General features: G+C 35.4%; 5 protein-coding genes across 5 annotated transcripts; 1 reads left to right on the top strand and 4 right to left on the bottom strand.

Annotated features, from left to right (window-relative positions):
• Positions 1-62,600: 62,600 nt before the first annotated feature.
• Positions 62,601-85,504, bottom strand: smyd5 (SMYD family member 5). Its single transcript, XM_073820869.1, has 13 exons — positions 85,391-85,504; positions 84,980-85,088; positions 82,943-83,082; positions 81,218-81,339; positions 77,548-77,617; positions 77,090-77,194; positions 76,892-76,954; positions 75,300-75,370; positions 71,167-71,273; positions 70,864-70,920; positions 70,589-70,683; positions 66,019-66,089; positions 62,601-63,548 (listed from the first exon to the last, which is right to left on the bottom strand). Exons 1-13 carry the CDS (start codon positions 85,481-85,483, stop codon positions 63,404-63,406), a joined length of 1,248 nt encoding a protein of 415 aa, XP_073676970.1. The 5' UTR covers positions 85,484-85,504; the 3' UTR covers positions 62,601-63,403.
• Positions 85,505-87,736: 2,232 nt separating this feature from the next.
• On the top strand, positions 87,737-101,758 carry LOC141288579 (heterogeneous nuclear ribonucleoprotein U-like protein 1). Its single transcript, XM_073820742.1, has 14 exons — positions 87,737-88,411; positions 88,511-88,640; positions 89,643-89,719; positions 89,809-89,948; positions 90,050-90,152; positions 90,393-90,505; positions 93,080-93,343; positions 93,432-93,554; positions 94,792-94,902; positions 94,995-95,163; positions 95,235-95,417; positions 96,421-96,470; positions 100,726-100,812; positions 100,926-101,758. Exons 1-14 carry the CDS (start codon positions 87,868-87,870, stop codon positions 100,986-100,988), a joined length of 2,157 nt encoding a protein of 718 aa, XP_073676843.1. The 5' UTR covers positions 87,737-87,867; the 3' UTR covers positions 100,989-101,758.
• A 2,428-nt stretch (positions 101,759-104,186) lies between these two features.
• On the bottom strand, positions 104,187-114,867 carry nudt22 (nudix (nucleoside diphosphate linked moiety X)-type motif 22). The gene is made up of 6 exons (XM_073820802.1): positions 114,460-114,867; positions 112,494-112,980; positions 107,723-107,836; positions 107,530-107,627; positions 107,341-107,434; positions 104,187-105,586 (listed from the first exon to the last, which is right to left on the bottom strand). Exons 1-6 carry the CDS (start codon positions 114,543-114,545, stop codon positions 105,485-105,487), a joined length of 981 nt encoding a protein of 326 aa, XP_073676903.1. The 5' UTR covers positions 114,546-114,867; the 3' UTR covers positions 104,187-105,484.
• A 2,432-nt stretch (positions 114,868-117,299) lies between these two features.
• gdf9 (growth differentiation factor 9) lies at positions 117,300-122,514 on the bottom strand. The gene is made up of 2 exons (XM_073821139.1): positions 122,172-122,514; positions 117,300-118,234 (listed from the first exon to the last, which is right to left on the bottom strand). Exons 1-2 carry the CDS (start codon positions 122,512-122,514, stop codon positions 117,300-117,302), a joined length of 1,278 nt encoding a protein of 425 aa, XP_073677240.1.
• Positions 122,515-129,362: 6,848 nt separating this feature from the next.
• Positions 129,363-131,198, bottom strand: sowahab (sosondowah ankyrin repeat domain family member Ab). Its single transcript, XM_073820262.1, has one exon. It carries the CDS (start codon positions 131,196-131,198, stop codon positions 129,909-129,911), a length of 1,290 nt encoding a protein of 429 aa, XP_073676363.1. The 3' UTR covers positions 129,363-129,908.
• Positions 131,199-144,179: the final 12,981 nt, after the last annotated feature.

Here is a 144,179-nt window from a genome sequence, read left to right as displayed (position 1 = left end):
GATTCGTGATCCTGCTCCATACTCCCGAACTAAATCAAATGATTCGCGATCCGAACTCCGATTTAAATCAAATAATTCGCGTTCCCGCTCCGAACTCCTGATCTAAATCAAATGATTCTCGAAATGATTCGCGATCACGCTCCATACTCACGAACTAAATCAAATGATTCGCGATTCGAACTCCCGATCTAAATTAAATGATTCGCGATTCGAACTCCCGATCTAAATTAAATGATTCGCGATTCGAACTCCGATTTAAATCAAATAATTCGCGATCCCGCTCCGAACTCCTGATCTAAATCAAATGATTCGCGATTCGAACTCCCGATCTAAATTAAATGATTCGCGATTCGAACTCCGATTTAAATCAAATAATTTGCGATCCCGCTCCGAACTCCTGATCTAAATCAAATGATTCTCGAAATGATTCGCGATCCCTCTCCATACTCATGAACTAAATCAAATGATTCGCGATTCGAACTCCCGATCTAAATTAAATGATTCGCGATTCGAACTCCGATTTAAATCAAATAATTCGCGATCCCGCTCCGAACTCCTGATCTAAATCAAATGATTCTCGAAATGATTCGCGATCACGCTCCATACTCACGAACTAAATCAAATGATTCGCGATTCGAACTCCCGATCTAAATTAAATGATTCGCGATTCGAACTCCGATTTAAATCAAATAATTTGCGATCCCGCTCCGAACTCCTGATCTAAATCAAATGATTCTCGAAATGATTTGTGATCCCGCTCCATACTCACGAACTAAATCAAATGATTCGCGATCCGAACTCCCGATCTAAATCAAATGATTCGCGATCCGAACTCCCGATCTAAATCAAATGATTCGCGATTCGAACTCCCGATCTAAATTAAATGATTCGCGATTCGAACTCCGATTTAAATCAAATAATTTGCGATCCCGCTCCGAACTCCTGATCTAAATCAAATGATTCTCGAAATGATTTGTGATCCCGCTCCATACTCACGAACTAAATCAAATGATTCGCGATCCGAACTCCCGATTTAAATCAAATAATTCGCGATCCCGCTCCGAACTCCTGATCTAAATCAAATGATTCTCGAAATGATTTGTGATCCCGCTCCATACTCACGAACTAAATTAAATGATTCGCGATTCGAACTCCCAATCTAAATTAAATGATTCGCGATCCCGCTCTGAACTCCTGATCTAAATCAAATGATTCTCGAAATGATTCGTGATCCTGCTCCATACTCCCGAACTAAATCAAATGATTCGCGATCCGAACTCCGATTTAAATCAAATAATTCGCGTTCCCGCTCCGAACTCCTGATCTAAATCAAATGATTCTCGAAATGATTCGCGATCACGCTCCATACTCACGAACTAAATCAAATGATTCGCGATTCGAACTCCCGATCTAAATTAAATGATTCGCGATTCGAACTCCCGATCTAAATTAAATGATTCGCGATTCGAACTCCGATTTAAATCAAATAATTCGCGATCCCGCTCCGAACTCCTGATCTAAATCAAATGATTCGCGATTCGAACTCCCGATCTAAATTAAATGATTCGCGATTCGAACTCCGATTTAAATCAAATAATTTGCGATCCCGCTCCGAACTCCTGATCTAAATCAAATGATTCTCGAAATGATTCGCGATCCCTCTCCATACTCATGAACTAAATCAAATGATTCGCGATTCGAACTCCCGATCTAAATTAAATGATTCGCGATTCGAACTCCGATTTAAATCAAATAATTCGCGATCCCGCTCCGAACTCCTGATCTAAATCAAATGATTCTCGAAATGATTTGTGATCCCGCTCCATACTCACGAACTAAATCAAATGATTCGCGATTCGAACTCCCGATCTAAATTAAATGATTCGCGATTCGAACTCCCAATCTAAATTAAATGATTCGCGATTCGAACTCTGATTTAAATCAAATAATTCTCGATCCTGCTCCAAACTCCTGATCTAAATCAAATGACTCTCGAAATGATTCACGATCCCGCTCCATACTCACGAACTAAATCAAATGATTCGCGATTCGAACTCCGATTTAAATCAAATAATTTACGATCCCACTCTGAACTCCTGATCTAAATCAAATGATTCACAAAATGATTTGCGATCCCCCTCCATACTCCCGAACTAAATCAAATGATTTGCAATCCTGCTCCAAACTCCGAAACTAAATCAAATGATTCGCGATCTCGAACTAAATCAAATGATTCGCGATCCCAAACTAAATCAAATGATTCACGATCCCGTTCCAAACTCTAAATGAAAGGATTCGTGATTCTGCTTCGAACTCCCGATCTACATCAAATGATTCGTGATTCGGACTCCCGATCTAAATCAAATGATTTGCAATTCAAAGTCCAAACTCCCGATCTAAATCAAATCAAATGATTTGTGATTCAAAGACCAGATATGAGTCAAATGTTTCGCGATCCGCGAAGTTCTGATCGGAGCGCTTCGAAACAGTGAATTATTTTGCGATGCAATGGTTTAACTGATTTACTATGTGTTTTTTAAAATCAATACAAGTGATGTGGAAACTGGAAAATGAACGGCTCTTTTGATCTGTTTTTTTTTTTACTAGTGAATCGCTTGAACTAAAGGATTGAAGTCACGAGTTTGAATGAATCTGAGCAGTTCCAGCGTAAATGACTTACTCAATTAAATCGGTTTGTCTGTTTACGACACTGTTGGTATTAGGCCGACAGAAAAAAAATAAATAACTTCCTTGTTTGCAATATTGTTTTTGTACTTTTCAATATAAAAGGCTTCACTGCTGACTCATAAAAAAGTCTCTTGTCGCCATCTAATGGCGGAACAATGTAACTAAAATCATCACATATACACAAAACGTTTCTCTATACCAAATACTATTATTAACTAAATACTACAAATACTACTATTCATTAAATAATAATATTTAATAACATATAAAAATAAAAAGTTATGAAACTTTGCCTTCAGCCGAAACAATTTGCTCTGGAACAAATAATAGATTCATGAAACTTCAGATCAAAGATTGCTGGTTAGATTTATCCCAAATAAATTATATTTAATGGAAAATGTTTAACAAACTGCATATTTGAAGACTAAACAACTACATTCCAATATAAAAAAATAACCTTTTAAAACTACACAACAATGACACAACAACAGTAGAATAGGTAGATAGGTAGACAGACAGACAGACAGACAGACAGACAGACTTAATGGCTTGTAATGCTTTTAAATGACTTTTTCCCTATAGGAAAAATGAATGGAAAAATATTTTCAGAGCCAAGACAGCTGCAAAAATGCCAGGCACTAATGCATACTATAGCACATTAATTGGATATTTCTCTATATGATTTATATGCTTATATAAATATTTTGTCTAAAATGACCATTTGACACTAATGTTTGACAGTGACAATGACTGTGTTTCTGTGGGATATCATCATAATTTGGGCATCTCACAGTAACTACAATGAAAAATCTTAAATAAGCATGACTTATTTATGTCTAAAGGACACTTTTTTCCATTAATTATGACGTTCATAAAAGTTTGTGCAAGCTACTTTATTAAGAATCATATTTCTCAGAGTGCAGATTATGCGTGTGGCGTCAGACAGTGAGAGAGAGAGAGAGAGAGAGAATGAAGCATAACAGTGAGAAACACTGAGTCGGCTGGTGGAGAGAAGCTGATCTTCAAGCTGTCGGCTACAATTCTACAGTTTGATTATGACTTTGAACTGCATATTTCAGCTGAAGCCTGAGCTATGAAGTATAACGCTCTGAAAACCTTAACCATAAATGACCAATTGTAGCGTAGATCTATGTCAATAATGATAATGATATTATTCTGTTAACAACAAGGTCAGAATTAGCATATGTCAGTCATGTTTTGAGATAATGGACATTGATAGAGTTCCTAATTTACAAGCTCTCAGAGCAAGAATCGATCTTTACCTTGGCTAATCGCTGACAAACTGCCTGCTTTTCAGTCCCCTTGAGTGACAGTGGAATTACCAACAGAAGTGGAGCCAAGCCCTATATTCACAGGTTCACATAATGCATATGTGGGGCTTATAAAAGGTCTTGATTGATGTTCATAATGGAGGGAATCAAATATAGACTTCACTCAAGCTCAATGGACATAACTACTGAAAGTAAAAAAGAAATGTTGGAAGAACAGAGCATAACAGTTCTATGTTTAAACTTCCATTTGAGATTCATAATGATGAGCAGTTCAATCACGTTACATAAATGGTTTTATACCTTTGTGTTTTTTTTCCTGATATTCAAATATATAAGTTTTGAATCAAATGTTATGATGTAACTCAGATCTGGCAAGTTTGGTTCAAGGTTTACAGTTCTTTACTGAAGAATATGAAAAGTACATTCAGAACCAAGCATAAAAAGTAGTTGCATGACTGTTAGGTGAGCTATATTGTTGGACTGAGGAAGGTAAGCTCCAAATTGTCGTGATTGGAGGGAGGATTTCAACATACATTTCCCAATTTTTTTTAGGATCTCAAAAGATCGATCAATTTACTGCTTGTTTCAGGTAATTCAACAACAGCTTGGGGTGTGTTGCTGTTCACGAGATTTACTTTGTTCTACTTACAGAGGAACACTGAATAATTGATTGCCTTAACAGACAAACCAAAAGGAGGAAATAAAATAAAGTAGCAAAACAGATATTATGCACATAAATCGGTGACTATCAATCAGCAATCAGGCTTTGCCTTAAAAAAATGATTTTTGAAATGAGAAGATGAATAAAGTTTTCACACTGCACTGCACACTAGTAATGCACAATGTTATGTTTCAAAAACAATTAAAATGATGTCTCAAAGGTATGGGTATGTTTCCTGTGGTTTCATTTGTGAATTCATCTTTCAAAGCTTTCATCTGAGAATCCATTTTTCAAAACATGCAAATGCACTTGTTATAATGCATGCATACATCCTCTGATTCATACACAACACACACACACAAACACACACACACACACACACATAAAAGACAGTCTACCTGAAAATCTAATTATATTAGCAGCAACACAGAGACATTTGATGGATTTTGCACAAATCCAATCTGCTAAAATGCACAGGCTATTCAATCAACTGAGGCTGCAAATTTCAAGTCACTGACAACACATTGTATTTTTTAGAAAGAGTTTACAAAGCAAAATCAGTACGTACTTACGCAGAGTGATAACTTTGGCATTTATATTTAAGACATCAGTTAATAGTTTAGCGGGTTAAAACGTATGTAATCCTTTTATCAGTAATTTTACTAAAAGTAATTGACTGGCAATGAACGCAGTAACCTTTCACACCTGAGCAAACACATAATTCGCTCACTAATAACGCAAAATGCATGCATTCATAAACCAAAATGAGACGAAAGTAGGTTATCCTGCTCACTTTCCTTTTTAATATGATTGATTCTTACTAATCAAGTAAAAGTCTAACACTACAGAAAGCCGGCGCACATCAATAAATCGGAAATAACGAAAACAACTCTGAGAACATTGTATCAACGTTCTCTTTTGCGGAACTTTGATGTTAGTAAGTAGAGAAGATGACACGCGCATGCAGCACATCACCTACCGGCAAAGCTGAGATGAAGCAGGTAGATTCCCATAAGATCCATTTCTGCGCTTGTCTGAAGAGAAACTGGCTCGAAATGACGCGAAACTGTCTCTTATATGCTGAGCTTACCGACAGAGAAAAGCCGTCCGGTTTTCAGCGCTGCACATATCAATTGAGCATGTTCAGGACTCTTAAAAATGGTCAAAATGAGAGAAATGTCCGCTGAACGTGCCGCGTTCGCCGCACCGCCAAGTGTCAAACTGTCAATCAAGACGTCAGGTAAAGCTCGAAACGAAATTAAAGCACTAATGAAAGTTCTCCATCTGCTCCATTATCACGTATTGACATTTGTTCCCTCCGAGGGCAAGAACACGAGTGAATGAAGAGTCAGATTTCATTGAGTGAAGATCAAACTCAGGCAAACAGCAGAGAGAGAGAGAGTGAGGGAGAGAGACACTGAGGTTTGAGCTGAGCTGTGTCTCAAAACCTAGTACGCTGCCTACATAGGCTGTATCATTTGAGTGACCCTATTCAGTATGCGCCTGGAAATGTTGTCTAGATAGACAGTTTACTGTGTTTTGGGACACACAGCCGTAGGGTCAGAGAGGCTATCAAACTGTCTGCTACAAATCCTGCACTTTGATTCTGGCTTTGAACTGTGGCTTTCAGAAGCTGGTGCTCAAATAATATGATAAAAGAAAAACTCTTCAAAGTTGTTGTTTTATTTCTCCCTGCCTTCTATTTAGTGGCACAGAATGAGTCCCACACTGGATGAAAGGACTGTCACTATTGTGGTGAAAGACAACATTTCATCATTTACTTTTAAGGGGACCAGAGAATAGTTTGGTGAAAAATAAAAGCTGCTGAAAATGTACTCACCCTTAGGACATCCAAGATGTAGATGAGTTTGTTTCTTTATTAGGTTTGGAGAAATGTAGCATTACATCACTTGCTCACCAATGGATCCTCTGGAGTGAATGGGTGCCGTCAGAATGAGAGTCCAAACAGCTGATAAACACATCACAATAATCCACACCACTCCAGTCCTTTCAGCTAAAATACAAGTTAATAACCAACAATAAAGCCATAATCTGCACAGATCAAGCACCATTTACAAGCAAAAAAAAGTCCAAAACAATTTAAAACAAATATGTTTTTACAATTTACAACAAAATGTACTCACCCTCAGGACATCCAATATGTAGATGAGTTTGTTTCTTCATCAGAATTTGAGAAATGTGTCATTCCATCACTTGCTCACCAATGGATCCTCTGGAGTGAATGGGTGCCGTCAGAATGAGAGTCCAAACAGCTGATAAAAACATAATAATCCAGAAGTAATCCACATCAAGTCCATCAATTAACATTTTGTGAAACCAAAAGCTGCGTGTTTGTACAAAGCAAAATGATCAAGATGTTTTTAACTTCAAATGATTGATTTCAGCTCAAATACAAGTCAATAACCCACAATAAACCTATAATCTCCACAGATCAAGCACCATTTAAAAAGTTAAAAAAAAAAAAAAACTCAAATGTGGGAGGATTTTGATGTGAGACATAACAGAAGATGGACTTTAACACTGGAGGAAGCGTTATTATGCATTATGGATTTTTATTTTAGCTATTAGTAATATTTTTAATGGATTTGTTTCTGTTTCATCGTTTACTTTTGAGGGGACCAGGGAATAGTTCACTGAAAAATTAAACTTGCCAAAAATGTATACTTAACCTCAGGACATCCAATATGTAGGTGAGTTTGTTTCTTCATCAGATTTGGAGAAATATGTCATTCCATTACTTTCTCACCAATGGATCCTCTGGAGTGAATGGGTGCCGTCAGAATGAGAGTCCAAACAGCTGATAAAAACATAATAATCCAGAAGTAATCCACATCAAATCCATCAATTAACATCATGTGAAACCAAAAGCTGTGTGTTTGTACAAAGCAAAATGATCAAGATGTTTTTAACTTCAAATGATTGATTTCAGCTAAAATACAAGTCAATAACCCAAGTCAATAACTTTCTCACCAATGGATCCTCTGGAGTGAATGGGTGCCATCAGAGAGTCCATAATCCATAATAATGCTTCCTCCAGTGAAAAAATCAAAAAGAGAAATACACAGATCAAGCACCGTTTACAATCCAAAACAGCTCTTCAGTGTAAAAAGTTTTTACAGCTGCCTTAAGATTTTAAGTTAATTCAACTTAAGCCATTTATACTCACAAGTTATATCAACTCATTGTTATTGTAATAAGTTCAGATGACTTGTAGTTTTAAGCTGATTTAACTTAAAAACTTAAGGCATCTGCTGAACTTAAAAAATTTTAAAAATCTGGTGAAAACTTTTTACACTGTAACAAATATGTGGATTGACTTTTACACTGAAGGAAGTTTTATTATGAATTATGGACTCGTATTTTATCTATTTGCAATGGTTTGAAGTTAAAATCATCTTAAAGATGGAGTTGTTTCTTATAAACATGCAACTTTTGGCTTCACAAGATGTTAACTGATGGACAGGAGTGGATTATTGAGATGTTTTTATCAGATGTTTGGACTCTCATTCTGGCGGCACCCATTCACTGCAAACGATCTGCTGGTGAGTGCAACATTTCTTTAAATCTGATGAAGAAACACACTCATCTATTCTTTTAAATGCTTTTTCCCCCAGCACTGGATCAACTATCTTAAAAATAAAGGTTCTTCATAATGCCATAGAAGAACCTTTTCTGTTTAAATGGTTCCATAAAGAACCCTTATAATCTGAAGAAACTTTCGGTTTCACAAAAGGTTCTTTGTGGTGAAAGATGGTTCTTCAGATTATAAAAATGTAAGAAAGAGATGGTTCTTTGTGGAACAAAAAAATGGTTCTTCTATGGCATCGCTGTGAAGAGCCATTTAAAGCACCTTTATTTTTAAGAATGAAGATCAGTCATTACAAAACCTGTATTTACTGACCACAAATATAAAGTCATTGTGTGGGAGGGATGTCTCATGGTTACAGCGGTGGTTCATATTGGCAGTCAAAGTGTGCCTTGGAGAACTGCTAACCTTCTCACCAAGGCTGTGGTGCTACATCATTCCTAATGAATGCATAGTAGTGCATGTGTAAGCACTGTAGAGCTCATTAAAACTGGGCGTTATGACTCATAATCACAATCATGTATTGCTTTTTTATCAGCTATGAAATTATGACATGCTAATTGTGTTCTGGCATTGAACTTTTCCAATGCACAAATAGTTCTTTAGATGTTTACATTGCTCTTCACAAGGTTCCTGTAAGAACCGTTCACTGAAAAGTTCTTTGAGGACCTCAAACTGGTTCTTCTATGGCATCACTGTGAAAACCCCTTTATTTTTAAAAGTGTGGTCAAAAGGGGTCATAATCAATCCATCTCATTCACTGCAGTCTGTTCATTCACACGCGCTGATGACAGGACTGACTCCAGCTGTGTGCCCTCTGGAATGAGAGTGTGCTCTATTGTCTAAACCAGAGCTCTTTCAGCATTGGGTGTATGTGTCAAGACATGGGTGATAGTAGACTTCAGGGTGTTTTTGAAACGAGGGGAAGAGATGGAATAAGAAAGCACTGACAGTTTGGATAAATTATAAGAGGATTTCAAGGTAATAAGTGAAACTGCCCATGTGTTGCCGCTGGAGGGAAGAAAGGCCATCAAATATCTGCAACTGACTTTGAAAATCAGTAGAAAGATGTTTTAATATAGGCCATAGTGGCATGTAATACCACAAGCACTGCTTGACTGAAAACCAAGCTTGACAAGTTGGCAGTTTCTACATTTTTATACTGAGGGTGTGATAAAAAATGAAATAAAATAAAAAGTTTACAGTTTGTAGACCACTGGGCTGCAACTGTAAAAATTAAGAATCTGCAAAATGTTAATTATTTTACCAAAATAAGAGGGATCATACAAAATTCATGTTATTGTTTATTCAGTACTGACCTGAATATTTCACTTAAAAGAGTTTACATACAGTCCACAAGAGAAAATAATAGTTTAGCCCAGATTTAAAGTTTACATTGCCTTGATTCTTAATACTATTTTATTATCTGAATGATCCACAGCTGCGATTTTTTGTTTAGTGATAGTTGTTCATGAGTCCCTTGTTTGTCCTGAACAGTTAAACTGTCTGCTGTTCTTCAGAAAAATCCCACAAATTCTTTGGATTTCAAGCATTTCTGTGGATTTGAACCCTTTCCAACAATGACTGAATGATTTTGAGATCCATATTTTCACACTGAGAAGAACTGAGGGACTCATATGCAACTATTACAGAAGGTTCAAACACTCACTGATGCTCCAGAAGAAAAGGATGCATTTTTGAATTTGAGGAATAGGGTAAATTTGACTTATTTTGTCTTCTGGGAAACATGTATCTTCTGTAGCTTCTAAAAGGGCAGTACTAAATGAAAAAATATGATATTTAGGCAAAATAAGAAAAATGCACACATCTCCATTCTGTTCAAAAGTTTTCAACCCCTGGCTCTTAATGCAATGTTTTCCTTCTGGAGAATCAGTGAGTGTTTGAGCCTTCTGTAATAGTTGCATATGAGTCCCTCAGTTGTCCTCAGTGTGAAAAGATGGATCTCAAAATCATACAGTCATTGTTGGGAAGTGTTCAAATACACTAAAATGCCAGAAAACCAAACAATTAGTGAGACCTATAGGATTTCTCAGACGAACAGCAGACAGTTTAACTGTTCAGGGCAAATAAGGCACTCATTAACAACTAACCTAATCACTAAACAAAAAAACACAGCTGTGGATCAGAGACAGTATTAAGAATCAAGGGATGTAAACATTTAAACTGGGCCAAACATCCAACATCTTTTATGTGAAATATCTTATTCAGGTTCTAAATAAAAAAATAGCATGCATTATGTATGATCAAAATCAACATTTTGCAGATTCTGACCTCAATTGTACTATCATTTTAAGTATTGTTGGTTTAAAAGAAAATGGCAATTTATAAAATGTATATTTTATGCACACAAAAAGACAAGAAATGTTTAGTATTATGCATTAGGCTATAACTATGTAGCTGAGAGTGGGGTAAGCTGAGTCACAAACGGTGTGTCACATTAAGGGCATTGTTTAAAAAATGTAAGGGCAAAATTTAATCATGTAAAATAATTGGCTCAAGATTGGCTATGAATTATTGATTAAAACATTTTCCTAAAATGATATCTGGGGAGGTAAGTGTGTCAAGTGCCTCAGGATACGCCAGCGACTATACTAAACACTAAAAAGTGATAGTAAGCTTTGCATGAAAATTCAGAAGAAAAAAAAAAAATCAAAAAAGGGACCACTTTTCTTTAGGGGAAAAAATACAAGCTGAAACCTGCGAGAAACCCACAATTCAAAGAAAATTATCAAGAGCTGTTTTGTAATAAAGAAGCTAAATCAGCCTCACGAAATTGTGGAAATTAAAAAAAAAATAAAAATCCCTGCAGCCTTGAAGGTTTGTACATGAAGTAATGTGCCTTTTCTATCAAAAAAAAGAAAAGAAAAAATGTTTCACAACCTTAAAATATTCTGAATATAAAAATGTTCTTTGCTTGGGAGAATCTATAAGAAAAGTTGGAATAACATGCAGGAAAATAAAACTTTGCGATAGTGAATTGTTAAATATAATTGCATAAAAACTGGCACTATTTACCTCACTCTCCTCTATTTGGTTTAAATGCACAGTTCAACTCTGAAGCAGACTGGTCTGTTTAATTCAGATCACATGACTCCATAAAGTGAGGCAGCATGCATCTCTGTGTGGTCTTTGTCTCTGTCTTGCTCTGACCCGTGCCATGACCACTAAAGGGTGCAGCAGAGGAAATAATAAACAGATATGCTTCACATGGCCTGATAAGAGATGCTCTGTCTACAGCGCTGCTCTGTGATTGATAATTAATCCTGCCACAGACCTGCTGTTCTACACGGGGCAGGTGTGAAAGAAGAGTGAGCCTGGACTAATGTGAGAATTACATAATGCCATCTACTCTCATTCTGTCTCCTCAGCTTTAGTGTGCGAGCTGCCAGATGACGTAACACACATGCATGGTCCTATTGGAATCGAGTCCGAATGCCATTTTTGAACCATTTGGATAAAAAAGGTGTCACTAAAATCTATTTTACTCAATATCTGTGTATATTTAAGCTTATTAGAGCTCAACATACACAGTCAGTCTATTGAAATGAATTGTGAGTCAAGTCAGAGAGTTGCTGCCCATGGAGAGAGCGTCTCAAATCAGTCATTTATGAGGTTCACTGACAGAAGGCAGCTGTCTTCGTATTAAGGATGTAATGTTTCACCGATTTCAATATTGCTAACAAAATGAGAATTAAGGCAAATTAGGAATGAAAGGGTGTCATTTTATTATTTCTTTGTGAAATAGTAAAACTGTTCTCTTTAGGTTTAACATTAGGAGGCAACCACTGCATTTTAATCATAATCCAAACAAAGAATTTATAAAAGAATTATGACATATTTTTACTATTTAAAATAGCCATTTTCTATTTGATTATGTTTTAAAGTGTAATTTATTCTCGTGGTCAAAGCTACACTTTCAGCTTCATTACTCCAGTCTTCAGTGTCACATGATCCGTCAGAAATCTTTTGAATATGCTGATTTGCTGTTCAAGAAACAATTCAATCGTCTTCAATATTAAAAGAGCTGAGTACAATTTTTTCAAAAGCTTGGAGTACTGTTTTGGGAAAAAAAAAATTATAGAAATTAATACTTCTATTTAGCAAGGATGCTTTAAATTGATCAAAAGTGATGATAAAGATTACAATCTATTTATCTAGTTTGGATAAATGCTGTTCTTCTCAACTTTCTATTCATCAAAGAAACCTGAAAAAATTAGAATGATTTCTGAAGGATCATGTAATTAATAATGGAATAAATAACATTTTGAAAGGACATTTTAAAATAGAAAAGTTATTTTGAATAGTATACATATTTAGACTTTTAAGAAAAAATTATTATTATTATTATTATTATTATTATTTAAAACAGCTAAGTACATTTTTGGGAAAGAAATGATATAAATTAATACTTTTATTTGACAAGGTGGTGATAAAGACATTTATAATGTTACAAAAGATTTCTGTTCTGGATAACTGCTGTTTTCATTAAAGAAAAATTCGGTAACACTTTACAGTAAGGTTCATTAGTTAATGTATTAACTAACATGAACTAACCATGAGCAATACATTTGTTACTGTATTTACAAATCTTTATTAACATTAGTTAACGGAAATACAGTTGTTCATTGTTTGTTCATGTTAGTTCACACTGCATTAACTAATGTTAACAAAATTTTAATAATGTATTAGTAAATGTTGAAATTTACATTAACAAAGATTAATAAATGCTGTATAAGTGCAGTTCATTATTAGTTCATGTTAACTAATGTGGTTAACTAATGTTAACTAATGAACCTTATTGTAAAGTGTTACCAAAAATTCTACTCAGCTGTTTTCAACATAATAATAATACATTTTTGACCAGCAAATCAGCATATTAGAACCATTTCTAAAGGATCATGTGACACTGAAGACTGGAGTAATGATGCTGAAAATTCAGCTTTGAAATCACAGGAATAAATTACATTTTTAAATATATTCCGATGGAAAACAGTTATTTTAAATTGTGAAAATATTTCAAAATTTGACTATTTTTGCTGTACTTTGGATCAAATAAATGCATGCTTGGTGAGCAGAAGAAACATGTCAGAGTTCAAAAACTTATAGAGCAGTGTTTTTAACAACTCGGCAACTCTTGTGTCATAGTTTTCCACTTATCATTTACGCGCTTGGAACTTATAAGTAGGATATTTCCGACTCCACTTGAAGGGCACGAGAGCTGAGGTCTGTTCTCAGCAATTCTTCCTGTCCCCTGACACTGATGTCATTTGGCTGGATCATTTACACCCACACTGGGCCTCTCCCTCACACTATAAAGCACAGTTTTGTCGAAAACTCAATGGAGCCACTGATTGTTTGAGACATATAGCGAGTGTAATCAGTATGCACTTCTTGCCGTCGATTTTTTTCTCACACAAGCACAGTTTTATTTGTTACTCTTATCATGTAGCACAAATGAATTTCATTTCTTTTTAACATGCAGCACCATCAACAAGCTTGTAAAAGCGCATTGATGGTAAAAAAAAAAAAAAAAACCCTGAACAATTGTTTCTCTGCAGCATGCACTTTAGCTATAAAGCCTTGAGATTTATTTCTGAATTTTAAGAGTTTGAGCGGCTGAGACGTGCGACAGGAAGGCATTAGACACCTGCCACAAGCGAGGATTGTTTCAATTCCAACAGATTCCAAGCTGGGATTGCCATATACGTAATCGACCTCTCACTTTCCACTGCAACAGATGGCGCGTGTCACATCGCAGTGTGGGCACAACAGGTTAAGATGCATTGGTCCTGTGCGCCTTTAAATATAAATATATCTCCCTCACGCACACACACACACACACACAGGTCAGCGGCACATTTTCATATGACATTTCATATCACTTATGTTTTAATATAGTGGATGAAATATTAAACTCAAACATGGATTTGCGTTTTAATTTATTCAGAGATCATAGAGGTGAGTTTTTAATCACTTTCACCACTTTGGTTTGAGTGGATGTTGTGATTTTTGTCTTGCAGTACCTTCTAAGATTAAAAACTGGCAATTTGTGAATTTATTCATGTGCTTCATTTCTTCATTTCACTTCAGCAAAATATTTTCTTTGGGGAAAAGTTTTAATTGGTAATAATTGTATAGTCTTTTGAGAGCTCAACTTTAGTCTGTGTTTTCCTACAAACAATTAAAGCCAATTAATGAATGATTTTATCCAAGCAGTGGCATTATTTTTGATGGGAAAACAACAGCAAAAACATCTGAGTTTGGTGATATTTGTTGGTAGTTTGCTATTCTTTCCTGGTGATTTTTCATTGTAAATAAAAGATTACTAGATTGCATTTTCAAGAAAATAGTATTTCAATTTAATTTTTAACTCATTGTGTTACTTGCCTTTTTGTATTCTAACTACACTCTAAAAAATAAAGGTGCTTCACGATGCCATAGAAGAACCTTTTTTTGTCTAAATTCCATAAAGAATCTTTAACATCTGAAGAACTTCAAAAGTTTTTTTGTGGCGAAAGAAGGTTCTTCGAATTATAAAAAAAAAAAAGTAAAAAAGATATGGTTCTTTAAAGAACCTTTGACTGAATGGTTCTTTGTGGAACCAAAAATGCTTCTTCTATGGCATCGCTGTGAAGAACCTTTTAAAGCACCTTTATTTTTAAGAGTGTATTCTTGATATGAGCTTTTTTAGCACTTATTTTTATTCATTTATTCAAAACGAAAAAGAAATATGATCAAAAATAAACATGTAAAAAACTATTTTTCAAAGAAGTTGGGGAGACCGTGGATGAAAGTAACAATTTTTGTTTGAGCATCAGTAACATCAGTAGTTTGTGCTAGATCTCTCAAACTTTGCTATGTGGTAGCCACATTTGTCTACTACAAATACAACTTTCCATCCTGTTTGTCTGTGTTTCCCTAAACAATTAAAGCCAGTTAATGAATGATTTTATCCAAGCAGTGGCATTATTTTGATGGGAAGACAACAGTGAAAACATCAACAAATTTGGTAATATTTGTTGGTAGTTTGCTATTCTTTCTTGATGATTTTTCATTGTAAATAATATATCACTGGATTGCATTTTCAAGAAAAATAGTATTTTAATTTAATCTTTAACTCAATGTGTTAATAAAGAACCTTTAACATCTTAAGAACCTTTCTGTTTCAGAAAAAAAAGGTTCTTCAGATTATAAAAAGGTAAGAAAGAGATGATTCTTTAAGAAACCTTTGACTAAATGGTTCTTTGTATGGCATTACTGTGAAGAACCTTTTAAAGCACCTTTATTTTTAAGAGTGTATTTGAGAAATTAGTTTTTTTTAGCACATTTTTTATTCATTTATTCAAAAAAAAAAAAAAGGCAAAAAATAAACCTGTAAAAAAAACTATTTTACAAAGAAGTTGGGGAGACCGTGGATGAAAGTAACACTTTTTGTTTAAGCATCAGCAACTCAGTGGTAGTTTGTGCTAGATCTCTCAAACTTTGATATACGGTAGCCACATTTGTCTACTACAAATACAACTCACTTGGACTGCATTATCACAGATTATGAGTTAATGTAAAAAAAAAAAAGAGTTCTGTTGTTACAACCTACACTCTTAAAATTAAAGGTGCTTTAAAAGGTTCTTAACGCGATGCCATAGAATAACCAATTTTGCTTCCACAAAGAACCATTCAGTCAAAGGTTCTTTAAAGAACCATCTCTTTCTTAGCTTTTAAAATCTGAAGAACCTTCTTTTGCCACCAAGACCTTTTGTGAAACAGAATGTTTAAGGTTCTTTATGGAACCCTTTAGACAAAAATGGTTCTTCTATGGCATTGTGAAGCATTTTTATTTTTAAGAGTGTACCTCAAAACCAGGGAGATTTGTAACAAAGACTGGGGATAGATGTAACCGTGTGAAATAATTTGCTGAAATAAGACCCAGACTTCTAATTTATGCAAAACTTGATTGAAGAACAAGGGACAAAAACATTATACTGTATTCATTTTAGGAAATTTAGCACAAAATCAGTTCTTCAGATTAGAAATAAATAAGAAAGATGGTTCCTTTTAAAAAAAAAACCTTTAAAGTAAATTGTTCTTTGTTGAACCTAAAATAGTTCTTCTATGGCATCACTGTGAAGAGCCTTTTACAGTTTTTCTTGATTGCTTTGACCTGGTTAAAGAAACTAGGATCCACTCAGTTTTCATCATCACGATCTCAGCAGAGCTGAAGACACGTCTTGCAAATGTGCTAACCCTTTCTCATTGGATTCTCCCCACCCTTTTGCAAAACAGCTACAGTTTTTCTTGATTGCTTTGATGCAGCCGTCAACTCAAACTCCACATTTTCAAAACAGTTAACACACAGGCCTAAACAGTGGCACTCATGGTCAAAATGACACATTTTGTTTGCAAAAGGCTCTAACCACGCCAAAACATTTAAAATATGCAACAAAAGCAAATTTTACCTTCAAACAACACAACTTGCAAACAAGTATATGAACTCTTTCAGTCAATCATTACACAATGGACAACAAAATACAAAATACAGAACTCAGTGCACCATTGCTTGTCATTGTAGCCTATTGCCAGTGCCATTTGTTGTCTTTCTATATAGGCTGTGTCAAATTTGCCTTTTTGCAAAGAATTGGATACAGAATAAGAAATGCTTTGATGCATTTTTTCTTGATTCCATGACATTCGTTTTTTTCAAACTGTGTCTGAAAACTGAAATGCTGTAAATATTATATTCCTCTTACTCTTACTCTCACTCTCATCTGCATTAGACCTCCTCATCCATGCTGGCAAAGAACAGCACAGACATGGCATTTTTTTTATAAGGCCTGCAGACTGATTGCTAATTGAAGATTTGTGTGAAGGAGTGTCAAACAGGAGCTTCAGTGATTTCATACTGATCTAGGTAGTTTCTAATAGTTAGGAATAAATGGTTTCTGTTTGGTTACCATAGCTAAAACAATGTTAACTGTTTTGCAAAAGGGTGGGGAAAATCCAATGAGAAAGGGTTAACACATCTGCAAGACGTGTCTTCAGCTCTGCTGAGATAGTGATGATGAAAACTGAGTGGATCCTAGTTTCTTTAACCAGGTCAAAGCAATCTAGAAAAACTGTAACACGGATGTCATTCAAGCAGTCCAAACTCCATTGTTTTAGCTATGGTAACCAAACAGAAACCATCTATTAGAAACTACCTAGATATGAAATCACTAAGGCACCTGTTTGACACTCCTTCACACAAATCTTCAATTAGCAATCAGTCTGCAGGCCTTATAAAAAAAGTGCCACATCTGTGTTGTTCTTTGCCAGCAGATGTGAGTGAGAGTAAGAGGTAGAGGTGTCCAAGGAAGAGGAGGATAATATTTACAGTTTTCAGACATGGTTTGAAAAAAAATGCAAAGCATTTCTTATTCTAGATCCAATTCTTTGCAAAAAGGCAAATTTGACAGTCTATATAGAAAGACAACAAATGGCACTGGCAATAGGCTACAATGATAAGCAATGGTGTACTGAGTTCTGTATTTTGTTGTCCATTGTGTAATGATTGACTGAAAGAGCTCATATACTTGTGTGCAAGTTGTGTTGTTCGAAGGTAAAATTTGCTTTTGTTGCATATTTTAAAGGTTTTGGCCCGGTTAGAGCCTTTTGCAGACAAAATGTGTCATTTTGACCATGAGTGCCACTGTTTAGGCCTGTGTGTTAACTGTTTTGAAATGTGGAGTTTGAGTTGTCGGCTGCATCAAAGCAATCAAGACAAACTGTAAACTAGAGAAACAGCTACTTTAGGTTATGCAAGTCAAATAATTGTATCTGCAACACAATGATTGCTAGGCAAAGAAAAATTCTCAAAGAAAAAAAGTATTTCTTTCCTGAAAATCAAGTTTTTTGCTCATAAAATCTACAATGTTTCTCACATTCACATGCCACTTCTACTGTGACATTAAAAAGGTGAATGGAGTGTATTGGCGACATCACTACAGCTCCTTTCTGACTTTCGTTTTGCGTTATCATTAGCGTTTAAATTGCACAAATTGAAATTGTGAATTGAAAATACGCCTAATGGAAACGCATCAGTTGCGCAAAAACTCCCATATATCGCAAAAAAGTTTTTACGCTCGCATGAGGTAGTTTTTCAGGCAATTTGAAAAACATTTTTTTCACATTTATGGGGCACATTTGATTAAATATAGCCAAAATCTGTAGCCATGACTTATCGCAAGAGGAAAAAATTAAGTTTTAGTCGCATAACATTGATTAATGGAAACACCGTCATCTTGCAATACTTTATAATCGACATTTATAAAATAGCGCCAAAGTTTTGTGCAAATCTGTAATGGAAACACAGCTAGTGTTCTAACATTTTTTTAGTTTGTTTTACAAATTTCTTTTTTTTCCTTTAAAAAGTAATGCTTAATTTTTCACAGTTTGTAACTGTTTGTGAAATCTACTGGCATTTTCTGAGTGAAAACTGTTTCTACATCATTTTTTCCCAGTGAACTGAGAAATATTCACTAGAGTAAAAAACTGTGACAATTAGGTCTATGCCTGGAGGAGCCTCACATGTTGTTCCTCTTTCCTCTGATGACCGCTAAAGTTTCACCCATTATCACCCTTTTAATGAAAGATTAGTCACGTCCCAGTGAAATACCAGATGGATCGGATTCCCATTGCAGTGTCGGGTGCTAGATTCATAAAATCGTTTGGTTTTATAACAGGGCCCTCACTGTCTCTTTGGCTCTTTATAGGGGGTGAAAAGGTTGCTTTCTACCATTTATCACTGATCTCACCAACACCCCTGGTGGCCAAAAATAATCAGATGGCACCTGAGTCAACAGCCGCGGATTTTAGAGTCCATAAGTTATCAGATGTGTTTCAGCAGCATGTGGGAAAACAGCAGGGAAGGAGCGGCTACGGCCATCTCATGTGGTTGAAACGCTTGTGCTGTTTCCTGAAACAGGACTGACCGCAGGACATCTCCCTGGATTGTGTGGCGGTCGCTGTGGAACTACTGACCTGACCTGACACGGTTCACAGCTGCGAGGGGCTGTTTGGGGGTTTCTGCGAGTGCACTTAATTACTCAAATTAGGGGAAAGCAGTTAGCCGGCAAAAGGTCTGGAAGGTTGGGGGTTGAAAATAAAGCCTGGGGTGCAAAATAAACACTGAAACAATAATACAGAAACAGTCTGTTTTCTTGGCAAGTTAATTGAAATAGAAAAAAATAACACTAGTATTCAAATGTTGGCATGACTGCTGTGTGCTCAGTTGGGTTTTGTAGCCTTATTGTAATGCTCGCATGAGGGTTGAGATTTAAGGGATTGTTCACACCAGAATTAAAACCGTCAAACAGTTGACGGTAGCCATTGACTTCCACAGCAGTCTCATACAGGTTTAGAAAGACATGGTGACAATTGTGCATTTTCCCAAACCTTATTAAATATACAGTCAGTGTATGTCTGTTTGCTCGCACACTGAAACTATGGTCAGATTTTTTTAAATGTTCATCTAAATCTCATTTTGCAAGTGACTTTTCTTTTTGTTTTAAAGACATGTCTTGAAACAGAATATAGGAAGATATAACTTAATTTGTGTTGTCTGCTAGCTAAATTTCACATAGTCTGAACAAAAATCTGGCTCTAAACCTTTATTTTCTATATTTTAAGTTAATCTATACATTTTATATAATAAAATCATGGTTACTTTTCTTAAGGGATTTTGTTTTAATAGACTGCTTAATTGTTAGAAAAAAGACTCGCAATTGTCTGAAGTCTTGATCTGAATCAAAAGATTCATGAGACGCGCTCTGACCTCCATCTCTGAATCAAAAGATTCACAAACCAACACTGAAGTCCAGATCTAATCAAATGATACGGGATCCATGCTGCAAACTCCTGATCTGAATCAAAAGATTCGCGAACCCACACTTAAGTCTCGAACTGAATCAAAAGATTCATGAGACGTGCTCTGACCTCCATCTCTGAATCAAAAGATTCACAAACCAACACTGAAGTCCAGATCTAATCAAATGATACGCGATCCATGCTCCAAACTCCTGATCTGAATCAAAAGATTCGCGAACCCACACTGAAGTCCAGATCTAATCAAATGATACGCGATCCATGCTCCAAACTCCTGATCTGAATCAAAAGATTCGCGAACCCACACTTAAGTCTCGAACTGAATCAAAAGATTCATGAGCTGCGCTCCGAACTCCAGATCTGAATCAAAAGATTCACAAACCCACACTGAAGTCCAGATCTAATCAAATGATACACGAGCTGTGCTCCAAACTCCCGAATCGGAAACAAAAGATTCACGAACCCTGGGGTCCAGATCTAATCAAATAATTTGCGAGCCATGCTCTAAACTCCAGATCTGAATCAAAAGATTTGCGTACCCACACTGAAGTCCCGTACTGAATCAAAAGATTCACAAACCCACTCTAAAGTCCCGATCTAATCAAATGATTCACGAGCCGCGCTCCGAACTCGTGATCTGAATCAAACCAACACTGAAGTATCAGTCTGATCAAATGATTTGCGATCCATGCTGCAAACTCCTGATCTAAATCAAAAGATTGGTGAACCCACACTTAAGTCCCGAACTGAATCAAAAGATTCACAAACCCACTCTAAAGTCCCGATCTAATCAAATGATTCACGAGCTGTGCTCCGAACTCCTGAATCGGAATCAAAAGATTCACAAACCCACACTGAACTCCAGATCTGAATCAAATGGCAACCCTGCGCTTGTTTTGGATTTCTTTGCAAGTCTCTCTCTCTCAGACAGTCAGGCAAATGACATGACCTTGTTAATTATGTCACCATTTTTACACTTAATTTTTTACCCCCCAAATTTTTCGATAGCCAGTGCTTTGTTACTGAAATTAGACTTGTCCGGTCGGTCAAGCAGAATTCTGTCTTACTTGTCCTTTTAAAAAAAATCATGCGTTAATGTCAAGTCCTGATTGTTTTTACATTTCTGCTGGCCATTTTTAATAGACTTCATAACTGACAAAATACTTTCCCCTGTTGTTGGTTTAAGAATGAAGATAACATTTGCATTTTATAACGAGTGCCATCCTGCAGTCCGTCGGCTCTGTGTACATCCTGTGTGCTTACACCCGCATGAACATCTTTTAAAGGTTTACTACAATGCAATGTATCATCAAAAATTCAGCAGAACCCGCATGGACATCTTCATGGATACGCACCACGGGGGTTTTACTTTACCTTGAAGCCAGCCAGCGCATCATGGCTGAATAATGCATTATTCCCAACATTTCACAGGCTGCTTTTACACTCCAATATGTGTTTTATCATTCCAAATGCGTATATTTAGTCTTCCGTGACCGGCGCCATTAAATATCAAGGTGGCCATTAAAATGTCTGTGTGGCTACGGAGATAGATGGGCAGCCACGAACGGATGTGAGTTTAAGTGAAACCTCTTAAGCGCAGGAGGAATAAGCACCGTCCTCAAAATTTGTTAATGGTGTTTTGGTTTTCCAGAGCAAATAGATGTTAAAAAAGCAAGAACGACAGTGCGTGCAGGTGAGTCAATATCTGAAACGACAGAGGCCGGATGGCGGCTTGAGTTTGTGCTGCCTTGCCCTGCAGAAAGCTCATTGTTAAGCTATTCACACTGCTGGCTATGAGACATTATAAATAATGAGGAACATTTGCTTGTGGTGTCTGTGCTGCACCCCGTCAATACGTATCTGTTAAAACTATGAGCGCCTAGAAATGCACAACTATATTTTATAACACGTGTGATTCTTGTATTGTCCTGAGAAGCTTCAAAACTGTCTGCATGAATGAACTTCCCAGTCTCAAAAGCTCTAAAGCAAATATCAAAGTGATGAAAGTTAACACAGTTATTAAATGAAACCTAGGTGTGAGTTCATTCTCAAAACTTAATTAACCAACATCACCTTGATGATTTTTTTTTTTTTTTTTTTTTTTTTTGCAAAGCACTTGGGTCACGGCCAAACCACAAAACCAACAAAACTGATGGGAGCAGCTCCAGCGGAAGATACATGATCTGAAACCTTTAAATAACACAGAGCTCAGTCTCAGAGTTAGAAACCACCTTTCACCTTTAATATCTTTCAGAATCTAATTATTCGCTCTAAATGGAATAATGATAGTAAATTACACTGAAAAAGAAGCGTAATGGACAGGGCTGTTCCCAGTTCACACCTATAGACTAATAAAATAATATATATATATAATAGAAAGTCCTCCAGCCAGAGTTTGTGAATGCATAAATGGTGCATTAAATTGTCATTTCTAAGGTGCAGTTTTTTTTAATTGTTAAATGTTTAATAGGGACCAACCCAAAAAAAAAAAAAAAAAATCATGAATTTGTCTTTACATGTTTTTACGGTCCATTTTGCTCAATTTAATTAACCCTAACTGAATAAAAGTTGAATAAAATTTATTTAAATTTGCACAAACTTGAGTCTTGAATTTGAGGCTTACCTTTAGGAACTAATTTATTCTGTAAATAAATAAAAAAATCTGAAACATAAAGACTGCAACACCACACCTCAAGTCATCTCTTATTCTCTTTGTATGTGTAAACGTCTACGTGTCATTGACATGTGGTCAAGTGTCTGATGCATCAAGGGCTGCTTTGATCTATTATACCAAAGTATTCATAGTAAAGATAATGGACTCAGACAAAAAGCAAAGAGACGTAAAACCAGTTCCTCCGTTCTAGTGTTAGACATTTCAGGAGTGGATTCCTGTAAACCACAGAGGGCTCTTTGATTCAGCTGAGTCATTGAAGAACTGTTTGTCCAGCCTTTCAAAGCGGCATAGCAGTACGAGGCTTACAAATGTCTTATTATTTCCTTGTAAAACATGACCGCCAGAACTCCCGCAGATGGGAATGGATTGAAGAGATTCACATCTGGTCCCTGAATCCGGTGGGCTTTGGCCCAACTGACTTCTCCATATAGAGAAAGAGAAAATGTTATATTGAGGGGATGGTTCTTTTACGTAAGGGATGGTTCATCCAGTTTACTCACTCTTTATGTTGTTATAAACTTGTATAACTATATTTCTTTTCAAGCCTTTTAAAAGGAAACACTCTTTTGTAGGGGTAATGACAAAAATATTGGCAAAAAATTATATTTTGATATATACTGGAGTTATTTCGACAACGATAATTAAACAATATTTTGCTGAGTGTGTTTTTGTGCTGGTATCTTGGCTGATTTAGGCTTGTCATGGATAAAGAAAAATGAGGTAAAACCGCCAGTAGGTGGCAGCAAGTCCCTGTTTAAACGAGTGATTCATTGAATCGTTCATTCAAACGATTCGTTCAAAACGGCTGATTCATTTATTCAATTCAAGAACGAAACACCACAGTGTTGCTATAAGATGCATGTTCTGCTCCGTTTGGTTTGGAACTATTTTTGTTGGCAAAATAAGAATAAATCAAATTAAAAAAACACACAATATTGTGTTTAAAACACAACTTACTAAATTTTATCTTTTTTTAAATTATTTTTTTTATATTAATCAGATTCGAGATCACTGTTGTAACTAGTAAAGTAATGCATTACTTTCTAAATTACAAGAAAATATCTGAGTTACTTTTTTCCAATTTATTGATTGAAAGCTCTCCTGTCTTCATATCGAGAGAAATCGGAAGTAAGATGTTACTATAGTTCTAGAATAAATGTGAAGATGCATTGATTCATCTCACTTACACACACACACACACACACACACACACACACACACACACACACACACACACAAAACAGATTCAGTATTTCTTAAAATGAATAAAAACAGTGAAATGCAACACAGAATATGATGCAAATCTGCAATAATTAAATATGTTAAATAATACAAATAACCTTTATGTATTTATTCCATTTTTTAAAACCAGTGTCTTTGCTGGTGACCTTCGATGATCCAATTCAAACATACTAATAAGCAAAAAATTAAAAAGGGCTTATATTTGCCAAAAATGTAACTTTTTGTTTTAAAAACAAACAAGCAAGCCCTGCCTAGATTAAAAAGGTTACGCAAAAGTATCACAATGCATTACTTTCTGCTACAATCGCCAGTAGGTGACACAAGTCCCAGTCTTAATGAGTGATTCATTGAATCGTTCATTCAAATGATTCATTCAAAACGGCTGATTCATTTATTCAATTCAAGAACGAAACACCACATGCATGTTCTTCTCCGTTTGATTTAGAACTATTTTTTCTCATTACATTTTTTTTTTTTTTTTTTTGGAACTGTTGTATAAAAATATCATCATATTCGAAATCAGTGTTGGGGAAAACACATAAGTAACGTGATTTACGTAATCAGATTACTTTTGTCAAGTAACTAGTAAAATAATGCATTACTTTTTAAGTTACTACAAAATATCTGAGTTACTTTTTTCCCCGTTTATTGATTGAAAGCTCTCCTATCCCCATATTGAGAGAAGTCGGAAGTAAGATGTTACTGTAGTTCTAGAATAAATGTGAATATGCATTAATTCATCTTACTTACAAAAAACAAAACAAAAAACAGATTCAGTATTCCACAAAATGAATAAAAACCTGCAATAATTAAATATATTAAATAATACAAATAACCTTTATGTATTTATTCCAATTGTATTAACCAGTGTCTTTGCTGCCGACCTTCTCAAGAAAATTACTCAAGATAAACTAAACATTTTTTTTTAGTGTTGAACTTTTTTTTACAAGCTAGATATTGCCTAGATATTCGAAAAGTTACTCAAAAGTATCACAATACATTACTTTCTGCTAAAATCGCCAGTAGGTGGCACAAGTCCCAGTCTTAATGTGTGATTCATTGAATCGTTAATTCAAGTGATTCATTCAAAACGGCTGATTCATTTATTCAATTGAAGAACAAAACAGCACAGTGCTGCTATGAGACGCATGTTCTGCTCTGTTTGGTTTGGAACTATTTTTGTTGGCAAAAGAATAAAAAAAACAAAAATAAACAAAAACAGATTCAGTATTTCTACTACTAATAAGCAAAAATTGCTCAAGATAAACTAACTTTTTTATTATTATTGCTGTAGAGTGTTGAACTTTCTTTTACATGCTTTTGTTGTGAAAGGGCTTACATATGCCGAAAATAAAACTTTTTGTATTAAAAACGAACAAGCAAGCCCTGCCTAAATTCAAAAAGTAAGACAAAAGTAGCATAATACATTACTTTCCATAAAAAGTAACTAAGTAATTACTTATGTACTTAAAGCAAATAATAAACCGGAACTGGCTTACTTCCACGTTGAAGAATAAGGTGGCTACTTACAAAAACGAAAACCCATACAGAGACATTTTTTGCCTTTATAACTTTAATTATAGTGCTATTTTAACACAGTGAATGCTTCTGGACTCTTAATACATGTTTTTGTTTGTTTTTATTATATGCTCATATGTGACCCTGGACCACAAAACCAGTCATAAGTGTAAATTTGTCGAAATTGAGATTCTTACATCATCTGAAAGCTGAGTAAATAAGCTTTCCATTGATATATTGTTTGTTAAAATAGGACAATGTTTGTCTGAGATACAACTATTTGAAAACCTGGAATCTGAGGGTGCAAAAAAATCTAAATATTGAGAAAATCGCCTTAAAAGTTGTCCAAATGACGTTCTTAGCAATGCATATTACAAATCAAAAATCAAGTTTTTATATATTTATGGTAGAAAATTTACAAAATATCTTCATGGAACATGATCTTTACTTAATATGCTAATGATTTTTGGCATAAAAGAAAAATCGATAATTTTGACCCATGCAATGTATTTTTGGCTATTGCTACAAATATACCCATGCTACTTAAGACTGGTTTTGTGGTCCAGGGTCACATATATACTCAATAATGTCAGCCTGCTTATCGTTGAAACAACAATTACGACATTATTGGAGATGATTCACTGGAGCGAAAGACTACCAGTGAATAATAATTGTAGTCTGTTCATCAGTATGACTTCAGAATATAGCATGGAAGTTGTATAGACTATGGTGTTTTACATCCTTTTAAAGCTGAAAGCTCCAGTCCCGATTCACTGTATCAATGCATGGCAAAAGCAACTAGTACAACTGTTTAAAATTTGCAATTTTGTGTCGTACAGAAGATACAAAGTCACCCATGATTTGGAAAAACATGAGGGTGAGTAAATGATGACTAAATTAGCTGGACTGTAGAACAACAGGCCTCTCTTTTTAGCAGCACAAAAACAAATCAAAAGGGAAATTCGGAGCTTATTGATTCTTCCAGCCTTCCTATTAAATGCCTTTTCAAGAAAACCTGCACATCTACATTTGTAAATGCACTCTGTAGGTCTCGGGGAATTGCATTAATTGTTAATTTATTAATATAGCCGTGCTCGTGAAATGCTCAATTAAACACGCAATCATGCAACGCTCAACATCCGAGTTGAAGAAATTACAGCGATTAAGATCTAACCCGTCCATTTGGGGCCGAAGCAATTTAAATTAGCTGGTATTTTGTTTTTCACTTTACCAACCGCGGACGGTCGTTTCTCCAAAACGACGTTGGTGCTGCACAGGAGCCCTGCCTGTAGCCCGGCTAATTGATTAGGTCAAAGGTCTGAGTGACAGTGGCTATGGGAGGAATGAATTTCCTGTTTCCGCATCTATAATTCAGTGGTTTCCTGAGTGTGTGCATTGCAGTGAGCTTGAGAAGGGGCACAAGCTGTGCAAAACACAACTCTGCCAACACTTACCACAGAGCCGTGGCTTTGAAGGTCTGCTGGATCAAGTCTGCATCGCACAATACCTCGAGACCCAGACGTACACGCAGACAGACGCCCCACAAGTTCAGGCTTTGTGCGTCTGCTCCGGGACGGTTCGGCGGTCAGCATGAAAAGAAAACAAAAACCTCTGAAACATTGTCTTAGACTCGGCTGGTGAGGATGGAAATATTAACCAATGACGCCAATGGAGATTGTTTCTGACATGCGGCGTATGATGCATGAACCCACAGTCCCAAATATGAACCCTAAGTTATCATTAACTCCCCCTCATGTTGTTGAAAAACATATTTTGCAAAACGCTTGTGTTGCTTTTTCCATTTAGTCGAAATGAATGACTGTCAAGCTTCAAAAATTGGTAAGAAAAACATTTGCATTGCATTATATGTTGTGCCCTACTAATAAAACAGAGCTTCAATCATAAAGCTAAGCATCTTACCATGACATTATTGGGAGATACAGAGAGAGAACTGATGTTTATTTGTGACTCTGGATGACAAAACCAGTCATAAGGGTCCATTTTTGTGAAATTGAGATTCATCTATCATAAGGACAATATTTGGCCAAGATACAACTATTTGAAAATCTGGAATCTAAAATTGCCTTTAAAGTTGTCCAAATGAAGTTCTTAGCAATGCATATTACTAATCAGAAATTAAGCTTTGATATATTTATGGAACATGATCTTTACTTAATATTCTAATGATTTTTGGCATGAAAGAAAAATCTGTAATTTTGACCCATGCTATTGACTATTGCTACAATTATACCCGTGCTATTTAAGACTGCTATTGTGGTCCTTTTCCTTCTTTAGTATGAGCTCCATATTTGTACTATATCATATGACATGATCTCATTTGCAATTAGATAAATTTGAGCTTTTAAAGGGTTAAACACTGAAATATTTACCCATGTGACATTTCTACTTTCTCATTTGCGATTACATGAATTCACACTTTTAAAAGGTTAAAATACTGAAATATTTCCCCATATGACATTTCTCATCTCTCATTTGCAATTACATAAATTTGAGCTTTTAAAGGGTTAAAATATTGAAATATTTCCCCATGCGACATTTCTCCTCATTTGCAGTTACATATTTCAGGATTTTAACTCTTTAAAAGCTCGAATTTATGTAATTGCGAATGAGATAGGAGAAATGTCACATGGGGAAATAGTTCAATATTTTAACCCTTTAAAAGCTTAAATCTATGTAACTGCAAATGAGATCAATGCCTTTTGGCATTATTGAGTCAAAATTTGATGTTGCAAATCTTCACATGGCAAAATTAGAATTCATGTAATCGCAAATGAGATTTGAGAAATGTCACATAGGGAAATATTTCAGTATTTTAACCCTTTAAAAGCTTGAATTTATATAATTGCAAATGAAAGAAATGTCACATGGGGAAATATTTCAGTATTTTAACCCTTGAAAAGCTCAAATTTATTTCCCCATGTGACATTTCTCCAATCTCGTTTGCAATTACATAAATTCAAGCTTTTAGGGTTAAAAGACATTTTCCCATGTGACATTTCTCAAATCTCATTTGCGATTACATAAATTCTAATTTTGCCATTCTAATTTGCAACATCAAATTTTAACTCAATAATGCCAAAAGGCATTGGTTTTTAATTGTTTTCTAACTGAATAAGACATGCCTTTTCAAAATGCGGAAGTTTAAATAAGATTTAAGAGTTAAGAATCTCAGCAAATATTGACTTAAATGTCAATTTCTTTTTTTTTTTCTCATGCAAGACTGATGTTTGGCTTTAACGAGACTTGAAATGTAGTGCTTGGGTCATAGCGACCACTTTTATTTATTTATTTATTTTTGCCGCTTGTGCACTTTTACCTTAAATGCATGTAAAAGAGCAGCATGAACATTCTGCTAAACGTCTCTTTTTGACTTTGACAGAAGAAAGCCAGTCATGCATGCTTGGAACAACATGAGGGCGTAATGAAAATCGCAAGTGACAGACGTACCTGAAGCAGCTTTGACCCCCAGTGTCAGCGGTACACATGTGCAATTTAAGGTACTCAATCTAAAACGTCCATATGGCCCTCAAGTTGACCGTTTGGTTGGAGAACAGCGACCTGCAGGGGACCCATTTGTCCCCGAGGGGGTCGTTCAACAAGCAGAGAGCAAGCAGTCACTACAGCCTCAGTCAGGAGAACATGCAGCTGCTTATGAACCACAGCCTGCTAAGTAAGGGGGTTTATTTTATATCTTCTCTCCGGGGAGAAAAGAAGGAGCTCACAGAGTGAAGGAAATGTCAGTGTCGCTGGGGTCGCAGCATTTCCAACAGCCCTGAGCGACAAAACCCACAAAGTGTCCAAGAACTTCTGCCGAATTAAACAGAATCATCTGTCACTTAAGCTGCATTATCCAGAGTCACACTAAACAGGTTTATGCGAAATAAACGCTGGATGTTTCCTGAGGTATTTGCCTGTGTGGGACTGCATGCATGACTCTCTGTGACCACAGACAGCAGCTTTAATCGCGTTTCCAGCTCAAACTCCTATGCAATCTGAGCATCCCTCAGATCGCGCACTTGATTTTGGGAGACGTTGTAAATGAACGTGCAGGGAGAACTGAGAAGTGAACATCTAAACTAAATCTAAAATGTGAAGTCTGAACACAGATGCCCTGCTGTGCCAGACTGAATCTGTCTTGGCAGATCTAACGTGTCTGGGAACTCATCAAAGAGGAGATTTTGTTTTACTGGGAGAATCAAAGGGCTGTGGCTTTCACAATTTCACTTATTTCCAGCTTTTCAGGGTTCTGATAGGAAATACACACTGCTGTTCAAAGGTTTGGGAACAGTAGGACTTTTAAATGCTTTGAAAGGAGACTTTTCTGCTTGTTGGGGCTGTGTATATTTGATTAAAAATACAGAAAAAAAATATCAAATACTTTATTATGCAATAAACTGAAATGCATTATATGCATTAATGCTAATATGCCTTAAAGTGACAGTAAAGAAATGCATTTAGTACAAAAGATTTTTTAAACACAAAAAATGCTTGTCTTGTTTCCAGCCAAAAAATCTAAAAAATCTTGAATCAGGAAGGATTTTCTAGACAAGTAAAAATGATCTTGTTTTTAGTAAAAACAAGTCAAAATTAAGCCAGTTTTTGCTTAAAACAAGCAAAATAATCTGCCAATGGGGTAAGAAAAATAATCTTATTTCAAGCAGAGAACTAGATTATTTTTCTTACCTCATTGGCAGATTATTTATAATAATAAATATTTGGAGATAGAGAGGCAAAGAGTTTCAGACTTTCGATTTAGATTTTTAAAATACTTAAAACTCTGAAACATTTTTATAAACTCACAAAGAAACACATTAAAGGAGGGCTTACATTTTTTCCATTTACATACATGAATATGATATTTACCCAACAATAAAACAAAGTTCACGATTAGCAATTTGTTAGAATGATACCAAAATTGTGACATCGCTTAGTGCAATTATAAAATTGCAAAGCATTTACATAAAAAATAAACATTTTAAAATTTTAAAATTAAGTATTTTATTAGTATGCATTCGTTTTGTAAAGTTACAGTTGTAAAACATTATTGCATTTTTTCGTATTTTTATTTTACTGTGAAATACTTTTTATTTGTAAAAATAATAAATTTTGTAACTTTTCCACATCCTCAAACTATTACAAGCCATCAGTAGTGGGGTAGATTGCATCAACAGCACTTTCTAGTACCTTCTTCTGCAGACACTTGTAATTTGTAGCTGAGTAAGTGGGAAAATTACATACGGTTTGAAATAAGTAGCATGGGGAAAAACACTATTACCGATATTAAAGTACAAGGTTCCAAGCATCCCCAGTCTCCCCTGTTCTAAATAATGCAAAGAAATTTAATTCGAACATCAGTCTTGCTTAAACTGATCATATATTTATGAACGTAAACACAAACCAATGTTGAGGGCTTATTTTAATTGCTGCGCAGAATTGATGGACTCCTGATAAACACTGGATGTCTTTCAGCAATCGAGAGCATGCTGGACTTTACATGCAGACAGAATGTAATTTTCCATAAAATAGAGAACCTTATTTACGTCCCGTTTAATTCAATCAGCATGACCCGTGGGGATGTGATCTTGATTATTAAAATGTGAATATATGAATACAATTTCAAACTGTGATTCCATTTTCCCCAAAGGTCGCTCTGCATAATTGTTGGCTTGATTGCATGTGATTGTTTTTAAGTAAAGAAAAGCAGACAATAGAAATGTCACTCAGCACACGAGCGTTTGTTTATGAGAATGAAACGCTTCGGCATGTGAGCTGACAGATCTCTCAAGAGCGTGTTTAACGCAGAAAGCATGTATGACAGGCCTTTATTGCGGTCCAAACCAGAGCCTCGAGTGAGTAGGTAATTGAATGCATAAATCTATAAGTTTTGTTGCAAGCGTCACGCTGCAACACTGCAAAAAAATACATTTCTTACTTGTTGTTCTTGTCTTGTTTCGGCCAAAAAATCTAAGAATTCTTAAATCAAGAAGGATTTTCTAGACAAGTAAAAATTATTTTCTTGTTCACAGAAAAAAACATGTCAAAATTAAGTGAGTTTTTGCTTAGAACAAGCAAAATAATCTTATTTCAAATTGAAAACAAGATTTTTTTATTATTATTTTTTAATTAAAAAATACATTTCTTAGATTTTTTTTTTGGCTTGTTTCGAGCCAAAATATCTAAAATTCTTAAATCAAGAAGGATTTTCTAGCAAGTAAAAAATATTGCATTGTTTTCAGAAAAAACAACTCAAAATTGAAACAAGCAAAAAAAAAAAAAATAATAATAATCTTGTTTTCAATTTAAAATAAGATTATTTTGCTTGTTCTAAGCAAAAACTCACTTAATTTTGACATGTTTTTTCTGTGAACAAGACAATATTTTTTACTTGCTAGAAAATCCTTCTTGATTTAAGAATTTGTAGATATTTTTAGATATAATCTAAGTAAGAAAAGCATTTTTGCAGTGTACAAAAAATACATTTCTTAGATTTTTTTTTTGTCTTGTTTCGAGCCAAATTATCGAAAAATTCTTAAATCAAGAAGGACTTTCTAGCAAGTAAAGATTATTTTTCTTGTTTTCAGAAAAAAAAACTTAAAATTAAGCAAGCTTTTTCTTAGAACAAGCAAAACAATCTTATTTCAAATTGAAAACAAGATTTTTTTATTATTATTTTTTTATTAAAAAATACATTTCTTAGATTTTTTTTTGGCTTGTTTCGAGCCAAAATATCTAAAATTCTTAAATCAAGAAGGATTTTCTAGCAAGTAAAAAATATTGTATTGTTTTCAGAAAAAACAACTCAAAATTGAAACAAGCAAAAAAAAAATAATAATAATATTAATCTTGTTTTCAATTTAAAATAAGATTATTTTGCTTGTTCTAAGCAAAAACTCACTTAATTTTGACATGTTTTTTCTGTGAACAAGACAATATTTTTTACTTGCTAGAAAATCCTTCTTGATTTAAGAATTTGTAGATATTTTTAGATATAATCTAAGTAAGAAAAGCATTTTTGCAGTGTACAAAAAATACATTTCTTAGATTTTTTTTGTCTTGTTTCGAGCCAAATTATCGAAAAATTCTTAAATCAAGAAGGACTTTCTAGCAAGTAAAGATTATTTTCTTGTTTTCAGAAAAAAAAACTTAAAATTAAGTACGTTTTTGCTTAGAACAAGCAAAATAATCTTATTTTAAAACCGAAAACAAGATTTTTTTTTCTTACCCCATTGGCAGATTATTTAACTTGTTTCAAGCAAAAATGCTTTTAATTTTGACTTGTTTTCTGAAAACGAGACAATATTTTTACTTGTCTAGAAAATCCTTGATTTAAGAATTTTTCGATATTTTGCCAGGAAACAATACAGAAAAATCTAAGTAAGAAATTAATTTTTTGTACACTGCAAAAAAATGCTTTTCTTACTTAGATTTTTGTCTTGATTAGAAAAAGCTAAATAATCTGCCAATGTGGTAAGCAAAAAAATCTTATTTCAAACAGAAAACCAGATTATTTTTCTTACCCCATTGGCAGATTATTTTGCTTGCTCTAAGCAAAAACTACCTTAATTTTGACTTGTTTTTTCAGAAAACAAGACAATAAGTTTAACTCATCTAGAAAATCCTTCTTGATTTAAGAATTTGTAGATATTTTGGCTGAAAACAAGACAAAAATCTAAGTAAGAAAAGCATTTTTTGCAGTGTACAACAAAATACATTTCTTAGATTTTTTTTTGTCTTGTTTCGAGCCAAAATATCTAAAAATTCTTAAATCAAGAAGGATTTTCCAGACAAGTAAAGATTATTTTCTTGTTTTCAGAAAAAAAAACTTAAAATTAAGTACGTTTTTGCCTAGAACAAGCAAAATAATCTTATTTTAAAACCGAAAACAAGATTTTTTTTTCTTACCCCATTGGCAGATTATTTAACTTGTTTCAAGCAATAATGCTTTTAATTTTGACTTGTTGTTTTCTGAAAACGAGACAATATTTTTACTTGTCTAGAAAATCCTTCTTGATTTAAGAATTTGTAGATAATTTGGCTGGAAACAAGACAAAAGTTCTAAGTAAGAAAATATTGTTTTGCGGTGCAATATCAGTCGTCTCATTTGTTTAACAATGTGCAATCTGTAGAAAGAGAAAACTTCCTTGTGGATTTCTCAAGAGAACAGACGGCTTGTGAAAGCTGATCTGCTGTGTGGCGTGTTTTGATGTGTAATCAATTGAAATTGAAAGGGAAGAGCGGTTCAAAGTGGAAAATGTAACGATGTGGTGAGTATCACTGCGGGGCAGAGCCAATCTGCATCAGAAACACACCAGCCCCTGATGCTAATGAGGTATCTGTTTCTCCTCCTAATAAATACGAGTGGAGTCTCACTATTGATCTTAAGAACACCTCAAGGGGATCTCAAGACTCCCTAAGGAATGTCCATTAGCGGGACAGGAAGGAGAAAGTCCCATAAGGATGACAAAACGCTTGTACAAGTGGAGCTGCACTGCAAAAAATGCTTTTCTTACTTAGATTTTTTTTTGTCTTGTTACCAGACAAAATATCTAAAAACTCTTAAATCAAGTGAAAATTGTTTTCTTGTTTTCAGTAAAAACAAGTCAAAATTAAGTGTGTTTTTGCTTCAAACAAGCAAAATGATCTGCCAATGTGGTAAGAAAAAAAAACTTGTTTCCTGTTTGAAGTAAGATTTTTTTCGTACCCTGATTATTTTACTTGTTCTAAGCAAAAACTCACTTAATTTTGACTAGTTTTTTTTTTTTTTTTTACTCGTCCAGAAAATCCCTCTTGATTTAAGAATTTTTAGATATTTTAGCTGGAAACACGGCAAAAAAAATCGAAGTAAGAAAAGCATTTTTTTTTTGCAGTGACAAAATCAAACTACTCACTGACAGTTTTGAGTAGAATGATTAATCAACGTGTTAAATGACGTGGGTCAAAAGTAAAAATGGATTGAAAATCATTAAACTGCCCTTGTACCAGGGTTGCCAGATTTTCACAACAAAACCCAGCTTATTGCTACTCAAAACTAACCCAAAAGTAGCCCAAGTAGCCCAATTAAAAATCAAATTCCGGGGGGTAAAATACACGTTTTTGGTAAAAGTAGCATTTCAGGAGCTAAATATTACATTATTGGGATCGCTTCAACCCACGGACATGAAAAACAGCCCACGGCAACAGTGGTAAAGAAAACTGCAGACTTGGCAACACTGTCTTGTACATCTATATCTTATATATAAGCGTACTTTTAATAGTATTATACGTCATCGTTGAACATCTGATGTTTTGATGTTGTATTGAACATCCAATTTATGCTCAATTTATACAAATTAAACCCACAGTAAATTAATAACACTTTACAATTAGGGTTAACTGGTTAACATTAATGCATCAGCCTCGAATTAAAGGGATAGTTCACCCAAAAATGAAAAATTTTATCTGGGGGCAAGCAGATAAACATCAAATTTTCATTTTTGGGCGAACTATCCCTTTAAATAAAAATAAACAATGCTTTTACAAAAATGTATTAATTTAGGCTAATTTCTAGAGATAGTAATAGATTTACTTTCCCCAGTTGTTTAATCACAGTCAATTAAGAACTAATTGTTTTGTATTACAAGTTTTCTGAAACATGTAATTTTGTGAAATTATGCAAATGAAGCAAAATCTATTAAAAGATGCACTAATTTGCTTACATTTTCAAAACTTTTTTATTTTTTATTTAATTTAGTTGACATATTAGAGTTAAAGGTGCTTGGAGAGAGGATTTTTTATACCTGACCCTGGACCACAAAACCAGTCATAAGGGTTAATTTTTTGAAGATTTATACATCTTCTGAAAGCTGAATAAATATGCTTTCCATTAATATATGATTTGGCTGAGATACAACTATTTGAAAATTTAGAATATGAAGATGCAAAAAAAATCTAAATATTGAGAAAATCGCCTTTAAAGTTGTCCAAAGGAAGTTCTTAGCAATGCATATTACTAATAAAAAATAAATTGAGATATATTTACGGTAGTAAACGTACAAAATATCTTCATGGAACATGATCTTTACTTAATATCCTAATGACTTTTGGCACAAAAGAAAAATTGTTAAATGTATTTTTGGCCCGTGCTACTAAAGGTTTTGTGGTCCAGGGTCACATATATATTTTTACCATGCTTTTAGGCATAAATTATATTGAGCGAATTAAAAGATTTAGTATAGAGAAAACGGTATAGTTAGGTGGAAAGAAACAATGCTATTTAAAGATATGTTGTATGAGAAATCTTCAAGCAGAGTAATAAAATAGACAAATAAATGTGTATTTTAGATTTTCTTTTCTCTAGTTATGTTACGAAAGCAAAAAATGGTTTTGCTTGTAGTGTCTCGCCTTAACTAATAACAGAATATTACTTTTCCTGCAACTGTATTACATTTAATAATTTAACTTTCATTTTATAGGCCAAGATGGAAGACACTTCATTTCCCAGAATCCATTACCTGTGTTGAATTTCTTTGAAAAGCAATTGAGTCAATTCCCATTCAGACTGCAGTTCAATATCCTGTTTATGATTCAATTCAGTTCTTATTTAATAAATTCAGCCCAAGCTGAAGCTGACATGGCCACAGTTGACAAGTCCTTTACTTAACTCTGTAATCAATATCAGGTCCAAACAGTACTCACAGTTATTGACTCTTAAAAAACAGCTCTGGCTTTGTCCATAAACGGCTCCCACATCAATCAATACCCAACATTAACCAGAGCAAAGCATGTTTTACAGAGGAAGGCCACTAATGAATGTGCCTTTAGGATGATGAAGCGTCTAAAAATATCTAAAAAACCTTTTCATTTCTTAAAAAAAAAAAAAAAATCATCAAAAAGTGTAGTCCTCTCCGGTTAAGCTCTATCCACAGGATGTCACCGAGCACAATGCATCCTTAATTAAGGTGACTTTATAGGAAAGTGTCAGCACATTTCACTGAAGCGAGCTCAGATCATATAAGAGTAATTAATCAGCGGAAACTAAGCGTGGCGCACAAAGATATCCATTTAAAAGAGAAACTCTGCTTTTGTGTTATTGTGCGGCTGGGCTTTAATCTCCTGCCTGTTTCCAAAGAGCTCATTTCCCTTAATGAGATCAAACCGGTTCAGATGTACATCCTATATATATACTGCACTCAAAACGTGACTAGGGGCCAGATTTACTAAACAGGGCAAATTAGCGTGAGAGCGCAGTCTCATAAAAACACTGATGGGAGTGGGAATTTCTTCTGATCTATGGACAATGTGCACATTAAAGAACAGATGTAGCCGGATCATTTCTATAATCCACAAAGAACAGCGTCTGGTTTAAGACATGCTTTTATTGGCTGTAAATAATGCCGCAAATATCAGTAAATTGACAAACGCAAACCTTAATAAATTATGTTGCATAATTCATTTAAATAATATGTGACCCTGCACCACAAAACCAGTCAAAAATACATTGCATGGGTTAAAATGATAGATTTTTCTTTTATGCCAAAAATCATTAGGATATTAAGATCATGTTCCATGAAAATATTTTGTAAATTTCCTACCGCAAATATATTAAAACTTAATGGGTAACACTTTACAATAAGGTTCATTAGTTAAACATTAGTTAATGTACTAACTAACATGAACTAACCATGGGCAATACATTTGTTACTGTATTTACTAATCTTTATTAACATTAGTTAACGGGAATACAGTTGTTCATTGTTTGTTCATGTTAGTTCACACTGCATTAACTAATGTTAACAAAATTTTAATAATGCATTAGTAAATGTTGAAATTAACATTAACAAAGATTAATAAATGCTGAATAAGTGCAGTTCATTATTAGTTCATGTTAACTAATGTGGTTAACTAATGTTAACTAATGAACCTTATTGTAAAGTGTTACCACTTAATGTTTGATTAGTAATATGCATTGCTAAGTACTTCATTTGGACAACTTTAAAGGCAATTTTCTCAATATTTAGATTTTTTTTAACCCTTTGATTCTAGATTTTCTAATTGTGTCTCGCGCCAAATATTGTCCTGTTATCCTAGAAAAGCATACACCATTGGAAAGCTTATTTATTCAGCTTTCAGACGATGCACAAATCTCAATTTTAGAAAATTGATCCCTACGACTGGTTTTGCGGTCCAGAGTCACAAATGTTGTCTGATAAGGAAATTTGCTTTCTACAAAAGCATATACAACAGCAGCAAAAATTACTGTGTCCATGCATTTCCACTGTGTGTCTTTAGTAGATCCGTTGGCGCAAGCTGTAAATAAATCTGGCTCCAAAAGTCAACTAATACTGATATTAATAAGTGAAAAATACTCCAAACTACATCCAAAAATGGCTTGTAGCTTGCTGATTTGCATGTGAAATTAGGCTTTTATGGAGAAGTGAAAGCACACCACTGGAAAGGGGGCAGCATGGGGCACAAAAATCGTTTCATCTCGATTACTGTATTTTCATGATTGCTTGAAGCTGAAATCGAAACTGAATATCGATTAATTGCACAGCCCTAGTTTATGGCAAGCCATTTTAGCCTAAAATATACTATGCGTTACTCGTCGTAATTAAATTTTTACTAGTAACAATTGAATTAGAGAGCTCTATAATACAATTCCTACTAGTAACAATGCCAATTAGAGAGCTCTCTAAATGAATTTTTACTTGTTGCAATTACAATTAAAGAGCTCTCTAATTCAATTATTACTAGTAACAATTCCAATTAGAGAGCTCTACAAATTTATTTATACTAGTCATATGTCTCCATTGACTTCCATTCATTTTTAATTACAGAGCTCTACAACAGAATTTTTACTAGTAACAATTCCAATTAGAGAGATCTACAATTAAATTCTTACTAGTAACAATTACAATTAAAGAGCTCTCTAAATCAATTTTTACTAGTAAGAACTGAATTAGAGAGCTCTTCAATTCAATTACAGAGCTCTGCAATTAAACATATCTTTAATGTGTTTTTTACTAGTAAAAATTTAATTATAGATCTCTGTAATTGCATTTTTACTCGTAAGAATTAAATTAGAGAGCTCTCTATTCAGAATTGTTACTAGTAAAAATGTAGTTAAAGAGCTCTCTAATTGGAATTATTACTAGTAAAAATTCAGTTGTAGAGCTCTGTAATTAAAAATAAATGGAAGTCAATGGAGACATATGACTAGTAAAAAAATCTTTTGTAGAGCTCTCTAATTGGAATTGTTACTAGTAAGAATTGAATTTGAGAGCTCTCTAATTGAATTATTACTAGTAAAAATGCAATTACGGCGAGTAACACTTAGAATATTTTAAGCTAAAACGGCTTGCCATACTAGTTTGGACTCTCATTATGATGGCACCTATTCACTACAGAGGATGCATTGGTGAGCAAGTGATGGAATGCTACATTTCTCCAAATTGCATGAAGAAACAAACTCATCTCCATCTTAGATGGTCTGAGGGAGAGTACATTTGAAGAAAATTCATTTTGAGTCAACTATTCCTTCAAGTTGCTGACATCAGCTTATTGTTCGTCAGTCAAGAGTGACATCTACTGAACCGCTCATGCCATTTCCATCGGTTCATTCACGTCCTCCGAACAGGAAGTCAAAAATCACAGAATCGCAGAATTGTCGCGACGGAGCTCTGTGTTAATTCTGCGGTGGGCCACACATTTCTGAAATGATTGGTTCATGAATGACCTTTTGTGCGACATAAAACCCAGCAAATGGCTCGCCCGAGGACAAGACGGGAGTTATATCTTATCTCTGTGGAATATCTCGCCGACCTACTAAATAGACTCCCAGAATCAGTTAAACATAATTGTTCAGTGTTCCTCCTTTTACACGGCCAGACTTCAAAATGCCAAGCGGGGGGGAGAAAGATTAGCTTCATTTAACAAGGAACCTGTTGTAATGAATTAGAAAGCCAGATAAGACGACGGACCACTGAATGACCAGCGCCTTTTCACACTTCACGAGTCTCGCTGGGACAGCTATGTGTGGATGAAATCGTCTGTGCGGGCACACTCCAGTTCTTCTGGAAAAACACGGCTTTATTTTGATTGTCTGGGATTCAAAATTGGATAGGGTTGGACAACTTCCGCAAATGTCAACATATTCCAAAGGTCTCAAGCCACTGTTGAGAGAACAGAATAATGAATGAGAGGGAAACCAACAATCCATTTACAGTGCTAAAAAAAACCCTCGCTGTGTACCAAAATGCCCCGAATGGAACACAATCGCCTCCTAACCTCCACGGGTCTCTATTCAGACGTAAAGAAAAAGAGAACAGTGAGATGCCTATATCCATTAGAGTCTGAATTTGCTCGAATTAATAAAACACTCTGCTCTAAAAGAGCTGTGTACCTTCTGTGAACCGTGAAAGAGCTCGCGGTCTCCCAGCTGGGACGTTTTTGACGTACGGTCGCCATTGTGAGAACATTTCAGGAATGGTTTGTTGAACCTTCAAGAAAATTAAGCCATTCAGAGCGAACGTAACACAGTGTCTCAATCGCGAGACGTTCATGGCCCGATTCTGCGGCGCTAGCCTCAGTGTTTATGTCAGCTGAGTCCGGGTAGTTGTGCAAATGAGCTTTCCATCAGCTCCACGGGACAGGAGCAGTCAGTCACTCTGGTTTACAATCTCCCTCCTGGGCGCTCATGGCTTTCACAGCGCTAACAGATTTGGACAGCTCGCTGCTGATGGTTTCCATGTGCTTCATTCTTCAAGTTGAGAAACGGTTCCGAGCAATGCAGCTTGCTAATTAGTTTTTCATTGTGCAGAGTCTGCATACACATATACATATGTACAAACCCAACTACAGTAATGCCAAGTAAGCTCATCTCACCAAGTGGCGGGACACAGAGGTTAAAGACACAGAGGTCTCATCTTAAAACAAAAACTAATAATGCCACTCAGTGGCTAATGTTCTCAGAGCTTGCAAGGCATTATATTAGGGTCTTAAATCAGAGCAGAAAGTCACAGCGTTAAATGATGCATATATTACTAAAAAGTTATTCTCCTCAGTTTTTTTCTTTTTGCATTGTTCTCTATATATGTGACCCTGCACTGCAAAAAATGCTTTTCTTACTTAGATTTTTTGTCTTGTTTCCAGCCAAAATATCTAAAAAATCTTGAACCAGGAAGGATTTTCTAGACAAGTAAAAATTTGTGTCTTGTTTTTAGTAAAAACAAGTCAAAATTAGGTGAGTTTTTGCTTAAAACAAGCAAAATAATCTGCCAATGGGGTAAGAAAAAAAATCTAGTTGTCTGCTTGAAATAAGATTTTTTTTCTTACCCCATTGGCAGATTATTTTGCTTGTTTTAAGCAAAAACTCACTTAATTTTGACTTGTTTTTACTAAAAACAAGATAATAATTTTTACTTGTTTAGAAAATCCTTCCTGATTCAAGATTTTTTAGATATTTTGGCTGGAAACAAGACAAAAAATCTAAGTAAGAAAAGCATTTTTTGCAGTGTGGATTGTTTCCAGCCAAAATATCTAAAAAAATCTGAAATCAAGAAGGATTTTCTAAACAAGTAAAAAAATATTGTCTTGTTTTTAGAAAAAACAACTCAAAATTAAGTGAGTTTTTGCTTAGAACAAGCAAAATAATCTGCCAATGGACAACAAGATTTCAAATTTCAATGTTTCAAGCAAAAACTCACTTACGTTTAAGTATTTTTTTCTGAAAACAAGATAATTTTTATTAGTCTAGAAAATCCTTGATTTAAGAATTTTTTAGATATTTTGACTGGAAACAAGAAAAGCATTTTTTGCATGGGTCAAATTTTACATTGTATGGGTCAAAACGGCTTGAATTTTCTTTTATGCCAAAAGATCATTAGGATATTAAGTAAAAATCTTGTTCCATGAAAAATATCAAATTTCCTACTGTAAATATATCAAAAATGTATTTTTGATTAGTAATATGCTTTGCCAAGAACTTAAACAACTTTATAGGCAATTTTCTTAATATTTAGATTTTTTTTTGTACTGTCAGATTTTCGGTTCTCAAATAGTTTTATCTTGGCTAAAAATTGTTCTATCCTAACAAACCATGCATTAATGGAAAGCTTATTTATTCATCTTATTTCTTTTCAAAATGTATACTTAAATCATTTATGTATAATGCAATGCAGTCGGAAAAACTATATTTAAGTTTATGCTTAAAACAAGAACAAATATCTGCCAGTGGGGTATGAACACTTGTTATTCCTTTTAATTATACAATTTTCAATATGCACTACCATTAAAACGTTTGGGTTCAGTTCATTATTTTCCTTTATTTTTAAGAGAAATTAATACTTTTACTTAGCAAGGATGTGTTGAATTGGTTAAAAAAAAGGGCAAGTAGTGACCTATATTGTTAGAAATTATTTATATTTTTTTTCACTTTTTGTTCATTAGATAATCTTGAAACAAGTAGGTTCCAAAAAAGAGCAACAAAAACTGTTTGCAACATTCATGATAAATCAGCATATTAGAATGATTTCTGAAGGATCTTGTGACACTAAAGACAGGCGTAATGATTCTGAAAATTCAGTTTTGATCACAGAAATAAATTATATTTTAAAGTGTATTAAAATAGAAAATTGTTATTTTTAACTGCAATAATTTTTCACAATATTACCGATTTTTAAATGCAGCCCTGATGAGCATAAAAGACAAATTTGAAAATGTTAAAAATCCCAAACTTTTGAATGGCAATGTATCTTCAACCAATGAAAAATTCTCAACCTAAAAACAAACAATGTTGCATTGTTAGATTTAAAAGACTAAATCGAAAGTATTTTATGGGTTTGTGTGTGGATCAGACGTAAATTTCATATTTCCCAAAAAATTGCACTTCCAGATTTAAAAATTGTGTACTTACAAAACTTTTAGGTTATATATTTCCAATGGTACATTGAAGAAAATATGATTAAAAATTAATAAACATTGATTAAATGTCATGGTGATAGCATACACTCTTAAAAATAAAGGTGCTTTAAAAGGTTCTTCACAGCGATGCAATAGAAGAACCGTTTTTGCTTCCACAATTAACCATTCCTTCAAAGGTTCTTCAAACAACCATCTCTTTCTTACCTTTTTATAATCTCTAAGAACCACAAAGAACCTTTTGTGAAACAGAAAGGTTCTTCAGATGTTAAAGGTTCTTTATGGAACCATTTAGACAAAAAAGTTCTTCTATGGCATCGTGAAGCACCTTTATTTTTTAGAGTGTATTTATGTACATAGTGCTCATCTTCCTAAAAATATATTTTAATATATTTTTCAAAATACTTGAAACTTTTCCATCTTAAATATGCCTTCACAATCCACACTGTGTTGGAAATTCTCAGCATACTTCTGTAACCTTCTGTACAGAAACAGCAAGATTTTCTAAATCAAAGAACTGCAAAGAACTGCTTTCAAAGCGGCTCGGACCTCTACTTAATAGATGAATAAACTCAAGGCGCCCACACAATTCTTACTCCTTTACAAGAATCCCTGGAGGACCAGACTCTATTTATGACACTGCTGATAAAGGACAAAGTTCTGCATATTTTTTCCATTGTTGTTTTTCAAGGAAATATGAGCACACAGATTTGTGTTGATGCACCGAAGTGTAACAAATGTGTGCAAATAAGAGCATGCTTGCACGCAAGTTAATTACGCACTAAAAAGGGAGCACTCATTAGCATTATCTTGAAGTGTAAACAAAGTATATTCATTAGTTAAGTCCCTGGCCTGTGTCTGCCGCAAATGCAGAAGATTTGGCTCGATCGTTTTAAAGGGGTCATAGGATGCGGTTGCTTGTTTTATTTTGTCTTCGGAGTATTATAAGCTGTTTGTACATAGATAGGATCTGTAAAGTTGCAAAGTCTCAAAACCAAAGAGATATTAAAAAAGTTAAGACTCAGCCACAACTCCCTAAAATGGCTCGTTCAAACATGCCTCTATTTAAAGTAGATTAGCATAACACCGCCCATATGTACAGTGCCTTTCAAAAGTATTCACACCCCTTCATTTTTGTCACATTTTGTTTTGTTGCAGCATTATGTTAAACTGCTTTAAATTAGTTTTTCCTCCTCATCAGTTTACACTCCATACACCATAATAATGACAAAGCAAAAAATAGATTTGCAAATTTTACAAATTTATTAAAAATAAAACACTGAAATAAGTACATTGCATAAGTATTCATACCCTTAACTCAGTACATACAGTCGTGGCCAAAAGTTTTGAGAATTACATAAATATTGGAAATTGGAAAAGTTGCTGCTTAAGTTTTTACAATAGCAATTCACATATACTCCAGAATGTTATGAAGAGTGATCAGATGAATTGCATAGTCCTTCTTTGCCATGAAAATTAACTTAATCCCGAAAAAAACTTTCCACTGCATTGTTAAGAAGGCTTCAGGGCATCCGAGAAAGTCCAGCAAGCGCCAGGATGGTCTCCTAAAGAGGATTGAGCTGCGGGATCGGAGTGCCACCAGTGCAGAGCTTGCTCAGGAATGGCAGCAGGCAGGTGTGAGCGCATCTGAACACACAGTGAGGCCAAGACTTTTGGAAGATGGCCTGGTGTCAAGAAGGGCAGCAAAGAAGCCACTTCTCTCCAAAAAAAAAAACATCAGGGACAGATTGATCTTCTGCAAAAAGTATGGCGAATGGACTGCTGAGGACTGGGGCAAAGCCATATTCTCCGATGAAGCCTCTTTCCGATTGTTTGGGGCATCTGGAAAAAGGCTTGTCCGGAGAAGAAAAGGTGAGCGCTACCATCAGTCCTGTGTCATGCCAACAGTAAAGCATCCTGAGACCATTCGTGTGTGGGGTTGCTTCTCATCCAAGGGAGTGGGCTCACTCACAATTTTGCCCAAAAACACAGCCATGAATAAAGAATGTTACCAAAACACCCTCCGACAGCAACTTCTTCCAAAAATCCAACAACAGTTTGGTGAAGAACAATGCATTTTCCAGCACGATGGAGCACCGTGCCATAAGGCAAAAGTGATAACTAAGTGGCTCGGGGACCAAAACGTTGAAATTTTGGGTCCATGGCCTGGAAACTCCCCAGATCTTAATCCCATTGAGAACTTGTGGTCAATCCTCAAGAGGCGGGTGGACAAACGAAAACCCACTAATTCTGACAAACTCCAAGAAGTGATTATGAAAGAATGGGTTGCTATCAGTCAGGATTTGGCCCAGAAGTTGATTGAGAGCATGCCCAGTCGAATTGCAGAGGTCCTGAAAAAGAAGTTATTTTTGCAACACTGTTCTGGAACAGTACAAAGCAAATATTCGAGTGGGTGATGCGCATTTTACGCAGGACTTTTTCATGAATCCAGTAGGGCAGCTTACAATGCCAGCTGACCACAACACTGCAAAAATGCTTTTCTTACTTATGGTTTCCAGCAAAAATATCTAAAACTTTTTAAATCAAGAAAGATTTTCAAGACAAGTAAAAAATATTTTCTTGTTTTCAGTAAAAACAAGTCAAAAAGAAGTAAGTTTTTGCATAGAACATGTAAAATAATCTGCCAAAGGGGTAATAAAAAAAGTCTTATTTTAAACCGAAAACAAGATTGTTTTTCTTACCCTATTGGCAGATTATTTACCTTGTTTCAAGCAAAAACACACTTAATTTTGACTTGTTTTTACTGAAAAAAAGAAAATAATTTTCAAGATATTTTGGCTGGAAACAAGACAAAAAAAAATCTAAGTAAGAAAAGCATTTTTTGCATTGAAAAGATTAAGGACATACTGCCCTATGACCATTCAAAGGTGAGTTTTGAGCAGTGTAGAGTAACATTAGTGTTTGTTGTTTCTCGTTCTACGATCGCAAATGGAGACATGGTGTTATGTTTATGCGACGCGGTGTGACAACGCATAAAAAGACAGTATGAGCAATTATAATTAGTAGTTATGTCCCCACTGGATGCAACAAATGCCTTGCTTATAATGAGTTTTCTTATTTTTGTTCATCGCGCCTAGAAACTGAATGTAAGGGGTGTAACATTTCCGTCACACGAGGTATTCGGCCAATCACAACGCACCAGATAACTGGCCAATCAGAGAACAGCTTGGTTTCTATGAACGTAGAGATTTGTAAAAATCGAAGCGTTTCAGAAAGGCGAGACAATAAGGAGCAACAATAATGTACAGTGTGTGGAAAATAATGTTTTTTGAACCTCAAACTGCATGAACACATTGCATTACAACAAATACACAAAATAATACTCTTTTTAGCAACATCATATGACCCCTTCATATAATCGTGACGTGAAGTGTTATTTCAGTCATTCCAGTTGGATTGGAAATCCTTTCAAATCACTTTTCAAAATGTAAATCCGGTCCTTGTGCTCCGGGCAGCGTCCGAATAAAGACTTCTTTCTCTCTCTAGTCATAATTGTCTTTCATTCGAGCGGCTGCCGTCCTCTTCCTCAACATCTCCATCAGCCGCTTTCCCCCAGGGATCTGCTCTCTGACCCTTCTTGCTCTGGAGCTCCACTTGTTGTGTGGCATTTCTCACAGTGGGCCATTCTGCGAGAGTATTTCAAAGCGGACTCGGACACGCTCCTGCGGGGCCGCTGGCCTGAGCTGTCGGGCCCCAGCTGGCTTTGAGCTGCCAGCTGCATCCAGTGGTTATTCCTCACAGACACAACCCCAGGTGTCCTTCCCTTCTGCCCTGTAATTCCCGTTTCTTTCATCCTCGCAGGATGTCCAACTTGTATTATGGGCTCATTCAGTAAAACAACATCCAGAGGAGCAGAGATAGATACGGGTTCAAAACAGACACAAACAGATTGTTTGCAGATGCAGCCGGCGAAAAACAAACTTTCTCAGCTCAATCTAGCTCCACGGAGAGAGAGAAAGCAAATACAAACCGTCTCAAATCTACCCAAACAGGGATTAATTGCTAATTAAAAGGAGAAATAAAACAGACCTATTTGTGCACTGAGAGAAATGCGCTAAGTGTGTGCGAAAATAACCACTGGTCCATTAATAGAAACGTAATTTGATTTCACAGCAAGATTAACTGGATTTAAATGGTAAACTAACCACAGTGCAAAACACGCCATCAACATTTACTAATGTGGACAGAGTGTTTTGCTGTTCTGATGGTTAGCATGTTGTTGTGTGTTTACTAATCAGCTGTGAGTGTTTTTGAGATGTTATTATATGATTGCTGAGATGTTCCGAGGGTTTTCAGCACATTATGAAATGACTGCTATTATGTTCTGATCGTTAAGAATGTTGTTATGGGCTTGCTAATGCGGTTTAGGATGTCAATTATATGACTGATAAGATGTTCTGAGTGTTAGTATGTTACTAAACAGTTGCTAAGGTGTTGAAAGTGTTTTTAGCAGGCTATTGCATGATTGCTGAGGTGTTCTGAGAGTTTTAGCATGCTACTAAATTAATGCAAAGGTGTTCTGATTGTTTAACATAATGTGTTATGAGTGCTTTTAGGACGTTATTAATATATGATAGCTATCATGAGGTTGCTAAAGTGTTCTCTAGTGCTGGGTAATTAAATTGTAATGTAATCTGATTTTAAATTACATGACAAAAATTGTAGTTTGTAACATAATCCTTTATATTACAAATTTTAGGTAACATAATCAGGCTTGTTTTTGATTACATTTTAAATTTGATGTAATTCATTTATCACATTAATTTGAATAAGATACCTGTTTACCTTCAATTAATTTAATTAATGTAATTATTCATATCTATCTGTGAATGTAAAATGAACTTTCCAAGGACCACTTTTTTATTTTCAAGGACTTCTATAATAGATCTCACTTATATTGGTATATTGGTCAAATTCTAAAAAAAGAAAAACAGATAAATAGATAATATATAAAATTGGCCATATATAAAATTGGCACAAAATGCGTTTGTATTCAAATATTATATATATATATATATATATATATATATAAATAAATGTACTGCCCTATGGTTTGATGTTAACAAAAATAAAGATTCACGAAATCCCTCTAAAATCCTGATTTGATACAAATGATTTGTGAACCTGAAGTCCCAATCTGAATGAAATGATTCACGATCCGCACTACAAAGATCCAATCTAAACCAAACGATTTGTGATCCAAGCTCTGAAGTCCTGATCTTGAAAATGATTCACAGACCATCATTTCAGACCAGGACTCGATGCATATGCAAAGTATTACTACTAAAATATTACAAGGTATACTACATTTTTAGCCTACTATAGTAAAACCACTGTAAATGTTTTTCTTAAGGGATTTTTATTTGTGTATAAATAACTTTCTTTTTGGTTTGTTTTGTTTTTATAACTGTACTGCCCTAATGTTTTTTTTTTTTTTTTTTTTTTTATTTAAGAAAAATTAAAAAATAAAGATAAACGAAATCACTCCAATATTCTGACAAATGATTCGTGAACCTGAACCAAAATCCATATCTGAATGAAATGATTCTCGATGCGCACTACGAAGATCTGATATAAACTAAATGATTTGTGATCCACGCTCTGATCTCGAAAATGATTCACAGACCATCATTTCAGACCAGGACTCGATGCATATGCAAAGTATTACTACTAAAATATTACAAGGTATACTACATTTTTAGCCTACTATAGTAAAACCACAGTAAAAAAATTTCTTAAAGGATTTTTGTGTACAAATAACTCTTTTTTGTTTTTTCTTTTATAACTGTACTGGCCTAATGGTTAGATTTTTTTTCTACTGTTTAAGAAAAAAAAAAAATATAATAAAGATCGAAAATCCACGAAATCCTGATATGAAACAAATGATTCACGAACCTAAACCAAAGTCTCAATCTGAATGAAACGATTCGCGATCCATGCTCTGAGGTCCCGATCTGAATAATGATTCACGGACCATCATTTCAGACCAGGACTCGATGCATTTTGTAAAACACAGTCAATTTTTATTTGTCTATAAATAACTTTCTTTTTTGTTTGTTTTGTTTTTATAACTGTACTGTCCTAATGGTTTGATTTTTTTTCTACTGTTTGAGAAAAATAAAAAATTTTAAAAATAATGATAAACGAAATCACTCCGAAATCCTGTTATGAAACAAATGATTCACGAACCCTGAACCAAAGTCCCAATCTGAATCAAATGATTCGCGATCCGCACTACGAAGATCCGATCTAAACCAAATGATTTGCATCCATGCTCTGAATTTTGCATATCGCGAATCATTTGATTTAGACCAGGACGTCAAATTGCATTTCGCAAATAATCTGATTTAAATCATTAAATTCGCAAAAAGATTAACAAACTTGTTTTGATCTAAATCAAATGATTCGCGATATGTGATTTGAAGTCCCGATCTGAATTAAATGAATTGCGATTCGCAAAGTTCTGCTATAAATACAAATGATTCGCAATGCATGATTTGAACTCCTGATCTGAAACAAATGATTCACAATCTGCACTATGAAGATCATATCTAAACCAAACGATTTGCGATCATTCAATTCGCAAAAAGATTCATGAACTCATTCCAATCAAAATCAAATGATTCGCGATAGGTGATTTAAAGTCCCGATCTGAATTAAATAATTTGTGACATGCACAGTTCTGATCGAAATCAAATGATTTGCGAAATTCCAATCTAAATCAGATAATTCACGATGCGCAATTTAAAGTCCCAAACTGAAACAAATGATTCATGATACGCGATCCGATTGGAGCGCTTGGAAACAGTGAATCGTTTTGTGACTCAATAGTTTAACTTATTTGGATTTTCGAAGAGCTCCATTTAACCCATTATTACGTGCTTTTTAAAATCGTTCTGTTGTTGAAATGGCTGTGATGCTGACATTCATTGTGATGTTGGCCTATGCTAGTGAATCGCTTGAAATTAATGATCAAAGTCACGAGTTTGAATCAATCAGAGTGGTTTCAGCATTAATGACTCCCTCACTGCAAAATATGCTTTTCTTACTTAGATTTTTTTTTGTCTTGTTTCCAGCCAAAATATCTAAAAATTCTTAAATCAAGAAAGATTTTCTAGATTAGGAAAAAATAATTTTCTCGTTTTCAGTAAAAACAAGTCAAACTTAAGTGCATTTTTGCATGAAACAAGCAATATAATCTGCCAATGGGGTAAGAAAAATAATCTTGGTTTTCTGTTTGAAATAAGATTTTTTGCTCACCCCATTGGCAGATTATTTAGCATGTTCTAAGCAAAAAACTAATTTTGACTTGTTTTTTTCTTAAAACAAAAATATAATTTTTGCTTGCCTAGAAAATTCCTTTCGATTTAATCATTTTTAGATATTTTGGCTGGAAACAAGTCAAAAAAAATCTTAGTACGTTTGAATTTAGTGTGAAAACATGTGCTTATTGACAAAATTAAACACTTATTTCATAAATACATTGTCTTTTAATAACTCAAGCACTTTTCGAGTACCTCTTCAGGAATAATATTATTTCCAAGGGCTTTTCCAAATTTCAAAAAGTCAAATTCAAGTACTTTAAGCACTTGAAGAACCTTGTATTGTGTATCTATTTGATTATTTTCACCATTTTATTGTCCATCACGTGTAAATCATAGTTCAGAATTCACAATTCATAAATGTAATAGCACCGTTGTACTCAAAAAAACTGACCGATTTGTATGATTTATGTGTGAAACACAAATGTGTCAAGTTACATGCCAAAGTTTACTAAAGTTGTGGGCTTGTTCGTATTCAAGAGCAGTAGGGCTGCAACTAACGACTATTTTAATAGTCGACTAGTCACCGACTATTGAAACGATTAGTCGACTAATCGGATAATTATTCAATTTTTCTCAAATTTAGCATGAGATTGCTTTAATTATGTGGAAAATTATAGTAAACACAAGAAAGAAGGGGGTACTTCAATAAAAGATGCATATTTTGCTGCTGATAGGCCAATTCATACTAAAAGTAAATAAAAATGCCCTGTCTAAAACCAATTAGGCACAGTGCTCGGTCAGTACAGACATAAATGCATAAATTAAGAAACTCTATAATTTTTTTAATGGACAGGCACATTTGTTTTATAAGAAAAAATAAATTAAAATCAAGTAAACATTTTCTTCCTGTAAACCATCAGCAGCAATAAAACAGTAAACAAAAATGTATATCCAAAACAAAACGTATTGGCTTCCATGTTATTTAAATCTTACCGAGGCCAGCCAAACTCCGTTTCATTCAACTGTCCGACGTGCTTTCTCTTTAAATGTTCGTGCATCACAGAGGTGCTGCCGTGATGCGCAAGGACTGCTTTACAAACCATGCAGGTAATATTTTAATTCGCCGTAGCAGGCTAAAATGCTCCCAAACTTTACTCCTGTTTCATACATACTCAGTCTGCAGTGCGTCTACAGTCCGTGTGCGTTACGTATGCGGTGCAGAAGAAGCACAGACTCGTTTTGCTTTCACACAGAACGCGTTTGCAGTCCGTACATTGTGAACGTTCTAATCCGTTAACATGGGTGTGGAAAAAAAAAAAACCGCACTGCAGACGGAGTATGTGTGAAACGGGCGTGTTTTGGTACGCGCAGCTGCTGCGTTGGACGCCGCCATTTCTGTATGTTATCACTCAGCATAGAAGCTGCGTATGTGCGACTCTCGGCAGAAAGATGCCTCACTCGGTTGTCTGGCGACAACATCGACAATGAAATTCATTGTCGACTATTTCTATTATCGATTTTTGTCGACAACGTCGACGAATCGTTGCAGCCATAAAGAGCAGCAGTAATAAAGATGCTTTGCTTATAGCGAGCAGCATTAAAACACAGCAGCAATTTATTTGCGATCTTCAAAGCCAGAAGACTCCCTATCTGTCATTATGCTTAGTTTTGCTTGGAGAACATTCCCGTTTATGCTTTATTTAGAGTGTGCTCCACTAAATGTTTAATTATTTTGGCAGATGTGTCTGATGTGGAAGACACATAGAAATTGTCAATACCATCATCCGTGAAGAGAAGAGAGCAAGAAGTGCGAGAGCTGCGAGATGAATTACATAAACAGAAGGATGAGAGTATTAAAGACTGGAGGATTATGACAAGAGGTATAAAATGGGATTGCCAGGATTTTCATACTTTTTGCAACATGGCAGATCGTCCTCACTCTACATCAAACAGAGAATTGTGGGGCAAAATTCATCAGCTTGGCAACTAGGACGGCAGCGCTTACTCACGACAGATCTGCCATCAGTGAGATTAGCAAAGCACTCCAGACTGCCGCACTACTGATACAATTGCAATGACAAACAGCAGGTGAATTGGCCGCGGGAAATCAGACGTGATTGGATGATGGCAAAGCCAATGCTACCTGATTTCACCTATTCACACACAAGTCTTTACCAGCTGATGGCGTCACTCAGCTACTTTAACTCTTTCCCTGCTACTGATGGAATTTGGCTTTCAGTATTCTCATTTAAATGGAAGCCTGTTTCCACCACTACAAAAAATAATAAAAAAATTCTCTCACAATTTTGACATTTTTTCTCAAAATTCTGAGAAATAAAGTCAGAAAAAAGCCAGAATTGCATGATACAAACTGGCAATTCTGTCTTTTTCTCAGAATTGTGAGATATAAACTCATACTATACAACTGTAAGAAAATACTTTTTTCCTCAGAATCAGATTTGCCAGCTTATATCTAGCAATTATGGAAAAAAAAGATGTTTTTTTTTCAGAAGTGTGAGATATAAACTTGCAATTGTGAGTCGTGAAGTCATAATTGCAATATACAGTCGTGGCCAAAAGTTTTGAGAATGACACAAATATTCGTTTTCACAAAGTTTGCTGCCAAACTGCTTTTAGATCTTTGTTTCAGTTGTTTCTGTGATGTACTGAAATATTACAAGCACTTCATACGTTTCAAAGGTTTTTATCGACAATTACATGACATTTATGCAAAGAGTCAGTGTTTGCAGTGTTGGCCCTTCTTTTTCAGGACCTCTGCTATTGGACTGGGCATGCTCTCAATCAACTTCTGGGCCAAATCCTGACTGATAGCAACCCATTCTTTCATAATCACTTCTTGGAGTTTGTCAGAATTAGTGGGTTTTTGTTTGTCCACCCGCCTCTTGAGGATTGACCACAAGTTTTATGATCTGGGGAGTTTCCAGGCCATGGACCCAGAATATCAACGTTTTGGTCCCCGAGCCACTTAGTTATCACTTTTGCCTTATGACACGGTGCTCCATCGTGCTGGAAAATGCATTGTTCTTCACCAAACTGTTGTTGGATTGTTGGAAGAAGTTGCTGTTGGAGGGTGTTTTGGTACCATTCTTTATTCATGGCTGTGTTTTTGGGCAAAATTGTGAGTGAGCCCACTCCCTTGGGTGAGAAGCAACCCCACACATGAATGGTCTCAGGATGCTTTACTGTTGGCATGACACAGGACTGATGGTAGAGCTCACCTTTTCTTCTCCGGACAAGCCTTTTTCCAGATGCCCCAAACAATCAGAAAGAGGCTTCATCTGAGAATATGGCTTTGCCCCAGTCCTTAGCAGTCCATTCGCCATACTTTTTGCAGAAGATCAATCTGTCCCTGATGTTTTTTTCTGGAGAGAAGTGGCTTCTTTGCTGCCCTTCTTGACACCAGGCCATCTTCCAAAAGTCTTGGCCTCACTGTGTGTTCAGATGCGCTCACACCTGCCTGCTGCCATTCCTGAGCAAGCTCTGCACTGGTGGCACTCCGATCCCGCAGCTCAATCCTCTTTAGGAGACCATCCTGGCGCTTGCTGGACTTTCTTGGACGCCCTGAAGCCTTCTTAACAATGCAGTGGAAAGTTTTTTTCGGGATTAAGTTAATTTTCATGGCAAAGAAGGACTATGCAATTCATCTGATCACTCTTCATAACATTCTGGAGTATATGTGAATTGCTATTATAAAAACTTTAGCAGCAACTTTTCCAATTTCCAATATTTATGTAATTCTCAAAACATTTGGCCACGACTGTACATAAACTTGCGTATTTTTTCCCTAAGAATCGGATTTTCATAATTTTGAGTTTAAATCTCAGACTCAAAATTTTAAGTAAGAATTTCAAAAAAAAAAAAAAAAAAACTCGCAACTGTCAGAAAAAAAGTATGAATTGCCATCTTTGTGAATTTATATCTAGCAATTTTGAGGGAAAAAAGGTCAGAATTTAAATATAAACTGGCAATTTTGTCTTTTTCTCAGAATTGTGAGATATAAACTTGCAACTGCAAGTTATAAAGTCATAATTGTTTGATATAAACTCAAACTATACAACTGTTAGACAATAGTCTTTTTTCCTCAGAATCAGATTTTAAAACTCACAATTGTTTATTGTTTATTTATTGAGAAAAGAAGTCAACATTGTAAGAAAAAACTTGCAACTCCCAGAAAAAAGTGTGAATTGCCAGCTTATATCTAGCAATTCTGAGAAAAAAAAAAAAAAAGACAGAATTGTGAAATATAAACTAGCAATTCTGACAGCTTTCAGAAGTGTGAGATATAAACTTGCAATTGTGAGTCATGAAGTCATATTTGCAATATATGAAAGTACGTCTTTTCTTCATCAGAATAGGATTTTATAACTTGCAATTGTGAGTTTAAATTTCAGACTCAAAATTTTAAGTCAGAATTTCCCCCCCAAAAAAAAAAAACTTGCAACTGTCAGAAAAAAGTGTGAATTGCCATCTTTGTGAATTTATATCCAGCAATTTTGAGGGAAAAATGTCAGAATTGTAAAATATACACGCCGATTCTGTCTTTTTCTCATAATTGTGAAATAGAAACTCATACTGTACAACTTTAAGAAAATACTTTTTCCCTCAGATCCAGATTTTATAACTCGCAATTGTTTATATCTCAAAATTTTGAGAAAAGAAGTCAGCATTGTGAGAAAAACTTGCAACTGCCAGAAAAAAAGTGTGAATTGAATTGGTAGCTTATATCTAGCAATTCTGAAAAAAAAAAGACAGAATTGTGAAATATAAACGGGCAATTCTGACATTTTTTCAGAAGTGTGAGATATAAACTTGCAATTGTGAGTCATAGTCATAAACTTACATCTTTTTTTTTCTCAGAATCGGATTTTACAACTTGCAATTGTGAGTTTAAATCTCAAAATTCGAATTGCCAAAAAAAACTGCAACTCTCAGAAAAACAATGTGAATTGCCAGTTTATATCTAGCAATTTTGAGGGGAAAATTCAGAATTGTGAAATATAAACTGGCAATTCTGACTTGTTTTCCTCAGAAGTGTGAAACATAAACTTGCAATTGTGAGTTATACTTGCAATAGATAAACTCACAAATGTAAGAAAATTGTCTTTTTTGGGGGTCTTTCTACACTCGTAAAAATAAAAATGCTTCACGATGCCATAGAAGAACCTTTTTTGTCTAAATGGTTCCATAAAGAACCATTAACATCTGAAGAACCTTTCTGTTTCACAAAAGGTTTTTTGTGGCGAAAGAAGTTTCTTCAGATTATATAAAGGTAAGAAAGAGATGGTTCTTTAAAGAACCTTTGACTGAATTGTTCTTCTATGGCATCGCTGTGAAGAACCTTTCGAAGCACCTTTAATTTTAAGAGTGTATCTCACATTGCGAGTTTATATCTAAAAAGAAAATCAGAAAGTCCGAATTGTAAGATAAAGTCGCAAATACCTTTTTTTTTTTATTCAGTGGCAGAAATTGTCTTTTATAGTTTTAGACCTTATGCCTCAGAGTAAAAAAGCAGCCATCTTTAGAATTTTGTCTTTGATTTTTTTTTTTTAACTTTCATTTTTGCTTTATCTCCATGGTTTGGTCAGTTATCCGGATGTGCATCCATATTGGAAATACTTGTATGTAAACAACAGCATGGACTGCATGTTTAATGTACTACTGAATTTGTCTTTTTGCTAATTTACGATGTCTAAACCATGAACAAATCTCTGGAAGCTGCTAAATCATATTGAGAAGGATTTAGTAAGCAGGAAAAGGTGTAATATTTTGACAAACTTAAGTTAATAGGTGGTAAAGATGATCAGTATTAATTAAAATATTAGCCTAATATTTCACTTTCCAGACCGGAGATGATAGGAACAAACACGAATGCTGTCGAGATTCTTGCCCTCACTGCAAAAAAGGCTTACTTAGTATTTTTATCTTGTTTCTAGTCAAAATATCTAGAAACTCTTAAACTAAGATGCATTTACTAAATAAGCAAAAGAGATATTTAGTCTTAGTTATTTAGTTTCAAGCAAAATGCAATTAATTAAGTAAAATATTCTTAAATCAATTCTTAAAGCAGATAATTTTACTTATTAAGTAAACTTTTCTTCCCCCTCTGGAAACAGGATTAAATATCTTATGTCAATTTGCTTATCTAGTAATTTAAGAATTTTTAGATATTTTGACTAGAAACAAGACAAAAATACTACATAACATAAGGCTTTTTTGCAGTGCTGGAAATCCTGATTTAGTTTGGCCAACAAACAACAAACACCTTTTGTTCCTCTGACAGTTTTTTTTTTTGCACTCTTCTCCTTGATTTGTAATAACTTTTGGCAGTCTATAGTACTCCCAATGTTTTTCCCAGTCCGGCCGATAAGTACAGCCCAAAACAAGACAATAATTGGCCATTTTCAACAGCAATAACGATCAAAATGTGCTTGTTTCGTTCGGTTCAGTGGCATTGTTTACATTCTTTTCCGCCAATTTATGACGCTTCGTAAAAACCCTATAATTAATCAGCTAGTTAAGTGGATTTACTTATTGCAGAGTTAATAAAAGTTATCATGTGCATTTTAATGACAACATAACACATGTCAGTAAATCGAAAGACTTTAAAACCAGCCCAGGCCCGGTTCCAGAACTAAATCACTGAGGGTGCTTCCTAAATTAATGAGGGTGCTCTAACATTATACCATCATAGTCGACATTAGGGCGCGACACTGATGGCGCGCGTTGCTATTTTAAAATCAAAATACTTCATTTTTGTATGTAATGGCAAATTGATTATACTTTCGTTTTTTTATTAACTTAATTTAGAAAAAAAACGTTTGGAGCATTTTTGTTCGTAAAATATAAGTTTTTATTTTATTTTATTATTATTATTTTTAAGGAACAGCGCCCAGGGGTAGACTAATCAGTCTGTTAATTTGATCAGTTTGCCTACTCAAATCATCACGATTTGCATAAAATCTATAGATATGAAATAGTTCAAGTATAAAACAATGTTAGTTTAAACGTTAAACCTAGAGATAAATGTGCGGTATTAGGCGCATATCCAATAGTTTGTGCAGAGAGTGGAAGCTGAAGACGCAGGACATGGGCGCCAGTGCATTTTTTTCAGTGGAAGCAATTTAAAATTATCTGTCATTTTTGCTCACAAAGGTAAGAGTAGGTTAATGCATCATTCGGTACTGTAAAGGGTGTACTTTTATTTGTGTGCACTTAAAAAAAACGTATAAAATAGTTTTAAATTATTACTTAACGAAATAAAACAAATAGAAAACAAAAACTCTCTCATTATGTAATCCGAAAAGATAAATTTCTCTTTAAAGGCGCGTCCAAAAAGGATTTTTGTTACACTGACTCAGAATACACTAGTTTATTAATATATAATTTAAATAAGCTTTACTCTTTCCGGCCCGGCACATTCAGTGTTATTTATTTACCTTTGTGGCAATTTTCAGCATATTGTGTGCTTGAGCGCGGATCTGTTCCAGCTGCGCTGCCGTCTGTAACGGTCTCGAAAGTGAAACCGAAAGTGAAGTCTCCTGTTGTTTCCACCAGCGCGGCATTTTTTTCTTCACCATAATTTATGGATGTCTAAAATATTAAAATAAGGAGAAACCTAAAACAGATAAAACCGGTGCCCGTCCGCCTCTGAACTTTGACGTGAAAATTGGCCTGAAGCCCAGCAACTAGAGGTGTAAAAAAGTCGGGCTAGTCGGCGGTGGCTGAAATGCAACGCTCTAATTGACTGCTTTGATGCGTTACAATATGGTAGGGCATTGTTTTAATGCTTACAGCAGAAAAATAAATGTTTTTTTTTTAATGATTACTCACTGGATTGTTATCTAAATCTGCAATAAAATGACATTATTACAGCTTTAACTGAGGGTGCTATTGATTTCGTTTGAGGGTGCTTAGCACCCTCAAGCACCCCCGTAGAACCGGGCCTGAACCAGCCGTTCATTCATAAATTCGTACGAACTTACCTTCACGCTGTGGAAATACAGACGGAAGAACGAGCGCGGACCGGAAAAGGGGCGTGGCTACATAACGTCTACACGGTAGGAGGAGCTATAAATCCCTGCAACAAAACGCGACGAAGAATCTGTAACCACTGCTTATGGAACGAGTTTATGTTTTAAATCCGACCAAGACTTAGTCTTTTATAATAAATCTTCTCCGCTTTTAGTTAGTGATGGAAAAAAATTAAGCTTTTCGAAGCACCGAGGCTTTCCCCTCAACTATACCGTAAAAAGGTTCATTGCTCGAAGCTTTCAAATCGTTGCACACTAATGACATCTTGTGGTCAAAGGTGGAAAAAGTTGCTTTTGCGTCCCAGATGTCCAAGCAATTTTTGGAGTTTCATCAAATAAATCAATTTGTGCTACGAAAACCATAAGAAATAAATAAAATAAAATAAATAAATGTCATTTTACTCACACAAGGTATAAATGAATTAATCTGTAAATAAACGAATTAAAGTATAAGCATGGTTCATATAGGCATATATGATCCAGGTAAATTAATATTATTATTACTTAGAAGTGCTTGTGAAAATATGAACATGCACAAAACTACACATGCACATATTTATTCGTATTATGATTTACTCTTAATAAAGAAGTGAATGACTCTTGAAACCTGTGCATGATCCGTTCTGCGCATAGGTGTAATTACGTTATAGAAAATGTCTAGGAAAAATCTACAGTGCCTTGCAAAAGTATTCATACCCCTTCATTTTTTTCACGTTTTGTTGCAGCCTTATGTTAAACTGCTTTAAATTACTTTTTTTCCACATCAATCTACATCTCATACAGCATAATGACAAAGCACAAAACAGGTTTGTAACAACTTTGCAAATTTATTAGAAATAAAAAAACTGAAAAGATCCCGTTGCCTAAGTATTCATACCCTTTTCTGGGACACTCAAAATTTAGCTCAGGAGCATTTATGTTGCTTCTAGATGTTCCTACACTTGGAGTGGAGTTAAACTGTGGCAAATTCATTTGAGTGAGTCTGATTTAGAAAGGCACACACCTCTCAGAAAAGGTCTAACAGCTGAAAATGAGCAATCAGAGCAAAAGCCAAGTCCTGAGGTCAAGATAACTGCCTGTAGAGCTCAGTGACAGACTTGCGTTAAGGCAATGATCTAGGGAAGAGTTCAGAAAAAAATCTGCTGCATTGAAGGTTGACAGAAGCATTCTCCATAATGGAAGACGATTGGAACAACTAGGACTCTAGAAAATGTCTGCCAGCCCCCATCCAAGCTGACAGAGATGGAGAGGTGAAAAGGTGAGGCAAAGAATGGCAGATAATTGCCAAATGCAGATGTGCAAAGATGGTCACATCAGACCCAAAAAGACTTGAGGCTGTAAAGGTGCTTCAACTATGTACTGAGTTAAGGGTATGAATACTTATGCAATGTACTTATTTCAGTGTTTTATTTTTAATACATTTGTAAAATTTGCAAATCTGGTTTTTGCTTTGTCATTATTATGGTGTATGGAGTGTAAATTGATGTGGGGGAAAACTAATTTAAAGCAGTTTAACATAATGCTGCAACAAAACAAAATGTGAAAAAATGAAGGCACTGTAAATGAGGAAAATAATCCCTTCAGTGGTGTTTACAGAAGACAATAAGGAACATAATCTGCATTTCTGCCTAGACTATCTGCACTTACAAAGACCTACAAACAAGTCTGGGGAAACGTCATCATGCGCATGCACAGACGGATCGTGCAGGCATCCCAGATTGTGTATTTATTTACTTTTTGTTCAAAATGTTTCCTTTTTTATGAAATTTACATTACCCACATTCAAGTGTTGAAAACAAAAAGCTAGAATAAAATGTCTGTTTGTATAAAAGCAGATGCTTTGTTGTATTTGACATATTGCATGTTCAGATATTCAAGCAACAAAATATTCTGAGTGCCATGGAATTTTGTGAAAAGGATCAGAAATGCTGGCGTTGGCTGGCAACTTAAATAAATGCTGGCGGAGAAAGAGTTAAAGTTGCATTTGACTTTCATAACGCGCTGTATTTCCAAACGAAACAGAATATTCAACAAGAGGCTTGATTTTATCCATCAAGAATTGATTGGCTCGTGAACAGTAGGCGTTGGATATCAGAAAGGAGCCAGGCGTGAATGTGAGTTTGTGAGTTTGATTTGGTCCAGCTTTGTGTCCCACTCCCACCTCATCTGTTGCCGAGCGACGACGGCAAACTCCAGCCTACACGAGTCACACGGTGATGAACACTCCACTGACCGCCGCCTGCTTCATCCTCAGCCATTTAGGATGGATTTCAAAGACTGCAAACGACAGCCAGCCAGAGCCTATATAAGCCAGATAGCGACAGAGAGCTGTTCCAGTCGTTTAGGATGGATTTCAACAAACTATACATCACAGTATGTCTGCGGTTGGCTGTCCTGCGTTGAAGGATGCTGTGCTCCACACTACCTGCATCACTCTAACCTAACTAACTAAACTAATCATCCTTACAGTTCAAACACTGGATCATTTATTCAATACATGGCTGTTATTACACATATGTGACCCTGGACCACAAAACCAGTCATAAGGTTAAATTTGACAAAACTGAGATTTATGCATCATATGAAAGCTCAATAAATAAGCTTTCTATTGATGTATGGTTTGTTAGGATAGGACCATATTTGGCTGAGATACATCTATTTGAAATCAGAAATCTGAGGATGCAAAAAAATCAAAAAGACTGAGAAAATCACCTTTAAAGTTGTCCAAATTAGGTTCTTAACAATGCATATTACAAATCAAAAATTACATTTTGATATGTTTACAGTAGGAATTTTACAAAAAATCTTCATGGAACATGAACTTTGCTTAATTTCTTAATGATTTTTGGCATAAAAGAAAAATCAAAAATTTTGACCCATACTATGTATTTTTGGCTATTGCTACAAATATACCCCAGCGACTTAAGACTGGTTTTGTGGTCCAGGGTCACATATTATGAGAGATTGTGCACACACCATTAGTCAAAAGTTTGTAATAATTAGTTTTTTAACATTTTGGAAATATATCTCTCATGCTTTCCAAGGTTACATTTATTACAGTGAAACAGGAATATTGTGAAATATTACATTTCATTATATTTATAGTTGTTTCCTATGTCAATATAGGCCTATCGTAACTCCAGATCCTACAGAAATCATTTTAACCCTTGTGCATTCGAAAAAAAAGGGTTGCACATAGGTGCAAAATGTCAAAAACCGTCATAAAAATATGTTTTATTAATATTTTTTCCACTTTCACTGATGTCGATTTTTTTAACCAGCATCTGTTCTAGCCATAGATACCAAACATTCATTCATTTTCTAAATTGTAACCCTTTAAATGCTGGTTTGTTTGCATAATGCCACAGGTGTTTTTTTATGAAAAAATTAAAAATAAGAATAATTTCTATATACTAAATGCTGAGCAGAATTTTTTTTCTTTGCTTATTAGATTCATGGGTGTGTCAGTGAAGAACAACATTAGTTTTGAGGCATTTATATTTTTATGTAGTGTTAGATAATATATATATATATATATATATATATATATATATATATATATATATATATATGCCAAATTTGAAAAAAAGGCACAATCTAGTAAAAAAATGGTAAAAACTTACAATTTGAAGCCTTGCAGATAGAATGAATGCCTATTAGCAAAAAAAAGTTACACATAGGTGCAAAATGTCAAAAACGGTCATAAAAATATGATTTATTAATATTTTTTCCACTTTCACTGATGTCGATTTTTTAACCAGCATCTGTTCTATCCATAGATACCAAACATTCATTCATTTTCTAAATTGTAACCCTTTAAATGCTGGTTTGTTTGCATAATGCCACAGGTGTTTTTATTATGAAAAAATGAAAAATAAGAGTAATTTCTATATACTAAATGCTGAGCAGAATTTTTTTCTTTGCTTATTAGATTTTTGGGTGTGCTAGTGAAGAACAACAACATTAATTCTGAGGCATTTATATTTTTATGTAATGTTAGATTTAAAAAAAAAAAATGTATACGCCAAATTTGAAAAAATGGCACAATCTAGTAAAAAGAAGGTAAAAATGTCAAATTGGAAGCCTTGCCGATAGAATGAATGCCTATTAGCAAATATTGCATTATTGTATAGTCAAATGGCCCTGGGTTAAAAAAATTGCAGTTTTAATGGGTTTCAATGTGGACCTTTTTAAGGTCCTGAGTGTGAGTATTTTTTGTACGGAGGGTAAAATTGATTTTTTGAAGGAAATGAGGGTGAAATATTAAAATGTCTATAAAAATAAACACCTGGGCCAAAATTTATGCAGTTGGCATTAACACAGGCACACTTATAACACAAAACAATGGGGGGAAAAAATGGACAAAAATGTCAATAAGGTCGCACAAGGGTTAATATGTCAATTTTGTTCAATTTAATGCAAACTTGAGTAATAAAATAATAATGATAAATATTTTTAAATTGTACTTGAATGGCAGAGTAACAGTTTCCACAAAAATACTGGGCAGCACAACTGTTTTTAACACTGATAATAATCAGAAATGTTTCTTGAGCAGCATATTCAAGTGATTTCTGATGGATAATGTGATACTAAAGACTGGAGTAATGATGCTGAAAATTCAGCGTTGCATCACAGGAATAAATTACATTTGAACATATATTCCCATAGAAAACAGATTGTTTAAATGGTAATAATATTTCACAATATTACTGTTTTTATTAGATTTTTAATCAAATATATGCAGCCTTGATGAGCATAAGAGAGTCAAAAACCATTCGAAGTTTAGTGTTGGTGTTTATTTCATGCTTTAAGTCTTGGAGGTTCCTCTCAAGGTTTTTCCCTTCATCCTAAACATCTTATGGATTTTTTTTCCTGGTTCACTCACTAGTTTAAGACATTTCACGTGCAGCTGCTTTGCATTGGGATTAGTGAAAAATACAAATAAAAATGACTCAATTTGATTGCAGAGATTTTTGGAAAGCTTATTGTTCAAATATATAGTTATATGCGATTACACAGAACCACTGTTATTATTGCCGTAACCTTTATTAAATTTACATTAACCGTTTCCAAGATTTCAGAAAGGCTACAACCCTAGAAAAAGGTCAGATTTGATTTCTTGTTGATTTCTTTTTTGCCACATTAAAGTAACATGAGCTGGTCACTTCTTCCTCTCGATCTGATGACTGTACAGTTTCTCTGAGATGTGATCAAACGGAGAATTCATGTTCGTTTGGATGGCCATTATATAAGATAACCCATTAGTGCACAGTCAGACAGATCACGTTTCATGCTTGGTCACAGTTTTTAGCGTGTTCGGAGCTACTTGAGGCTTGAACCCATTGCATGGTAGAAATCATGACAAAAAAAGCACATGATAAAAATAGCGCACTTATATTTTGCATAGGCTTTGATATTAAGGTTATAACAGCCAAACAACTGTACTGCTACTTGTAAGTGTGATGTTGGTTTCTCAACTGCCGTACTGTGGATAGATATTACGCCCTGCGACGGGGGTCAGGATCACATCGGAAAGGTCCGCAAACAGACAGGTGAAGTGGTTTGGGTGAGCTGAGAAACCTGAGTCAAATCACACATCGGTCATTTCATCCTCCATGTCGTCTCCTTCCGTTTCGCCTTCACCTTCTACTTCCTCTTCCTCATCTGATGTCAAATCTGCATCGTCCACCTGAGACATGCACTTCTGACAGGAACAGACGAATAAATAATTCTCCCTGAAAACAAGAGGACAAATATGATGTAGCTTACCATTGAAAAACCTAAAATCTTAGGCACTACACTCTTAAAAATAAAGGTGCTTTAAAAGGTTCTTCAAGCGATGCCATAGAAGAACCATTTTTGCTTCCACTAAGAACCATCTTTTATAATCTGAAGAACCTTCTTTTGCCACAAAGAACCTTTTGTGAAACAGAAAGGTTCTTCAGATGTTGAAGGTTCTTTGTGGAACCATTTAGACAAAAAAAGGTTCTTCGTGAAGCACCTTTATTTTTAAGAGTGTATTTACTCACACTCATATCTTTTCAAAAACACATTGGCTTGTATTTTCAGTCACACATACAAAAAATTAATATAGGAATTGTTACGCAGCTCCTTTTTCTGAGTATTTTAGGAAAACTACCTTATAATAAGTAGATATGGGCTCTCTCTGTCTAAAATAATTGTTCTTTTGCCCTTTTAAAAACAAGGACTGTTCAGATTCTTTTAAAAATACATTCCAAATTACATAACAAAAGCTGTATTTAGTAATGTAATCCATTACATTACATTACACAGTTTAGGTAATATATTTGGATTACTTTTAGATTACTTCTGACTCATTACATTAACTTAAATAAGATAATTGTGTACCATATTGATATAAAATACAAAGAGATTGAAAATTTAATAACTAACAACATGAAGTGCATTAAACATTACATTATATAAAGGTTTTCCAAAGTAGGGTTCATAAAAAAAATATTTAAATGAAAACCAAGGATCAATTGAAGCATTAAAAAAAGGCAAATAATGTGAAAGTGAAATAATATAAAGAAATTAAAAAAATAAAGTAAAAAAATAGTAATTTTAAGACGAGACATTGCAGGTGAATAGGGTAAAAAAAAAAAACAACTAATAGTTATCACCTTACTTACTCAGTTAATTGATTACATTGATAATTGCAAGCATTTTTTGTATCACAAGTTTTCTAAAATGTTAGGTTTAAATATGCAAATGAGGCATTGTTTAATAAAATATGCACTAATTTGCATACATTTTTTGGACATATTAGAGTCAATTGTTTTCCAGAGGGGATCATATTGTCACTCCATAATTCAGAAAAAAACTTGGAAAACTAAATATTTTTTTAACATTTTTGGGGGAATAAAATGTTGTATAAAATTAAGCAAATCATATATGAACAAATCCCTCTGTAAAAACCTTCAGAATATAGACAGGAATATAAATGTGAAGTTTGCTGTATGTGTAAGTACTACTGAAGTGGAGATTTATGGCTCAGTGTAGGAGAAAAAAGTCATTTTGAGAAAACGGCCTTTAAAAAATGTATTGTAATTGAAATCTATTGACACAAATAGATAAAGTGCTATAAAAGAAACGCTTAACAGTGTCTTTTGGGTGTTTTTTTTTTCCACTAGTCTGAAAAAACACTTTATGAAACAGCAAAATGCCTAAAATCTCAAATTTGACAGGTCCACGAAAAAACTGTGTTTTTGCCTGCAGTGTCTCCCCTTAATTGTTAATCAAATAAAATTAAACAAGATGAACATTTTTATTTGTTGCATATTTGACAAATATGTCATTTAAATATTAACTTACTACCTTAAAATCTCATACATAGGTACTTCAAGGAAATATATAAGAGGAAAAAGGTTTGTCTTGATTACAATTATTTTAAAGTGTAAAAGTACTTAACTTTTACCCCCGGTTTCACAGACAAGGCTTAAGCCTAGTCCTAGACTAAAATGCAAGTCTGAGCTGTTTGAACTGAAAGAAACTTGCACTGACTGATCTAAAAATATATCGGTGCCTTTGTTTTGTCTCAAGATGCACAACAGTAATGTTTTTTTCTAAGCATGTTTATAAAAATTACTTAAATATCCTAATTGAACTATCTGCTAATCCTGGCTTAGTCTAAGCCCTGTCTGTGAAACCGGGCTTTAGAGTCTGATTATGTAATCCAGATTAAATGAAATCAGTTACAACCCCGCACTGTAAGTAAGTAAGTAAATAAAACAAAATCCCAATATTAAAAAATTCAGCATCATTAATTTTTCAGATCAAGCGTTCCATCCATTAGGGCTTCCAATGTACTTTTATTCCATAACAGGTGAGGATAAATAACATCCATCAGATCCAAAGGGGTCCTGTCTCTGATCTCGACTTCACATCAAAGAAGGTCAGCGGTTATTTTCAAGGTGAAGTCAGGCTTTTCACAGGAATAAGGTGAATATAGATTAAGTGGGATTTCCGCACAAACCCTCACCGCTCACCCAGGCCGCATAGCAGCTGCGATTGACAGGTAAGTGATCAATAGCAGAGCAGGGGCCCAGCAGCAAGCCAGCGGCCCCTGCGGTTATCCAGGCCGAGAGCTGCTGCCCGGGACCAAGGCCATTGATCCTCTCTGGAGGTAGACTCAGCTGGCCAGTTTCACAGAGAATGCTTAAACAAGGGATTGCATTCGTTTACCTCAAGATCTTGTGCCGGCTATGACGACTCCTGTCTCTCTGGCAGCAGTCCAGGTAGCTGATACAGATCTCCTACAGAAAGAGAAATTCATGAGACAATCAACAAACAAAGCAATTCTGTTCTCAGTCTGTTTGCAGCTTTATGATGAATCCAGGGAATTAAGTTATACAGAAATAATCAGAAAAAGCTTTCCAGCGGTTAGAAATTGGGCAGAATCATAAAAGCACTTTGAGAGTCTGATGAATTTCATGATGTCTGTCAGTGGTCTTTACTGACATAGTATAACATTTTTCTCAAAATCAGTAAACAATTCATTTTTCCAGATGCTCTCTAACCACTCTGGACAATAACAGACCAAAACTGAAATCATTATTCATACTATGCATTATTCTCATCCTTTCTGAAACCTGACAAAGGCTCAAACACAATCACTGCATGGAAACACATGTTCAGAAGTTTGGGTTTGCATGATTTATGTTTCTGAAAGAAGTCTTTGACGCATTTAAAAATGCTGTAAAATTGTGAAATATTATTACAATTCAAAATAGACATTTTCTATGTGAATATATTGTTAAATGTAATTTATTCATGTGATGCAAAGCTGAATTTTCAGCACAAGTGTCACAAGATTCTTCAGAAGTCATTCTGATATGTTACCCAATTCATTTTTTTGAAATCGAGGTTTAAACATATAAAAGTCAAATAAATAAACTTTCCATTGGTGTATGGTTTGTTAGGATCTGACGATATTTGGCTGAGATACTATTTGAAAATCTGTAATCTGAGGGTGCAATAATTCAAAATACTGAGAAAATCGTTTTTAAAGTTGTCCAAATGATGTTCTTAGTAATGCATATTGCTAATCAAAAATTAAGTTTTGATATATTTACGGTAGGAAATTTACAAAATGGAACATGATCTTCATTTAATATCCTAATGATTTTTGGCTTAAAAGAAAAATGTATAATTTTGACCCATACAATGTAAAATAAAAAATAAAATAAAAAAGATGAAATATTTTATTTGTCTGCATGTCATTTGACCATTAAGCAAATTCAGAGAACCATCAACATGCAAATGTGTTATTTAATTATTAACTTATTCCCATAAAATCTCATTTATAAGTAAATATATAAGGGCATTACACGTTCTTAGTAATGCATACTCCTAATCAAAAATTAAGTTTTGATATATTTACGGTAGGAAATGCACTAAATATCTTCATGAAATATGGATTTTTTGTAGAAAATGGATCATACTGACCCATACAATGTAAGTCCATCTCTGCATGTTGTTATGAGTTTGGGTTTATTATAACGTTCATCTAGGAAAGCAACGCGAGTCATTTCATCTGATTTGTAAGGTAAATTATTTCTAAACCTTTTATACAAAGTCATGAGGAGCGTTAATCGCGATTTCAAAATAAAGGTTTAAACCCTCAGTCTGAGTTTAGATGTTTTGATGTCCACATATTCATTGAGTGACTGTGGCTATAACATTTCTGTGGTAAAGATATGACCAAATATTAAAGATTAAGTGGATATTTGAATTAAATGTTGTTTAGTCAATTTTAACAAGGATTAGATCGCCAGTAATGTATAAAAACAATCGTCAGTAATCGTTGTAACGCGTAATCTACATTAATTTAGCAGTTTTGTGCAATAAACCCATATGATTTCTTGCTAATTATAATTATTGCATCAGAGCAATTATATATGTATTTTAAGTAATTTTAAAGACTATTGTTCACTTACATCAACATTTTTATTACCACAAAAAGCCTAATTATAATATTAGGGCCCTATGAAATCCATTTTTAATTTTTTTTAATTTTTTTTTTTTTGTTGTTGTTGTTTTAATCAAAAAGTTTTTTATTAACCCTTGTGCATCAAAAAAAAAAAAAAAAAAGTTACACATAGGTGCAAAATGGACAAAAATCCATGTCCAAAAACTGTCATAACAATATGATTTATTAATATTTCTTTCCACTTTCACTGATGTCGATTTTTCAACCAGCATTCATTAATTTTCAGAATTGTAACCCTTTAAATGCTGGTTTGTTTGCATAATCCCACAGTTGTTGTTTTTTTTTTAATGAAAAAAGGAAAAATAGTATTTCCATTTACTTAATGCTAAGTCGAATATTTTTTCTTTGCTTATTAGATTCTTGGGTGTGTCAGTGAAGAACAACAACATCAATTTTGAGGCATTTATATTTTTATGTAGTGTTAGATTTAAAAAATAATGTATATGCCAAATTTGCAAATAAATTGAATGCCTATTAGCAAATATTGCATCATTTTATAGTCAAATGGCCCTGGGTTAAAAAAAATTGCAACTGAGTTTCAATGTGGACATTTTTGTCCTTAAGGTCCTGATTGTGAGTATTTTTGTATGAAGGGTAAAACAGATTTTTTTGAAGGAAGGAAGTGAGGGTGAAATATTACAATTTCAATAAAAAATAAACACCCGAGCCAAAATGTATGCAGTTGGCATTAACACAGGCACACTTATAACAAAAAACAAAACTGAAATGGACAAAAATGGTCCATAAGGTCGCACAAGGGTTAAAATAAAACATGGGAAATTAGTTATTTAGATTAATCAATTAATTAGTCGATAGATTAATCGATATAAAATAGTCGTTAATGACAGCCCTACTTAATTCTCACTAAAAAGTATTACTTCCCTGAACTTTTGAATGGCAGGTTATCAAAATTTGTGTTCCCCAGAAAAATGACCATTTTTTTCGCCATTAATTCTACTTCCTTGCGATTCCACATCCTGTTTGCTGCCTCACCTCAAATTAACCAAATGAGAATGAAATAAAAAGCATTCAATTCTGACTAAATGGTAACCATTTAAACAAATTTGTCATTAGGTAACCTATAATTCAAGAGAAATATTACTCTATTGCACACTTGTCTAATTAAGGGGAGACACTGTTTTTTTCATGCACCTGTCAAGTTTGAATTTTTGGGCTTTTTGCTGTTTAATAAAGTGTTTTTTTTTTTTTTCAGACTAGTGGAAAGAAAACACCCAAAAGACACTGTAAAGTGTTTCTTTTATAGCACTTTATCTATTTGTGTCAATAGATTCCAATTATAATCCATATTTTTAAAAGCCATTTTTCTATGAGTTTTTTCTTCTACACTGAGCCATAAATCTCCACTTCAGTAGCACTTACACACACCAAACTTTACATTTTTATTCCTGTCTATATCCTGAAGGTTTTTACAGAGGGATATGTTCATATGAAATTTGCTTGATTTTATACAACATTTTATTTTTCCCCCAAAAATTGTAAAAAAATACATTGTTTTCTGTCTGTTCTAAGTTTCTTCTGAATTATATGTGACCCTGGACCACAAAACCAGTCATAAGGTTAAATTTGACAAAACTGAGATTTATACATCATATGAAAGCTCAATAAATAAGCTTTCTATTGATGTATGGTTTGTTAGGATAGGACAATATTTGACTGAGATACATCTATTTGAAGTCAGAAATCTGAGGATGCAAAAAAATCAAAAAGACTGAGAAAATCACCTTTAAAGTTGTCCAAATTAGGTTCTTAACAATGCATATTACAAATCAAAAATTACATTTTGATATGTTTACAGTAGGAATTTTACAAAAAATCTTAATGGAACATGAACTTTACTTAATTTCTTAATGATTTTTGGCATAAAAGAAAAATCAAAAATTTTGACCCATGCAATGTATTTTTGGCTATTGCTACAAACACACCCCAGCGACTTAAGACTGGTTTTGTGGTCCAGGGTCACATATGAGATACCCAAAAGTCTGTAAAAACATTTGCCTCTAATATGTAAAAAAATTAAACAATTCTAAAACTGACTTTTCCAGTTTTTAGACTTTTGTACTAGAAATATATGCAAATTAGTGCATATTTCATTTGCATATTTAAACCTAACATTTTTGACAACTTGTAATACAAAAAATGTTTGCAGTTATCAATGTAACCAATTAACTGGGTAAGTAATGTGATAACTATTAGTTATTTTTTTTTTACCCTATTCACCTTTTGAATGGTAGGTTATCAAAATTTGTGTTCGCCAGAAAAATTTCCATTTTTCGCCTTTAATTCTACTGCCTTCCGATTCCACATCCTGTTTGCTGCCTGGCTTCAAATTAACCAAATTAGAATTAAATAAAAAGCATTTAATTCTGACTAAATGTTCGCAAAACTGACTAAATGGTCACCATTTAAACTAATTTGTCTTTAGGTAACCGTATAAAAATTCATAACACTTTGTTAACTACAATATGAAATTGACAACGAAAGCTATTATAAACTCTCAATAAGCCGTCAACCACTGACTAAACTGTTTCAGATAAACAAACCTATTAAAAATACGTCTAGCGCTCTACCTCTCCAGTCTGAAAGCAGCCAGATGTAGGCCTTTTCAATCTGTGTGACAAGCTGCCAAAACTGCTCCAATCTTCCTGAGTCTAGGCTGTAATTCCTACCGACATTGAAAGACTTGAGGCTTTAGAATATGAGGAGCCTCAGCTTAGCATCTATTATCCAACATGCAACTCTGACCTCTCCGGGGCTGATGTCGCTGAGGGCGCTGAGGTGAAGGAGAAAGTTATTGTCGGGGAAAGATGCCTCGGCGTTGGGAACGCAGCTGTGGTTACCTGTGGAAGCAGAGGAAACCCTCATAAATCTTCACTTCTCTTTTTGTGGAGCAAGTAGACAGGCCTCATTTGTTAAGCTGACCTGATTCTGGCTACTCAAAGTCAACTCGCGTGTAAAATTAAAACATCACAGCTGTACAAACTGAAAGACGTGCCAATAGGAATAAAGACGATTCTCACAAGAGCTTTGCAGGAGGAAAAGGCCGGAGCCCTCGCAGTTGAGGAAATCGCCGGTTTCTGCAAAACAAAAGAATGATCTATGAACGCCCTTCTTAGCTTGGATTTATTTCACACTTTTGGACAAAACAATAATATTTTAAACAGATCGATGGCTGTCTAAGGGGTAAAATGTCTGTCTTTGTCTCAGCAGCACTTGAGGAGCCAGGTGTCAAACGCAGAGATGGATTCAATCGTCGCAGGTTTACAGATCAATGTGTGCGGGGCTGAGCTCTATAAACAGGTGGGAGTCTAAAGACAAATGACCTTTGTCGATGTCCTTGTACAGCTGGTCGATAAAAGCGTCCAGTTGCTCCCTCTGCTGGCTGGGAAGCTCCAGCGCGTCACACGCGTGAACCCACTGACTCAGAGAACTGCAGACACACATCAATTTATAATGCATTACAAGGACATTCTTAATGCATTATAATGCATGCATAATGCCTTATAAACAGCGTTATAATATGTTATATAATTTTATAAATAATCACAGCAACAGTTACGATGCACTATAATACTTACCTTTTGTGCTTATAACTTTGATGAGTCCAATGCATTATAACACCAGATGAAGACTGCATTTACAATGCATTATAAGGGTGTTCTTATATGTGACCCTGGAGCACAAAACCAGTCTTAAGTCGCTGGGGTATATTTGTAGCAATAGCCAAAAATACATTGTATGGGTCAAAATTATTGATTTTTCTTTTATGCCAAAAATCATTAAGAAATTAAGTAAAGTTCATGTTCCATGAAGATTTTTTTGTAAAATTCCTACTGTAAACATATCAAATGTAATTTTCGATTTGTAATATGCATTGTTAAGAACCTAATTTGGACAAATTTTCTCAGTCTTTTTGATTTTTTTGCATCTTCAGATTTCTGATTTCAAATAGATGTATCTCGGCCAAATATTGTCCTATCCTAACAAACCATACATCAATAGAAAGCTTATTTATTGAGCTTTCATATGATGTATAAATCTCAGTTTTGTCAAATTTAACCTTATGACTGGTTTTGTGGTCCAGGGTCACATATGTATGTTCTTATTATGCATTATAATACATTAAGAATGCCCTTGTAATGCATTGTAAATGCAGGCTTCATCTGGTGCTATAATGGTAAGTATTATAATGCATTGTTACTGTTTTTATAATTATTAATTAGATTATACAACAAATCATAATTGTGTTTATAAGGCATTATGCGTGCACTATAATACATTGATAATACCCATATGAAGGATTATAAATGCAGACTTCATATGGTGTTATGATGCATTGTACTCATCAAAGTTATAAGCACAAAAAGGTAAGTATTATAGTGCATTTTAACTGTTGTTATGATTATTTATAAAATTATATAACATATTATAATGTTGTTTATAAGGCATTATGCATGCATTATAATGCATTAAGAATGTTCTTATAATTCATTATAAATACAGGCTTCATAGAAAGTGTTACCGAAATATTACTTTATTGCCAACTAATTAAGGCGAGACACTGCAGGCAAAAACACTGGTTGAGTTTGAGTTTTTGACGTTTCATAAAGTGTTTTTTCAGACTAGTGGAAAGAAAACACCCAAAAGACACTGTTAAGTCTTTCTTTTATAGTTTGTATACATATTTTTTAAGTTGTTAAGAGTTTTTGTCTTCTACACTGAGCCATACACTGCAAAAAATGCTTTTCTAGCTTTGATTTTTTGTCTTGTTTTCAGCCAAAATATCGAAAAATTCTTAAATCAAGAAGCATTTTCTAGCCAAAGTAAAAATCAGAAAAAAAAACCAAGTCAAAATTAAGTGAGTTTTTGCTTAGAACAAGCAAAATAATTTGCCAATGGGGTAAGAAAAATAGACAAAACAAGATTATTTTGCTTGTTTTAAAGCAAAAATGTGACCCTGGAGCACAAAACCAGTCTTAAGTCGCTGGGGTATATTTGTAGCAATAGCCAAAAATACATTGAATGGGTCAAAATTATTGATTTTTCTTTTATGCCAAAAATCATTAGGAAATTCAGTAAAGATGATGTTCCATGAAGATTTTTTGTAAAATTCCTACTATAAATATATTAAAATGTAATTTTTGATTAGTAATATGCATTGTTAAGAACTTAATTTGGACAACTTTAAAGGTGATTTTCTCAGTCTTTTTGATTTTTTTGCACCCTCAGATTCCAGATTTTCAAATAGATGTATCTCGGCCAAATATTGTCCTATCCTAACAAACCATACATCAATAGAAAGCTTATTTATTGAGCTTTCATGTGATGTATACATCTCAGTTTTGTAAAATTTAACCTTATGACTGGTTTTGTGGTCCAGGGTCACAAATGCACTTAATTTTGACTCTTTTTTCTGAATACAAGACAAAAAAAATTTACTCATCTAGAAAATGCTTCTTGATTTAAGAACTTTTAGATATTTTGGCTGGAAACAAGACAAAAAATCTAAGCTAGAAAAGCTTTTTTTGCAGTGTAAAATCTACACTTTAGTAGGACTTCCACACACCAAACCTTACATTTTTGTGTATATTATATATTCTGAAAGTTTTTACAGAGGCATTTGTTCGTATAAAATTTGCTTGATTTTATACAACATATTATTTCCCTAAAAATGGTAAAAGTGAAAATAAAATCATAAAAATAAATATAAACATTTCTCATTTTATTTAGGTTAACCTGATGTACTAAAATAACTTTATAACACAAATAAAACTTCAAAACAAAAACTTTCAACTTTTCAAAAATTCAAACTTTACATTTTGATGTATATTATTTATTCTGAAGGTTTTTACAGAGGGATTTGTTCATATAAAATTTGCTTGATTTTATACAACATTTTATTATTTCCCCAAAAATGTTAAAAAATACATTGTTTTCTGATTTCTTCTTTTTTATTTAGTTTGACCTAAAAAAAAAAACTGAAATAAAATAAATAAAACTTATATAGACAAATAAAAAATAATAAAAATGTACTAAAACGTACCAAAAAAATTACAAATTAAAAATTTTAATTAAAAATTGAGTGATTTAACTACGCAATTTTGTTGTAAAATATTCTTCATCTACGACACTAGTTTTCAAACCAGGGTTATTATTGTTAATTAGGACTAAACTAAAATAATAAAAAAAGTTTGACACTTGAAATAAAATAAGATTTAAGTGAAAATAAAATAATAAAAATAAATATAAACATTTCTCATTTTATTTAGGTTAACCTGATGCACTAAAATAACTATAAAAAAATACACAAATAAAACTTCAAAACAAAAACTCTCAACTTTTCAAAAATTCAAACTTTACATTTTTATGTATATTATATATTCTGGAGGTTTTTACAGAGGGATTTGTTCATATAAAATTTGCTTGATTTTATACAACATATTATTATTTCCCCAAAAATGGTAAAAATTACATTGTTTTCTGTCTGATTTCTTCTTTTTTTATTTAGTTTGACCTAAAAAAAAATAAAAATAAAAATAACAGAAATAAAATAAATAAAACTTATGTAGACAAATTAAAAAATAATAAAAATTTCAAAAATTTACTAAAATGTACCAAATAATTTACAAATTAAACATTTTAATTAAAAGTAAAAGTTTGCTGTAAAATATTCTTCATCTAGGACACTAGTTTTCAAACCAGGGTTATTATTGTTAATTAGGACTAAACTAAAATAATAAAAAAGTTTGACACTTGAAATAAAATAAGATTTAAGTGAAAATAAAAAAATAAAAATAAATATAAACATTTCTCATTTTATTTAGGTTAACCTGATGTACTAAAATAACTTTATAACACAAATAAAACTTCAAAACAAAAACTTTCAACTTTTAAAAAATTCAAGCTTTATTAGGTTTTCAAACTAAATCTCATTATATTGCACTAACTTAATTGAACTCATTCACTAAGGTTTATATATTTAATTCGAGTTACTTAATTTATCGATTTACTATTATTTAATTCATTGTCTTAGGTTGGTCCAATTTAGATTTGATAAGGTTTTATTAAATTTAAGACCATTGGTCTAATCTAAGTTTTTTTTCTGAATTATAGTGTGACAATATGAGATACCCAAAATTCCCTCTGTAAAAACATTTGACTCTAATATGTCAAAAAAAATTAAACGATAATTTTAAAACTGACTTCATCCAGTTTTGAGAGTTTTATACTAGAAATGAATGCAAATTAGTGCATATTTCATTAAATAACGCCTCATTTGCATATTTAAACCTAACATTTTAGAAAACTTGTAATACAAAAAAAAGTTTGCAATTATCAATGTAATCAATCAACTGGGTAAGTAAGATGATAACTATTCGTTATTTTTTCCCCATTCACCTGCAGTGTTCTCGCCTTAAATACAATAAAGTGATTGTTTGCATTGGGTGGATATTACCTGGTGCCAATACCTTGACCGTTGGTTCCAACAAGTGAAAATAAAGAGCGAAACCCGTCTGGGGTGAACCACTATAATAAAAAACACACTCGTTTTATTTAATTTACACTCTTCAAAAAACTTAAAATCATGAAAATCACATTACAAAATGTTTTCGTTGATGAGTTGTAAATATTTAACTTTGGATGCATGCATTTTCATGTCCATGTTCAAAATAGGGAGTGAAAGTTAAAGGGTTACTATATAAACAATATTTTTCTGTAATATATACAAGCATATACGTGTGTGTATTTTTTACATTAAAAATATTAATTATTTAAAAAACAATATAATATATTTTTGATTTAATTAAATTTAATTTGATTTTTAAATAAAAAAAATTGTGCCAAGCAATGATTCTAAGTTTGTTTTTAAATAGAAACATTTGTTTTTTTCCATGGGAAAATTTTTTTCTTAACTTCTGTTTTTCTTAAAAACAAACTGAGAATCATCTTGGCACAATTTGTATTTGAAAATCAAATCAAATCAAATAAAAAATACATTGTATTGTTTTTTTTTTTTAAATAATTAATATTTGACAAAAAAAACACATTAAGTCAAGTATGTCCAAACTTTTGACTGGTAGTGTATATCAAGCAGTATTTAAACAGATTCAAGTCTATTTGACCAATTAACAGGTGTTAACTCCCCCTAGTGTTAGTTACTGGTATCAGGCCTCGTCAATAAATTATTTTTCTTTTTTTCTACTAGTAGCACTAGTAGCACTTTGCAATAAGGTACCATTAGTTAATGCATTATCTGACATTAATATATTAATATATTTAATATATATATAATTTTATAATTAATATATACTGTAAAATATAATTTATTCCTGTGATGCAAAGCTGAATTTTCAGCATCATTACCCTAGTCTTCAGTGTCACATGATCCTTCAGAAATCATTCTAATATGCTGATTTATTATCAAAGTTGGAAACAGCTGTGCTGCTTAAAAATGTTTTTGGAAACTGATACTTTTTTCAGGATTCTTTGATGAATAAAACATTAAAAAGAACAGCATTGTAAGAACATACACTATCTTCTTTCTTAATTAATACTTTTATTCAGCAAGGATGTTAATCTGATAGAAAAAAGTGATAGTAAAGACTTGTGTTGTTAGAAAATAATACTATTTTGAACAAATGCTGGTCTTTTTACCTTTTTGTTCAAAGAATCTTGAAAAAAAGTATCACAGGTTCCAAAAATATTAAGCAACACAACTGTTTCCAACACTGATAATAAATCAGCGTATTAGAATGATTTCTAAAGGATTGTGTGACGCTGAAGACTGAAGTAATGATGCTTTGAATAAAGTATATTAAAAAAGAAAACTTATTCTAAATACTATTTCATAATATTCCTATTTTCTGCATGTTTGATCAAATAAATGGAACTTTGATGAGCATGAGACTTCTTTAAAAAACATTAAAACTCTTACTGATCCCAAACGTTTTATATGATAAGATATGATCCTTTTGCTTTTTAATTAATTCATTAAAGACAGATCGACATTGATACAGACAGACAAATGGATATAAAAGCGAGTCTGACCTGACTGAGACGATCCTCGTACAGCGCTGTGGTAAAGAGATTACGCATCAACGCCAGCTGTCCCTGTTCAATAAAATAAAACAGCACTGTATTTTGGGGCATTTTAAAGATGTGGATCAATATTCTGCATGCATAGAAATCATCAGCTTGGCACCACCCTAAAAATGAAGGATGAAGACAAAAGCCAATGCAATTTACCTGAAACTTCTCTCCCAACAATTTATGAACTATTTCCTCCTCTTCGTTTGCTGTACGGCTACAAAAATTAGAGAACAACCTCCGCCAGCGCTCCTTATCCTGAGCCTGGGAAAAACAACCAAACAAATTGTTAACAGTTATTTCACACTTATTTATGGAAAACCATTTCTGCCACAGAATAAAAAATAAAAATAAAATTCTGACTTCTTTTCTCTGAATTGTGAGATATAAATTCTGAGTTCATACAGCTATAAGTTTTAAAGTCCAATTATATAAAAAGAAAAATTGTGGGTTCATATCTAACTTTTTTTTTTTTTGAGAAAAAAAGAAGTGTGAGATTTAAGGTGGCGGCATTTACCTTTTTATTTTTATTCAAGAGCGGAAACGAGCTTCCATACTTACTAAAAAGTAATTATTGTAAACAATTCTTATATTCAGACCAATAAAGAGGAAATAACCTGCTTGATGGTGGCCACCATCCTTGCCATCATCATGATACTGGAAGTTTCCGGAGGGTAGTGCACGCTCCTGGATAATATGCAAAAAATCATTATCCACAGATTAGCGTACAGATACTTTAAAATGAAATTCCACGACTTTCAAGTTCTTTTCAAGCACTACTTTTGTTTATCAAAGACTTCAAACAGAGATCTCACCTATCAAACCATGTCTTTTAAATTCTAAAAAAGATAAGTGGATAAATAAAAGTATACTAGTAAAACAGAATGGTAACAACAAATTAACCATGTTTTTCTTACACTAACCACAGTTTAACCGTGGTGTTTGTAGTAAAACTGTGGTTATACAAAAACAGTTACTACACTTTTATTATAGTAAAACTGTAGTTAATTTTCTTAAAGGATCTGTGTATAATTTAATTAGTTCTTCTTCGTTTTTAAAAGTGCACTGCCTTAATGATTTGATGCTTTCTACTGTTTAATAAAAAAAAATCCGCTCTGAAGTCCGAAATTAATCAAAAGATTTTGCGATCTACACTTCAAAGTTCCACGATCTGAATCAAAAGATTCGCAAACCCGCTCTGAAGTCTCGATCTGAATCAAAAGATTTGCGATCTACACTTCAAAGTTCTGATCTGAATCAAAAGATTCGCAAACCCGCTCTGAAGTCTCGATCTGAATCAAAAGATTTGCGATCTACACTTCAAAGTTCCGATCTGAATCAAAAGATTTGCAAACCCGCTCTGAAGTCTCGATCTGAATCAAAAGATTTGCGATCTACACTTCAAAGTTCTGATCTGAATCAAAAGATTCGCAAACCCGCTCTGAAGTCTCAAACTGAATCAAAAGGTTTGCAAACCCACTCTGAAGTCTCGAACTGAAGCAAAAGATTTGCGATCCACGATTCAAAGTTCAGATCTGAATCAAAAAATTTGCAAACCCGCTCAGAAGTCTCGATCTGAAGCAAAAGATTTGCGATCCACGATTCAAAGCTCAGATCTGAATCAAAAAATTTGCAAACCCACTCTGAAGTCTCGATCTGAATCAAAAGGTTTGCAAACCCGCTCTGAAGTCTTGATCTGAATCAAAAGATTTGCAAACCCGCTCTGAAGTCTCGAACTGAATCAAAAGGTTTGCAAACCCGCTCTGAAGTCTCAAACTGAATCAAAAGATTTGCAAACCCGCTCTGAAGTCTCGAACTGAATCAAAAGGTTTGCAAACCCACGCTGAAGTCTCGATCTGAATTAAAAGATTTGCAAACCCGCTCTGAAGTCTCGATCTGAATCAAAAGATTTGCAAAACCACTCTGAAGTCTCGAACTGAAGCAAAAGATTTGCAAACCCACGCTGAAGTCTCGATCTGAATTAAAAGATTTGCAAACCCGCTCTGAAGTCTCGATCTGAATCAAAAGATTTGCAAAACCACTCTGAAGTCTCGAACTGAAGCAAAAGATTTGCAAACCCACGCTGAAGTCTCGATCTGAATTAAAAGATTTGCAAAACCACTCTGAAGTCTCAAACTGAATCAAAAGGTTTGCAAACCCACGCTGAAGTCTCGATCTGAATTAAAAGATTTGCAAACCCGCTCTGAAGTCTCGATCTGAATCAAAAGATTTGCAAAACCACTCTGAAGTCTCGATCTGAATTAAAAGATTTGCAAACCCGCTCTGAAGTCTCAAACTGAATCAAAAGGTTTGCAAACCCACGCTGAAGTCTCGATCTGAATTAAAAGATTTGCAAACCCGCTCTGAAGTCTCGATCTGAATCAAAAGATTTGCAAAACCGCTCTGAAGTCTCAAACTGAATCAAAAGGTTTGCAAACCCACGCTGAAGTCTCGATCTGAATTAAAAGATTTGCAAACCCGCTCTGAAGTCTCGATCTGAATCAAAAGATTTGCAAAACCACTCTGAAGTCTCGAACTGAAGCAAAAGATTTGCGATCCACGATTCAAAGTTCAGATCTGAATCAAAAGATTTGCAAAACCGCTCTGAAGTCTCAAACTGAATCAAAAGGTTTGCAAACCCACTCTGAAGTCTCGATCTGAATCAAAAGATTTGCAAACCCACTCTGAAGTCTCGATCTGAAGCAAAAGATTTGCGATCCACGATTCAAAGCTCAGATCTGAATCAAAAGATTTGCAAAACCGCTCTGAAGTCTCAAACTGAATCAAAAGGTTTGCAAACCCGCTCTGAAGTCTTGATCTGAATCAAAAGATTTGCAAACCCGCTCTGAAGTCTCGAACTGAATCAAAAGGTTTGCAAACCCACGCTGAAGTCTCGATCTGAATTAAAAGATTTGCAAACCCGCTCTGAAGTCTCGAACTGAATCAAAAGATTTTCGATCTACACCTCAAAGTTCGGCGATCTGAATCAAAAGATTCGCAAACCCGCTCTGAAGTCTCGATCTGAATCAAAACATTTGCAAACCCACTCTGAAGTCTCGATCTGAATCAAAAGATTTGCAAACCCACTCTGAAGTCTCGAACTGAATCAAAAGATTTGCAAACCCACTCTGAAGTCTCGATCTGAATCAAAAGATTTGCGATCCACACTTCAAAGCTCAGATCTGAATCAAAAGATTTGCAAACCCGCTCTGAAGTCTCGATCTGAATCAAAAGATTTGCAATCCACACTTCAAATTTAAGATCTGAATCAGCCAAATTCAAGTACTTAAAGCACTTCAAGCACCTCGTACGAACCCTGTATCCATATATTTTCAAAAGATTTGCAAACCCGCTCTGAAGTCTCGAACTGAATCAAAAGATTTGCGATCCACGATTCAAAGTTCCGATCTGAATCAAAAGATTTGCAAACTAGGGATGCACCGATCCGAATCGGCCGAGATGCTTGCGCATTTTGTCAGTAAACCCGGTTCTGTAATCAGCGGTAAATGCCATCAGGTGCGTGATTTCACGTTGAGCCGTATATACTACACACAGCCGTTGTTTACCGACGAGCTGCGCAAATCCATGTTCATTATCAGTGTGAATGTGCGCAGCTCGTCAGTGAACAACGGCTGTGTGTAGTATATACGGCTCAATGTGAAATCACGCACCTGATGGCATTTACCGCTGATTACAGAACCGGCTTTACTGACAAAACGCGCTAGCAATCTCGGCCGATTCGGATCGGTGCATCCCTATTGCAAACCCGCTCTGAAGTCTCAAACTGAATCAAAATGCTGCTCTGAAGTCTAAAACTAAATCAAAAGATTTGCGATCCACACTTCAAAGCTCAGGTCTGAATCAAAAGATTTGCAAACCCGCTCTGAAGTCTCGATCTGAATCAAAAGATTTGCGATCCACACTTCAAAGCTCAGGTCTGAATCGAAAGATTCGCAAACCCGCTCTGAAATCTCGATCTGAATCAAAAGATTTGGAGATCCACTCTTCAAAGTTCAGATCTGAATCAAAAAATTTGCAAACCCGCTCAGAAGTCTCGATCTGAATCAAAAGATTTGCGATCCACGCTTCAAATAAAAGATCTGAATCATTCAAATTCCAGTACTTAAAGCACTTCAAGCACCTCGTACGAACCCTGTATCCATATATTTTAAGGACTTTGCAACAGCAGCCTTTAAACCAATGCAATCAATGACAGAAAAAGCAAGCAACTGCAACACTTTTTTTAATGTTCTGCATAATACTTTCAGTATATAAGAGAGCATTTACCGCCATGCATCCTGCAGCTTGTTGACCGGATGATCCGGATCATCGTGAGACTGGCTGAGGCACAGGACCTTGTGGTACTGCTCCCATGCAGCCTGCCGGCATTCAGAGCTGCAGTACATCACCTGAAGTGAACGCACATCGAGTCCATGATTCAGGATGAGTCACGCACAGAGACTGCTTCAGAAAAACACATTAGCAAGCTCTGCTTAAAGTACTATTTGTACTTAATTACCAAATTATTTTCTGGAGGAATTTGCTCAAGCACTAAATGAAATAGAATAACTGTACTCCAATTCAGTTTCCGATGAGAACATTCTGACCTTCGGAGTACATTTTTTGCAGGTCATCGTGGCTTAAGAACATCCTTGTGCTTCCTAACTTTGACATTAAAATGCCAATTAAATCCTTTTTTAGTGAACAATGTAATTGGTCATAGACGTGCTCAGTTAACCCTGTCAAGTCTACAGTATCGCATCTGATATCATATCTTTAATAGTAAAAGTGATTTTATGTCCATAGAAAGCACATTAAATGTATGTAAAGTGTCTACTTTGAAGGCTTCAAATGTCAAAATTTGGTTGAAATAATGTTACATTGTCATTTAGTGTAAAAATATATATGTACAAATTCAAACATGCTCATTCTGACTTGTACAAATCAAAATATATAAAATTAGGGAGCATATTAAACTTTGCGTTTTAAATGATTAAAAAAATCTTACTGGCAATTTTTAAAAATGTAGAATTAACAACTAATTAGTATTTGGAGAGAAAATAATTTGTCTTTTAATATGTCATGAATGGATTTTTGTTGTAAATATGCCTGACAAGATTGCTACACTGAATGACATTTTAGTGTCTTTAGGTGTCTTCTGTAAATTAAGGAAAATGTATGACATTTATTTTTTGCTCAGAAAAACAAAAACAAAAATGCAATTAAATTAAACTGAAAACTTTAATTTTAAAGCAGTATTACACTTGTTTTTATATTTAAACGCTTTTTCATCGTTGACCCAAATATATAAATTTCATTTTTATTTAATGATATATCTGTTATTATATTGTGTTTCTGTATCTTTCTATAATTATGATCAGAATGCAATAATGTTTTATTTTAACAACCAATAAAAGGGACCAAGTATGGTTTGTTAGGATATGACAATATTTGGCCAAAAATCTGGAATCTGAGTGCGCAAAAAAAAAGTTGTCCAACGAAGCTCTTAGCAATGCATATTACTAATCAAAAATTAAGTTGATATATTTACGGTAGAAAGTTTATAAAATATCTTCATGGAACATGATCTTTACTTAATATCCTAACGATTTTGGCATTAAAAGAAAAATCGATCATTTTGACCCATACTATGCATTTTTGGCTATTGCTACAAACATATAAATTATAAAAATCATGTTAGAATGCACCTACCAAATAATCTCTCAATAATCAGTGTACTGCATTATATGTTTTGCCCCTACAATACAAACTACAAAGCTTTGATTATAAGACTAAGCCTTTACACATTATCTTAAGACATATTGTTAAAGATACAGTTACGACTGATATATGCATTTTATGTAAGTAGTCTTTAGAATTAGATTACTTCCTAATTGTAATCCATTACTGATTACACATTATATGATGAAAGGTTACTTATATTAGGTACCTATGCATTTTATTCTCTAACTTATTACATTTCCAAAGTAACTTTCCCAACACCGTGTGTACCTGACATTGTGGACAAGCCTGATGTCGCTCCGGCCTCACTTTACAGAGCTCAGGGTGAGGCAGACTGAGAGCCGGCAGACCACTCAGCCGCCTGGCGTTCTCCTCCGCTGTCTCCAGAGCACGCAGACAGTGCTCACATGCTGAAGAACGGGAGAATAAATACATTAGAAACAGATTTAGAAATGAGATAAATACAGTGGTGGCTAAAATGAATAAAACGCTAGTATTTTCATCAGCTAAAAAATGGCTCCAAGTCAGTTGTTATCTTTTGCTATCAGTTTACAATTTCAAACATTCATTTTGCCATTAATCTTAATAATCAGTAAATTTCTATTAACTAAATTAGCCAAAACGTGTAAAAATTCTTACATCAAGAAGGATTTTCTAGACGAGCAAAAAAAAAAAAATTCTTGTTTTTTCTGAAAAAAAAAAGTGAGTTTTTGCTTAGAACTAGCAAAATAATCTGCCAATGGGGTAAGAAAAATAATCTTATTTCAAACAGAAAACGAGATTATTTTTCTTACCTCATCGGCAGATTATTTTGCTTGTTTCAAGCCAAAATGCACTTAATTTTGACTTGTTTTTTCTGAAAGCAAGACAATATTTTTTACTGTAAATGTTTTGGCTAATTTAGTTAAATTAATTAAATTAACTGATTGTTACAATTAATGGCAAAATGAATGTTTGAAAATGTAAACTGATAGCAAAAGGCGAAAATAACTGACTTAAAACCATTTTTAGCTAGTGAAAATACTAGTGTTCTAATCATTTTGGCTACTAGTGTATATAAACTATAAATATTAGAAGTAAAACATATTAAGAATAGGGCTGTCAAGCGATTTATCGCATTCCAAAATAAAAGTTTATATGTTTAAATACTATGTGTGTGTTTACGGTGTATATTTATTATGTATACATAAATAGTGTTGGGCAATATGCTCAATTTTCATATCGCCCTATCGTCAGCCTGAGAGATCGCCGATACACGATACTATCGTGCTAATTTAATTAATTATCTATGTACTAAATTCCTTATTCGTTTTGTAAAGGTAGACTTTTCTCTTGACATATGATTAAGTTGTGCGTGTACAGAGCTCTCACTGTAGTTCTGCCGGAGTTGTTCAAGTTGCTTTCGGTTTCATTCTCTGCTATCGTCAGTGAGTGAGTTGTAAATGTGCGTGCCAGAATGTAAATGAATGAATCTTTTTTTACCCGTCATATTGCTAGAATGTTACCGCTGTATGTCTGACCGTTATCATGAGGGTGATGTTGTAGTTCAGTTCATATTGGATGCGGAGAAGTGATGCGCGTGTAATTCACGTGCGTATGTTTAGCGTCATCTGATCGCATCGTAATTCTAATTAACGCCTATAGACATTACTGAGATGAATGTTTGTTTACTATATACAGACTGATTATGATACATCGTAATTAATTCAGCCTGAACCAGGTTTTACTGCCTCTGTTATCCTAATGACTGCAATGCAAATATAATATAACACTCCCTTTAGAATCAGTTAATGTACCACCGTACTGTATGATGAAAATCTCCCATTCTCACTGCACGAGGTGTGTTAAGGCGCCATGGCCTCTCTATGCGTGTGTTTATACCGCGGCAAGTTTCTGAAGCATCCTAGAACAGACTCTCTGTGCTGCATTGCTAAAGTTAAGTTCTTTGTTGACGGATAATAATAATAATCGTCTAACTATCGTCAAAGGCATCAGCAACAGGTGATATCTCTGACTATCGTCGATACACGATACTATCGTCTATCGGCACAACCCTATACATAAATACAAACACATAAATGTATTATGTATATATTTTTTTTAGATTTCTATGCATTGTACTATATTATATTTATATAATATAAAAAATAATATATATATATATATATATATATATATTATAAAAAAATAATATATTTTTTATAAAATATAAAAGTGATGCACAAGTAAATATTTAATACATATTTTATGACAAAGGTATGATCAAAAACGTATATATATATAAATGATAAAGAATTATGCTCTCACCTCTGTATTTGTACAAGGCATTCCACAAGAATTGAGATGAGACTAAGGGTTGCTCAATAAAAATAGTGTCGCCCTTTTTGAAGGCCCTTTTGGCGAATAATCCTTTGCCCTGAGGAGAAATAATTACAATAATATATTAGCGTTTACTGCCTGGACCGAAAAAATACGTCCGTATACGTGTTTTCACTTAGAGAACACTTAGAGAACTTTTCACTTAGAGAACATGCAGTTTGATTATTTTGTATTATGTAGATTCCTATGATCAGCAGGTTCTGGCATGAGATGAGAATAAGCCGGCTGATATGGGAGGGGTGCGAGCTCCATAATCAAAGTTACACCGCGTGATAAAAAACAAGCCGACTATATTATTTAAAGAGGATGCGTCTCTATTATTGCGTTATTGTTGCATACCTTGACATTATCGATAAATCGAACATCCACGTTATAACTGGCTTTGGCAGGATCCACGCAGCGAGAAAACATGTCATCTACGGGCGCCGCCATGTTGGATATTTACATATCAACCTCTAACCTCTCGGATTGACCAATAGCGTGCAAGTCATATATCTGCTTTCTTTGACAACACTTGACTGCGTGAAGAGAGATTTATTCTAGAGGAAAATATTGGTGCTGCCTTCTATAAACATAAATGCGTCTCTTAAAGGAGAATGTTTATTCTGGTATTACTTTGTAAAAACATAAAAACGTGCAATCGGAAGGCGGGGCTAAGGAACTGGTAAATGGTGACGTCATTCATTCATTCATTTTGAATGAATCGTTCTTCTGATTCGGATCTTTTGACTGATGGGCAATTATTGAACAGCAGATTAAACAGCGGAAATATGCTTACAATTTAAATATGAGAGATATAAACAAACAACAAAACAAAACGCTTTATTAAAACATGCAAAAGCCTTCAAATGAATTTGGGGCTGAATCTTGGCTGCAAAAAGTTGAACTCGAATACATGAAATTACAATAAACATTATTATTAAATCAATTTAAATGTGAAACTGTAATAAAAATCATTATGACCCTATGGCTTGATTGGAATGGTTTAGAACACATAATGGACAGCGATATTATGTAAAGACGTAACCACTGAATCGTTTCTAATTGATTCTTTGAAACAAACTGTTCAAAAGAACCGATTCGCGGAAAAGATTCGGTCTACTCGTTGCTTTTTTTTACGGCCTACTCATGGCTGCAACAAGTTAAACTCAAATACATAAAATTACAAAAACACTCTTATTAAATCGATTTAAATGTGAAACTGTAATAAACATCATTATGGGCCTATTTATGGCTTGATTAGAATGTTTTAGAGAACAAGCAAACAAAAGTTATTTTTTCGAGAACCAAATGAGAATGTTCCCAGAACGTTCCCTGCAGGTTATTTTTTTGGTTTAATTTTATAACCTAAAAAGAACCTTTCCAGAACGTTCCCTATTTTTATTTTGAAGTTTTATTTTTATAACCTATACAGAGATTGTTCCCAGAACGTTTCTGCAGGTTATTTTTTAGTAGTCATAACCATGTAAACTAATTAAAACTTTGCACATGATTTTGATTATTCTAATGCTGAAATGTATATATTTTTTATCATAAACAAAACTATTTCATGTCTGAAATAAGCTTTTCATAAAGTGTAGACATCAGAGTGGTCAAATCGAAAATACATATATATATATATATAGCGTTTGGATGGCACCTGGTGGCTGTTTGTGGTATAACGCCCTAAACAAACTTTTACAGGAACCATTTTTTTTTTTCAGATCAACTTTAAATTTGGAACATAACTTATTTAGGCTTCAATTTGATATTAAATTTAGGATAGAACCTGTTATGTAAAATATGTATTTTATATAAAATATAATAAAAAGTGTACTTTGTACTTTCTTTACAGTAAATTTAAACTTAATTTTGTTTTGTTTTTAAATTCCACTTCTACAATAATCTGCTGATTGTCTTCTTTAAAAAGAGACCAACCTTAGATCTGTATTACAAAGTGTTCATGTAAAATAAATGTAGGGCAATAGTATGTGCAAACAAGTTACAGTGAGGTGGTTGTTTTGCAACAAGGTGGAGATGTGTTTATGAAAAAAGTGACAGATACAAGAAAAAGTAAAGTAAACACACATGAGAGACAGAGAGATTAAAAGAGATTAAAAAGCACATTGGAAGTTCAGGAGAAAGCCTTTAATTATTGTACCCAGTTGATTTAAACTTTTATTATGTGATGATGAAATATTGTTGTCCGTGGTTTCAAATTTTGGTGTGGGTGTGTGGCCTGGATAAGTGTGGATAAATTTTTTCCCAGTCCGCCCTTGGTAATGAACATAATTATGGGCTTATGTATGGCTTGAAGAATTATGTAAAAATGTAACCACTGAATTGTTTCTAATCGGTTCTTTGAACAAACTGTTCAAAAGAACCAGTTCGCGGAAAAGATTCGCTCTACAAGTTTAACTGAAATACATAAAATTACAATAAACACTCTTATTAAATCAACTTAAATTTGAAACTGTAATAAACATTATTATGGACCTAGAGCATGAGAAAGACAGTGATATTATGTAAAGACGTAATCGATGAATTGTTTCTAACTGGTTCTTAACAAACTGTTCAAAAGAACCGATTCGCGCAAAAGAGTTGGAACTACGTCACTGCTAATAACCAATCAACGATCAGCTCCCCCCTCGACAGCCAATCAGCGCTCAGTCCATTCTCTTGAATCCTCTACAGCGGGTCGTGTGTTTTGGTTTGTGGGTGAGAAAATTCCTATAAAGTTTGAAGAGTGCGCCTAAGTTATAAACTGTTGCTAAATACAACATACAGCGTGTGTAAGCTTTTTAATCTGAATGTGGAATTGACAAATCTTGTTGAAAATGCTGTTGGCGGAAGTCAAAAGGCTGAAAGTGGCCGAATTGCGTGCTATGTTAACAGAGCGAGGACTGGACTCGAAAGGCCTGAAGGCCGAGTTGGTGGTTCGGTTAATCTCCGCGATCGAAGCCGGTGTTGAACCCATTGAGGAAGTAAATGTTAGTGAGACGACGAGTATAGAACCTACAGAAAAATCGCGAAAGTCTCACTCCCCGGAATCTGAGCTGTGTGTTCGGACGCAGCCTCCAGTATGCACTCCTCCTCCTAAAAAGAGCATGAACGCGTTTACTGATCAAAGTACACAGACTGACCCACTTCAGCTGTGTTCATGCACTGCCCCAGGAGCCACAGCAGAGCAGCGGACCGCTAGGACTAAAGAGGCCGATGGATCTAGAGAGGACAGACAACATCAGACGAATCCACAGCATTCAGCTGCTGCTCTGCATCCTGTCGCCTTGGCAACCGTTGCTACAGAGGATGCAGAGTCAGGATGCTCATCATCAGTCTTGGCCATTTCACAGCCAGAAGCACCACAGCAGCAAGAGCAGTGTAAGTCATCTTTAGAACATGATTAAAACAGTGCTTCTTTGCTTATCATATAATACAATGAAAGTAAGATGATAAAATGCTGACTGCTGTGTCCTGCAGTGCTCCATAGATTGTCAGATGAACCTGAGTCGGTGGACTCCACCCCAGAGGAAAGCAGTGAACTCAAGAGGCCTTATGAGGAAAGAGGCAGAGATTATTACGAGTTCAAAGAGGACATTCATTACAACAGGTATTGATCTGTAGAAAATGCAAGAGCTTGTACTTGAAGGTATTTCAAAGAACATATTTCTAGAATATTCTACGACTTGTGCTCTCCAAGGCTGCATTTCTTTGTAAAATACTAAAATATTATTGCATTTAAAAGGAACTGTTTTTTATTTGAATATATTTTGGAAAATAATTTATTCCTTTGAGTCAAAGCTGAATATTCAGCATTATTACGCCATGTGATCATTCAGAAATACACTGATTTGCTGCTCAAGAAACATTTATTATTATCATCAATCTTGAGAATCATCTTTGATGAATTAAAAAGGTCAAAATTAAAGCATTTATCTAAAATAAAAATATTGTGCAATGATTTGTATTCTGGATTACGTAATCAGATTGCAAAAATTAAATACTTGTAATTAGATTATGTTATATTTTAAAATCAGATTACAGTTACATTACACTTTGGTATAATCTCACAGTAATCACTATAGTCTAGGTGATAAACGAGTTGGGTCAAAAGTAATCAAAAAGTAATCAGACTACATTACCTAATATTTGTCCCTGGACCTCAAAAGCAAGGGTATAGTTGTAGCAATAGCCAGAAATACACTGTATGGGTCAAAAGATTTTTCTTTTGCCAGAAATCATTATGATATTAAGTAAAGATCATGTTCCATGAAGATACTCCTACTGTAAATATGTCAAAACTTAATTTTGGATTAGTAATATGCATTGCTAAGAACTTAATTTGGACAACTTTAAAGTTGTTCTTCTCATTATTTAGATTTTTTTGCACCCTCAGATTCCAGATTTTCAAATAGTTGCATCTCTGTCAAATATTATGCTGCACTAACAAACCATACAGCAATGGAAAGCCATTTATGTTTATATGTAAATTTCTGTTTGTAACATTTTAGATAATTAAATTGAATGCACCCTTGCTGAATGAATAAATCTTACTGACACTAAACAGGCTTTACAAAACAGATTTGAACATTTCTGACTTGTTTTTCCTCAGAGCTAAAACACCAGAGCTGCTGCCGGAGCCTGAGGAAGAAGCGGAAATAGATTTTGACGACGTTCGACTGGATTCCTGTAAATTCATCAAGACCCAATACATGCTCAGATACTGAATAAGGCATTTGAAAGTCTGTACTCAGAAACGCTGTGTTTGTGTTTTCCAGATAACTGTGACCTGCATTTCGAGGTGGACTCTGATGGAAGCAGCGGTCAGCCGCTCTTCTGGGAAAAATTCCCTCTTCTTTGGTCAGGGTGCAGGATGACGCATGGATTTTGTCAAGGGAAGGTCGGATTCGAAGCCAAGGTGTGAACTTGAGGTTTGAATTTTGTAAATGTTTTGTACAGCAGCTAAACTAATGAATTAAATGGCACCTTTGGCGCATTATTACTTTTTTGGGTCTCCAGTTTGTGAAGCGACTGTCAGCACCTGCACTAGACACAAGCTGCGGCCAGGATGGACATGTGCTCAGAGTGGGCTGGTCTGTGGACAACACAAGCCTTCAGCTAGGTGAAAATAAATCATATTACAGACTTGCAGAAACGTAAAAAAAAAAGTGCTGAGTGTGCTGTTATAGATTAGGTATAACACAGCTAGAAGATGAACTGTTGAAAATGAAAACTGATGAAAATGTTGCATTTAAAAGTGTATTTGTAAAAAAGTGTTTCTGAAAAAATATTGTAATTAGTGATATTATCAAAAGATATAATAATAATAAAATTATTAAGAATTATTGCTTTTTTTTCTTAGGTGAGGTGGAGCTGTCGTATGGTTTTGATGGACGGGGGAGGATAGTAACTGGAGGAAAGGAGGCGGCGTTTGGTGAGCCCTTCACAGAAGGAGACGTCATCGGATGCTATGCAGTGAGTTTCACAAGTAATTGTACAGAAGTAGGTTAAAGTATGCATGCTGTGTTCTTTAGCTCTTGGGTTAGAGGAATAGTTCACTCAAAAATAAGATATTGCTGAAAATGTGCTCACGCTCAGGCTTTAAGATGTAGATGAGTTTGTTTCTTCATCAGATTTGGAGAAATGTGTCATTCCAGCACTTGCTCACCATGGATCCTCTGCGGTGAATGGGTGCCGTCAGAATGAAAGTCTAAATGGCTGATAAAAACATCACAATAATCCATGTCTTGAGAAGCCAAAAGCTACTTTTTTTGTAGGAAACAAATCCATTAAGATGTTTTTAATGTTACAAACACTTCTTTTTTTGCTAAAATCCAAATTTAAACCTTAGTTTTGCTTTTTTCAGCGAATAAAATTATGTTAATTGATTGACTGGAGTGTTTCGGATTACTTGTGGAATATTGTGATGTTTTTATGGACTCTCATTCTGACGGCACCCATTCACTGCGGAGGATCGACTGGCGAACAAGTGACGGAATGGCAGATTTCTCCAAATTGAATGAAGAAACTTGCTCACCAGTGGATAGGGTTGCAAAAAGTGCAAAAATTTCCATTAAATTTCGGAAACTTTCCAGGATTTTTGGGAAATTTTCAGGGATTTTTGGAAAGTTTCTGGAAATTTACTGGAAGTTTTTCACCTGTTTGCAACCCTACCAATGGATCCTCTGCGGTGAATGGGTGCCGTCAGAATGAAAGTCTAAATGGCTGATAAAAACATCACAATAATCCATGTCTTGAGAAGCCAAACGCTACTTTTTTTGTAGGAAACAAATCCATTAAGATGTTTTTAATGTTAAAAACACTTCTTTTTTTGCTAAAATCCAAATTTAAACCTTAGTTTTGCTTTTTTCAGCGAATAAAATTATGTTAATTGAGTGACTGGAGTGTTTCGGATTACTTGTGGAATATTGTGATGTTTTTATGGACTCTCATTCTGACGGCACCCATTCACTGCGGAGGATCCACTGGCGAACAAGTGACGGAATGGCAGATTTCTCCAAATTGAATGAAGAAACTTGCTCACCAGTGGATAGGGTTGCAAAAAGTGCAAAAATTTCCATTAAATTTCGTAAACTTTCCAGGATTTTTGGGAAATTTTCAGGGATTTTTGGAAAGTTTCCGGAAATTTACTGGAAGTTTTTCACCTGTTTGCAACCCTACCAATGGATCCTCTGCGGTGAATGGGTGCCGTCAGAATGAAAGTCTAAATGGCTGATAAAAACATCACAATAATCCATGTCTTGAGAAGCCAAAAGCTACTTTTTTTGTAGGAAACAAATCCATTAAGATGTTTTTAATGTTACAAACACTTCTTTTTTTGCTAAAATCCAAATTTAAACCTTAGTTTTGCTTTTTTCAGCGAATAAAATTATGTTAATTGATTGACTGGAGTGTTTCGGATTACTTGTGGAATATTGTGATGTTTTTATGGACTCTCATTCTGACGGCACCCATTCACCGCGGAGGATCCACTGGTGAACAAGTGACGGAATGGCAGATTTCTCCAAATTGAATGAAGAAACTTGCTCACCAGTGGATAGGGTTGCAAAAAGTGCAAAAATTTCCAGGATTTTTGGGAAATTTTCAGGGATTTTTGGAAAGTTACCGGAAATTTACTGGAAGTTTTTCACCTGTTTGCAACCCTACCAATGGATTCTCTGCAGTGAATGGGTGCCGTCAGAATGAAGAGTCTCAACAGCTGATAAAAAACATCACAGTATTCCACAAGTAATCCACACCACTCCAGTCCATCAGTTAACATCTCGAGAAGTCAAAAGCTGCATGTTTATAAGAAACAAATCCATCATTAGGATGTTTTTAAGTTAAAACTGCTTCTTTTAGCTGAAATACAAATCCTCTATCCTTCGTTTTGCTTATCCCAGTGAATAAAACTGATGTTAACTGATGGATTGGAGTGGTGTGGATTATTGTGATGTTTTTATCAGATGTTTAGACGGCACCCGTTCACTGCAGAGGATCCACTGGTGAACAAGAGACGGAATGACACATTTCTCCAAATCTAATGAGGAAACTTGCTCACCAATGGATCCTCTAGAGTGAATGGGTGCCGTCAGAATGAGAGTCCAAACAGCTGATAAAAACTTCACAATAATCCACAAGAAAGCCACACCACTCCAGTCCATCAGTTAACGTCTTGAGAAGCCAGAAGCAGTGTGTTTACCAGAAAAAAATCCATCATTAAGAACCACTTCTTTTAACTAAAATGCAAATCCTCAATCCTTAGTTTTGCTTTCTCCAGTGATTAAAACTGATGTTGATTGATGGACTGGAGTGGTGTGGATTATTATGTTTTTATCAGCAGTTTGGACTCTCATTCTGACGGCACCCATTCACTGCAGAGGATCCACTGGTGAACAAGTGATGGAATGACACATTTCTCCAAATCTGATGAAGAAACAAACTCATTTACATCTCGGATGGCCTGAGAATTAGCACGTTTCTTTGGGTGAACTATTTCTCTAATTCAGTGCGGGTTCATTATTAATTAATAACTCTTTCTTCATTCAGTTCGTCAGTGAAACAGGAGAGGTGACTCTTTCATTTCACAAGAATGGATGTTCTCTTGGAGAGGCGTTTCACCTGAACTCCTCTACTCTTGGAGGTCAAGCCCTTTATCCCCATGTGCTTTGCAAAAACTGCTCCGTTTCCGTAAATCTCAATCCAGAGACTCCCTGGCATCCTTATCCCGCTGGTTTCTCCACACTGCTCGCACTTCCTCCTGGTCAAAGGACTCGTGCGCTTTTACCAACAGCATCTAAAAGTGAATGTGAGGTAGGAAAGCTAACAAAATTAAACATCAAGATGAATATTGTTACTGTGAAGCTGTAAGCATTCTCTCACAATCTCCTCCATCTCTCAGGTGTTGATGATGGTTGGTTTGCCGGGTTCGGGTAAGACTCACTGGGCTCAGGCTCACATGCTCCAGAACCCAAGGAAACGTTACAATCTTCTGAGTACAAACTCTGTTTTGAACTGCATGAGGGTGAGAGAATCTATCAAGTCAGTGTTGTTGTTAAATTAGAAGTTCGCTTCCAGAACAAAAATGTACAGATCATTTATTCTACCCCCCAAAATGTTCATGTCTTTCTTTCTTCAGTCGTAAAGAAATTGTGTTTTTTGAGGAAAACATTTCAGGATTTCTCTCCATGTAGTGGACTTCCAAAATGCAGTTTAAATGAGGTTTCAAAGGGCTCTAAATGATCCCAGCCATGGAAGAAGGATCTTGACAATTTATATACTTTTTAACCTCAAATGCTCGTCTTGCCTAGCTCTGCATCAATACAGCTAGGGTATGTCAAAAATAGGGCTGGGAATCTTCAGGCACTTCATGATCCGATCCAATTCTGATACTGGGAGTCACAATCTGATTCCAAAACTATTCTTGATCTACATTTTTCCCCTAATTAATTCTTCTGCTGTGCAAATACTACTTTACATTTTAACAAAATGTAAAAATGCAGTTTCCATCCTTTTTGTTTATAGTTGGATTCTCTGTATGTCAGTACTGCCATCTTAAAGTAGGGCTGTGAATCTTCACAATCTTCTTAATTACAATATTCATTCTCAGCTTAATACCACAATTCGTCACATTCTCAGTTTTCAATATTACCGCACATGGCTACATTCTAATATACATTTTCTATCAAATGTTTTTTGTCCAAAATGTACTTAATTTTTTTTATTATATGAGCAGGCTACTTTTTTTAAACAATTACTTATATAAAAATAAGTGTTCTTTAAAAGTTAAACAGACGATAGCTATGGTTTTTCTGTTTTTCCTCTGCATTATTGCTGTTTGATTATTACTGATGAGAGTGGCTGATTTAACAGGCTGCATTCAAACTAATGCACAGATCTATTTCCATATGTGACCCTGGACCACAAAACCAGTCTTGAGTCGCTGGGGTATATTTGTAGCAATAAGTTACATTACTTTTAGAAAGTAATTGAAAAGTTACATTACTTATTATATTTTAAATCAAGTAACTTGTAATCTGTAACCTGTTACATTTCCAAAGTAACCTTCCCAACACTGTTTTCGACTAAAAAAAAAAGAAAGACATAAACGTCTTGGATGACAAGGGGGTGAGTACATTATCTGTAAATTTTAGTTCTGGAAGTGAACTTGTCCTTTCACTGGGAAAGCTATAGAAATGGGTTAAATCTTAATTCTTACCATAACATTGAGTGCTGCACTGTTTTATTTTTCTGTTCTGCAGGAGCCTCCTGGAGCCGATCACAGAGAGCTGATGCTGCAGCAGGCCACTCAGTGCGTCAGTCAGCTGATCAAAAGAGCTGCAACCAAGAGGAGGAACTACATTCTTGATCAGGTACTGAGGAATATGTGTGCAGTAAAGGTGGAACAGAGTTTCAGCAACTGTCTTTACACTCACATGTTCTCGCTTTTTCACTCTTCTCCAAGGCCAACATTTATCCATCTGCCCGGCGACACAAGATGCTCTGTTTCCGTGGTTACCAGAGGAGAGCGGTGGTGGTGTTTCCACCTGATGAGGCGTGGAGGAGACGTCTGTCACAGCGCCAAGAGCAGGAGGGCATCGCACTTCAGGAAACATCTCTTCTCAAAGCCAAAGGTCAGACCTGATCATGTTTGTCAAGATTACAGTTTCGAAGCAGATGTTTTCATCTCTCTTCTTGTTTCCAGTGAGCTTCACGCTGCCGGAGCAGGGAGAGCATGTGGATGAGGTGATGTTTGTGGAGCTCAGCTCCGACGAGGCCCTGAAGCTCTTGGCGCATTATAAAGACGAAGCTCGCCAGCTCCTACCCACACCTCCCAAACGCAAAAAACACAAACAAGGCAGTCAAAACCGCTTCTTTCATCAGTGTGGTAAGAGATGATGATTTCACTTCTGCTGTTTTATTAAAGGGTAATGAAACCCTCCTGTTTCAGCACTGGCTACTCTCACCACAGTTTTGAAAAATGCAGCGTGGAGGAGAGGGGAGAGAGACAACACAGACAACTTTGGGTTCAGACAGTTTCATTTCGCTCCCCACGAGTTTAAAACACAAATAAATGCACATCCATTTGCACTATGCATCGAAAACATAAATGTGACCCTGGACCACAAAACCAGTCATAAGGTTACATTTTACAAAACTGAGATATATACATCATATGAAAGCTCAATAAATAAGCTTTCTATTGATGTATAGTTTGTTAGGATAGGACAATATTTGACCGAGATACATCTGTTTGAAATCTGGAATCTGAGGGTGCAAAAAATGTAAATACTGAGAAAATCACCTTTAAAGTTCAAATTAAGTTCTTAACCATGCATATTACAAATCAAAAATTACATTTTCATATGTTTACAGTAGGAATTTTACAAAAAATCTTCATGGAACATGATCTTTACTTAATTTCCTAATGATTTTTGGCATAAAAGAAAAATCTAAAATTTTGACCCATGCAATGTATTTTTGGCTATTGCTACAAATATACCCCAGCGACTTAAGACTGGTTTTGTGGTCCAGGGTCACATATCGTTACCGTGAAATAAAATTTTGGTCATACCGCCCAGCCCTAGGATAAAACACGCAGCGTCATGAATATTTATGAGACACCGACGCGTCATCGATGTGCTATAGTCCATCGGCGCGTCACAAACGGCGACGTCAGCACAATGTAGATTTTAAACCCGGAAGATGAAAATAGCGCAAAAAAGCTCAAAATTAACCAGTTATCTCTAACAATTAATATTAACAGATGCCAGCGTTGCTTTCTATGATGTGCAACACAAACACTTCTGCTAAAAACTTCAGCTTTCCTAACCCTTTGATATCTTGATCCTAAAGCATGATATTGAATTTTCAATCTTTTATTTTCAAAGGATGGAGAGGAGGTCCGTTCGGCCCACACTGTACATTGCAGAAAGCACAGGTAAGTTTGATAGTGTGGTGATGTTCAGTGTTGGGAGTAACGCATTACAAAAGTAATATATTACAGTAGTTTATTACTTTTTGTTGTAACGCGGTAATATAACGCATTACTAATACAATTTGGGTAATAATATTACTCGTTACAATCTCAGTAACGCAAGTTACATCAACATATTTTAACTCAAAATTAATTTGCGAATTAAAAAAAGTCCACGAGTAAAATATTTTGTCTTCCTGTTGCTGGAATTCGATGGTTGAGATGACTGCAGAGAGATTCTACATCTGTGAGATAGACACACTCCCCTAATAGAGAAATAGCACTGGAAACAGCTGGACTGGTGCCACTAACACTAAACTAACGAAAAGAGCTGCGGAGTCGGAGAAGAGAAAAAAAATGACGGACGAGCGCAGACAAGCAACAAAAATTAAGCTAAAAATGACAAAATCTGTTTTTATTAAATCATAGTCTGTATATACAATGAATGAACATGCGAAATACATCTGACAAAAATAGCCTAATTAACAGATTTTCAAAACGAAAGGAAAAGACTGAGTGACATATGCTGCTGAGTTTGGTTCATTTTTGTGTGGAGCGGCGCTCTCCGAAAGTTCACGGAAAGGAAACCGAGATGACAGAAATAAAAGTAAACACACTGCAGTTTTGGCCAAAAATGACGGAGTTATTCCGCTATTCGATTGCGCCGGCGCCTCACGCACACAGCATTGCAAAAGTTGCAGTCTGTTAGTTATAAGAATAAAATACAGTCAATCAAATATAGAAACACTGGTCAAATGAAATAGTGCGTACTGCGTAGTACAATCCGTGCCGTTCAGCCTGAGCTCGGCCCAAACACGTATGTGACCCTGGACCACAAAACCAGTCATAAGGTTAAATTTTTAAAAACTGAGATATATATACATCATATGAAAGCTCAATAAATAAGCCTTCTATTGATGTATGGTTTGTTAGGATAGGACAATATTTGGCCGAGGTACAACTATTTGAAAATTTGGAATCTAAGGGTGCAATAAAATCAAAATACTGAGAAAATCACCTTTAAAGTTGTCCAAATTAGGTTCTTAACAATGCATATTACTAATCAAAAATTACATTTTGATATATTTATAGTAGGAATTTTACAAAAAATCTTCATGGAACATGATCTTTACTTAATTTCCTAATGATTTTTGGCATAAAAGAAAAATCAATAATTTTGACCCATACAATGTATTTTTGGCCATTGCTACAAATATACCCCAGCGACTCAAGACTGGTTTTGTGCTCCAGGGTCACATATTTGCTCATGTGAGGAGGATGCTTTATAAGCGCGTTAAGTACAAATCCTGGTTTACATAATAGTTTAGCATTCAATTTCATCACGAATATGGACACATTTAATTGGATTGATGGCGAATGAGAGAGGTAGGTTGCACGAGAACAACACCGTTTGCTTTTAGTTTCGCTTTTACCCTCCATTGTTTTGGCTTGTTTAGCAACTTATATTCTTCATTCTTGTTTTGTTCTGAAAACCATTTAAAATAGCCTATAGGCTATTTATTGTGTTTAATGATTGTACATTATAACAGCTTTATTTACCGGTGTTATTTATGAATGTATTAATGCAGTTTGTGTGCTTATCCATGTTTAACCTAAACTACAACGTAACATTAATAGACATACCGGTAGGCCTACCTAAATATGTATTTATAATTTTATGCTAGCTATCCTAAACTTAATGTAAATGAGCAGTTCTAAACTTATATTTTGGCAATTTATAATCTGTGGATATTTTGATGAAAGTAACACAAAAGTAGTGTAATGCATTACAATTTAGAGACAGTAATATTGTAATGTGACTAATTACTTTTAAAAGACAGTAACTAGTAATATATAATGTGTTACATTTTGGAAGTAACTTGTACAACACTGGTGATGTTACACTAGATATTCAGACTAAATCTGTAGGAACCAGTGGTGGAGAGGAACAAAGTATTTTTGGATTAATTCATGAATTGGATTGAGCGGATGGCGGCTGTTCTCGAGTCAGTAGCTGCGTTTCCATTACCCTTCAGATTGTGCAAAGTGAAACTGCGAATTGAAAATATGCCTAAGTTTTGAGAATTACATAAATATTGGAAATTGGAAAAGTTGCTGCTTAAGTTTTTATAATAGCAATTTGCATATACTCTAGAATGTTATGAAGAGTGATCAGATGAATTGCATAGTCCTTCTTTGCCATGAAAATTAACTTATGCATCCGTGTGACTCTTAAAGCGGCAACAAATAATATTCCTTCTGCCGTCCCTGTGCTTAATATTAATAAAACGTAAAAATTACAAAAAGAAAAATCTCTCACTGCTCTTGAATGAAGGACTTTTTAGTATTAATAAGAAAGAAAGCATGTTTAATTCTTACGGTGAAGACGCTGTTTTATTTTACATTTAAATAATTGCATTCAATTTATGTTATAGGTTGTTAGACTCCTTTAGATTTGCAAAAAAAAATATTAAAATTTTTTTTTGCGTCTTTTTTTTTCTTTTTTCAGTTGTATTGCCATCTTTAAATTAATCACTAATATAAAGTTTTGGACCCAGTCTTAATCGTGATTTATTCATGATACAGCACGGCCTCAAGTACCTTATTGCTTTTATAAAACGGTTACCACACAATAAAAATATTAAAATCAAAAATATATATTAATTTATATATATTGAGTTGTACGTTTTCATATAGTAAAATCATTAACTGCCTTCCGCAGTAAAAAGTAGTCCCTACTGCTGCAGCTGTGTTTACGTTGCTAAGGGTGGTTGCTAAGGGGGTTCAATGATACACAAAACCGTTGAGTGAAGCGGTCATAGCTTCTGACCAATCAGAATTGAGGAATGGAACTAACCTTTTTTTTAAATATATATATATATATATATATATATATATATTAGGGGTGGGCATAGATTAATTTTTTTAATCTAGATTAATCTAGATTAAATCTTGGAATTAATCTAGATTAATCTAGATTAAAATGGCTAATTTGAATTCTGCTGAAGGCATTCAGAATATGTGTGCTACCCAAATACTGACTTAAAGTCTTTGAGAATGGATCATAAAGCTCATAAAGCTGTTCTATGATAATTTGTTGATGAAAATAAATTATGTTCAATTAGATGTACTTGTGTTTACTAACTAACTAACAATGAAATTATTTTTTAACGTCAACACCTCCCCAGCCCATTACATGTTACACCGTACTTTTATTTTGACAGGTTGCCGTGACGTTTCTGTGTCATTCAGTATGATATGATGCTAGGTTTCTCAAATGAAACGGTAAAAGTGACACTCACAGCAGTTTGGGAGATTGAGTTTATCTGTTCATGTGAGATGAAAATGCCAAAAATTACCGGGAGCGTCACGTGTGTTTCAGTATGCGTGTAGTAAAAGCTCGTCTCCGCAATGCATACATAGAGCTAGGCAAACGGAACATATCGGATTCATATTAAAACGGTCTTTTTGCATTTCAGTTTTCACATACACTAGTCCATATCGCGATTTGAATTAAGTGACTGACCAACATTTGATTTATGAATCCAAAAAACGACGAATTTACGTGGCATTTCGCTATAGTAGATTCGGTTTTTATGAATGGAGGACGCGATCCCGTCTGTGTTTTGGCGGAGGAGACTTACCCGCGACCATATTCTACAGTCTTCGGTATACATCCGCGTTAAACTATCAAGGTGAAAGTCATCATAGCCTGCGTAGTTTAGACCCAGCTCCCAAACCATATTTGAGAATAGATTAACGGCGATATTTTTTTTATCGCGCGATAAGAGTCTCACGTTAACGCAGCACGTTAACGCCGATAACGGCCCACCACTAATATATATATATATATATATATATATATATAATACAGCAATTGGCATAGTTTGTTTTGCAGACCTGGCAACCCTGCATGAAATATCAGTAACCTAAATTGATATTTTAATACATTAAATATTTTGATAGTGTAGACGAGTCCCCAAGCTAAATATTATGAGCAGCAGGGTTATATACATCTGTAAACATAATATGAAGCTCTCAAACAAGTTAATTACAAAATAAACATTCATTAATTAGTACTTTTATACTTAAGTACATTAGAAACCAAGTACTTTTATACTTTTATTCAGGTAAATTTGAGTATTTACTTATACTGGAGTAATATTGTATTAGGGTACTTCTACTTTTACTCAGTATATAATGATGGGTGTGATTTTAGGGTCGCCATCCATCCTTCGGCCGCTCTTACGGATGCAGCAGCGACCCACAGCGATACAGGAAGTATTACAGACCGTACACTGGCCAGGTAAGAACATCATATGGATGTCAATCTATGATCTTTGGAAAACAGCATTGAGAAAAAGAAAAACAAAGCATATACTTAATAAATCTTTGTTTTGTTTTTTTGTTTTCTTGCAGTGGAGCTTGTCTGAGCAAAACCAGAGTTGTTCTGGCAGCGTGTACTATGGATTTTCAAGTTAGCTGGACATGTTTTGATAAACCCAGAACTTTCATGTAGCAGGAAAAACGACCTAAATCAGAGCATTTTGCTTTGATTAGCAGTGCTTCACCTTTACAAAAAAATAATTGCTTCGGTCTGTCTGTAATTTCATTAGCAAAGGTCACTGCTTATAATGAGGAGCTCGCTTGAGTAGTTTATCTAAAAAAATATATATTTTAGGAATATTCTGAATTTTATACTGTTTTATTCTGCTTTTAAAACCCCTGAATCTTAATTGATTTTATTGACAGCCCTAGATGTTAACAGTAACAGAGTACTCTAAAGAAGACACTTCTTATTAAACTTTCTACAGAGTGTCCTGCCATCGTCACTTGTATCTCTTTGTTGCTTGTAAAAGAATATTCTCTGTAAAACTGTTTTAGAATATATTTATTGTGGAAAAAATGTTTCTCGTCAGGTTTATACGTCTAACATCAATGGTGGGACTACAAACTGAATATTTTCCAGATTTCCAAATTTGCTTTCACTTGAGCTTCTTCAGAGGCCCCCTTTCCACTGTCAGTTAAATTACGTTTATTTGCTCATATGTGACACAGATCGGACTTGTTGTATGACAGTGTAAACGGGTAAAAAACACGTATGCATTCAGATATTTCGAGATCAAAATTCATATGTGGAAATAAATCAGATATAAATGGGATATGTGCCAATGCAGCCGTCATGTAAACAGGCAGATCGGATTTTCTGAGGCATTGCGTTCTGTACGTCATTAAAATTGCTTCAATTTGTACTTCTCTGTGGTTTAATGGCATCTTATGTTACCCTTGCTGACAAAATGAGTGTAAATGCGCACAGGATATTTTTAGGTACAGGCAAAATGGTGAAAAAGTGGAAAAACGCTGGTTGAGGTCATCACAAAAATTAGTTTAACCCTTGTGCGACCTTATGGACATTTTTGTCCATTTCAGTTTTGTGTTATAAGTGTGTCTGTGTTAATGCCAACTGCATAAATCTTGGCTCAGGTGTTTATTTTTATTGAAATTAATATTTCACCCTCATTTCCTTCAAAAAATTAATTTTACCCTCTGTACAAAAAATACTCACACTCAGGACCTTAAGGACAAAAATGTCCACATTGAAACCCATTAAAACTGCAATTTTTTAACCCAGGGCCATTTGACTATAAAATGATGCAATGTTTGCTAATAGGCATTCATTCTATCGGCAAGGCTTCAAATTTAAATTTTTTACTAGATTGTGCCATTTTTTTTTTTTTTTTTCAAATTTGACATATAAAAGAAATACTTGCTTTTTTGTGTTTTCTGCTTATGCATATTATAGTCTATTATAGAGTCAATTGGACAAATAATGCAACTATAATTGTGTGGGTATGTTGGTGAGGATGTCAGAGTGTGGTTTGCATGTGTTTACTGAAAATTTTATGGATGTAATTAGTTTGAAAGAAATGATATTGTACTGGCAATCAATCCCAAATCCCACTCCATGTATTTGAGTCCCACCCTTGGCAGGGTCATAGGGTCATGTCAAAACTAGGAATAAGTTCAAAGAAGGTCAATGAGCTTTGAGGATTTTTCTTTTTCACCCAAACACACATCTTATTCCCTGATTGCACTTTTTCATTTGTTATTGTTTTTGTACAGAGATAAAAGGTGAGCTTGAATTTGATGTAGAAGCCCCTAAACACATATTTTTGTTTTCACCACAAGAAAACGCTGATTGTTTAGTCTGGTAGATTTTGTACAAAGTTTGAGTGTTCGCACAGCCAAACCTATACATATTTGGTGCTTGAAGGCTTGGTCATTTCTTTGCTTGCAAGATGAAGAGACGTTACTCAGCAGAGGAAGCTCTGGAGCTGGTGTTGCCCACTGACAGACAGCATTATGTAAACAAACCAGCATTTAAAGGGTTAAAATTCTGAAAAATGAATGAATGTTTGGTAATTATGAATAGAAGAGATGCTGATAAAAAAAACAACAGTCAGTGAAAGTGGAAAAAAATATTAATATATAACATTTCTATGACAGTTTTTTGACATGGACATTTTTGTCCATTATGGCCCTAAGTGTTAGTTGTTGTTTTTTTAAATCTGACACTACATAAAAAATATAAATGCCTCAAAATGAATGTTGTTGTTCTTCATTGACACACCCAAGAAGCTAATAAGCAAAGAAATAAAAATCTGCTTATCATTTAGTATATGGAAATTAACTACTATTTTTCTTTTTTTTTTCATAAAAAAAACACCTGTGGCATCATGTAAACAAACCAGCATTTAAAGGGTTAAAATTCTGAAGATTAATGAGTGTTTGGTATCTATGGGTAGAACAGATGCTGGTTAAAAAAATCGACATCAGTGAAAGTGGAAGAAAATATTAATAAATGATATTTTATGGCAGTTTTTGGACATGGACATTTTTGTCCATTTTGCACCTATGTGTAACTTTTTTTTTTTTTTTTTGAAAGCACAAGGGTTAAGTTCTCGTCTAGCGATCCCAGATGCTCCAAATAGTGATTAGACATCTAAAAGTTTCTTTATTTGTACATTTACTGAGAATTGCCTTTTCTCTGCTCACTTCTCGTGCTAACTGTCATCCAAAGTGTGCACAAACACCAAAAAATACACAGAATTACAGTATTTCAGAATTCACGCAAATATAATCTGTTGTGCCTTAAGTGAACGCTTGGGGAAAACATCTGATGTGTAACATTATATTTGATTCGTGCATTACAGTATATCTATTATTGATTAATATTGGTCTAACCATAAAAGAAAACTACACTTCTTTTGTAGTTTTAATAATCAATTTATTTCTAATAAACATATTTGAGTATTTGTTTTTTCGCACATGAATGTTTTTTTTTAAATGAAGGTAATGCATTATTTCTCTCTTTCTAGGCTATTTGTTACTGTTTTTTGCATCTGTTCTTATTCATAATAGCAAAGATAAAATAAAAAAAGTAAACTTTCATCTTTCTCATAATCAATGCTGACTCTATCGACTTCAAACACGTGTAGCGTAGTCCAACAAATCATGCATCATATTTTTTTAAGTGTGTTAATTGTGACTGGTTTGATCAGCACTGTTCACGTATTATTCTCAGAGGAAGCTTGTGAGAAGGAGGTAAATGACAACAATGCATGCACAATGTTTAAGATGGTATGGCAAGTGTAAACGCATGAATCAGATATAGGCAACAAATCAGAATTGGGCATCGAGACCTACAGTGTAAACCAGGCCAAAAAGACTTTCACTGTAAATTCCAATCTGACATTTGCACTAAATTAAAACGTCTTAGTCGTTTGTATTTGAGCTTTTATTAATTTAATATAAAAAGTTGTTTATTCAAATTAAAGTCTGTTACAAAGAATAGATTTCCATAAAAAAACTCTGTATAAATATTATGACTTGTAATGGCCACCAGTATACAAAATAGTAGACTACCGTTGTTTGCAATGATGTTTTTTGTAATTTTTCAAACAGGTCTCTTATACAAAACACTATGCAAAACAACTCAAACTGTTGTCACTGATTATATCATAAAATAGATTAAAAGAATAGTTAACCAAAAATGACAAAGTGCACACTCTCAGGCCATCCAAGATGTAGATGAGTTTGTTTCTTCATCACTGTCTCACCTACGGATCCTCTGCAGTGAATGGGTGCCGTCAGAATGAGAGTCCAAACAGCTGATAAAAACATCACAAAAATCCAGTCTTGTGAAGCCAAAAGCTGGACTGATAGACTGGAGTGGTGTGGACTATTGTGATGTTTTTATCAGCTGTTTGGAAACTCATTCTGACGGCACCCATTCACTGCAGAGGATCCAATGGTGAGCAAGTTTCTTAATCAAATTTGAAGAAATCTGTCATTCCGTCACTTATTCACCAGTGGATACTCTGCAGTGAATGGGTGCCGTCAGAATGAGTCCATCTGTTAACGTCAGTTTTATTCACTGGAGAAAGCAAACCTAAGGATAGACGATTCCTATATTAGCTTAAAGAAGCAGTTTTAACAGTAAAAACATCTTAATGATGGATATTTTTACTTATAAACACAGCTTGTGGCTTCCCATTCCCAAGACGTTAACTGATGGACTGGAGTGGTGTGGATTACTGGTGGATTATTGTGATGTTTTTATCAGCTCTTTGGACTCTTATTTTGACGGCACCCATTCACTACAGTGGATCCAGTGGATTAAATTTGGAGAAATCTGTCATTCTGTCACTTGCTCAACAATGGATCCTCTGCAGTGATTTTCATTCTGACGGCACCCATTCACTGCAGAGGATCCATTGTTGAGCAAGTGATGTAAAGCTACATTTCTCCAAATCTGATGAAGAAACAAACTCATCTACATCTTGGGTAGCCTTAGGTTGAATACACCTTCTGCAAAGTTTCATTTCTGGCTGAACCGTTCCTTTACATGATGTAATTACTCGTTTATATGATCTGTTTGTGCAATTACTGAGAGCTGGTTGTGTATCTGATTCAATTCAGTAATCAGGCATCACCCTTTGATACAGCAGTACTGCACCCTTTGCTGAAGGACACATCTCTGACCACAGGGGGGAGCGCTCGTTTAACTGGAACATTTTCTGTAGAATAGAGTTTTAAAAAATTATATAGATATGCATTACTTCATCATAATGCACTATGACATTTTAAAATCACTGTACTCTGTTTTTGATGACTGTGTAACATTTATATCTAATACAAATTTTGCTTATGTACACTCAGATTTTAATGCTTTTTAAAGGAGACTTTTCTGCTCATCAAGGCTACGTTTATTTGATTAAAAATACCACAAAAAAAAAAAACTAACATTGTGAAATATTAATGCAATTTAAAATAGTGGTTTTCTATTTTAATGTACTTTAAAAAGTAATTTATTTCTATGATGCAAAGTTGAATTTTCAGCATTTTCTTTCTCTCTTTGAAATAAATTAATACTTTAATTCAGCAAGGATGTGTTAAATTGATAAAAAGTGATAGTAAAGACTTAAACTATTGCCAAAATGCAACCTGGGCTGTTTTCTTTACTGTAAACGAGACAAATTATATCTAAAAGCATAATTACAACAAACGAGCCGTTTTTGAGATTGACCGTGATTTCGTTTTGTGGTCAATGGCCGGTGAATGGGAGTACTAGGGGCATAACTTTGAGCGAATCAAAATCAATATTTTTACAACACTAAGAAGGCTCGACACACCATGAAACTTTGCTGGAAGTATCGCCTGGGTCTCTACACATGAACTCCAGCATTGAGAACATTGTTTGTGTACACAGAGTTTACTAAAAAGAAAGGTTTTGAACAACTCACTTTCACTGTTTGAGTTTCCGCTCGCGGCCGTCCTAACAACGCCCTTCAGCCGTGATTTATTCATGATACAGCACGGCCTCTCGTACCTTATTGCTTAATTAAACCTGTCATACATTGATATCTGTGATTTTTTTTTGATGAATAAAAAGTTAAAAAGAACAGCATTTATTCAAAAAAGAAATATTTTCTAATTAAAGGATCACTATTGCCAAAATGCAACCTGGGCTGTTTTTTTTTTTACTGTAAACGAGACAAACATATATCTAAAAGCATAATTACGACAAACGAGCCGTTTTTGAGATTGACCGTGATTTTGTTTTGTGGTCAATGGCCGGTGAATGGCCGTGATTTATTCATGATACAGCACGGCCTCAAGTACCTTATTGCTTTTATAAAACGGTTACCACACAATAAAAATATTAAAATCAAAAGTATATATTAATTTATATATATTAAGTTGTACATTTTCATAAAGTAAAATCATTAACTGCCTTCCGCTGTAAAAAGTAGTCCCTAACTGCTGCAGCTGTGTTTACGTTGCTAAGGGTGGTTGCTAAGGAGGTTCAATGATACACAAAACCGTTGAGTGAAGCGGTCATAGCAGTGCCCTATCATGAATACGACACAGCTGCTGACCAATCAGAATTGAGGAATGGAACTAACCGTTTTATAATAAAAAACATTGAGCAGCACAACTGTTTCCAACATTGATAATAAAAGTAATAAATCAGTATATTAGAATGATTTCTGAAGGATCATGTGACACTGAAGACTGGAGTAATGGATAATGAAAATTCAGCTTTGCATCACAGGAATAAATTATATTTTAAAATATATTTAAAATAAAAACCTGTTATTTTGAATTGCAAAAATATTTCAGAATATTACATTTTTCTGTATTTTTGAGCAAATAAATGGAACTTTGATGGGCATAAGAGACTTTAAAAAAAAAAAAAAATCCCAAAACTTTTGAGTGGCAGTGTAAATATGATTAAATACTCGTGATCTGTATTTATATAAGTGCTTACCGCTCGACTCATGAACAGTATATCGGTGGACTCATGGGCCTCGGGACCTCCACGTCTATAGAAATCTCTCACTTCCTCTGTTGTCAAAGTGCACCTTCACAGAATAAAAAACAAAACAAATGAGTAGTTATTTAAGCTAATAGCTCATGTGGATGTTTAAGAATTAAACATCATACGAATGATAATTACCGGACATAAAACTCTGCACTGGGTCGTCCTGCACTGGTGTGGTTCAGCGCAATTCCCATAAACAGCGGTTTGCTCAGAGAATTGACGGGAACGTTCACCTGTGACAACAAAGAAAGAGATGATGAGACCACAAAGCGGCATTAATATGGGACTGAAGCATCATCTGATAAATGTGCAGTCCACAGATACACACCTCATCACTGATCTCCGCACACACCGAGGAGAAGATCTCTGAAACAACGGCTCTCTCTTTACCCTGAAGGAGATTGACACATATGTCCTCCTCACTGACCTCTGGACACAACATCTGCAGACACACACAGATATTACTGCATTTCAGATTATACAACAGGCCTAAAACTCCATGAGTTTAGAGAGTAGATGCATTTAATTCCTAATGTCACTCCTCCTTTTCCTGCTTAAATAAGTAAGCTAATGCATTTCTTAGGTGCCCAGATGAATAATAACAGAGCTGCAGCAAGGGAATAATACCAGTTTAACTTTATTTTGTTAATTTTATATTGTTATGCTGTTGTGTGTTCAGCTGATTCTTAAATTTGCTCTTTATACAATGACTATCACTCCATAAAGAATACTACAATCAGATACAACAATAACTGACTGAACTGCACTGCCAAATTATTTTGAAAATGTGACCCTGGAGCACAAAACCAGTCTTAAGTCGCTGGGGTATATTTGTAGCAGTAGCCAAAAATACATAGTATGGGTCAAAATTATTAATTTTTCTTTTATGCCAAAAATCATTAGGAAATTAAGTAAAGATCATGTTCCATGAAGATTTTTTGTCAAATTCCTACTATAAATATATCAAAATGTAATTTCTGATTAGTAATATGCATTGTTAAGAACTTAATTTGGAGAACTTTAAAGGTGATTTTCTCAGTATTTTGATTTTTTTGCACCCTCAGATTCCAGATTTTCAAATAGATGTATCTCGGCCAAATATTGTCCTATCCTAACAAACCATATATCAATAGAAAGATTATTCATATGATGTACACATCTCAGTTTTGTAAAATTTAACCTTATGACTGGTTTTGTGGTCCAGGGTCACATATAGTGAATTAAGCTATAAACTCGATCATAATGTTATAATGCACAATGTTTCCATTTAACATGTATTTTGAGGTGCAGCTCGTCGAGTGTTTTTACTAGTTAGCAGTAAACCGGCTAAAGTTAACTCACCTAAATATGTTCGTAGATTTGTGTTGGATGTCATCTTTGAAATGGAAATATTGATATTTTATTTGTAAACATAATACTGTTTTCGCTTATTTCAGTTTAAGGCATAAAACTAGAGAACTAAGCCAGCGGTAGTACTGACAGTGGCATGTAAACATGGCTGAAGACGTAAAAAAAACGGAGGAACAGTCCTGATCTGCAATGATGGTTCGCGAAACATTATAATAATAATTTGATTAAGATCAGACCTTCAAGCAGGTTCGCGAATCATTTTATTAAGAACAGGACTTTATCGTAAATAATATGATTTAGATTGGTTCGCGAATCATTTCGAGTCCTGGTCTGAAATGAAGGTTCGCGAATCATTATTCAGATTGGCATCATTTGATTTAGATCTAAACTTCAAGCAGGTTCACGAATCATTTGATTTCGATAGAAACTTCACTTACTGTAAATAATATGATTCAGATCAGTTCGCGAATCATTTGATTTAGATCGGAACTTCACGTATGGTGTTTCATTTAATTCAGATCGTTTCACTAATCATTTCGAGTCCTGATGGTTCGTGAATCATTTTTCAGATCGGGACTTCAGATCACGAATCATTTGATTCAGATTGAAACTTCAAGAGGGTTCACGAACGATTTGATTTAGAACGGAATTTCACGTATCGTGTATAATTTGATTCAGATCGGTTCGTGAATCATTTCGAGTCCTGATCTGAAATGATGGTTCGCGAATCATTATACAGATCAGAACTTTAGATTGCGAATCATTTGATTTAGATCAGAACTTCATGTATCGTGTATCATTTGATTCAGATTGGTTTGTGAATCATTTCGAGTCCTGATGTGAAATGATGGTTCGCGAATCATTCAATTTAGGAATTTCACATACGGTATTGCGTATCATTTGATTCAGATCGATTCGTGAATCATTTGATTTAGATCGGAACTTCACGTTCTGCGTATCATTTGATTCTGATTGGTTCGCGAATCATTTGATTCACATCGGAATTTCAAGCAGGTTCGCAAATCATTTGATTTAGATCGGAACTTCACGTATTGTTTATTATTTGATTCAGATCGGTTCGCGAGTCATTTCGAGTCCTAATGTGAAATAATAATAATTTTTTAGATTGGGACTTCGGATCGCGAATCATTTGATTTAGATCGGAACTTCATGTTCTGCATATCATTTGATTCACATCGGAATTTCAAGCAGGTAGGTGAATCATTTGATTTAGATCGGAACTTCACGTATTGTTTATCATTTGATTCTGATCGGTTCGCGAATCATTTGATTGACATCGGAATTTCACATTCTGCATATCATTTGATTCTGATCGGAATTTCAAGCAGGTTCGTGAATCATTTGATTTAGATCGGAACTTCACATATTGTTTATCATTTGATTCAGATCGGAACTTCAAGTTCTGCGTATAATTTGATTCTGATTGGTTCGCGAATCATTTGATTCACATCGGAATTTCAAGCAGGTTCGCAAATCATTTGATTTAGATCGGAACTTCACATATTGTTTATCATTTGATTCAGATCGGTTTGCGAGTCATTTCGAGTCCTAATGTGAAATGATGGTTCACAATAATGTTTTAGATTGGGACTTCGGATCGCGAATCATTTGATTTAGATCGGAACTTCACGTATGGCGTTTCATTTTATACAGATCGTTTCACTAATCATTCCGAGTCCTGATCTGAAATGAAGGTTCGTAAATAATTTTTCAGATCGGGACTTCGGATCGAGAATAATTTGATTCAGATTGAAACTTCAAGAGGGTTCACGGACGATTTGATTTAGAACGGAATTTCACGTATCGTGTATTATTTGATTCAGATCGGTTCGTGAATCATTTCGAGTCCTGATCTGAAATGATGGTTCGCAAATCATTATACAGATCAGAACTTTAGATCGCGAATCATTTGATTTAGATCTTCAAGCGGGTTCGTGAAGCATTTGATTTAGATCGGAACTTCATGTATCGTGTATCATTTGATTCAGATCGGTTTGTGAATCATTTCAAGTCCTGATGTGAAATGATGGTTCGCGAATCATTTAATTTAGGAATTTCACGTACGGTATTGTGTATCATTTGATTCAGATCGGTTCGCGAATCATTTGATTCACATCGGTTCACGAATCATTTGATTCACATCGGAATTTCAAGCAGGTTCGTGAATCATTTGATTTAGATCGGAACTTCACATATTGTTTATCATTTGATTCAGATCAGTTCACGAATCATTTGATTCACATCGATCATTTGATTCTGATCGGTTCACGAATCATTTGATTCAGATCGGAACTTCACATTCTGCATATCATTTGATTCTGATCGGTTCGCGAATCATTTGATTGACATCGGAACTTCACGTATGGCGTTTCATTTTATACAGATCGTTTCACTAATCATTTCGAGTCCTGATCTGAAATGAAGGTTCGCAAATCATTTTTCAGATCGGGACTTCGGATCGAGAATCATTTGATTCAGATTGAAACTTCAAGAGGGTTCACGAACGATTTGATTTAGAACGGAATTTCACGTATCGTGTATAATTTGATTCAGATCGGTTCGTGAATCATTTCGAGTCCTGATCTGAAATGATGGTTCGCGAATCATTATACAGATCAGAACTTTAGATCGCAAATCATTTGATTTAGATCTTCAAGCGGGTTCGTGAAGCATTTGATTTAGATCGGAACTTCATGTATCGTGTATCATTTGATTCAGATCGGTTTGTGAATCATTTCGAGTCCTGATGTGAAATGATGGTTCGCGAATCATTTAATTTAGGAATTTCACGTACGGTATTGTGTATCATTTGATTCAGATCGGTTCACGAATCATTTGATTCACATCGGAATTTCAAGCAGGTCCGTGAATCATTTGATTTAGATCGGAACTTCACGTATTGTTTATCATTTGATTCATATCAGTTCGCGAATCATTTCGAGTCCTAATGTGAAATGATGGTTCGCAAATAATTTTCAGATTGGGACTTCGGATCGCAAATTATTTGATTTAGATCGGAACTTCACGTTCTGCATATCATTTGATTCTGACCGGTTCGCAAATCATTTGATTTAGATCGGAACTTCACGTATTGTTGATATTGCGAATCATTTTTCAGATCTTCGGATCGCGAATCATTTGATTTAGATCTGAACTTCATATTCAGATAGGATCGCAAATTATTAGATTTAAATTTGAGCTTCGGACCAGGTTCGCAAATCATATCACGAGTGGAATGATTCGTGAGTATAGATCTGAAATAATGGTTTGCGAATCATTATTCAAATGGAGACTTTGCATTGCGAATCATTTGATTTAGATCGGAAGTTCAGGAGCGTGTTTGCGAATCAATTGATTCAGGTACTTGGAGGTGGTTCACAAATCTTTTTTTTTTTTTTTCAATTTAATAGTAGAAAACATTAAACATAAAGAATTAAGCCAGTACTGTTATAAAAACAAAACAAGGAAAAGAGAAGAAAGTATGCCCAAATACAAACCCCTTAAGAAAATTAACTGTGGATTTACTATAGTGAAAGTGTAGTAACTATGTGATTTTTTTGTATAACCAGTTTTACTACAAATACTGTAGTTAAACTTTTTAAACTGTAGTTAACAAAACCATGGTTCATTGTCATAAGGGATGTGTTGCCAGATTAACAAAAAAGTGAGCATAAGAGAATAAGGAATCCTGATGAAGGCATTAATGAGTGGCTCTCAGTGTATCTGACCTTTGGCTCAGGATGACCTCCAGGTATGTCTAACAGGCCTGCAGCCTCTGCCACTTTCTGACTTCTCCTCAGCAGGACGACATCTCCGTCTGCGGTGGCCATGACGGCACCCACCCCCAGCGGCTGTGCGAGGAAGGCCTGAGGATCTGCACATTCGTTCTGTCCGTGACTCTGCAGATTCCCTGCCTCTCGAGACCAGTTAGTCCCGAGATAGTCTTTATAACAAGTCAGGCCTAATTGTAATGTTAGAACGCACGATTGCTCATTTTTCGCCAATCTGTTTGAGGACTTATCAGCACTTTCTAATTGGTCTCCTTCACCACACTGTGAGGCCTGTTCTGCCACTGGTCCGTTTTCCATGACAGAAAGCACCGCTGAATGCAATCTGAATTTGGCTCCATTGAAGAGCCACGGTTCTTTGGCCAATCGGTCGCTCCACACGGCTTCAATGTGCTGCTCGATTTCTGGAAAACTCTGCCGATTGAACCTAGTGTGGGATTGAAGCAACAAAATGTTTTGGTTAAAATACGGCCACTTCGTTCATTACAGTGCTATTTTGTGACTATTTAATATTTAAAAGTACAAATATTCTTATGACATTAAATTATAAAAAAAAAAAAAAAACATTTACAGTTGAGGTCAAAAGTTTACATCCCCCTTTCAGAATCTGCAAAACGTTAATTATTTTACCAAAATAAGAGGGACCATACAAAATGCATGTTATTGTTTATTTAGTACTGACCTGAATAAGAGATTTCACATAAAAGATGTTTACATATTGTCTACAAGAGAAAATAGTTGTAGAGTTTATAAATATGATCCCATTCAAATTGTACTTACCCTTGATTCTTATTAATGTGCTCTTGCCTGAATGATCCAAGGCGGTGTTTTTTGTTTAGTGATAGTTGTTCATGAGTCCCTTGTTTGTCCTGAACAGTTAAACTGCCTGCTATTCATCAAAAAAAACTTCAGGTTCCACAAATTCTTTGTTTTTTTGCATTTTTGTGTATTTGACTCCTTTCCAACGATTACTGTATGATTTTGAGATCCATCTTTTCACACTGAGGACAACTGAGAGACTCATATGCAACTATTACAGAAGGGTCAAACGCTCACTGATGCTTCAGAAGAAGAAAAAAACATGCATTAAGCGCCAGGGGGTGAAAACTTTTGAACAAAATGTAGGTGTGCACATTTTTCTTATTTTGCCTAATTTTTTTCATTAAGTACTGCCCTCCAGAAGCTACAGAAGATACTTACATGTTTCCCAGACGACAAAATAAGTCAAATTTACCCTGATCTTCAAATTCTGGGAAACATGCAACTATCTTCTATAGCCTCTGAAAAGCAGTACTAAATGGAAAAAAAATCATATTTAGGCAAAATAAGAAGAATGTACACATCTCCATTCTGTTCAAAAGTTTTCACCCCCTGCTCTTGATGCATTGTGTTTCCTTTTGAAGCATAAATGAGCGTTTAAACCTTCTGTAATAGTTGCATATGAGTCTCTCAGTTGTCCTCAGTGTGAAAAGATGGATCTCAAAATCACACAGTCATCGTTGGAAAGTGTTCAAATACACAAAAACGCTGGAAACCAAATGATTTTTCAGAAGAACAGCAGGCAGTTGAACTGTTCAGGACAAACAAGAGACTCATGAACAACTATCACTAAACAAAAATAACAACTGTGGATCATTCGGGTGAGAACACAATATTGAGAATCAAGTATGTAAACTTTTAAACTGGGTCATTTTTATAAATCCAACTATTATTTTCTCGTGTGGACTATGTGTAAGCATATTTTATGTGAAATATCTGACTCAGGTGAGCACTAAATAAACAATAACATGTGTTTTGTATGATCCCTCTTGTTTTGAGATACAAATAATTAACATTTGATTTAGCGGATTCTGAAATGTATATGTAAATGTTTGACCTCAACTTTATAATGGTATTTCTACTGTACCTGTCTGAGATTTCTACGTGAACCTGATGTTCTCCAAGAGCCTGTAATGCATCACAGTGCAGCATGAGAGACACCTCTGGATCCATGACAAATCCCTTTCAAACTTCTCCTAAGTGGACTTTCAGCATGGGTGTCTTCTCAGTGAGCTGCCTACCTAGATATGATTTGCGAACCGTGTACATCTAAGTTAACGTTAGACAGAAAGTTTGTTTTGAGACAAGAGTTATGAAACTGACAGATACCTAACGTTACTATAAAAACAGTTCAACAGGCCTTACAAACGGCGAACTAAGTTAATAGAAAGATGCTGTTTCATTTCTAAGAAAATATTACATTAAAACACTTTGAGACTGCTTTTCATTCTGTTGTTTACAATATTTAGCTACCAAGCAAACTTACTTCCTTACCTAAACCGTACACAGCCGGACTCTTAACTGAACAACTTCCGGAAAGCGCCGGACTTCAAAATAAAAGTCAGTAACCTGAGCGTCTGCTGAAAACTGAAAACGACAGAGAAGATAAAATAGAACAAACAACTAAACATACTGTATTTAAATAAAACTCATTATATACGCTATATTTTCTTAAGATTTTAAAAAAATATATACTTTGTATTATTAGAGAAACTCACATGAGAGCACAGAACTGTAACAAAATATTTAACGTTTTCCACATCAATCATGTTGTTTTGTACATGTGTGACGAGAAAACCAGTCATAAGAGTCAACTTTTTAAATTAGATTATATAATCCTAATAAATAAGCTTTCCATTGATGTATGGTTTGTTAGGATAGAACAATATTTGGTCGAAAATCTAGAATCTGAGGGTGCAAAAAATTCAAAATATTGAGAAAATGGCCTTTAAAGGTGTCCAAACGAAGTCCTTCGCAATGCATATTACTAATCACAAATTAAGTTTTGATATATTTACGGTAGGAAATGTACAAACTATCTTTATGGAACATGATCTTTGTTTAATATCCTAAAGATTTTTGGCATTAAAGGATCATTTTGACTCAATGTATTGTTGCCTATTGCTACAAATGTATTTGTGCTACTTCAGACTGGTTTTGTGGTCCAGGGTCACATATAAATAATTTTGCCATGGCAACAGATAGACAGCTTTGCCTAAGTGGACTAAATTTAAACAAAATGATATGAATAGAAAATTGCATTTTTTTTGCAAGTTTTGCATACTTGGACACCACATTTTTATCCCAAGTGAGGAGTAAAATTCATGTTTAGCTGACTTTAAACTGACATTTGATCAAAAAGCTTACCATTTATTTCTTTAATATTTAATCAACAAAAAATTCTTCAATCATCATACACTTTGAAAGCAAAGAAAAATATATTAGTTCATTTTTAGTTCGGCTAATGTTTACAAAAAAGAAACTTTCTTAACCCAGCACTATTAAAGGAGTAGTTCACTTTCAGAACAAAAATTTACCGATATTGTACTCACCCCCTTGTCATCCAAGATGTTCATGTCCAGTCGTAAAGAAAGTTTTTTGAGGAAAACATTTCAGGATTTCTCTCCATATAGTGGACTTCTATGGTGCCCCGAGTTTGAACTTCCAAAATGCAGTTTAAATGCAGCTTCAAAGGACTCTAAACGATCCCAGCCGAGGAAAAAAAGGTCATATCTAGCAAAATGATGGGTTATTTTCCAAAAAACATTTACAATTTATATACTTTTTAATCTCTACACAGAGTACACACAGAGCTAGACAAGACGAGCACTTGAGGTTAAAAAGTATATAAACTGTTTAAATTGTAATTTTTTAGAAAATAACCAATCGTTTCGCTAGATAAGACAATTCTTTCCTTGGCTGGGATCATTTAGTGTCATTTCAAGCTGAATTTTGGAAGTTCAAACTCGGGGGCACCATAGAAGTCCACTATATGGAGAGAAATCCTGAAATGTTTTCCTCAAAAAACTATTTCCTTACAACTGAAGAAAGAAAGATACGAACATCTCGGACGAAAAGGAGGGGAGTATTATCTGTAATTTTTTACAGATTTTGTTCTGAAAGTGAACTACTCCTTTAAGACTTCAAACCACAGATGTTAGCTTTCTCAAACACTGATATTACAAAGACAAGCCAACAATGTTTGATCAAAAAAAAAAAAAAAATCAAGTTTCTTTGCTGCATTTTTATTTTACATTTTCAAATGGGATTTTTTTTCTTTTTGTGAAACCAAAGCCAGCCTGATCAAATCACACAGACATAAATGATAGAAATAGTCGTGACACACATTCTCAAATATTACTTTCTTAACAAACATATCAAGTTGCCAATTTAGGCAACTTATTTTCTGGACATCAAGAAGAGAGAGGTTGCCCATGAGACAACCGTCTGCAATTCCCAGGTTTTTAAAAAAACAATGTAAAAGTGTTCTGAAAAGACAATAGAACTACACTTTTTATATTCGGTCCAGAACTAGAAGTATTAAAATTTAGCTATTCATGTTTAGGGAATAGAACGTGCGAGACAAGACCACCAAACCAAAAGAACAAAAACTTAAAAATAACATAACTGGTCATCATCATCATCAAAAAAAGACTTTAAACTAATTAAATACCCTCATATAACTATTATACAGAAGAAAAAAAATGTGTCTAAGAATACAAAACAATTCAGTTGCATGATTGATTTGTATATTCTAAGCATTACAGAATCAGATAAAAATTATCTGATACGTGGTCAAGTCATCAATCATTTTCTTTATAATAAGAATGGCCAGTGCAAAAAAAAAAAAAAAAAAAAACAGGTCAGTGGTTTACAAAGCAATGCATCCCAAAAAAAGGGAAAAAAAGATTCATTTCACGGTTTAATTTATCGACAGGTGCATCTAATGGCAATCATCTCCTCGTACTCCTTGTATGCAATAGAGCCGTCGTTCTCAATGGTCAAAACACTCAGTGGATTATATTCTGAAGGTACGCATGAAGGTCTAGGCACAGAGGAGTCTAGCTTCTCATAAATGATGTTCTGAACCATCGTGTGCACCGGCGACCCATAAATAAATCCCACAGCCCTCGGACAAGACCCCTTACAGTACCTCGGATTGTATTTGTGAGGCGCGATGATCCAATGATCCAGTTTGAGCTGACTGAAGCTCACTTTGAAATCATACAGGTCACAGTCATCTGTTGGAAAGTCGTACATGGGGACGAGTTTGGGCATGCTGGTTTCTGCATTCGGCGAATTGGTGCTCTTTAGTGTCCCTCGTCTCTTTCGTGAAGTTGAATCCCACCATGTGGACTTTCCATCCCAGTGGTTTGAGGTCAAGTCCACCATTCTACCTCGAGTGGCTCTTCTCTGGTACGCAACCTCGCTGGTGTCATTAAGGTACAGAAGAAGAGATGGAGATCTGTGAGTTAGCTCCACTGGGCTCTTGTGAACCTGGCCTCCAGCTCTGGGGATCATGTCTTCAACGCAGGTCAGGTTGATCAGCAAATGGATGTACTTTTTATGGGCTTGAATGAGAGGATGGAGGAAGGAGGTCACGTCGACTTCCACCCAGCGGCGGCGGACTCTTCTCTCGGTGTGGACGCGGAAGCTGAGGAGAGGGACCGACTGCTGCGTGCCGAGATGCGGAGAACACATTTGATCCTTCGAGGGCTTCTGTTCTTTGACGTCGAGGTAGCAGAGCGATGTGAAGGGGGCGATGTGGTTGTGGTCAAAAGAGTAAAGCAGGACCGACTTGAGTAGCTGCTCCTGAGACCTCACTCGGTTCAGACTGTAGGAAATGTCTTGCATGAAGAACTCTGCCAAGATAACACATAAAAATAGTTGAGGAACACATCCTTTGCTTGATCTCAGTTACTTGTGTTTATTTTCTGCTTGCGAGTGACTGTTGATTTCTTGAATGCAGTTTGTTCAGAATGAAAGAATGTCAACCAGAGGTCCCCAGCTCACATTTTTGACATTTTTGATTTTGCTATTATTTTCTGGTGAAATACCTGAAATCGCCTGAGATTTGAAGCCAAATTACAGGATGGTAAAAATGACTTTAGAAAGATGGCAGCATCATTTTATTATTTTTGCACAGAGATCTGTTGACCCGGCAAACTGTGTTGAAATATATGTGACCCTGGACCACAAAACCAGTCTTAAGTCGCTGGGGTATATTTGTAGCAATAGCCAAAAATACATTGCATGGGTCAAAATTTTTGATTTTTCTTTTATGCCAAAAATCATTAAGAAATTAAGTGAAGTTCATGTTCCATGAAGATTTTTTGTAAAATTCATACTGTAAAGATATCAAAATGTAATTTTTGATTTGTAATATGCATTGTTAAGAACCTAATTTGGACAACTTTAAAGGTGATTTTCTCAGTCTTTTTGATTTTTTTGCATCCTCAGATTTCTGATTTCAAATAGATGTATCTCAGCCAAATATTGTCATATCCTAACAAACCATACATCAATAGAAAGCTTATTTATTGAGCTTTCATATGATGTATACATCTCAGTTTTGTCAAATTTAACCTTATGACTGGTTTTGTGGTCCAGGGTCACATATATGCCAATGGTGACAGTTCAAATATGGGCATAAAGCACTTTGTTTCTTTTCTGCAAAGTGGCTATAACTCAAGACATATTAAATATTACTTAATGCCCTTTTAGATTTTGGGTCTTAACAAACTTTCCTTTTAAATGTCTTTATTTAGCTGCTCCTGAGACCTCACTCGGGTCAGACTGTATAGGAAATGTCCTGGATGAAGACCTCTGCCAAGATAACAGAGAATTGTTGAGGCACACATCCTTTGCTTGACCTCAGTTATTTGTGTTTATTTATTGCTTGCGAGTGACTATTGATTTTTTGAATGTAGTTTGTTCAGAATGAAATGGGGTCAACCAGAGGTCCCCAGCTCAAATTTTTGATTTTGTTAATATTTTGTCTGGTGATAGAAATATATAAATGAAGAAGAAAGCCATGCATTTACAGAGTACACTTTAAAAAATAAAGGTGCTTCACGATGCAATAGAAGAACCTTTTTTTTTCTAAATGGTTCCATAAAGATCCTTTAACATCTGAAGAACCTTTGTTTCACAAAAGGTTTTTTTGTGGTGAAAGAAGGTTCTTCAGATTATAAAAAGGGACAAAAGAGATGGTTCTTTAAAGAACCTTTGACTTAATGGTTCTTTGTGGAGCCAAAAATGATTTTTCTATTGCATCGCTTTAAGAACCTTTTTAAGCACCTTTATTTTTAAGAGTGTAATCCACTGTTTTGTAGAGGAAGGTCAAAAATGACAATTTTCACCTGAGATTTGGAGCCAAATTACAGGGGGGGAAAATGACTTTAGAGAGATGGCAGCATCATTATATTATTTTTACACAGAGATTAGTAGCTCTGTTAGTGAAATCTGTTGACTTTAGCTGTCTTTGTTGCATTATAATGTCACAATGGTGACTGTTCAAAAATGGGCAAAAAGCACTTAACGTTTCTTTTCTGCAAATTTTGCATGGCTGTAACTCAAGAAATATAAAAAATATATTAATGCCCTTTTAGATTTTAGGTCTTAACAAACTTTCCTTTTAAACGTCAGACTGTAGGAAATGTCCTGAATGAAGAATTCTGCCAAGATAACACATAGAATTGTTGTGGAACACATCCTTTGCTTGACTTCAGTTATTTGTGTTTATTTACTGCTTGCGAGTGACTATTGATTTTTTGAATGCAGTTTGTTCAGAATGAAATAATGTCAACCAGCTCACATTTTTGATTTTGTTAATATTTCTTTTTTTTTTTTTTTTTTTTTGTGAACGAAATGCATAAATGAAGAAGAAAGCCATGCATTTACTGAGTACACTCTTATAAATAAAGGTGCTTTATGATGCCATAGAAGAACCTTTTTTGTCTAAATGGTTCCAGAAAGATCCTTTAACATCTGAAGAACTTTTCTGTTTCACAAAAGGTTCTTTGTTGCGAAAGAAGTTCTTCAGATTATAAAAAAGGGAAGAAAGAGATGGTTCTTTAAAGAACCTTTGATTAAAAATGGTTCTCTTATGGCATCACTTGAAGAACCTTTTAAAGCACCTTTATTTTCAAGAGTGTAATCCACCGTTTTGGCATGATAATAAAGAATAAAGAAACTGATTTATAACAATAATACATAAGACAAAGACATAAATGGCAGTTAGGCTGTTAGATGCAACTTCTACATAAGTATATAAAGCCATAATTTTGCTCATCCATTTAATCAAAGATTTCTAATCAAAGAAATTAGAAGAGAACAGAATAAAATCTTATGGCTTTGAAATGACATGAGCAAATTATAACTTTTCATTTAGATTGAACTATCCTTTTAAGATCCACCAATCAGAGAATTCATTGTTAGGTCTCCATGTCACAACTAAATTGAGAAAATTGTATATATTTGAGTATTTTGCATTAAATGTTATATATTTTGCACTTACATTAAATATGTAGTTCAATGCCACATAAAAGTAGTACACAGTCTAGTCTCAGATTTTTGTCTCAAAAAATATTTTGTAGGTGGCAGTTTTGGTTCATGGCTTGGAAGTCTATATAAATTGTGTAAATAATAATAATAATAATAACCTAGGAAAAAATTGAATAGGAAATGTGTCTAATTATCTCAGAAACATTTTTTTTTTCTTTTTGCATTTAATACATTTTGCCTAAAGCATAACATACTTATTAACTTTACTGAACAGTAGTATAAAAAGCAATATCACACTTGTAATCATGCTGTTGCATAAATAGTAGGGGAGAGCGGGGTAAGTTGTCACACTGTTCATAACTCCAACACTAGAAGCTCTATCTCAAAAATTAAATTAGTCACTATTCTATAGTCAACCTCCTTTTCACATGTGGTCAAGACTGCTCAAATCTGAGGTGAGCACAATTTTTTTTTTTTTTACCTAAAAGGTTAAAAAAAAATCACTTTAAATATTCTTCAGTACAACTTTGTTTGGTATAGATGTTAAAAATTATTATTTTGCACAAAATAGAGGAGAAAATAACGTGTCTTTTGATAGCTGACGTGCTATGTTGAGCTAACCCTGACATTTAGCCAACATTAGCATACATGTCAATTTGGGGCAAGTGGTCACATGTGACAACTTGCCCCAGTACAAATACATGCTCAAAAAAAAAAAAAAAAAAGTGCCAGAATTGTTACTCTGAAGATAAGTCTGATTAATCAGATACAGGGCATCTATTGTGTTCAGAGGTTACACATATTAAGTTAAACAAGTTATCTGCAGCATTTCATTCAGTTTTCATGGATTTATGTGCAAGCCAGAGAACATAAGTTTAAAGTTTAAAGTTGTAAAAAAAAAAAAAAAATGTGTATTGTTTTTTTTTTTTTTTTTCAAATTCTCTAGGCATAATTGTTCATATTAATCACATATTAATAAAATAATCACAATTAAGTAGTTGTTCTTATTTTTAGATAATCTAGTGTGACAATTTACCTGCCGATGGGGCAAATTGTCACAAGTGCGCATTCTCTATTCAACAGTCTACAACTCCTTAATGAGATAAGATATGAAAATGTAATATGTGCCCAAGACTTCCTTCTTTCATTTGGTAAGACATTTATTACATTGTGGTGTATGGTGCTCAGTAAAAGCTCGACAGTGTGAAAGGTGTGACAACTTACCCCGCTCTACCCTAAACATTCTGATCAAGCTCTCAGATTCAGATACTAGAGGAATCAGAAGTGCTATACCTCGGTTTTGCTCGAGACACTCCTCTCTAGGGGTGATCAGGCGGGCAGTGTTGTACAAATGGGAGGCCTCTTGATTCCTGTCCGGTTTGGATGATAGTTTATAGAGCCTCTTCATGTATCGCACATATCTGGAGTCAGGTTTGGTTCGTGGTGTGAAATCTCCCCAAGGGTTTTGCTCTGATAAAGCCTTCAGCAAAGGGCTCAGGATATTACCATGGTGAAGGGAGACGTCGGGTTCAACAGACTCGTTTTCAAAGTTGTAGCACGATGTGAATGACAAGCTGATGACCGCGAGAACCACAAAGAAACAACGCGCACTGCGTTCAAAAAGCGGCGTCGCCATAATAAATGCAGTCCGGAGAAGACTTCAGAGTCTCCGGCCCAAACCGCACTTCCGTCGCCCTTACCTGACAGACAGGTGTGCGCAATTAGGCCGGTTTTTGCCAATGTGGGCTTCCACAAAATGTTAATATTGTACGATTTCAGAGATTTTGACTTTACACGTCTCAAACAACGCGACATTTCTTTTAGATTCGCTATCGACAGGTTCAAGTTAAAGTTTCGGTTTGGATTTTATAGCCTAGGCAAAAGAGCGCACTTTGTAAACAAAAGACACGGTTATTGACAACAACTTGTTAGCACTTGAGGGTCTGCGTTATGTAACTGCCATTCATAAATTAATTAAACATATTTATAAGCTTTTCACTGCTGTACAGAATATTTATTTAGGATGAGCTGAAGTCGTTTTTTCCCGGATATGTCCTTGCCAGGGTCTCTAATTTGCCTAAAATGTCTGGATTTTGTCTTTGTTATGCTATTGTTTTCATACTTGATGAAGGTAATGATTGAAAAGTATTTTGACCAATGGCGTGCAGGCACTTCATAATCGACCAATCGTTGCGAGCGAGGAGGCGGGATTTACAGACAATGGCAAAAGCAATTCAAATACATGTACATTATCCTCCTAAGAGTAAGACCCGAGCTTTGGCTTGCATTTTGGATTTCTTTTAGCTATCTGGGGTTAGGAGGAATCAATAAATATAATAACCAGATATTATCTTTGAACATGATCAACTTTTTTCAACTTTTTTAAATTCTTTCCAGACCACATTTTCACGGTTTTTTGCTAACATTTTCAAAATTTTCAACGAATAAAAATCAGTGTAAATTTATTTATAACACATGCAATGTCAGTTTATACTGTTGTAAACTATACTGTAAATTTTTATTTTTTATTTTTTACAAATTCTTGGCTTTTTAATAAAAAAATAGGCTTTTATAGTTACATATTTTTTTTACATTTTTAACAAATAAAAATCTATGTAAAGTTATTCATCATGTATGCAAAGTGAGTTTATACTGCTATAATCTATTGTAAATTGATGTTTTCTAACTAATTCTTCCCAAACTACAAATGTTGCTAACATTTTTACATTTTCAACAAAAAAAAATCAATGTAAAGTTATTTATCACACTGTTTTAAACTAATGTAAATTGATGTTTTCTAACAAATTCTTCCTAAACGAATTTTTTTGCGAACATTTTTACATTCTAAATGAATAAAAATAATTGTTAAGCTATTTATCACACATGCAATGTCAAATTACACTGTTGTACTTTATTGTAAATTGATGTTTTCTAACAAATTCTACCCAAACTACGTTTTCACAGTTACATTTTTTGCTAACATTTTTACATTTTCAACAAAGTTAAGTCCCATTGTCCACATGTGTACATCAAGTTTAGCGGAATAGTACATTTTTACTGTTATGAAAATGTGTCAAATTATCATGCCAAATTAATCATACAACACTTTTATTCTTAGTGCATTGAATAAAATATCTAAATCAGTGTTTTTAAACATGATTAGTGAAATTATTAATGTTCTTTGCTCACAATATTTAGTGAGCATAGGTGAATTTTGTTTTGGATGGTACCCTGAAACCTGCCAATTTTTTAAAGAAATATTTACTGCTTTCTATGTGAAAATACTTAAAAATGTAATTTATTCCTGTGATACAAAACTGCATTTTCAGCATCATTACTTCAGTCTTCAGTGTCACATGATCCTTCAGAAATCATTCTAATATGCTGATTTATTATCAATGTTAAAAACAGTTGTGATGCTTAATTTTTTTAACCTTTTTTCAGAATTCATTGATCAATAAATGGATAAAAAGAACAGCATTTATTTAAAACAAAGGTTTTCTAACAAGACACACTACTGTTCAAAAGTTTTCAGTCAGTAGATTTTATTCTGTTATTTTTTAAAGAAATCAATACTTTTATTCACCAAGGATGTGTTAAATTAATAAAAAGTGATAGCATAGGTTTACGTTGTTAGAAAAGATTAATATTTTGAATTCTGTTCTTTTTAACTTGTTATTCATCAAAGAATACTAAAAATTCTAATAATAAAATCAGCATATTAGAATTATTTCTGAAGACTGATGAACAGCTGATGAAAATTTAGCTTTGCATCACAGGAATAAACTATATTTTAAAGTATATTAAAATAATTTTATATTTTAATAGCATTTTGCGATATTAGTGTTTTTTTTTTTCTGTATTTTTTGATCAAATAAATGCAGCCTTGATGAGCATAAGAGACTTCTTAAAAAAAAACATGACTGATCCCAAAACTTTTGAGCAGCAGTGTATGTGCAATTTAATAATTTAATGATAATTTTGCAACATTACTTCAAATTGCCAACCTTTATTAAAAATGAATGACTTCAGTCACCCTTTTAAAATTCCTGCATGTAAAATGGTTACCTTTATTAAATTATTTTTTAACTACTTAAGGCTTTTTCACTTCCACGGTTGCTAACAAATATGATTGTTGTTGGTGTTTTGAGTGAAATATCAATGCATCCATTCTTTACATTGATAGCCTACATGATAAATGCCATATAAATGCACCAAAACACACTCTTAAAAACAAAGGTGCGTCAAGATGCCATAGAAGAACCTTTTTTTGTCTAAATGGGTCTATAAAGAACAATTAACATCTGAAGAACCTTTCTGTTTCACAAAAGGATCTTTGTGGTGATCTTTCAGGTTCTTCAGATTATAAAAAGTAAAGAGATGGTTCTTTAAAGAACCTTTGGCAGAATGTTTTTTTTTTTTGTGGATCCAAAAATGGCATCGCTGTTTAAGCACCTTTATTTTTAGGAGTGTACAATGATAATATTAGGGTCCACACCAGCACACAACAGCGTTCTGTTTATTATAAACGCAAATTTATGTCCACTGCCACTTTAAATGCTCAGTCTCTTTTGATTCTGTCAGTGTTATCATTCATCAGATGGGAAAAAAAAATCATTCCAATAATAAAAAAATAAGGGTATTGCTCCTCTGTGGACTGAGCTATTTTAATAGAATTATTATTTTAACTTTAGAATATCATACTTGGTTTAAATGGCCTGTATCTAATTTATAAGCATTTTTTCTTCCATGACACTTGCATAGAATTGAGGCCGTTTAATGTTGAGGCCAACCGTGGGATCCTGCATAATGACTGAGAAATGACAAAAGAGAAACATCCCAGAGGTCAAACAATGACCCTATAAATTAGTCAGCAAAGCACAAAGAACTATTATTTTGCTTTATCTAACACAGACATACTAACTGCCTTTGCTTGTGACAAATACAAAATGCTGAGAACATAAAATCAAGAATTCACAACTCATCCAACAACATTTATTTACATAAACTTGAATTGAATATTTACTACCAGCAATCAAAGAATTAACGCTTAATGTGTAGCTTACAGTGCCTTGCGAAATTATTCATACCCCTTCATTTTCACATTTTGTTATGTTGCTACCTTATATTAAACTACTTTTAAAAAAAAAATTCCCACATCAATCTACACTCCCTACTCCATAATGGCAAAGCAAAAAATAGGCTTTTAACATTTGTTCCTTTTCTGGGACACTCGAAATGTAGCTCAGGAGCATTCATATTGCTTCTAGATGTTCCTGCACTTGGAGTGGAGTTAAACTGTGGCAAATTCATTTGAATGAGTCTGATTTAGAAAGGCACACACCTCTCAGAAAAGGTCTAACAGCTGAAAATACATCTCAGAGCAAAAACCAAGTCCTGAGGTCAAGATAACTGCCTTTAGAGCTCAGTGACAGACTTGTGTTAAGGCAATGATCTAGGGAAGAGTTCAGAAACAAATCTGCTGCATTGAAGGTTCACAGAAGCATTATCCATAATAGAAGATGATTGGAACAATCTAGAAAATGTCTGCCAGCCCCCATCCAAGCTGACAGAGCTTGAGAGGTGAAAAGGTGAGGCAAAGAATGGCAGATAATTGCCAAATGCAGATGTGCAAAGCTTGTCACATCAGACCCAAAAAGACTTGAGGCTGTAAAGGTGCTTCAACTATGCACTGAATACTTATGCAATGTACTTATTTCAGTGTTTTATTTTTAGTAAATCTGTAAAATTAGCAAATCTGGTTTTTGCTTTGTCATTATTATGGTGTATGGAGTGTAAATTGATGTGGGGAAAAACTAATTTAAAGCCGTTTAACATAATGCTCCAACAAAACTAAATGTGAAAAAAAATGAAGGGGTATGAATACTTTTGTGCAGAAATTAGGCTCGGAATAGCACGTTCAACAACCACTCTGAACCCAAAGGATATACTTTCTGAAACAACCTTCACCTCGCAGTTAAACAAGAGCAGATTTAACCGAGAGGCAAGGGCACTTGCATCATTCCAGATCACTGCACAGCAGTCAAAAAGCTCTGAATGAAGTTATGCTAAGCTCCGGCGCCCATGAAATCACGCCTGAATCACTGCCTAACTGTGACAAAGGCCTCATTATATTTTTCAGGCTGTTTCCAACGTTGATAAATTCCTGCTTATTCTACACATTAGATCGGTAAAGTGGTTATCTGCTTAAGTTTGCCCTAAGCTTGTGTATAAATGAAAGAACCGAGCTACAGTTTATCTCTTCAGTATTACACAGACATCACATTAAGCATAAAACGAGGACGACAAAATTCAAGGACGACTAGCTACATCCCACACAGAGGCCTCTGGCTCCATTCATTCAGCAGCATGAGTGTTTCTCTAGGCATTATTCACAGCACAGCAATCAGATAAGAGAGATGACAGAGTTACTGTTTGAGGAAAGCCAGAAAATGATCTCACGAGTCACAGGGGGACATCATTTTTCTGACAATGAAGCATATTTTGCCTCAGATTTGCATTATAAAGGGTTTAGATTTTTGAGGGCTTTTTTGTAATTCCTAAAATACTCAAAAATGATTCGGAATAGATTAAAATTCTTTTCACTCTATTCTTCTCACCATAAATTTGAGGAGTAGTTCACTTTCAGAACAAAAATGTACAGATAATGTACTCACCCCCTTGTCATCCAAGATGTTCATGTCTTTCTTTCTTCAGTCATAAAGAAATTATGCTTTTTGAGGAAAACGTTTCAGGGGTTCTCTCCATATAATGGACTTCAATGGTGACCCGAGTTTGAACTTCCAAAACCCAGCTTCAAAGGGCTCTAAACGATCCAAGACGAAGAAAAGAAGGGTCTTATATAGTGAAACGATGGGTTATTTTCAAAAAAAAAAAAAAGACATTTTATATACTTTTTAACCTCTTAAAATTCAAAAATTAAGATTAAAAAGTATGTAAGTTGTAAATGTTTTTGGAAAATAACCCATCGTTTCACAAGATAAGACCCTTCTTCCTCGGCTGGGATCGTTTAGAGCCCTTTGAAACTGCATTTTGGAAGTTCAAACTCGGGTCACCATTGAAGTCCACTATATGGAGAGAAATCCTGAAACGTTTTCCTCAGAAAACATAATTTCTTTACGACTGAAGAAAGAAAGACATGAACATCTTTGATGACAAGGGGGTATATTATCTGTCAATTTTGTTCTGAAAGTGAGCGTCTCCTTTAAAGGCAGTTCAATTAGTACTCACCCTCAGGCCATCCGAGATGTAGATGAGTTTGTTTCTTCATCAGACTTTGGGAAATGTAGCTTTGCATCAGTTGCTCACCAGTGGATCCTCTGCGGTGAATGGGTGCCGTCAGAATGAGATCACAAACAGATGATTAAAAAAATCATAGTAATCCACACCACTCCAGTCTATCAGTTAACATCTTGTGAAGACAAACGCTGTGTGTTTGTAAATTTTAAACTGTTGCTTTTGGCTAAAATATGAGTCCTTTAACCTTAATATTGCTTTCGACATTAATCATCTCATCTGAGAAATCTGCACCGATCAAGCATTGTTTACAAGCCAAAACAGCTCTAGATTTTGATGAGAGAGGCACTTTTTCACTAGATGGATTATTACTGATTATGGACATATTTAATATACACTCTTAAAAATAAAGGTGCTCCACGATGCCATAGAATAGCTTTTTTGGTCTAAATGGTTCCATAAAGAACCTTTAACACATGAAGAACCTTTCTGTTTCACAAAAGTTTCTTTGTGGTGAAAGAAGGTTCTTCAGACTAAAAAAATGTAAGAAAGAGATGGTTCTTTAAAGAACCAAAAAACGTTCTTCTATGGCATCGCTGTAAAGAAACTTTTAAAGCACCTTTATTTTTAAGAGTGTATTAGCAATGGTTTGAAGTGAAAAAAAACATCTAAATGATGGATTTGTTTCTCATAAACATGCAGCTTTTGGCTTCACGAGACATTAAATGATGAACTGGAGTTGTGTGGATTACTGAGATGATTTTATCAGCCGTTTGGACTCTCATTCTGACGGCACCCATTCACTCCAAAGGATCCATTGGTGAGCAACTGATGTAATGCATTTCTCCAAATCCCCAAACTTATCTACATCTTGAATGGCCTAAAGGTGAGTACATTTTATGGCCCAAATTCACAGACAGGGCTTAGACTAAACCAGGATTAGGCCTTAGTGCAATGAGAACATTTAAGTAATTTTATAAACATGCTTAGAAAGAAACATTACTGGTGTGCATCGAGACAAAACCAAGTCACTGATATATTTTTAGATAAGTGAGTGCAAGTTTCTTTCAGTTGAAACAGCTCAGACTTACATTTTAGTCTAAGACTAGGCTTAAGCCTTGTCTGTAAGTGGTGAGTGTATTAAATTATTAAAATTGCATTAAATAAAAAGTGTTAATACATTTTTAGGCCAACTACTCTTTTAAAGTAATTTGTTTGTATGTTTTGCAGTTACAGCATGAGAATGTTTGAGGAAAAACATTGAGATTTTCATGAAAATGTCAATGTAACCCAACATTTATAACACACTTGCACTCTTAAAAATAAAGGTGCTTTAAAAGGTTCTTCACTTCGATGCCATAGAAGAACCACTTTTGGCTCCACAAAGAACCATTCTGCTTATTCTACACCATTCTTACCTTTTTATAATCTGATGAGCTTTCTTTCGCCACAAAGAACCTTTTGTGAAACAGAAAGGTTCTTCAGATGTTAAAGGTTCTTTATGGAACCATTTAGACAAAAAAGTTTCTTCTATGGCATCGTGAAGCCCCTTTAATTTTAAGAGTGTAAGCCAGTTTTCTTTCATATGACATGGACGTGTTCTTCAGCCTTTTCAGCTGCATTAGTGCTAAAAGCATTTACTTTTCACTTAATCATCTGTAAACACAAGGATGTCACTGTAATCACCAATTAAATTAATAACACATTATATTAAACCTACAACCAATAAGTACGAACAATATTTTTAGAGTGCAATCTTTCAGTTGAGATATTTTACTGCAACAGTTTGCGATTAAGTGCAACACTCTTTCTGGGATCTTCATGATCATTTCTAATGAAGTGGAAGCTTTGCCGACGTCTGTGTTTCTTTTTATGTCCAGCGTCGTGAGTCTGAAACTGAAAGAGTTTACTCAAGGTGGTGAATCCTTTCGGGAGGTCTGAGAGATTCTGTGCATCCCGCTGCAGGCTGTGAGGGTCTCCAAGCATCTTTCTGATTTCAATTGAAACATCTGCACTCAGATAATAATAGGGTTTTTTACCACCGTTGTCCCGTATGTTAGTATCGGCAGCATATTCACACACCAGGATTGATATCACATGTTCACGGCTGTGAATGGCGGCTATGTGGAGAGGTGTGTACCCATCATAAGACTTGGCATTCACATCGATCCCTGCGCCTCTCTGTCTGGAAACATCAATGACTTTACAAACCATTTCACCATTTCCGCTTTTCGCGGCCCAATGCAGGATTGTGAATCCAGACATGAAATTTGGCTTCGCTGCCAGTTGAGGGTCTTGCAGCAAAAGGCTGTAAATCTGGCGCCAGCTTCCCGTGGCTGCTTTCACGAGCCACTCATGCTCCATCGATCCCAAAGGAACTCCATCTGAGACTTTAGCCTCATTACCACCAGGTTTGGTGAGTTTGGTACAACTTCGCAATTGCGGCGAACCCTGTGCCTCCAGCTCCTTTCGTTTGGCTCTCAGAGACCTGTAGAGAAAAACTTCTCCTGCAGCACAAGTCTTGACTTTCATAGTTCGATCGGCGGCTGGTGGTTCTAGGCTTGTAATATCATGTTGCAGCTCACATGATGGAGATTTTATGGCCACAAGAGCAAAAACAGCCCCTGTTTTGCCACTTTTAGCATCACTTGTCACACTGAGCACTCTGGCATTATAGTCAGATGGTCTTTTAGGATGAACAAACTCAGCATCATATGCACTTGTACTGCTCTTGCTCAGAGTTTGTGGTGAGCAAAGGCAATAATTGTTATTAATAATGTCCACATTCTCTACGTTATTGCATGGCGATTCAGTAAAACTGAGTTTTTCACCTGAGATGAATCCTTGGTACTTTTTCTTCACGGCCACATACTTTACATCATCCACTTGTTTGACCACTGCGACGTTGTTAACCAGGCTTTTGAACAGATCTCGGTTGTGTTTCTTTTCCGTCGGGTCGCTGGAGTTTATGAGTCCTTTGAACTTGCTCACAAGCTCCGAGTTTTTCACTTTGCCTCCGCGCTCCAGTAAAAATGTTAAGATCATATCTTGAGTCAAAGCCATTTCAATTCTGCTGTATATTTGTCTTGAGTTGTGTGAGATGTTTCAACAACAACAACCTGCTGTTTCCGGTTATCCTCTGAAATCCGCGTGCTTCCCTTTTATCCAAGACCCGCGCGTGAACGCGCTGCGAATGAAGGATGCGGCTGCGCGTGCACGGCGGAGAGTAGCGGAGTTCACGCGCAGCAGCATCATCACCTCACAGATAGAAAAAGATTTGTAAGTGTGCATCTTGCTCCACAGCTCTTCATTATCTATTTACCTATAAACAAAGGTATTTAAGAACATGTTGACTTATCAAATAACAGCCTTTAATTCTAAAATCATTTTAGCCATAATATTGTGGTTTGCATGCCATCTTCTGGTTAGTTCATTTTTATCGCTCTGCTGCTATTTTTTTTACAAGTAGTATATTCTCCAAACTTTTTTTATGCAAAAATACTATACTATATCGAGGACAATAGAGGACAAAACATCACAAATAATACAAGGAAAAAAGTCAAATAAATAAATGAAATACAAAACAAGCAAATAAATAACGTAACATGAACCAGATGGGGAAATTATACAAGGTTAAACACTGAAAGCAATTTTTGAATTTTGAATTATTATTATTATTATTTAATTTTTTAGCCAATCAAAGACAAAACGTAAGAATTATAATCAACCAGAAAAATTGACAGTAGTGGGTTGTTACTCCAAAATGTACATTTGTGAATAAAACATTTATTTGCCAAGTATAATAAAAAGATTAACAATATATTGAATTTCTCCAGATCTGCAGATGATGAAAAACAAACACACATGCATCATGAGTGTATTAAATTATTAAAATGACATTAAATGTAAAATATTAACACATTTTGGGGCTAAATATTCAATTTAAATTATGTTTGTTTTGCATTTACAGTATGAGAATTTGAGATGGGAGGTAAAACATTGAAATTTGAATGGAAATATCAATGCAACCCAATATTTAACCCAATATAACACCGATTTTGACACTTGAAAAGAACTCTAAAAAACACGAGATTATTTTTCATCATAAACTTACCATTTTGAACTAGACTACTCCATCATACGACAATTTAAAGTTGGTTAATTTTGGGAAACAGCTTTACACAGTCCAGGAATAGTTACAGAGAGCTGCAGGACTGTGAAACGCTGTGACGTTGAAACCCGAAAGTGAAAGTAGCTTTTCATTGATCGCTGAACCAGGAAGCTTGTTTTGGAGTTCGTGCCTGAAGTAACCTGACTAGGAAACATACTGTTTTAACTATAGCAGAAACAGGGATTCGCATTCGGGATTTAACACCAGCTCATTGAAGGTAAGATCACTTCACGACAAACAGCGTCACGATCACTCAGATCACTCACTGCTTATAAGGTTATGTGCGATTGCTTCAGGTTATGTCTCTTATGAAAACATTACACTACGAACCTGTTTGCTTTGACTGTTATAGGAGTTCATTTATCTTGGCAGTGTTATATTAATATCGCCGTTTTTGTGGCATGTCCTTGAGGAAGTCCCCGTTTTTAAAACAACAGCCCATGAAATATGTAGCCTAAAACATTACCCAATGAGGCCGAATATGAGAACCCATATTTGATGAATTTTCCACTTCGCGTTAGTGCACTAGTTTTGCTTGTCCAAGGGCCCTGCCGAAAAAAACTGCTAAAACCAGCCTAAACTCGTTGGAAGTAGCTGGTCCGCCAGTCTGACCATGCAGCCAAAGAGGTGACCATAACCCCTCTAAAACAAGCCTGCTGACCAGCTAAGACCAGGCTGGATGGTCTCTCCATTTTTGAATTTTTTTTTTCAGCTGGGCGTCTCCAAACCTGGTCCTGAAGGGCCAGTTTCCTGCAGAATTTAGCTCCAGCTTGCCTCAACACACCTGCCTGAAAGTTTCTAGCATGCCTAGTGCTGAAAAAACACACAGCTAGAACCAGCCTAAGATGGTTGACTGGTCTTTGCTGGTTTAGGCTGGTCTTCCTGGTTTTAGCTGGTTGTTCCAGCTGGTCTCCCAGCCTGACCAGCTAAGGAAGTGGCCAAAACTTCTCTAAAACCAGCCTGCTAAGACCAGACTGGATGGTTTTAGCTGTTTTTTTCAGCAGGGGGGGGGGGGGGGTCCAAACCTGGTCCTGGAAGGCAGGTGTCCTACAGAGTTTAGCTCCAGCTTGCCTCAACACACATGCCTGAAAGTTTCTAGCAAAAAAACTCAGCTAATACCAGTTTAAGATGGTTGACTGGTCTTTGCTGGTTTAGGCTGGTTTTAGCTGCTTATTCCAGCTAGTCTCCCAGCCTGACCAGCCAAGGAAGTGGCCAGTTTTTAGCTTGTCTAGTGCTAAAAAAAACCCTGTTTACACTAGCCTAAGATGATTGACTGGTCTTAGCTGGTTTAGGCTGGTTTTAGCTGGTCATCCTGGTTTTAGCTGGTTGTTCCAACTGGTCTCCCAGCCTGACCAGCTAAGGAAGTGGCCAGTTTTTAGCTTGTCTAGTGCTAAAAAAAACCCTGTTTACACTAGCCTAAGATGATTGACTGGTCTTAGCTGGTTTAGGCTGGTTTTAGCTGGTCATCCTGGTTTTAGCTGGTTGTTCCAGCTGGTCTCCCAGCCTGACCAGCTAAGGAAGTGGCCAAAACTCCTCTAAAACCAGCCTGCAAAGACCAGACTGGATGGCTGGTTTTAGCTGGTTTCAGCTAATTCCAGCTTAAGATGGTTGACTGGTCTTTGCTGGTTTAGGCTGGTTTTAGCTGGTCTTTCAGCCTGGCTAGGCTGGTCATCCTGGTTTTAGCTGCTTATTCCAGCTAGTCTCCCAGCCTGACCAGCCAAGGAAGTGGCCAGTTTTTAGCTTGTCTAGTGCTAAAAAAAACCCTGTTTACACTAGCCTAAGATGATTGACTGGTCTTAGCTGGTTTAGGCTGGTTTTAGCTGGTCATCCTGGTTTTAGCTGGTTGTTCCAGCTGGTCTCCCAGCCTGACCAGCTAAGGAAGTGGCCAAAACTCCTCTAAAACCAGCCTGCAAAGACCAGACTGGATGGCTGGTTTTAGCTGGTTTCAGCTAATTCCAGCTTAAGATGGTTGACTGGTCTTTGCTGGTTTAGGCTGGTTTTAGCTGATCTCCCAGCCTGACCAGCTAAGGAAGTTTCCAAAACCTCTCTAAAACCAGTCTGCTGACCAGCTAAGACCGGACTGAATGGCCAGATAAAACCAGCCAACCAGCTTAGGCTGGTTTTAGCTGTTTTTTTTTCAGCAGTGGGTCTCCAAACCTGGTCCTGGAAGGACGGTGTCCTGCAGAGTTTAGCTCCAGCTTGCCTCAACACACATGCCTGAAAGTTTATAGCAAAAAAAAAACTCAGCTAATACCAGCTTAAGATGGTTGACTGGTCTTTGCTGGTTTAGGCTGGATTTAGCTGGTCTTTCAGCCTAGCTAGGCTGGTCATCCTGGTTTTAGCTGGTTGTTCCAGCTGATCTCCCAGCCTGACCAGCTAAGGAAGTTTCCAAAACCTCTCTAAAACCAGTCTGCTGACCAGCTAAGACCGGACTGAATGGCCAGATAAAACCAGCCAACCAGCTTAGGCTGGTTTTAGCTGTTTTTTTCAGCAGTGGGTCTCCAAACCTGGTCCTGGAAGGACGGTGTCCTGCAGAGTTTAGCTCCAGCTTGCCTCAACACACATGCCTGAAAGTTTCTAGCAAAAAAAAAAACTCAGCTAATACCAGCTTAAGATGGTTGACTGGTCTTTGCTGGTTTAGGCTGGATTTAGCTGGTCTTTCAGCCTAGCTAGGCTGGTCATCCTGGTTTTAGCTGGTTGTTCCAGCTGATCTCCCAGCCTGACCAGCTAAGGAAGTTTCCAAAACCTCTCTAAAACCAGCCTGCTAAGACCAGACTGGATGGTTTTAGCTGTTTTTTTCAGCAGGGGGGGGGGGGGGGGGTCCAAACCTGGTCCTGGAAGGCAGGTGTCCTACAGAGTTTAGCTCCAGCTTGCCTCAACACACATGCCTGAAAGTTTCTAGCAAAAAAACTCAGCTAATACCAGTTTAAGATGGTTGACTGGTCTTTGCTGGTTTAGGCTGGTTTTAGCTGCTTATTCCAGCTAGTCTCCCAGCCTGACCAGCCAAGGAAGTGGCCAGTTTTTAGCTTGTCTAGTGCTAAAAAAAACCCTGTTTACACTAGCCTAAGATGATTGACTGGTCTTAGCTGGTTTAGGCTGGTTTTAGCTGGTCATCCTGGTTTTAGCTGGTTGTTCCAACTGGTCTCCCAGCCTGACCAGCTAAGGAAGTGGCCAGTTTTTAGCTTGTCTAGTGCTAAAAAAAACCCTGTTTACACTAGCCTAAGATGATTGACTGGTCTTAGCTGGTTTAGGCTGGTTTTAGCTGGTCATCCTGGTTTTAGCTGGTTGTTCCAGCTGGTCTCCCAGCCTGACCAGCTAAGGAAGTGGCCAAAACTCCTCTAAAACCAGCCTGCAAAGACCAGACTGGATGGCTGGTTTTAGCTGGTTTCAGCTAATTCCAGCTTAAGATGGTTGACTGGTCTTTGCTGGTTTAGGCTGGTTTTAGCTGGTCTTTCAGCCTGGCTAGGCTGGTCATCCTGGTTTTAGCTGCTTATTCCAGCTAGTCTCCCAGCCTGACCAGCCAAGGAAGTGGCCAGTTTTTAGCTTGTCTAGTGCTAAAAAAAACCCTGTTTACACTAGCCTAAGATGATTGACTGGTCTTAGCTGGTTTAGGCTGGTTTTAGCTGGTCATCCTGGTTTTAGCTGGTTGTTCCAGCTGGTCTCCCAGCCTGACCAGCTAAGGAAGTGGCCAAAACTCCTCTAAAACCAGCCTGCAAAGACCAGACTGGATGGCTGGTTTTAGCTGGTTTCAGCTAATTCCAGCTTAAGATGGTTGACTGGTCTTTGCTGGTTTAGGCTGGTTTTAGCTGATCTCCCAGCCTGACCAGCTAAGGAAGTTTCCAAAACCTCTCTAAAACCAGTCTGCTGACCAGCTAAGACCGGACTGAATGGCCAGATAAAACCAGCCAACCAGCTTAGGCTGGTTTTAGCTGTTTTTTTTTCAGCAGTGGGTCTCCAAACCTGGTCCTGGAAGGACGGTGTCCTGCAGAGTTTAGCTCCAGCTTGCCTCAACACACATGCCTGAAAGTTTATAGCAAAAAAAAAACTCAGCTAATACCAGCTTAAGATGGTTGACTGGTCTTTGCTGGTTTAGGCTGGATTTAGCTGGTCTTTCAGCCTAGCTAGGCTGGTCATCCTGGTTTTAGCTGGTTGTTCCAGCTGATCTCCCAGCCTGACCAGCTAAGGAAGTTTCCAAAACCTCTCTAAAACCAGTCTGCTGACCAGCTAAGACCGGACTGAATGGCCAGATAAAACCAGCCAACCAGCTTAGGCTGGTTTTAGCTGTTTTTTTCAGCAGTGGGTCTCCAAACCTGGTCCTGGAAGGACGGTGTCCTGCAGAGTTTAGCTCCAGCTTGCCTCAACACACATGCCTGAAAGTTTCTAGCAAAAAAAAAAACTCAGCTAATACCAGCTTAAGATGGTTGACTGGTCTTTGCTGGTTTAGGCTGGATTTAGCTGGTCTTTCAGCCTAGCTAGGCTGGTCATCCTGGTTTTAGCTGGTTGTTCCAGCTGATCTCCCAGCCTGACCAGCTAAGGAAGTTTCCAAAACCTCTCTAAAACCAGCCTGCTAAGACCAGACTGGATGGTTTTAGCTGTTTTTTTCAGCAGGGGGGGGGGGGGGGGGGTCCAAACCTGGTCCTGGAAGGCAGGTGTCCTACAGAGTTTAGCTCCAGCTTGCCTCAACACACATGCCTGAAAGTTTCTAGCAAAAAAACTCAGCTAATACCAGTTTAAGATGGTTGACTGGTCTTTGCTGGTTTAGGCTGGTTTTAGCTGCTTATTCCAGCTAGTCTCCCAGCCTGACCAGCCAAGGAAGTGGCCAGTTTTTAGCTTGTCTAGTGCTAAAAAAAACCCTGTTTACACTAGCCTAAGATGATTGACTGGTCTTAGCTGGTTTAGGCTGGTTTTAGCTGGTCATCCTGGTTTTAGCTGGTTGTTCCAACTGGTCTCCCAGCCTGACCAGCTAAGGAAGTGGCCAGTTTTTAGCTTGTCTAGTGCTAAAAAAAACCCTGTTTACACTAGCCTAAGATGATTGACTGGTCTTAGCTGGTTTAGGCTGGTTTTAGCTGGTCATCCTGGTTTTAGCTGGTTGTTCCAGCTGGTCTCCCAGCCTGACCAGCTAAGGAAGTGGCCAAAACTCCTCTAAAACCAGCCTGCAAAGACCAGACTGGATGGCTGGTTTTAGCTGGTTTCAGCTAATTCCAGCTTAAGATGGTTGACTGGTCTTTGCTGGTTTAGGCTGGTTTTAGCTGGTCTTTCAGCCTGGCTAGGCTGGTCATCCTGGTTTTAGCTGCTTATTCCAGCTAGTCTCCCAGCCTGACCAGCCAAGGAAGTGGCCAGTTTTTAGCTTGTCTAGTGCTAAAAAAAACCCTGTTTACACTAGCCTAAGATGATTGACTGGTCTTAGCTGGTTTAGGCTGGTTTTAGCTGGTCATCCTGGTTTTAGCTGGTTGTTCCAGCTGGTCTCCCAGCCTGACCAGCTAAGGAAGTGGCCAAAACTCCTCTAAAACCAGCCTGCAAAGACCAGACTGGATGGCTGGTTTTAGCTGGTTTCAGCTAATTCCAGCTTAAGATGGTTGACTGGTCTTTGCTGGTTTAGGCTGGTTTTAGCTGGTCTTTCAGCCTGGCTAGGCTGGTCATCCTGGTTTTAGCTGCTTATTCCAGCTAGTCTCCCAGCCTGACCAGCCAAGGAAGTGGCCAGTTTTTAGCTTGTCTAGTGCTAAAAAAAACCCTGTTTACACTAGCCTAAGATGATTGACTGGTCTTAGCTGGTTTAGGCTGGTTTTAGCTGGTCATCCTGGTTTTAGCTGGTTGTTCCAGCTGGTCTCCCAGCCTGACCAGCTAAGGAAGTGGCCAAAACTCCTCTAAAACCAGCCTGCAAAGACCAGACTGGATGGCTGGTTTTAGCTGGTTTCAGCTAATTCCAGCTTAAGATGGTTGACTGGTCTTTGCTGGTTTAGGCTGGTTTTAGCTGATCTCCCAGCCTGACCAGCTAAGGAAGTTTCCAAAACCTCTCTAAAACCAGTCTGCTGACCAGCTAAGACCGGACTGAATGGCCAGATAAAACCAGCCAACCAGCTTAGGCTGGTTTTAGCTGTTTTTTTTTCAGCAGTGGGTCTCCAAACCTGGTCCTGGAAGGACGGTGTCCTGCAGAGTTTAGCTCCAGCTTGCCTCAACACACATGCCTGAAAGTTTATAGCAAAAAAAAAACTCAGCTAATACCAGCTTAAGATGGTTGACTGGTCTTTGCTGGTTTAGGCTGGATTTAGCTGGTCTTTCAGCCTAGCTAGGCTGGTCATCCTGGTTTTAGCTGGTTGTTCCAGCTGATCTCCCAGCCTGACCAGCTAAGGAAGTTTCCAAAACCTCTCTAAAACCAGTCTGCTGACCAGCTAAGACCGGACTGAATGGCCAGATAAAACCAGCCAACCAGCTTAGGCTGGTTTTAGCTGTTTTTTTCAGCAGTGGGTCTCCAAACCTGGTCCTGGAAGGACGGTGTCCTGCAGAGTTTAGCTCCAGCTTGCCTCAACACACATGCCTGAAAGTTTCTAGCAAAAAAAAAAACTCAGCTAATACCAGCTTAAGATGGTTGACTGGTCTTTGCTGGTTTAGGCTGGATTTAGCTGGTCTTTCAGCCTAGCTAGGCTGGTCATCCTGGTTTTAGCTGGTTGTTCCAGCTGATCTCCCAGCCTGACCAGCTAAGGAAGTTTCCAAAACCTCTCTAAAACCAGCCTGCTAAGACCAGACTGGATGGTTTTAGCTGTTTTTTTTCAGCAGGGGGGGGGGGGGGGGGGTCCAAACCTGGTCCTGGAAGGCAGGTGTCCTACAGAGTTTAGCTCCAGCTTGCCTCAACACACATGCCTGAAAGTTTCTAGCAAAAAAACTCAGCTAATACCAGTTTAAGATGGTTGACTGGTCTTTGCTGGTTTAGGCTGGTTTTAGCTGCTTATTCCAGCTAGTCTCCCAGCCTGACCAGCCAAGGAAGTGGCCAGTTTTTAGCTTGTCTAGTGCTAAAAAAAACCCTGTTTACACTAGCCTAAGATGATTGACTGGTCTTAGCTGGTTTAGGCTGGTTTTAGCTGGTCATCCTGGTTTTAGCTGGTTGTTCCAACTGGTCTCCCAGCCTGACCAGCTAAGGAAGTGGCCAGTTTTTAGCTTGTCTAGTGCTAAAAAAAACCCTGTTTACACTAGCCTAAGATGATTGACTGGTCTTAGCTGGTTTAGGCTGGTTTTAGCTGGTCATCCTGGTTTTAGCTGGTTGTTCCAGCTGGTCTCCCAGCCTGACCAGCTAAGGAAGTGGCCAAAACTCCTCTAAAACCAGCCTGCAAAGACCAGACTGGATGGCTGGTTTTAGCTGGTTTCAGCTAATTCCAGCTTAAGATGGTTGACTGGTCTTTGCTGGTTTAGGCTGGTTTTAGCTGGTCTTTCAGCCTGGCTAGGCTGGTCATCCTGGTTTTAGCTGCTTATTCCAGCTAGTCTCCCAGCCTGACCAGCCAAGGAAGTGGCCAGTTTTTAGCTTGTCTAGTGCTAAAAAAAACCCTGTTTACACTAGCCTAAGATGATTGACTGGTCTTAGCTGGTTTAGGCTGGTTTTAGCTGGTCATCCTGGTTTTAGCTGGTTGTTCCAGCTGATCTCCCAGCCTGACCAGCTAAGGAAGTGGCCAAAACTCCTCTAAAACCAGCCTGCAAAGACCAGACTGGATGGCTGGTTTTAGCTGGTTTCAGCTAATTCCAGCTTAAGATGGTTGACTGGTCTTTGCTGGTTTAGGCTGGTTTTAGCTGATCTCCCAGCCTGACCAGCTAAGGAAGTTTCCAAAACCTCTCTAAAACCAGTCTGCTGACCAGCTAAGACCGGACTGAATGGCCAGATAAAACCAGCCAACCAGCTTAGGCTGGTTTTAGCTGTTTTTTTTTCAGCAGTGGGTCTCCAAACCTGGTCCTGGAAGGACGGTGTCCTGCAGAGTTTAGCTCCAGCTTGCCTCAACACACATGCCTGAAAGTTTATAGCAAAAAAAAAACTCAGCTAATACCAGCTTAAGATGGTTGACTGGTCTTTGCTGGTTTAGGCTGGATTTAGCTGGTCTTTCAGCCTAGCTAGGCTGGTCATCCTGGTTTTAGCTGGTTGTTCCAGCTGATCTCCCAGCCTGACCAGCTAAGGAAGTTTCCAAAACCTCTCTAAAACCAGTCTGCTGACCAGCTAAGACCGGACTGAATGGCCAGATAAAACCAGCCAACCAGCTTAGGCTGGTTTTAGCTGTTTTTTTCAGCAGTGGGTCTCCAAACCTGGTCCTGGAAGGACGGTGTCCTGCAGAGTTTAGCTCCAGCTTGCCTCAACACACATGCCTGAAAGTTTCTAGCAAAAAAAAAAACTCAGCTAATACCAGCTTAAGATGGTTGACTGGTCTTTGCTGGTTTAGGCTGGATTTAGCTGGTCTTTCAGCCTAGCTAGGCTGGTCATCCTGGTTTTAGCTGGTTGTTCCAGCTGATCTCCCAGCCTGACCAGCTAAGGAAGTTTCCAAAACCTCTCTAAAACCAGTCTGCTGACCAGCTAAGACCGGACTGAATGGCCAGATAAAACCAGCCAACCAGCTTAGGCTGGTTTTAGCTGTTTTTTTCAGCAGTGGGTCTCCAAACCTGGTCCTGGAAGGACGGTGTCCTGCAGAGTTTAGCTCCAGCTTGCCTCAACAAACCTGCCTAAAAGTTTCTAGCATGCCTAGAGCTGAAAAAAAAAAAGCACCAGCTAAAACCAGCCAAAGCTGGTTTAAGTTGGAAGTAGCTGATTTTAGGAATTATTTTAATTTCTAATTTTTGTTTTATAGGTTTAACAGTAAGAAATCCTGCTAGTAGAAGCACCTGCTAGAACCCACTTGAATGGCCAGCGACGTTCATGGTTTAGAAGGTAGCTAATGTTTAACTTCAGTTTCTCAACATGAAACTAAAAAGTACTGAAGAGATGAATAAATGAATGTAATATTTTGTAGAGTTGTGATGGCGCAAATGTTTGTGGTGTCAGAGACATCTGAAGACTGGGCCGATTCAGATCAGTCAAAACCTGGATCAACACAGATAAAGCAGCTTCTTGCTGTGCCTGGTAGGCCTTATAAGATCATATCATTTTTTCAAACACATCAACTTGTATTTGTTTTTAAGCATTTAAGGCGAGACACTGCAGGTGAATAGGGCTAATTTTTTTTTTTCTAACAGTAATGACCTTACTTACCCAGTTTTATAAAAAAAAAAAAAGTGTATTACAAGTTTTCTAAAATGTGACATTTAAATATGCAAATGAGGCATTATTTAAAGAAATATGCACTAATACAACAAAAATCAGTTTCAAAATTCTTGTTTAATTTTTTTGACATATTAGAGTCAAAAGTCTTTACAGAGGGGATTTTGGGTATCTTATTTTGTTACTACATAATTCAGAAAAAAATGCTATTTTTTTTGGTGAATAAAATGTATAACCAGCTAAAACAATTAAGTAGTGGAAGTAGCTGGTTTTAGGAAGTGGTCAAAAATCCTTTAAAGCCAATGTATAAAATCAAACAAATTATATATGAACAAATCCCTCTGTAAAAACCTTCAGGATATAGACAGGAAAAAAAATGTAAAGTTTGGTGTGTGTAAGTGCTACTGAAGTGGAGATTTATGGCTCAGTGTAGGAGAAAAATACTCATTTTGAAAAAACGACCTTTAAAAATATGGATTGCAATTGAAATCTATTGACACAAATAAATAAAGTGCTATAAAAGAAACACTTAACAGTGTGTTTTGGATGTCTAGTCTGAAAAACACTCAAATCTCAAATTTGAGAGGTACATGAAAAACTGCATTTTGCCTGCAGTGTCTCCCCTTAAAAGTAATAGTAGTTTTTTCCCCTTAATTATGCAAGTTTTTCTGTCAGAAAAAAAAACTGATCAAATAAATTCCTTAAATGCATTGTAAGCAAATATAGATGTAATTTTTTTACAGATCAATGTGTGAGGCAGAGGGTCCAATCGATGGATGCAATAATCACTTTTAGAACAGATGATCGTCCTTGGAGGGCTCGTGTTAGATCTGCTCCTCCATTGAGACAAACTGCTGTGAGATACGGCAGACAGCTGAGGAGAATCACAGAGGAGTTTGACCTTCTGCTTGATAGAAGGGTAAGACGAGCTGGGAGCAGGGAATGGATTAACTATTCTTAAAGGGGTCATCGGATGCCCATCTTCCACAAGTTCCTATGATTCTTTAGGATCTTAATGAAAAGTCTCTAATATACTTTGGTTAAAAATTCCCAATAATAGTGTAGAAAACACCCTTTTACCTTGTCAAAATCAGCTCTGCAAAATTTCAGCTCATTTTAAGACATGGCCCCTTTAAATGCAAATGAGCTCTGCTCGCCCCGCCCCTCTCTGCTGAGGGATTATGAGCCGTAATGTTTACTTTAGCTGCATTTAGCCACGTTTATCGGCGAAACTTGCCAACAAGCACATTATTAAGAAAGGTAATTTGCAAAGATGCATAAAAACCCTTATTCTCATTTCTGCTGTGGGTGAAGCTGCATTACGAATGATTCACATGAACATAGATGCATATGTACTGTAGATCGCGATTGGCGCTTTCCATTTAAAAACGAAAGTAACGTTAAACCTCTGCCTCTTCAGCGGCTCAGATGTCTGGAGTAAATGGGGACTGCTATATTCATTATTACATCCAACAACAGAACACCTCAATCGCTCAATCAGAGTCTTCCTCTGCACCTGAGTCACACAGTGGCGATCGTATTCGGACTGTTTCAGCTCGGTGAGGGCGGGGCTAAGGTAAGACGCTCATGCAGAGCCGGCCCAAGGCATAAGCGAACTAAGTGGTTGCTTAGGGCCCCGTGGCCACCAGGGGGCCCCCATGAGTACATGAAATTATGTTGTTTTTTCTTTTATTTTTTATTTATATATGTATAATATTTCAATGGATATCATATTGGTTATGAAATCCATTATTCAATAAAAAAAAAAACAATGCAATATTATTTTAACTGGCTGCTGCAGGATGTATGCACAGTTGGAGTATGACAGCCATACGATGCCTGACTGAGGTAACTTAAATTCATTGAAGAAGCAGCGTCACTGCAGCAAAACAATTAATAATGTCACAAAAAAGGACATATCTTTCTGGTGCAGAGAAAAGAAAACGGAAGAAATCAAAGGAAGAGAAAAATTAGCAAGATAAAGGTAAGTAAAAAAAAATTAGTAACGTTATAAACTAAACGAGGCTAAATTGCAAGGCTAGTTAATTAAGCAAACAAGAAAGTTAATGTTTTATTTAACATCTGCAAATTTAAGCTTTGCAATATTAATATATTATAATACAACATATTACTTAGCTGGATTAAGATTCAAGTTTTTGCATTCTGTGTAAAAAATAACTTTCCTAGATTATATTTTTGTAATAAAAAATAAGCTTCTGTTTCATAAACTTGGTGCTAATAATAAAAATAAGCTTCTGTTTTATAACTTTGGTACTGATAACAGTTTAACATTACTTACATTGGCCTACATTTTTCATATAAAAATACCCTGTTTGTATTTGACTAATTTGTAGTTCTTTGGTATTTAGCTTTATATTTTATTATTTTATTTATTTATTTGTAGTTGATTGTATTGCGCTTTTCACATGTTGCAAAATTTTCTGACCAAAAGTAATTAAAGTTGTTTACGTTAGCCTTATATTTTATTTGTTTTATTTGTAGTTGATTGTATTGCACTTTTTACAAGTTGCAAAAAAAATAAATTAATTAAAGTGGTTAAAGTGTTTACAGTAAGAGCATTGGCTACTAGTTTATTTTGCTACTTTTCAGTACACCACATTAAGTATGTCAACTGGTACTTTGAATG

Source organism: Garra rufa, chromosome 16 (assembly GCF_049309525.1).
Source record: "Garra rufa chromosome 16, GarRuf1.0, whole genome shotgun sequence".
Lineage (NCBI taxonomy): Eukaryota > Metazoa > Chordata > Actinopteri > Cypriniformes > Cyprinidae > Garra > Garra rufa.
The sequence above is the reverse complement of the archived record's forward strand: the minus strand, read 5'-3'. Positions and strand labels throughout refer to the sequence as shown.

What these genes read in the sequence shown, in the direction of transcription:
- LOC141288579 (XM_073820742.1), top strand. Translation starts at nt 87,868, where the DNA reads ATGCTGTTGGCGGAAGTCAAAAGGCTGAAAGTGGCCGAATTGCGTGCT. An exon ending in GAGGACATTCATTACAACAG is followed by an intron (nt 88,641 to 89,642) that starts GTATTGATCTGT and finishes GTTTTTCCTCAG; the next exon opens with AGCTAAAACACCAGAGCTGC. An exon ending in CATCTAAAAGTGAATGTGAG is followed by an intron (nt 93,344 to 93,431) that starts GTAGGAAAGCTA and finishes TCCATCTCTCAG; the next exon opens with GTGTTGATGATGGTTGGTTT.
- sowahab (XM_073820262.1), bottom strand. Translation starts at nt 131,198, where the DNA reads ATGGCTTTGACTCAAGATATGATCTTAACATTTTTACTGGAGCGCGGA.
- smyd5 (XM_073820869.1), bottom strand. Translation starts at nt 85,483, where the DNA reads ATGGCGGCGCCCGTAGATGACATGTTTTCTCGCTGCGTGGATCCTGCC. An exon ending in AAGCTGCAGGATGCATGGCG is followed by an intron (nt 77,618 to 81,217) that starts GTAAATGCTCTC and finishes CATATTATCCAG; the next exon opens with GAGCGTGCACTACCCTCCGG. An exon ending in ACGAGGATCGTCTCAGTCAG is followed by an intron (nt 75,371 to 76,891) that starts GTCAGACTCGCT and finishes TTTTTATTATAG; the next exon opens with TGGTTCACCCCAGACGGGTT.
- nudt22 (XM_073820802.1), bottom strand. Translation starts at nt 114,545, where the DNA reads ATGGATCCAGAGGTGTCTCTCATGCTGCACTGTGATGCATTACAGGCT. An exon ending in CACGTAGAAATCTCAGACAG is followed by an intron (nt 112,981 to 114,459) that starts GTACAGTAGAAA and finishes ATCCCACACTAG; the next exon opens with GTTCAATCGGCAGAGTTTTC. An exon ending in GAGGTCATCCTGAGCCAAAG is followed by an intron (nt 107,837 to 112,493) that starts GTCAGATACACT and finishes GTGTGTCTGCAG; the next exon opens with ATGTTGTGTCCAGAGGTCAG.
- gdf9 (XM_073821139.1), bottom strand. Translation starts at nt 122,514, where the DNA reads ATGGCGACGCCGCTTTTTGAACGCAGTGCGCGTTGTTTCTTTGTGGTT. An exon ending in GTGTCTCGAGCAAAACCGAG is followed by an intron (nt 118,235 to 122,171) that starts GTATAGCACTTC and finishes TTATCTTGGCAG; the next exon opens with AGTTCTTCATGCAAGACATT.